Source organism: Mus musculus, chromosome 6 (assembly GCF_000001635.26).
Source record: "Mus musculus strain C57BL/6J chromosome 6, GRCm38.p6 C57BL/6J".
Lineage (NCBI taxonomy): Eukaryota > Metazoa > Chordata > Mammalia > Rodentia > Muridae > Mus > Mus musculus.
In genome coordinates, this window is record NC_000072.6 from 67266059 (window position 1) to 67410237 (window position 144179).

Here is a 144179-nt window from a genome sequence, read left to right on the forward strand (position 1 = left end):
ACATTTGGGGAGCTGGAGACAGGGTTTTTTCTTATGAAATCCCTGCGGTCCTGGAACTTGCTCTGTAGACCTGGTTAGCCTTGAACTCTGCCTCCTAAGTGTTCAGATTAAAGGCATGCGCCACCACCCCAGGCTCTGGAGCACATTTTACTAACACCGCTGACCAGATACCGACAGATCAATTTATCGCGTTGATTCTAGAAAGCGTTTCCACAAACACTGTTTTAGAGGATGGCCGAGCGTGCAGTTGTGCAGTCAGGACTTAACAGCTCTTAAAGCATGGTTGCAATGACCGGAAAAGGCGCGCAACCCAATTAGTTCAACTCCTCTTTTGGATTCCTTCTGCCACGCAGATTCAACCCTGGAACTCCGTTCCACATTAAACCGAATTGCCTTGATTCGTTACGAAGGGTGGAGGGACAGCTCTAGAAATCCAACAGTCAGGGACGAGCAGCCGTGCGGTCGCAACCTACCGGAGGCTACTGTGGCACCCCCCACCCCCCGGAAGTTTTTGAGGCTCCAGTTACTAGGTCTGGGAGTCACCTTGACCCTCCCAGAAAGGTGGGGAAAGTCCTGGCCGGAGACAGAATGAGTGAAACCAAAGACAGAGAACACTTTCGTGAGCAGAAGACGCCCTCACGTTTTCCTGTTCTCAGAGGTATCTAAAGACCGAGAGTTTAAGGGTGACAAGAGCAGGTGGCAGAACTCCGCCCCGTACTCGCTTCCCCACCTTCAGCGAGCACGCTGCACACTTTCCTTGAGATCCCGCCTCTCAGGCGCGCGCGAAGAGTTGCTGCGCAGTGCACGCTGGGAGTTGAAGTTCAGGAGTAGACAGCCATCCCGGGCTAATCAGTTGTGGCCTACAGGCCCCATGGTGCCGTGCGGCGCAGGCCGCTCCCGGATGTGTGCTTGGCGCCGGAAGAGAAGGCGGCCCCCCTCTCTCGGCCCGGCCATCTTGTGGGAAGAGCTGAAGCAGGCGCTTTTGGCTCGGCGCGGTCCGCTGCAATCCGTGGAGGAACGCGCCGCCGAGCCACCATCATGCCTGGGCACCTACAGGAAGGCTTCGGCTGCGTGGTCACCAACCGATTCGACCAGCTATTTGACGACGAATCGGACCCTTTCGAGGTACTGAAGGCAGCAGAGAACAAGAAAAAAGAAGCCGGCGGGGGCGGCGTTGGGGGCCCCGGGGCCAAGAGCGCGGCTCAGGCCGCGGCCCAGACCAACTCCAACGCGGCGGGCAAACAGTTGCGTAAAGAGTCCCAGAAAGACCGCAAGAACCCGCTGCCCCCCAGCGTCGGCGTGGCCGACAAAAAGGAGGAGACGCAGCCGCCGGTGGCGCTTAAGAAAGAAGGTAAAGCCGGGCGAGGCGGTGGGGAGCCCGGGCTGGCGGGCAGGACGGGGGCGTGCGCCGCCGCTTGCTCGTGCAGGCGGCGGGGCCGCAGAGCCCTCGGAGCCCCTTCACGGTGCGGGGAACGTGGCTGGTCCCAAGTCCACGCCGCTCTCTCGGTCGCTTGCTCGCTCGCAGGCTCGGCGGGAGCCTTCCTTCCCGCCTCGGGCGGACGGAGCGTGCTCCGAGAGGGCGGCCCGGGCGTTCCCGCCGATTCCTGCCGGGCGCTAGCCTCCTGGCTCTAGGCGCTCGGGAAGCAGCGCGGGCATTGCTTCCTGCCCGGCGGGCTCCTGGCTGCCGCTGCCTGCTGTGGGCTCCTGCCCTGCCATCTTGTCCCACAATGGCGCGGACCCTCAAGGAAAGGCCCGGGCTCAGAGTTTCCACTTGGGCTGCGTCTCCGTTTGGGGGTCCCTGTTAGAGTGGAGGGAGGGAGGAGTTGCTGTTTGGGTCCCACGTGTGTGTTTTGTGTTGTGCCCTTTCGCTCTTACGTTAGAAGAAGTTCCTGTAACTTACTGGCGAGAACTAAAGTGTTGGAGAGGAGAAGAATTTAGCCCCACTCATTTTAGAGGGAGTTCCGAATAAAAAACTGGTCATTAGTGGAACCCATCTCATGTCTCCATCTCTTCTTCCAACTAACTCCCTGGAGCCCCCAGGTCATAGGGCTTTGCTTGTTCTGGGCCTCGTGGGCGAAATGAGTGCCCAGCCTGTCATGTCCCGGCAGCAGAACTCAGGCTGCAGCTTTTCCTCCGCACGTGCGTAAAGCGTGGTCGGGTCTTCATTGGCGGCTAATGGTCTCTTCAAGGGCACTAGAAGTTTCATAGTTGTTTTGATTTTAGCATTCTTCTCCATTACTGGCTTATTGTGGATGAAAAGGCAAAGCAATTAGGGGCTAAAAAAGTGAAAAATCAATAGCGAGTACATATAGAATAACCTGTGAATCTTTAAAATTGGTATTATGTTAAAGTGCCTCTCAATGCCACGTGCTCATGAAAGGAATTGTTTCTCATTAGATTGTGTTAGGTTTGAAGTTTTTTGGGGGTGGTGGTGTCTTTCAATGAAGGCTTAGAGTAAAACATCCAGTTCCTAGTAGATTTATAAAAGGGAAGAGTTCTATTAATATATTTGGAAGCATAGTCTGGAGTGTTAGAAAACATCACTTGGGCAGAAGTACTGAGCGGATTAAGCTTCTTGACATTACATAGTTGAATAAGACATTTAATTTCTGTGTTAGGGACACTAGATAGTGTTATTTAAACTACTAAAATTTACCTCCTTTATGACTGTAATTCACAGAAGTACATGAATAAGTTGAGTAAATAAAACACATCACATAGATGAACTCAAAAAATGGTCAAAACATGAAGCATGATTTTAAATTATTCAATTTTCATCACAAAGCCAATTTATGATCTTGCCTGTAAACTAGCATAAGTCATCAATGGAGGACATTTTTATTTATAGCCAGGATTACGTTTGTCATTTACTTCAGAAAACTTTTTCACAATAGTAGTCAACCTTTTTTTTAGTTACGTCCAAGTCTTCCATGGGTTGTACTGGGTATTGAACTTAGAACCTTGTCCTTGCTGGGGAAAATTTTGCATTACACATCTCAAACCCTTAGATCACTCTTTAAAACCAGAGTTGATTTTAAATAAGGTTATATATACATATGGGGAAATTTTGAATAAAACTTCCAGTTAGTGCTGTGTGGTGGTGGTTGGTAGACTTGTAAACAAAGTACCTATCTGTAAGAGTGGAAACAATTGTTAACCTATGGTGTGTCCTGTGTCTCGGGAACACAATGCTGGAATGTAATGTTTTTCTACATAAATTTTGATGCATTTGTCTATTTGAAGAACTTGAATTGGCAAAATGTCATTAAAAGTAGACCAGGTTTTTTGTGTTTAGCAAAAAAAGAAAAGCAACTCTGGATATTAGTGCAGTTAAGAAACTCATGTATCTGGTAAGTACAGTAAAAGAACCTTGTATGCTTTTTAAAAAATTTTTTTTCAGTAGATGAATTTATATTTTGTGGTAAAAGTGGCCGAACCCAGCATTTTGCAAACTAAGTGAAAGTAGCTCTCACTGAGCTACACTCCCAACCACTTGATGAGTTTAGTAAGTTTTTTTCTGATTATGTAGGCCTCATACTGAATATTGGGTGGGGAAGCAAGCCATTGTTCCTTGGGTGTGTTTAGCTTGGTTATCATTACAAGTTCTGAGCTGGTTCTATAGCTCCACCCCAATACACTATACCTCTGATGAAATTTATGTAAATGCCACGGCATAAGGGCTACATTTAAGGCTTGCCCTGAGAATTTACAGAGACTGAGCTTAAATATTAAGGAATTTCACCTTTACTGTATGACTATAGTTAAAGATATCTGAACAAATGAATATATCCTGATGGTGTTCCATTTTCTTAGAATTAGTCACATGTTTAAATATTTTACAAAAACAATTTCTCAGCTGATTTTGTTTTTTTGACTATCAACACCTATGGCTTGGAAATTAGAGCATGTCTGAAATGTTAGGCATGCATTTAACTATCAACTTGTCCTTTAGACTACCAATAATTCAATTTAAATTGGTTCTTTTTTTGTGAGTTTCGTAAGTTATCAGGAGAAATAAAGGCAGGAAAATTAGTTAATGCTTTAAATACCACTTAGTGCCATAAGTTTTCTATTTTCCTTTTTTTGAGAGGGTTCTGTGACAATTCAGGGCTGTGCATGTTACTGACACCCTGGTAATGAGCTACATTTGCAGCCCCCTGAGCATGTAATTGCTAAAAGAAGGTCTTAGAGTGTCTGATTTGTGAAGATGCTTTGAAAACAAATACTTGCAAGAGCAGACCTAGAAAAAGGCTTTCTATCCATACTAATAATGAAGTACTTCCTACTGGTTACATGATAATATTAAAAACTTGGGAATGTGTACACATACTTGGACTGTGAATGTTTTGGGTCTGTGGAAGGTTTTTTTTTTTTTTTTTTTCTGATTAAATAGCTTTGCTTGTTTGGATTGAGTTTGGCACATGGTCTCTTTGTAATCCAGATTGGCCTTGAATTTGTAAACCTGCCTTGCCCAGTGTAGTGTTAGTGTTGTAGGACTGTCTAGTTCAAATAGCCATCTTAAAGTTGTTTCTAGAATAAGTGCCTTTTGTTTTCCTTTCAGAATTACAATTTTATAGAATCAAGATTTCACTATTGGCTCATCAAGATTATATAGAATGATACAGAGTGAATTTCATTCTTCTGAGGGGCATATTTAGTGAATGTCCAGTGCTTTCTTATTTATGAAAGCTGCTGGTATTGGCTTTGATGTCTTAAAAGCCAAAAATATATCCCTTGATTGAACTATCTGTAAGTTTAGAATTTTGTAGTAAGACTGACTTGGAATGGTACCTAGTGATTTCTGTGCCAGTTGTAGAATGCTTGTAGATGAAGTTTGAGATATTTACTGTTGAATAAGAATGTTTTAGTTTAGCTGGGCGTGGTGGCGCACGCCTTTAATCCCAGCACTCGGGAGGCAGAGGCAGGCGGATTTCTGAGTTTGAGGCCAGCCTGGTCTACAGAGTGAGTTCCAGGACAGCCAGGGCTACACAGAGAAACCCTGCCTCGAAAAATTAAAAAAAAAAAAAGAATGTTTTAGTTTGTTAAATATATATGGATGATGCCTATCAGATTTAATAATTTAGGCTAAACTTTGTGTATTATAAAAATGATTTGCTTATGTTGGTTATTTGTCATAAGGAATAAGGCGAGTTGGAAGAAGACCCGATCAACAACTACAGGGTGATGGGAAACTAATTGATAGGAGAGCAGAAAGGCGACCACCCCGTGAAAGAAGATTTGAAAAGCCACTTGAAGAAAAAGGTGAAGGAGGTGAATTTTCAGTTGATAGGTAAGTATTAAATAAGGTTTTATTGCTTTGTCATCTTATAGTTAGATCTTAACATAAAACTGTAAGTTGGACAGAGTAGGTGGAGTGATTACTTTGTGTATTTCAGGAAATGTAAATGCATGTTATTTACATTTTTGATAACATGTTTTAAGTTAGCTATCTTAGTAGTAATTTAATTAAGTCAGTGCCCAGTTTCTTTTCCTTCCTGTGAGTTTAAAAGGACAGTGGTATTGGTTCTCCCTCATGTCACATGCAGTCTCCATGCGATGATTGTAGTTTTTGTGTGCATAGATAGGTGAGTAACGTATGATATGCAATGAGGCAGTAAGTGAATGTGGTCTAACCGGCAATGCTTTAAAGACTACCAAAGCAGTTTTTAATTCTCCCATATATGAGTAGAAATAAACTTGGAATTTTCTACACCATATGTTTAGTTGTTGGGTTATGAGCCAGTACGCATATTCTGTATTTTTGAGCTTGGAGTGGATTTTGCCAGTTTCTGGAAACATTAGAAATAAATTTTTTAATTTGTTTGTAGACCGATTATCGAACGGCCTATCCGAGGCCGAGGTGGTCTTGGAAGGGGTCGAGGAGGCCGTGGACGTGGAATGGGCCGAGGCGATGGATTTGATTCTCGTGGCAAGCGTGAATTTGATAGGCATAGTGGAAGTGATAGATCGTAAGTCTTATATTGATTGTTGCATGTATGAGATTTAAATGTGTTTATTTAATAAAAACAAAATTTGAATTTCTAGAACTAAAGAGTATAATGTTAACTCAGTTTTGTTAGTTCTTTTTCACATTACAGTGGCCTGAAGCATGAGGACAAACGCGGAGGTAGCGGCTCTCACAACTGGGGAACTGTCAAAGATGAATTAACGTTGGTATTCTGATTTTTTTTTTAAAGTTAAATAATTTCAGTGAAACCAAAACTGCTAACTTACTAGTGGATTATCAGTAACTTAAATTTTGTTCCTAAAGGAAGAATGGATGTATATTAATAGTATACAATGGAAGAATTAGTACATAATGAAGTATATTAATAGTTTTATTTTGATAATGGATGTGTATACAGGCCTGAAGTCCTGTGATGAGGATGCTGGGAATATTATGACTAATAGTTCTAACTGTAGCTATTGTAGTCTTGTCCTTACAGAGTTTGATAAGCCCTCTTCCTCTCTTTCTCTGTTTTTGTTTTTGTTTTTTTTTTTGGCGATGGGCTTTCTGTAGTTGAGGCTAGCCTTGTACTTGGTATGTAATTTACAGCCATCTCCTACTGTGTCTGACTTAGAAAGCTTTGTTTTAAAAGTGTGTAGGCTAATTTAATAAATTTGTTTTCTCAGGTCTACTGGAGAGTAAAATTAGTAGAAATTAGTAAATATATAAAAATGTAAAAGTTTTTACTTTGGTATGAAGGAATTTTGGCTACATGTAAATGGACCTAGATGCCTTTCTTCTTTCTTTCCTTAGAGAGTCACCCAAATACATTCAGAAACAAATATCTTATAATTGCAGTGATTTGGATCAATCAAATGTGACTGAGGAAACACCTGAAGGTGAAGAGCACCCTGTGGCAGATACTGAAAATAAGTAAGTGGGTTTGTGTGAGGAAATATTACTCTGTCTGGGTGTTTACCAGTAAGGTAACTGTAATTTAATGCAGTTATTTGGTCGTACCAGCATACAATGAGACTTTCTTGATTTGAGACATTGTCTTGTGTAGTTCGGGTTGGTCTGGAATTCAGGATTCTCCTGTCTCACTTGTTAGTACTGGGATGGAGGAAGTGTACTACCACACTGTTGGCTGGATAATTGTACTGTTTTCCCACACCTTAGAAAGGTGTATGTATTTGGAAAGAATGTATGTATTTTTAGTAAAGCCTTTTAGAGCGAATCATAAAAAATGACCTGTAACTACTCAAGGATGAAGGAAAAGGAACAAAGTACTTTGTATTTGAACTTACATGATAGGATCTAGTAGTGATAGTGTTCTACTCTGAATAGGTAAGATTATTAAAAACTGAACCAAGTATTGGTTTTGTTATTTGGAGTGTTTAGTCATAGTTCAAAGTAATCTCACCATTTTCAGTTATAAAATAAAACTAGACAACTTGAAAAGACTTGGTAAATTAGGTCCAATTCTTTAAGTTTCTTTTATTAATGTGAATTTTGAGCAGCAAATTATTATTTGAAACTATGAAAAGCAGTGATGAGAATGTTTTAGCTCATTAACAAATATTCTTTTAAAATTTCATGTGTATGGGTGTTTGCCTGCATATGTGTGTTAGTGCACTGCATTCATGCATGCAGTATCTACAGAGGCTAGAGGAGGAGGAGGGTGTTGTATCCCCTGGACTATTCTAGTGCTATAGTAAATAATGGGATATTGGGTGTATCTTTTGGCATACTGATTTTATTTTCCTTGGATTTGTTGTGGAACTCAATTTCCTGGGTTATGACATGAGCATTGCTGTCTTGAAATCAGAGTAGCTGCTGCTAAACATTGGTTCTAGTTGGAGCTTACCAGGTGGTCTAAGGACCCTCTACCCTCTCTGAATATGTGTAAACCATTAATGATTGCTAAAGGGTAGGTAGAAAGCTCTTTTTTTTCTTGGTGTTATCTCTGTTTCCTATGTTACTGTAAATAAAGCCATACTCCTGTAAATAACTAGTGAAACTCATTGGTCTACCAGGCAACTAGAATAATTTCCTTTTGTGTGTTTGATTGGAGTAAATACATGTTTTTCATGTCTTCCCAGGAAAAGTTAAGTTCAGCATAATATGTTTTAAATTAAATGGTGAAATTGTCAGGTCTGTTTCTAGGCTTGTATTCTTTTATTCTTTGACAGTCTTTGCTTTCCATTGTGGTTGTATGGATGTACATTTGTGATATGCTTTGAGGGTGTTTTCTCTGAACCCCCACCAACATTTCTTTCTCTGTTAATAGCCATTTATGACTAGAATGAAATTGCTTATCATCCTGTAGTTTTGATGGTTTGTTTTTTATAGTCAGGGTCTCTTGTAACTCTGACTTACCTTGAACTATGTGATGAAGGATTATTTTGCTTATGTATGATCCTTTCCAAGTGCAGGGATTCTAGGTGTGCCAGGTTATGTCTGGCTTGCATTTCCAGGACTCTTCATCCCTCCTAGGTATACACTGCCTTCTGAGTTACATCCCCAGCCTTATTGCCCCCCCCTTAATTACTGATGTTGAAACTTTTTCATATACTTTGTGGCCATTTGTATTTCTTTTGAAAGGAAAAAAAAAGCTTTTTCTATCATTGACACCCCCTCCCTTTTCTTTCTTTCTTTTCTTTTTTTCTGGACAGAGTTTCTCTGTGTAACAGCTCTCTCTGGCTGGCCTAGAACTCGCTTTGTAGACCAAACTGGCTGCTCTTGAACTCAGAGAGATATGCTTACCAGGTTCTGGCCCCTTCATTTACCCATTTTCGTTTTTTGTTGTTGTTGAACTATTTGAATTTCTTACATACTTCAATTGTTGGTGAATATGTTATGTATTTTCTTCTATCTGTGCACATTGTTTTTTAGTTTGATGAAATCCTGTTGGTGAGATTTTGCTTTTGTTTCCTTGCCTTTTGGGGTCTTTGGCCAGACCAATTCCCTGAGGTGTTCTTGCCATTTGAACTTTGTTGATATTTTTTGTTATTTTTAATTTTATGTGCATAGATGTTTTATGTGAATGTATATACAAGACATGCATGCAGTACCCTGAGGAGGTCACTAGATCTGGGCCTCCGGTTGTAGATGATTGCAAGTATGTAGGTACTGATGTTCAAATCTGGGTTCTCAGGAAAAGTGGCTCTTAATTACTGAACCATTTCTCAAGTCCTGTTTGGTTTTTGAAGGAGGGTCTCACAATTTTGTAATGCTGGCCTAGAACTCAATATGTAGCCTAGGCTGGCTTCAGTTTACAAGATCTGCTTGCCTCTGTCTCTAGAGCTGGGATTGAAGACATGTGCTACATTTTCTACCTCTCCTCTAGGAGCCTGTTTTGCTTTGAGTCTGGTTACAGGTCTAGAAGAAACTATTGGTGGGCCTTGAGAAACATCAGTAGTGAAAGTCATTGCTGGTTTATCAGACTCTGCAAAATTAATTTCCTCATGTGGGGAAGGCATTATTTCAATCCATTTATTTAAAATTTTTAGCTGTTAAAGAATTGGTTTTCGTATAGAGCGTAGGAGAAAGCCAATGCTTCCTATTATCATTTATTGAAGATTGTCATTCTTCAGTGTGTATGTTCTTGGAATATTATGTAAAAAATCAATTGGCTGTAATTACATGGATTCATTTTTAGGTTTTCTATTTTGTTACTTGGAACTGTGTTGGATCTGGACAGTGATTCCATATAGGACAGTGATTCTCAGGCCACATTAGATCAGAGAAAGGAGTTCTTTCCAAGTTCCCTTTTTTCCAAAAGAGTAGCTCTGGTAGCTGGGCATGATGACATAAGCGCTTCAGGCGTGAATGCAAGATGATCAGGAATTCAAGGCCAGCCTAGCTACATTACAAGTTTGAGACCCTCTGAAGCTAGAGAAAAAAGGACTAGAAATATAAAGTACTATTTTGATGAGAAACTCTTAATGATGAGAGAAGCATTGTATTTTGTGAGCTTGTTGAAATAGGCATATCACTGGAATATATACGAAAGTAAATGGAAAAAGATGGCCTTTTACATTGAGAATTTTTATTACGTTAGTTGATGGTGGCGTGCAGCTTCAATTCTAGTACTTGGGAGGAAGAGACAGGTGGATCTCTTGAGTTTGAGGTGAGCCTGGTGTACAGAGAGAGTTCAGGACAGCAAGTGTTACACAGATAAACCCTATCTTGAAAAACAAAACAAGGCCTGGCAGTGGTGGTGCATGCCTTTAATCCCAGCACTTGGGAGGCAGAGGCAGGCAGATTTCTTTGTTCGAGGCCAGCCTGATCTACAGAGTTGAGTTCCAGGTCAGCCAGGGCTACACAGAGAAACCCTGTCTCAAAAAAACCAAAACAACAAAAGAATTTATATGTGAAATGTGGTTTACTTTGGAGGGGTGAGCATAATAGGGATTAATGGTACCCCGCAATACTCAGCACATCCTTTCTCTTTATTAAACAAAATTGAGTCACTTTCAGAGTGATTCTCAAAGACTGTTTCTCAGAAGAAAATTATATATTCATGGAATATTAAAAAGATTTCTCTGGTCAGGACCCAGGAGCAGTTGAAGTAATTATTTCTAATGAAAACAATGGTCACCATGATAGAGTAGTCTAGTCTTAGTATAGGGAAGCCAAATGTAAGGATATTTGAAGGATAAGTTTAAGAAGCAAAACTTCCAGTAGAGTAGTTTTTAAGGTACAATTACTGTCAGAATTGGTGAATTACTAGGGCAATTCCAGGGCTTTATTTCTATTTGGCTTTATAACCATTTGGAAAATGACTTGATAGACTTTATTCAACTTCCTGTCAAGATTGAATACAAATTTACTCAGGGAAGTTATAAGATAGAATCTGTCCAAATATAAAGAACTACATAAAGATATTTTAGCAATGATGCTACACTAACTCACTTGCTATCTTTGGAAGGAAGCAGAGCTTCCCAAAATAGCAAGTGATTTGTTTGGTGACATTTGGAATTAGACTTAGATATTGGATCCCTAGGCCTGTACCTTATGTAGAAAGGGGAACAGATAATTAAAATAGTTAAAACCTAGGGATTATATTGGGAAATAACTATTTTACTCTTTGCTTAAGTGCTAAAGTAGGAGAGCATTAGATATGGTCTCCTTTATGAAATACAACGATGGGGTGGGGTTGGTTCAGTCAGTAAGTAAAGCACCTGCTACTTGAGCTTCAGTCATGGGTGCACATCTGACAAACCTGACTCCTTTTAGTGAGGAACATGTATGTATGAACACCTGCGTGCACTGCATACACTGCTTTAAGAGAAAGTAGACCATGAAATTATTTATACAAGATGGTACAGTTTAAAATATAGTTTCAAAGAGATGTATATTAATGGGTTAATAAGGCCAGTTCAGGGTAAATATTCATTTAAGAAGGCTCATGTTGGACACGATCACTGGGTTATATAGAAAGCTGTGATTCTACTTTTGATAGTCTTTTCTAGCAGATTACTAACAATCAGTTTCTTATTGTAATTTGAAATACACATTTTAAAAATTTTGATTTTATATATTTGGGTGTTTTGCCTACATCTGTATATGTGTAACATTTACTTGTTTGTTGTTCAGAAGAGGGCTTTTTATCTTCTGGAGCTGGAGTTAGAGGGAGTGGTGACCGGTGGAGTATGAGTGTACCAAGTCTGTCCGTGTTCTTAACTCCCCAAATACTTTTCTACAAATTAGTATCTGCCATTAGGCATAAAATGAAAATTTTTTTCCACAGGGAGAACGAAGTTGAAGAGGTTAAGGAAGAGGGTCCAAAAGAGATGACTCTGGATGAGTGGAAAGCTATTCAAAATAAAGACCGAGCAAAAGTAGAATTTAATATCCGAAAACCAAATGAAGGCGCCGATGGACAATGGAAAAAGGGATTTGTTCTGCATAAATCAAAAAGTGAAGAGGTAAGGTTAAAATTGTTTAAATTTGTTCAGATGTGACTCGAATTACAGTTTTTATTTTTCATATGGATAACCTTTTTTTGAGATCGGGATTTCTTTTTGTGTAGTTCTGGCTGTTTTGGAACTTGCTTTGTAGACCAATCTGGCCTTGAACTTCAGATTCATCTGCTTCCGCCTCCAAGTGCTACGATTAAAGGCAGGTGCCTCCACTGCCTGGCTCATACGGATAACTTTTAAGTTGTTTTTTTTTTTTTTTTTTTTTTTTTTTTTTTTTTTTTTTTTAAAGATTTATTTACATGAATACACTGTAGCTGTCTTTAGACACACTAGAGGAGGGCATCAGATCCCCTTATAGGTGATTGTGAGAAGCCACCATGTGGTTGCTGGGAATTGAACTCAGGGCCACTGTAAGAGTAGTCAGTGCTCTTAAATCTGAGCCACCTCTCTAGCCTTTAAGCTTTATTTTAGTCTTATTTGATATAGGAACTTGCTCAGAAAGGAAAACATTCAGGACTTGGAAAATGTTAGTATTTTTCCTAATCTAAGAAACATGGGAACTAACGTAAATTTTTGAGAAACTCATGTTGACAGGTAAGGCTGTCATGAATCTGAAGGCTGAACATGAATCTGGCCAAACACATATCTCATAAATTATTTTTCTCTAGCAGTTTTTGTTGGTTTTTTTTTTTTTGTTTGTTTTGTTTTTGTTTTTTCGAGACAGGGTTCCTCTGTATTGCTCTGGCTGTCCTGGAACTCACTTTGTAGACCAGGCTGGCCTCGAACTCAGAAATCCACCTGCCTCTGCCTCCCAAGTGCTGAGATTAAAGGCATGCACCACCACGCCCGGCTCTCCAGCAGTTTTTGCTGACCTTTTTGATATATTAATTTATTCATGTCATAAGTTGGACTGTGCCAGACATTCAGACTGTCATGCAAAGGTAAAGTTAAGAAGGCAGCCCATAATTTACAAAATTTAATGAGATTTTGTTTTTCCACTTATTTTTTAAAGATTTATTTATTTATTTATTTATTTATTTATTTATTTATTTATTTATTTTATATAAGTACATTGTAGCTGTCTTCAGACCCACCAGAAGAGAACATCTGATTCCATTACAGGTGGTTGTGAGCCACCATGTGGTTGCTGGGAATTGAACTTAGGATCTCTGGAAGAGGAGTACAGTGCTCTTAACTGCTGAGCCATCCCTCAAACCCTATCCACTTATTTTTGATTTTAGAGATTGAACACGCTAAAAGCATATTTTCTGCCATTAAATCATAACCCTTAGCACTCACTTTCTCAATATGTTTTAGTTTATTAGACATAACGGATGGCAGAAGCCAATATGAAAAACCTTGTTAAATAGAATTGAAGTTAAATAGTTGGTTTTAGAGAAGGTTTTAGCATGATTTTTAAGATTTACTCTTATAAAGATATAAGTGGATATTGTTTGAAATGTCAAGTCTAAAAAAGTACATCTTGTTTTATTATAATGAATGTTTTTATCCTAGTTCTTGCAGATGAAGTAGTATTGTATGAGTAGAATGATATAGATGTAAATCCTGAGTGAGCTAAAAATTATTGTAAATTAAACTATGAAAGTTATTGTAGAAATTGCCATTTAATATTAATATGTTAGTATGAAAAAGCTAGTTGTGATATTAGGTTATTCATCAGTGTATTAAGATGTGTGTCCCAATTTAAAATATTTTCCTCTGATCTTGGCGGAAAACTACAGCAGTCCTATTTATGTGTGATATTTACCTTCTGCTGTTTTCAGTTAACCTTTAATCAACTAAGGTCAAAAATACTAAATAGAAAATTGTAGAACAATTTTATTGCCTGTCATTCTGAGTAGTGTGGTAAAGGCTTAGCATTTATTTTTCTCTGTCTAACTGCAGGTGTGAACCATTGATTTACAACTCTATGTGTGTGCATTGTGTGAACTTGCCCATTAGAAACCTAATATAGCTCATATATAGGAATAGAGCACAGTGTAGGTTTGATCCGCCTAGTTTCAGGCATTTCCTGAATTTTACAAATATTCTACAAATATTGGGTACTGTATTATATAAAGTAAGAAAACTTGATTTTTGAAGATCATAAAATACACAGTTGGTTTTAAAACATTGAAAGGTCCTTATTTATTAGGTCACTTTGGTTAATACATTTATATTATCTTTGTAATGTGAATACTTGTTTAAGTATGGGCTTACAGGTTTATTTAATATTGATACTACCTATTTGACATAATCAGGTGGTTCTGAGAAGAAATGAGCTTTGGGGAATGATAAACTTAAAAGCTGTTAATTGTATTCACAGAGCTGAGTCGGGGAGGATTAAAATCCTAGGTGTTCTAGAGAGACAAAAGCTGGTTTATTTGTTTGTATCATCACATTCTAGAACTCAGCCTAAAAATTAAGAATGTGCTCTGAGTATCAAAAACTCCTTTTTAGTAAACCCATCCAGATTCAAATGTATTCACTGCTTCTGTGTTTTAGAAAGTTAATAAATGACACCAGTGATTTTGAAATTCCAAACATTTAGATCCACAAGCTATAGAAAGGATTTTTATTTGGTGCTGTTGTAGATTCATAGGCATAACTTTCAGATTTCCTTAACATTTATATTTGTTGATCTAGTGACATTAAATATAGTTGTCATAACTAAAGGGATGGAATTTAATTTGCGTATCATACAGAAACTAGTGTAAAGAAAATGTTCATTTGTGTTTTAAAGTAATAGCAACTGTGATTTCAGGCAGCCAGAAAGGATAGTGTATACATCATCCTCCAAAAATAGATTTTATTTGTATTAAGAATAAGAACAAGTCACCTTTGATTAGTGTTGGGGGAACTTTTCAGCCAAGGCTTAAAACTATTTCATCTAGAATATATAAAAGCCAGGCATTGGAATATAAGGTCTTATACTCTTCTTGCTAAGTTTGTGGTTTTTTTCTTCCCCTTTTCAACCCCGAACACTACATAGGAGAGCAAAAAGGATAGAGAGGAAAGGAAAGACATCCCTGGATATATTCAGGGATTGGGAAGGGGATTATGTTTTTAGACTACTTCCTTTTAATTAAGAGTGTTGAGTTCCTTGGGATAAATTTGATCTTTGCAATCAGGTTATCTAATTTCTTGTTTCTTTGTATATAAACCCTGACCAACCAACCCACCCCGCCTCTTGGTGTCCTTGCATTTATATATCTTCCGAAAAGTACCCAGAATTCCAAATGTTACACAGTAGCATAAACCACAGCAGCTGCTGTGTTTGGTCTTAAAGTCCTGTACATTCAGCCTTGGGAAGGTAGGTGGTCCTAGTTTTGAAAGAATATAGATTTTAAAACCCTCAGATTACAAGTAGAATCTACAAGCCTTGTCATATTGGAATAGCAATTTGAAGGCAGTGTCTTAAATGCTACAAATACTGCTGAAGAGTCACAAGAGTGGGGACTTGTCACTTGTATACCAGGAATCAAGGATTGGTATCGCCTGCAGTCGGAGGAATTTGTTAACGAGAATTCATTCTTCAAGATCACTTCCTGAGCCCCAAATGAACTTATTACTTGTTGAGCTAGATAGTAGATATATATTCATGCACATAAAGTACAGCATTCGTGATTCATCTTTTAGTGGAGAAAGCATGTTCAAAAATTTTGCACTATTGCTTTTATATTAATTACTCAGGGGCCCTTACTTAATATTTTAGGCTCATGCTGAAGATTCAGTTATGGACCATCATTTCCGGAAGCCAGCAAATGATATAACATCTCAACTGGAGATCAATTTTGGAGACTTAGGCCGCCCAGGACGTGGTGGCAGAGGAGGACGTGGTGGGCGTGGGCGTGGTGGACGTCCAAACCGTGGCAGCAGGACTGATAAGGTAATTTTAAGATGCCTTTCCGTTTTAAGCAACTTAAGACTTGTGATTACTGGCTAGATATTTTGGAGGAAGGGGCATAAACAGAACTAAAAAAAGAACTAACAAGAAACACCATTTGCAACAAGGTTTCACTGTGGATTTCTGGCTGGCCTGGAACTCATTATGTAGACTAGACTATCTTTGAACTCATATCTGCCTGCCTTTGCCTGTGGAGCCCTGAGATTAAAGCCATGTGCTACCACATCTGGCCTTTTTTTTTTTTTTTTTAAACCAAGTTAACCATTTTTAACTTAATGGTTAGAGTAGTGCTGCCAATAAGTTGACTTAACCATACTTTTGAATTTTTATTCTCTACCTGTCAGGGTGCTGTTACACTTTTTGCATGCTGGTATTTATTTTTACTCTAGGTATCTCCTTACTGCAGAATAAGTCCTGGTATAGAACGATTTTGGGATTGCAAAAGTTCTCCTGAGACACTAGTCTATTATTTAATTAAGAATGGGATTCATGCCAGGTGGTGATGGCATATGCCCTTAATCCCAGCAATTGGTAGGCAGATCTCTGAAAGTTCAAGACCAGCCTGGTCTACAAAATAAGTTCTAGACAGCCAGGGCTGCACAGAGAAATTCGATCTTGAAATACAACAAAAACGTGGAATTTAATGTTGTTTTTGTCGATGGGTATTCTATCAGGCTGTCTCCAAACCTGTCTCGTCCTCCCAAAGCTAACTAGCCCTTTGCTACCACTATAAAACAAGTTCTTAATGACAATTTTGAAAGATGCCCAAGGGGTTGAATTTGAAATCAGAATTGTCTGTTGATAGTATTAAGGATAACCTTAGTGTCCAGTTTGAAATAAATCATAAGATCCTGAAATCTTACTTTTATTTGGGGGGCTTTTTTGTTTCTGAAATGTGTCTCATTTTATAACCCAGTCTGTCCTGGAATTTACTCTGTAGACCAGGCTGCCTCTCTGGGTTTAAAGACTTGCACCACCACACCTGGCTTAGAAATTGTTTTTTTGTTGTTGTTGTTGTTTTTTTTTGTTTGTTTGTTTTCTGTTTTTGTTTGTTTTTTAAGTACCCTTACCTCAGTGGTTTTCAACCTTCCTAATGGCTGCAAGTTTTTTCCTTATGTTGTGACCCCCCAACTACAACATTGTTTTTCTTGCTGATTCATAACCATTTTTTTGCTACTGTTGTGAATTGTAATGTGGATCCCTGATATGTAGCCACTCTAAAAAGGTCTTTACATTCCTACACAATCACAAAGGGGTTATGACTCACAAGTTGAGAACCACCACCCTATCTACTACTTTGGAGGCTGCATATCGTGGTGTGGTAACAATGCAATAGGTTTTGTTATCAGTGATGCTTTTTCTACTGACTTTTAAAGAGGAAGGTTTTACATACATACATATCTATCTATCTATCTATCTATCTATCTATATGTATATATGAGGATTTTCAGTAACTTGGTTTGTTTTCCAGGCTGTAAGTAACTGGGTTCTTTTCTAACTTTGTGCTATTTAAATGCCCACTGATTGTTAAACCTGCTTTTATATTGATAATACTATAATGTTGCTAAGTGAAAAGTACAAAGTTAGTAACAAAGTGAGAGCCCACATGTTGCATGGAAATCTCCTTACATGAATTCATAAGTATGCTTGGTTGTGGTAGCACATAACCATAACCCCAGTACTTGGACATAGGTCATCATGGTTTGATGGTGACCTGGGCTACAAGTGGCAAATCTTGTCTGAAAGGGGTGGGAAGGAAGTGTCACTCTGGTAGAACACTTAACCTAGCATGTACAAGCCATGGGTATGATCCCTAGCATGTCAGGTAAATTACAGTATTTCACTGCAGAAAGAAATGCATTGCAAATATATGTAGTAGTTTTATTCTGGTTTATGATTTTTTTTTAAGTAGAAGCTTTGATCTATTTTGTGTAGTGTATTAACATGAATTTTTTTTTTTTTTTTTTTTTTAGAATTCGGTGTCTATACTAAGTACAGACACTAGCAGGCTATTTTCAGGATTGTGGCTAATTTTGTGTTTTTGTCTTTTTTTCCTTCCCCAGTCAAGTGCTTCTGCTCCTGATGTAGATGACCCAGAGGCCTTCCCAGCTCTGGCCTAACTGGATGCCATAATACAACACTGGTTCCTTTGTGGACCCTCCTGTTCAAAGCTTTTGCATGCTTAAGGATCCCAAACAACTAAGAATTAAAAAAAAAAAAAAAAAAAAAGGACTGTCATTCATACCATTCACACCTAAAGACTGAATTTTATCTGTTTTGAAAACGAACTTCTCTAGCTACACAGAAGTAACAAAATATGTTAGTCAGTTTTGTATTTAGAAATGTATTGGTAGCAGGGATGTTTTCATAATTTTCAGAGAATATGCATTCTTCATGAATACTTTTGTATTGCTGCTTGCAAATATGCATTTCCAAACTTGAAATATAGGTGTGAACAGTGTGTACCAGTTTAAAGCTTTCACTTCATTTGTGTTTTTTAATTAAGGATTTAGATGTTCCTTCAATTACAAGCTGGTTTTAAATATTGGACATAATACTGGTTTTAATACCTGCTTTTCATTTTCACACATGGTCAGCTGGGACATGTAAACTTCTGACTTACAAGATTTTCTGCTGTGTGGAATACTAACCACTATGTATTTTAACTATATTTTCATTTGGAAGTTGAAAATTTTCTTTTCACATCTTATGATAGCTAATATATACTAAATCTTTATACAGAAATGTCAGTACTTGAACAAATTCAAAACATTGGTTTATTAACCTTTGGCTCATGCATGGTTTATTAGGTTCCGATTATACCTGATTCACCTATATTTACTTTTAAAATGTATGACTTCCTCATTTTAAAAGTAAAACTAAACACAGCTTTTGGAACTTGTAAACTACTTATTGTTCATAGATACAGCCTGTGTTCAGTGAAATCGTTTTGTGGGTGTGGGTTTTATCTTTCCTTGAACAAGATGGGCAGAGTAAGTTAGTCAATACCTAATAGTTTAACTTGTATAAAATAAGAGGCTAGCCATTTGGTATTTGTGTATGAAAGCCCCCAAAATCAAAATGTTTATCCATAGTCAACAATCTATTTGGTTTTATAAAAACGAAAGGGCACGCATTGGTAAGTGTGTTGGGATGGAAAAGTATCTTAAGTTTTAGTATTTCAAAGCCAGCTTTAATTTGGAACAGCACCACCATCCATAAATTTCAAAACAAGTTATCTTGTTTATGAACTTATATGTTATGATTTGGTATTGAGTTGTTAGTGTTACATATCAGTTTTCATTTCCTCTACTAGAAAATAGGTAATTGATAAATTCTTTGAACAGAAGCATCACTGCTTATTAAAAAGTTAGATATATAGAATGATTAAAAATCCAGGTTTTCTAGGATATTTTTATTCACATATATTGATTAAATAGGGAAGGAATTTTATTCAAAGCTTTAAAGACTAGTCGTCAGTTTTTTTTTTTTTAAACCTCTGTTGTAATTACAAAAATACTGGAGATCTTTTTTGCTAGTTAGGTGATTGGTTTCATGTACACATCTAAAAGCTACTATATAGTATATTTACTCAATGCATTTATTAATCTTGTTGCCAGCAAGTCTGACAGCTTGGAAACAAGGGTTTTTTTGTTTTTTAATAGACTTGAGCTGGTGGCTTACATGTTCTGTATTAGTGCTGCTTGAAGTTTTACATGTTCAGATCCCTGCTTTTCAGAGGCAAGGATTAGTCCATTTAGACTTGGTGACCCCTTTGAGATTGTAGCATATGCTCCCTTAAGTCAGTATGCTTAAACTTTAAAGTATCTTACTTCTTATTTTAATAGTAATATCTTTACAGATTTTTAGCAATGTGTTGTAGAAAACACCTGCTCTTAGAAGCACAAGTTTTACTCACTGAGTCACTGTAAACAGAAAACACAGCAGCATTTATTTTATTGCACATTCAGAGTAAGCTGAATATGAAGGTGGTTAATTCTGTCTGATACCTGTGAATTTCCTTTCAGAATCACTTTATGTCAAGAGCTAAACGTAAACTTTTTGTTGAAAATAACAATTTATTTTCATGCTCATTTCCTAAAAGATAAAAGCAATCAAGTGGGAACCCCTTTATATGTTTCTTGGTTTCCCTTTTTCATTATCGTAAGATAATTCTTGTTTAAGATTTTTGAATGTTTAGATATCATTAAGGTGAGGTTTTTATTTGATAAGTCTGCTGAGTCCTATACTTGCTAGGATACCTATCTTGATTTTCAAGAGTGGGTATAATGGCTTGAATGCTGTTAAAGGTAAACGGCATCAGTTGGAATTTGTGGGACATTTCCAGGTGGGCTAAAGGGAGGGTATAGTTCTTAGTTGAATACTATTTGGGGTTGCTGGGAGATCTTGAATGTAAGAGCAGGTTCTATAGTTCATTTATTCGCTTCAGGATATGTCATTTGCAGAGTTGTGAATGTATTTGGTTTATTTTTGGTATGGGTTTGCAGAGAGATGACTGTGCATTCCTTCTGATTGTTATTTTTATAATTACTAGAGATGACTGAAATAGAAAAAAAGTGTTGTACTGAGTTTGCAAGTGGAGTGTAAGTATTTTGTGTTGAAATTTAAAAAAATATCTTAAGAGCATTAGCAGGTGGAAGAAACCAGGTGTTAAAAATTAATAATGCAAAGCTACATGAACCTTACTGATGTTGACCTTAAAGGTAAGACATTTTAGGCATATCTGTGGACAAACTGCCAGACATTAGCTAATTGGTATAGTATACCTATGATACATGCAGTTTTGCTTCCCCCACCCTACTTTCTTGTACTGGGTATTCAACCAGGGCCTTGCTCATGCTGGGCAAGTTGCTTAACTATAACCACAGTAAAGGAAAAGGTCCAGGAAATATAATACCCCTAACCCCTGTAATTGTAAAGAAGTTACTATGTAAATATTAAACGAAAGTCAAATCCCATGTTAACTAAAGAACCAGAAACCAGACTGAGCAGCCTTAGTCATTTTCTGCAGTGGCAAAACCAATTGCCAGGTGATTTGTGGGGTTTTGTTTGTTTTTGTTTTTTTTGTGTTTTTTTTTTTTTTTTTGGCTGATTTGAAATGCTAGGGATTTGTGTGTCCTGGACACATGTTCTGTCATCAGACATTCTTCCACTTGAATTGTTGGGTTTTCTTGGGATAAGTAGCTGCTGAAGTGTAAGTAGGTTTTGCTAGCTATGTCCTGATTTAAGAGCTCCTTTAAAATAAAGATTTATTTACCTCTATATGCATTAAATCCTGCTACTCTTAAAGCAGTCCTGTCACTTTAAAGTGAGATGTCTTTCAGGTAGCCATTTATCCATAGTCAAAAAAGTAAGAGACAGTATCTAGTAGTTTTATTTTTTAAAATTTTAGTGTGTGTTACTGTCTTTCTTTGTCTTTGATCATGTTACAATACAGATTATCCCATTAAGTTAGGAAGAGGACAATGATTACTTAGAACTGGGATTATAATTCCAGCCCCTGAATTTGCTAATATTAAACAAGATATTTTAGCTTAAATTATTTTGCACTGCATTACTTGGCTTGTGTTTGCAGTTGTCATTTCTAAAACTTAGTGCTAATGTTGAGTATTAATTTTATTTTCATACACGGAAATTAAAGTGGTCCAGGTTAATTTGACTAGAGTAGTGTTAGGGATTAAGTGTGCGTCTAGCCAGTGAGTACTAAAGGAGTGAGTACTAAAGGAGTGAGTACTAAGGGAGGTAGTTTTGTTGTTTTGTGTTGAAGAGATGGAGCTCTTAGTAATTCAGTAATTTAGTAATGAGTTCCATAAATATGTTCAAGATGATGTATGGTCTCTCCTGTTGCTACATAAACAAGTATATGTCTCCATGGTCAGTATTGCAAGCTGGTTTCAAACTGGATGTCTACAGCTTTGGTTTTCCGAGAGGGTTATAGATGGGGCATTACCATGTCTGGCAGCTTTTTTCCCATATTTTTCCTGAATTCCAGAATTTCTGGTAGTTTCAACTTGATTTTATATACCTTTTAAGTATATTCCTTATGTATTCATGGTTTACTTGGGTGCTAACATCTAACATAAAGTTAGAAAACTTTTGTTGTGTGGGAGACCTGTGTGTCCGCATGGGGGATGGAATGGTGAATCCATATTCTTAGCAGCTAGGTAAGAATGTATGTGCCTCACACTTTCAAAAGAAAGTGAGACTTGGTCACTATATTTTAAAAAAAATCTAGATTAAATTTTTTATTAGTAGTGATAAGCCTAGCCTCCATGTATCTCATAAAGAATCTAGATTAACTTTCTATTAATAGTGATAGGCCTTAGTGAAAGGGTTGATTAAGTCTGGTATTTAAGTAAATAATGACCAGGGGTTTTGTTCCTTATATTTAGTTTTGGAGATAGTTATTAAAAATAGAGTTCCAGTATGTTTCTTACTGGCTGAGAACTTTTGTTATATAGACCACAACTAGGCTAGCCTCTAGCTCATGAGTGCTGGGATTAAAAGTAGGAGCCACTGCACTAGACTTTTTATAGTGTTTTTAAACTAGTGAAAATATTCTTGAGTTTCAAGGTTTTTGAGAAGTTAATGAGAATCACTCTACCCTTTTTCTGAAAACATACCCACTAAGTATACTGTATAATGAAGATAGAACTTTCAATTACTTATTCATGGCACAAAATTAAGACATTAATTTGGGTAGAATTACGAGGTGAAAGTTTATTCTCACATAGTGTTTAACAGGCACTGCTAGGCTTGGTGGTACTTGAGGTTGAATTTAAGGGTTATAATCTGAAGTCTTGTTAAATAGCATCATCCTATCTTAAAACCAGATCTCTGCACATTGAAAGATATATCAGTGAAATGTAGGTCTTTCGTGAATTTAGCACACTTGTCTGGGAAGGGAGCATAATTGGGGAATTGCTTATATTAGATTGGCCTGTACCCATTTCTGTTGTGATAATTTCTTGGTTTATGATTGATGTGAGAAGGCCCAACTTGCAGAGGTGCCACTCCCAGGGGTTTGAATTTATTTCTTCTAAAAAGCAAGGTAAACAAACCACAGAACAGCATGGTCTTTTGCTTCAGTTCCTGCTTTCAAGTTCTTTTTTCTGATTTCTTTCAGTGATTAGAATGTATAAATAACTGTGCTGTCAGGGCTGCATTTGGTCAAAGTCTTATCACAGCCAGAGAAAGCAAACTAGGACACAACTTGGTTCCAGATGGGGAATATTTCCTGTTGCTTCAAAGCCCAATGGGTTGGCTGTTTGTGGAAGATGAGAGAGCAGGCCAGTTAACTGTTCCTCTGTGGTCTCTGATTCTTTGCCCTGGCTTCTTTTGATGATGGTCTGTGATTGGAGTATGTAAATGAAATAAATCCTTTGTGCTCCATCTTGCTTTTGGTCATGATGTTTTATCATACCAATAAAAAGCAAACATGCAGAAGTTGGTACCATTAATCTTTTCACCAGCTCATACAGGTCCAATGGACTTGTATGGTCCTCTCACTTAAATGTAGAAGGCAGAGGCATTGGATTGCATAGCCTGGCCCCTAGATTTAACAGTAAGTTTTGAGCCAGTGTAAAACTTGTTTAAGTATGTGCACTGCTTGCATGCCATGACCATGGAGGCCAGAATTGGGTACCAGATGTGGAACTGGAGTTAAACAGCATGTTGGGAGTAGAAACTATATGTTGCAAGAGCAATTGCTCTAAACCACTCAGCTATTTATTAAGTTAGGTATCAAAATGTGAAAGGCTAAGTCTAGCTCTAGCATGGGTTTTATCCTTACCATCACTAAAGAATATTACAGAAACGTGGCACAGTACAGTTTAGTTTTTTTGCTTTAGAAGTCAAGATAATGCAGTCCAGTTCCTTGAACTCTAGTTAGGATTTTCATTGTACAGATAGTATTTGTCTTCAGAGGGCCACCATTCTGACTTACTGCTGGGAAATCACATGTTCTTAGGATATTAAGCTGTTATCTGTTGAGAATTGAATTGGTGGTTATAATTTTATTGAATATTTGTCTAGCTGCCCTTCAGAATCCATCTACTAATTAATTTTAGTTTCTCTAATTAATACTGGCTACCATGCTTTGTAATCTTTGCTAGCTGATAAAAATATTTAAATAGTATTTGGTTTTCATTTCTTTACAGTCGACCACACTTAATGGATGCATATACTTTGTGTCATTGAAGTGCAGACTTAGTTATTTTTATTTGTATGAGAGCCCAGTTAAGGAACCTATTTTCTGTGTTTTACAGTTTTTATTATTTTGGTATAAGCTATATATTTCAACTTGATTCTTTCCATTACTCAAATTGCAAATGCCACCTTGTTCTCTGCTTCTGGGGAGTCCAACCCAAGTTCTTGTATGTGGTAGGCTATGTGTTTTTATGTGCTATATCACCGAGCAGTTTTAGTTTTAGTCTGAATTGCTTTTCTATTGTAGGAAAGAAGGAAGGTCTTTTCTGAACTCTTAAATGAAAATGTTTTGTTGTAGAAGTTCTACTTTCTCAAGTAAAACATTTCATAAGAAGCACAAAGTGAACATGAGTCCTGTAGGGTAGATGGAAAGTAAAATCTTTGGAGGGCTTCATCTTTGATATCAGAATGGTAGATAACTTTCAGGTGACTCCTACAAACAGATCCTAGTGAGAAAGAAGCACAGGCATTTCTTTTCCTCCTTGTTCCAGGACATGGGCGGCCTGTGGTTGTAACTAAAAAGTGGTGGTGGGTTTAGGACTAAGGGGAGAATGCATGGGAGATGGAGTTTAACACTCCACTTGCCTGCAGATAGAACTAGAAAAGAATCTGCCTGTGGAAAAGGGACATTTTCAAAGCAGTTTTGAGTATCCACCTAAATTTGAAGTCTGGACAAAGCTCAGTGAAGTGCTTGCCTAACTATGCTCTGGATCCTCCCTTCTTCATACTAATAAAAAGTCAGGGAGGTTCCCATGAATTCCCTTTGGTGTGCTATACACTGGTGTTTAGCTTCCAGAGAATTGTGGAATTTTATTAATTAAAAGGTAGATGTAAGTTGTTGGTGGAATGTATTTTAGAGTTGAAAAATACCAAGGAATGAAAGACTTGGAACTTTGTTTGGAGTTTTATCTGGGGATCAAGGGAAGATGTTTTGCAAGAAGTCATCAGAAATTACTTGGGATGGTAAGGAAAAGTTACACAGACCTCTGACATTCATTGAGACATCTATCAGGCAAATTCTTAATGTACATTAAAAGTATTTTCTCCCCCCCCCCCCACTCCCAACGTGTTAATGTCTCGGTGGTTCTTATAAAGGTTATGCTAGAGTAGAGGTTAGGAAGCATTACAGCCGAACAGGTGACAGGTGATGTGGCCAGGCACTGTACTGGGAAGCCCTTGCCAAGTTGGTTGTAGTATAATACCAAGGGATAAGAGAATCTTATGAGAGAGTATGGAAGAGGCCTTATATAGGTCTTTAAATGAGTTTAATGAGCTGAGAATTAAATAGGTAGAGCTTTGAGGGAAGAGAAAATCCATCAAGAGTACATCAATTCATGACATTGCTGGTGAATTGGCCCAAGAAAAGGTAGCCTTGTAATGGCAGTCGACTAAGAATGCTTATGTGCAAACTGATAGCTTCAATTTCTAGAGGTGCATAGAAAGTTTGGTAAACAAAGACAAGTTTATAGGACTGGGTTATATGGGCATGTTGCTAATTTGTTATGTTAGAAAAAGAAGTACAGATTTGCAATAGATACTTTGTTAAATGAAAACATCAAACAGAAAAGTAGTGTTAATGGAGAGGATGGGTTGGAGATGATGAGGGTTGATATTTTAAAGAAAAAAAAAACTGTCTTGAACCTTTCAAGTGGCACTGGACGTAATCAGTGGTATGATAGGAGAGCATGCTAAGTCAGGCCATAGTTAGGAAGAAACATCAGCAAGGTATGGGTTCTTGTAGACCAGAGATAAGTGGTGTTGAAGGCAGCACATGATATAATTAGTTAAATGGAATAAGCACAGAGGCAATTTTCCATCAAACCGATAGAGATTGACAGATGTTGAAACTGTGTGTGTGTGTGTGTGTGTGTGTGTGTGTGTGAGAGAGAGAGAGAGAGAGAGAGAGAGAGAGAGAGAGAGAGAGAGAGGGAGGGAGAGAGGAGGACGATGAGCATGACTATCTTGGGGTCCTTTCTATATGATATCAGTGTTGGTGTATTGCCACCTTATCCATAAGACTTAAGTACCTATGGTGAAGCTAATTTTATCCAGAGACAGCTGGCTTGTCTTCACTGTCACAGACCTTTGGAGTAGGAACTGGGCAGATAAAATGAGGTACGTTGGCTTTCTAGTATCAAGCCTCATTACTCATGAGGGAGTCATAGCCCATCTTTAACCGATCTAGAGTCAGCCGCTCACCACCGAAGATGAGTGGGCGGAGAGAACTTGATGCAAAAATGGAAAGAGAAATATGTTGATGCTCCAGGTCAAAAGAATCAGTTGGGTCAGCCTCATGTGGTGACAGATCTTCTATGTTGGAGGGTAAATAGCCTTCATGGCTAGGAAGGTAGTTCACTGGGGTGACTGTCAAGGGGCTGGTCAGGTTGGCCAGTTTTGAGTCAGGGTCTCTGCTTTCTAGCACCTTGTATAGGTTCACTAGTTGTCTGGTCTCAGCTGTGAGAGTTCCTGTAGCTTGTGGATTGGCAATATACATTGCATCTTGCTTGGAGGTAGAGTAGCCTTGGAATCCTTGGCCTCTTTTGAAGTAATATGGTTGTCTGACAACTGGGATCATGTGGTAGAGGACTTCATGGATGATCAGGGGCTCAGGCTCTTCAGGAGTGGGCCATGCCATCAGGAGATTATCCGTAGGTAGCTGGATCTTCTCCTGTGAGAAGAGTAGATGTATAGGTTACTTTGACAGCCCATTTCTCCAGGTTTCCGGAACCTCACCCTGCTGCCCTGCTTCAGCCTGGTGAGAAACTATGGGCCTTTAAATTTTGGAGGGGCCAGAGCCAGATTTCACTCTCATCCACCTCCTACCCTATCACTGCCATTCTCCAGCCAAGGAGAGATTCATTGCTCAGCCTCAGGCCACTTGCTTCCCCCCCCCCCTCCTAGTAGGAAAGGCAGAAAGAAAAAACTTAGGGCAGTCTGGAGAGAAGGATGGAGTATTGGAGGTCGAGGGAAATTGGTGAACTAAGCCTTCTAGTTTGTTGCCCATTACCCTTTTGTTGAGAATCAAACTCAGTTTGTGTAGGATAAGGCATATGCTTTACACTCACTGGATCACACCCCTAGCCCTGTTAGTACTAGAAAAGAAAAAAGGATTTAGAAATGGGAAAGGCTACTCACGAAGCACTTTTATTAAAGACCGCTATGTAGCCCTGGCTAGCTTGGATCTCTACCTCCTGTGTACTAGGATTAAAAATGTGATTAAAGGCATCATAACATCTTCATCGTACTTTGGGGATATGCTAAGGGGCTTGGACTTTGGACTTCCATGGTTTCAGGTAAGGAAACATGTCAGATTTGGCAATTAGGAAAGATCACTTGAAAGCCAGGTATGGTGGCGCACGCCTTTTAATCCCAGCACTTGGGAGGCAGAGAGAGGCAGGCAGATTTCTACAGCCTGGTCTACAGAGTGAATTCCAGGACAGCCAGGACTACACAGAGAAACCCTGTCTCTCTCCAGCCCATATAAGAAACAGTTTTTCTTTTTCACAATTCACTGATTATTTGTACAAAGTAATACAAGTACATAGTTAAGAGGTCAAAAAGAATATGCAATAAAGATGAAAAGGCTTCCTATTCTCAACTTCTCTCCAGAGGTAGCTACCGTAATAATCAATGTTTGTATTTGGCTGGCTTCTGTAAGGGCTATCTCTGTCATACCCAGGATCACTAACTACATTAAGCAATTATTATAATTTGTGTGTGTGTGTGTAGAGAGAGAGAGAGAGAGAGGTCTTATGATAGCCCACACTGGTACTCCTGCTTTGACCTCCCTAGTACCGAGATTATAACACCACTACCATCACCACATACACTTAGACATGGTTAAAAAACCCTTTAAGCACATATAGGCGTCTTCATGCATGTTTTACTTGAACTTACATTGTGGTGAATGTACTTCTGCCATGTGACTTTTGGCATGTGTTTATATGACAGTTTCTGTTACTCTACTGTCTAAACCTTTGGGCATCTTAGCATTTTATCAGGGCTTGTAGAATCTCTTTGTCTCTCTTTCCCAATCAGAGTTCATGGTTATAGTATGAAGAGCAGTGCTTTCACCTAGGAGAGAGTTGGCTCCCACTGTGATTTAGGCTTCTATACCTAAAACATTCTAATGTTCAGCTCAGTTGGTTCAAATCCTGGTACTTGAATCCACACCAGCAAGGCATTTATTAAAGCTTTGTGGCTTTCTGTTGTGTCTTTTGACCATTGTGTCATTATCACTATACTTGCTCTTGTTACCTAAACAAAAATCCTTTAATAGAAGTCTTCAAGTATGGTTATTCTTGGGAAGGAAATGAAAACTGAAAAGAAATGGACATGGACTCCAAGCATTGGGAGCCTGAGGCATTTGGGATCTCATGATTTTGAGGCCAACCAGAGCTACAGAGTAAAGTTCTATTCTTGCTGTAGTATGCAATATAATGGTGCTTGGTGTTTAGATAACTTGGACAAGTTACCCAACACACACACACACACACACACACACACACACACAGAGTAGCATACCCAACACACACACACACACACAGAGTAGCAACAGGTCGGACCCTTCAGACCCAATGGCAAAAACGCTGCACTGATTTACAGTCCTAAAGCAGAGATGCCTAGGATCAGTTCCTTTAAGTAGAGGCAGGATCACTGGCTTCTGGCTTAAGGAAATAATTCAAGAGAAGAATCTTGAAGAAAATTTTCAGTCTTCAGCATCAGGAAAGATTCTCTTGTCTGCTGAGCCAGCTCTTTCATAAAGCTTTACATATGGCTTCCCACAAAACCCAAAGCCAATTGTTTGTTCCTCTGTGCTGTGCTTCAGCAGGATTGGGAAAGTTAACTTCAGTTACCCTGAGTTTGGATCAGTTATCTGAGGACTGGCCTGATTGGCAAGACCCACTTGCTTTCTCTTTGAAATAAGTTGGAGTGAGGAAGAACATGGAAGCTCATGGGAGAATAAAGCCTGGTGGATTTTGTGCTCATGGGCTTCAGAAGTTCTCGTGATGGCTCCTTAGCAACTCAGCTCACCCACAGAATTTCCTTCCTGCCTGGGGTGGGGGTGGGGGTGGGGGTGGGGGTTCCTTAGCTGTGTTCATCACTAGCACTACACTGGCTGCCAATGTGATTTGTACCTTACCTCCAGAATGGGATACTTCTTTACCCAAGTGCTGTTTGCTGGATCTGGAATGGTTCTGCTATACCATTGAGGTTTGAGAGTAGACAGGAGAGTAAATGCCCTACAGATAAGAAAACAGTTACATTTAGTTAAATATGTCTACAAAGACAGGTGCACAGTCTTTCAATGCAGTTAATTCATGGGAGAAGAATCTTTTGTTCGGAAAGCAAATTGCAATCCCTCAAAAAAAGCATTAGCTAAGGCTTCCTTGGATTGGTGGCATGCTGCGGCCACTTAGAATTTGCTAAATAAACTAAAAACAAAATTTGTTTTCATTTAATTTTTAGCGGTTTGTCACTATCTAGCCATGTATTAATTCAGCAAATAGCATTAAACTAAATATGTGACCAGTAGGGTGGCACATGCTGGAAATAGAGCCAAGTAGAAGGCATTGTTCATAGACCTGGGGATCTTACTAATGAGCTAATAAAAATATTTACAGTTTATGATAAAATTGTTACAATGAAGGTTTAAGTAGGATAAGAGTAATAACTTGAATATAGTGTTTAAAATGCTATGAAAAAGGTATTCTAGAGAAATATCTGTTAACAGTGGTTATACTATTAACATAGTAACATAAAGATAGGTCTTTTAATGTGATGAGGAAAAATTCAAGAAACTTATAAATGCACATTATTTAAACCAATAAGACTGATAAACTTTGATGAGAAAGGTTAGGTCCTGGTTCTCAGCCTTCCTAATGCTGCCACCCTTTAATACAGTTCTTTATGTTGTAGTTACCCCAATCCATGAAATTATCTTGTTGCTACTTCATAACTATAATGTTGTGCTGTTATGAATCATGTAAATATCAGATATGCAGGATATATGACATGCAACCACTGTGAAAGGGTTATTCAACACCCCTCCCCCAGGGGGCTGTGACCCATAGCTGAGGACCACTGTGTTAGATGGATTCGCTATCTGGCAATAGTGGGTAGTAGTCGTTTGGATGTGATTCTCTTTGACTCCTGAGATAAACTTTATCGAAGTCTTTTTAGAAAATTATTTGTTTTTGCCTTCTTATGTGTAAGAGTGTTTTGCCTGGTTCCTCCAGAGGTCAGAAGAGGGCACCAGATCCCCAGGAACTAGCGTAACAGATGGCTATGAGCCGCTATGTAGGTTCTGGGAAATGAACCTGACCCCCATACAAAGAGCAACTAGTGCTTTCAAGTGCTGAGCCAGTGTCTCTAGCCCCTTCCAAAGTAGTTTTTTTGTTGTTGTTGTTTTTTTGTTTTGTTTTTTTTTGAGACAGGGTTTCTCTGTATAGCCCTGGCTGTCCCGGAACTCACTTTGTAGACCAGGCTGGCTTCAAACTCAGAAATCCACCCGCCTCTGCTTCCTGAGTGCTGGGATTAAAGGCATGCGCCACCATGCCCAGCTCTTAAAGACCTCTACTTTGAGGCTCTTTTGATAGATCTGCCAGACAAAGTGCACTAGCTGACAGAATACTGAGCTAGTTCTATTTGGTACCTATTACTTGGCATCTGAAGACATCTTTGTGTTGAAAATGAACTGATTATTTTTCTTTTACAATGTAGTTTTTTTTAAGATTTACTTATTACTATATCAAAGTACACTGTAGCTGTATTCAGATCTCATTATGGATGATTGTGAGCCACCACGTGGTTACTGGGATTTGAACTCAGGACCTTTGGAAGAGCAGTCGATGCTTTTAACCACTGAGCCATCTCTCCATCCCAATGTAGTTCTTTTTTAAGACTACGCTTAAAAAGGATTTAAATTATTATTTTGTATTGGTGTGGGTTTGCATGTGCTATTATGCATGTGAAGTCAAAGAACAACTTGGTAGTGGGTTCTAGAGATCAAAAGTCATCAGCCTTGGTAACAAGTGCCTTTACCCACTGAGATCTATCTTGTCAGCCCATTTTTTTATCAAATAAATAGAATTAAAGTCACCTATCGTTTTGTTCCCAAATATAATCACCATTTAATACTGTGTAATGTATCTTTGGAGCAGAGCGCTCATTGCCATTGACTTATTTCCTCCTTTTTCTACAGTTCAGGATCTTGCTTTATTGAAATAACAGTAAGTTCAGCTAAAAGACTACAGTGTTAATCCATCTTGCCTCACCAGGTTCTGTCTATTGAGATTTAACTAAAAGTATCATGTACAACTTCTTCAAAGCTCCTGAAAGGGGACGTATTGTCACTCTTTTCCTATTTCCCTCGATTGTAGAATATAGTGGCACACAGCTGTGAGATCACAGAGTGAAAGCTCACAAGGAAGCTATGGGATGATATAGTGCAACATCTCATCCAAGTCAGGATAGTGCACTAGGAAAATTGTCCGGGCCAACCATGGAGCCACAAAAGCAACCCATTACCTAGGTTTCTTTATCCAGCTGAGAACCTGCTATGACAGCTTACATGGATTTTGGCTTTGGGGATTTTAAAATGTAAACTTTTAAAATTTTTGATATGCATTCAGCCACAATGGTTGAATAAATTTATCCTATCACTGCAGTGATGGTTTATATTTTTGAAATGCATTTATAGGACTGGGGAGATGGCTCTTAGTGGGTACTAGTATTTCTGTGCATGTATGAGGATCTGGTTCACTTCCTTGCGACACACATAAAAGCCAGGTATTGCCAGCTGTGTGTGCCTGTAAACTCAGTATTGCAGGGAGGAAACAACAGAATCCTGGGAGCTGGCTGGTCATCAGCCTAGCTAAAATGTCAACCTTGGAGTCAATGAAAGATCCTCAAAGCATATAAGGCTGAAAGCATATAGGAAGACACTCAACATCTTCCTCTGCCCTCCACATACCTATGCATAGCTGCATGCTTCCCCTTATATGCACACACCTGATACATGCATGCATGCAGCCACAGTCCATATATTAAATTGGGGGGGGGGGTGCAACTAACTCACTTTTGCCGGAAGTAACGAATTGAGAACGTGCCCACCGTGATGATAGCGATGCAAATGCTTGATATCACGAATGCTTTCCAGTTGGCTTTGCCTGGAAATTGAGCAAATCTTGTTACTGAGTTATCTTCAGTGAATTCTTCAAAAGTCTGATATTTTGGAGTCCTCTGGACCTTAGGCATTTTTGATTATCTAGTAAGATAGAAGGACCCTATGGGCCGGGCGTGATGGCTCACACCTTTAATCCCAGCGCTCGGGAGGCAGAGGCAGGCGGATTTCTGAGTTCGAGGCCAGCCTGGTCTACAAAGTGAGTTTCAGGACAGCCAGAGCTATATAGGGAAACCCTGTCTCAAAAAAAAAAAAAACAAAAAAACAAAAAAACAACAACAACAACAAAAAAAAAACCAAACAAACAAACAAAACCCAAAAACCAAACCAAACCAAAAAACACCCTATGGGGCTCAATTATATATTCTAAAGGCTTTAAAGCCCCTCCCCCTCCCCCAGCTCACAAGTGTGGATGAAGTATACAGTAGTGGACATAAGCCTCATCAGGCTTCCTGCCTGAGGGAAAGGATTTCTCCTGCATTTTGAAAAATTAGTTGGCACGGTCTTCAAGCAGACAGTAGGGTGGAAGGGCAACTTGAAGGTAGCAGCAAGCGTGAAATGTCTGCAGGAAACTCACTAGTGAGGTAAGAAAAGTCCTGTGGGAATGTGTCTATGTCAGAGCCCACAGTGGACTGGCTGTTTTTAGTTTCTTACCCTGTGGACAAAATTCCCTTTCATTTCCTTGGGGACTTTCACCAGCAGCTGTCACAGCTGTCATCCATAGGACATATGTCACCCTGGGCTGTAGGCTGCTTATTGGATGTGAGTTTTGAGAGCGTCGGTACTGAATTTCTGAAAAGAAGATAAAGGAAAACGTGGTATAAAGAAAAATAATTGAATGAGGGTACTCACCCATTTTTATTCTTAATGCATCATTTATTTTGAGAGAGAAACATATTTCTCTCTCTTTTAAGAATTTATTTATTATATGTAAGTACATCGTAGCTGTCTTTAGACACCAGAAGAGGGTGTCATATGTTACTATGGATGGTTGTGAGCTACCGTGTGGTTGCTGGGTTTTTGAACTCAGGACCTCCTGAAGAGGAGTTAGTGCTCTTAACCGCTTAGCCATCTCACCAGCTCCATATATTTCTCTCTTAAAAGTTTCAAAATCTATCAGCACTTAGTACTTCAAGAGGCATGGTCACTTATGAGGTCTTGTTAGTGCAGCATACAGTTTTGCCTGTGATAGAAAAGTTCTCAAAGAATTGTTATTCTCCTTGTCTATGAATCTGTTTAGTTGGAGCAATTCTTTTGTTTCCTATGACTGTATTTCTCATATTTACCAAGTCATTTGATTATTACTGAGGAAAATAGTATAAAATTACTTTTAGGATGCTAGAGTTTTTTAAAATCTAAGTTTACAAATTAATGAAATATTGAGAATTTTATTTCATTTAACTTTATGTGTATGGGTGTTTTGCCTTCATTTATATCTGTGTACCAAGTGTATGCCTGGTGCCCTCAGAGGCCAGAGGTGGGCACTAGATCCCTGAAATTTGAGGTACATACAGTCATGGGTTGCTGTGTGGATGCTGGAAGTTGAACCTACAGCCTCTGAAAGAGCAACCCATCCTCTTAACGGCTGCGCCGTCTCTCCAGCCCCTACTCGGGGTTTTTAGATTACGCTCTTGTTGCGCTTTTGCTGATTTCTTTCTGTTAGGCTCTGGTCTTGAACTTACTGTGCCTAGCTTCAGTTTGACATACAATCGTGAAAAACAGAGTCATGGTACAGAGATGAAGCTTCTTTGGCTCCCAGATTGCAGTTCCTTATGCTTTCAACACTCCTATAGTTTCTCCGCAAGGTAGAGTGTGTGGAGCAATCTACTGATGCAGCTTTTCTCTTTTAAGATATGAGTGAGCCTTTAGGAAACAATCTTTCACAGTGTTTGGGGTGGCTTTCAGGGTGACCTTCAACAGCTGGGGGAAAATGCTGTGTTTGGCGGTACAAAACTGTAATCTTAGCATGTGGGAGGCAAAGGAGAGAGGGCTGTAAAATCAAGGCAGAGGGGGTATAGTCTGTAGCTGTGTTTAAAGTGCTTTCCTCCTACTTACAGTCTCCTTGGTTTTATCCCCACTATCAATGAGGCCAGAACTTGAACAGTAGTAGCTACTGGCTCATTCTGTCAGCCTGTGCCTCTGCTGAGGGCAGTGGTGAAACTGGAACTTAGCACTGTATCTAACTTCATAAACAGACTCATGAAGAGACACAGATGCTTGCTGGCTGCACCAACTCGGAGAACCACGTGATAGCAACTACAACCTTTGCCCACTCTGCTGTTCCTATTTACAAAGGTAGTAAGAAGAGGCCCTGGAATAGTCCCTGTGCCCCACTGAAAAGGGACGAGGCCTGAGCAGATCATTTCATAGGGACTATCAGAATAGCTCTATATTTTATCACCTCTTAAGAAAAACGCCTTGTGGAAAATTGCAAGGGTTGGTATAACCTGGTGAAATTGCTTATACAGACTTAAGCACTATAAATGTGTAAGCACACACGTGCATGTGGGAGTGTGTGGGTTACCTACTTCTAAAGCAGGGAATTAAAAAAAATGAATTTTAGGAAAAGCTTCTGTTCATTTTGCAGGGTGTCGGCTGTCCAACTGTGTGAGGTGTCCTGAGCTGGGGAAGAGAATGAAACACGGGAGCAGAAAGGAAGGGATTTCTGTGATTTGCTGGGCTGGTAACGTTCATTCGCATATGCATGTTTGAAGAACAAAAATAGCAGCTGTTGTGGGGAGCTGGGAATGCTAGAGTCAGCAGTTTTGTTAGCAAAATAGGCTGAGTTGTGTAATGAGAGAAGTCCAGCAGGAAAGACAGGTCTTGCTGCCTCTGGGCTGTGATCCCTGGAAGAGATAAAAGGATTCCTTCAAGCCTCAGCAGGTGAAATTGTAAACTCGGGTGGTTCAGTGATAAAGGGATGAATTTAGAGGATGTGATCATTGCCATCCATCTGAAAGACAGTGGCTTTGAAGGTCAAGAAGACCAGGTCAAACTGTCACTGGGAATCTATTCAGTCATTCAATGAATACCATGCTTAGTATGGTATTCACCTACCATCTCTCTGGCAGTGTTCTAGAGGGGAGGTGATTGAATTGCCATAACTTGTGCCCTTGACTACCTAGAATTTGTTGGCAAAAATAGCCAGGCAGTGTCATGTGTCCTACAGAGGGGAGGTGTGCTTACCGTTGGAGCACTATTGCATATAGCCACGCCGGCAGACATCCAGACAACAGGCTGTGTGCACTGAGAAGCTAGGGCATCTAACTCTTCACCTCACCTCACCTGCTCAGGTAGAGCTAGTGTCAAAGAACTGATATATCCATGTGCATTTGCACAGTTCCCTGGGACTGGGTACCTAAACCAAGCAGATAGGCTCCAGCCCCTCTCTTTTGGCACTGGCAACATTTCTCCTGGTATTGGGGCCCTTTTCTTGCCAGGTGTCTTGTTTCTCCTTGACACTTCCCACCGTCTAGAATAGATACTAAATGTAGTGCTTTCCAGTTGTACTCTCCTTCAGTAGTGCTTGTTAGACTTTCCTACCTCTCTGCATACTGAAGACTCTGGGGATAGGGAATGGAGCTTACCAGTAAGTACTTACTGGAGTAAGTGGGGATCTAATCTAGACTAGTATAAAAATCAAACTGTGAATCTTGTAGCTTATTTTAAAATACTCTTGTGTAGGCTTTAGATGCATCAGTTCTGTGACAAAATATGGTTGGTTATTTTTAACATACAGCGATGGCTACAGGACCAACTGACCATACTGATCTTTATGGTTGTAAATAGGCATTGGTTTAAATTTTGCTGAAAGGAAATCATTTCTGGGGCAGATATTACAGGAAGGATCCCAAAGAGCCCATGAAAAGGCCAGATGATTAGTCAGCCTTTAGGAGGCCTCTCAAAACTGACTTACCCCGGCAGGTCTGGTGACAGATTAGCTAACAAATGACTAAGTTTACAGAGCTGTCAATTAAGAATGAGTCAACTCTGCAGAGACAGATGTGGAAAGATCATCGAAGATGCAGGTCCATACAGAAAAAGATCCCAAGTACATTTGTGTGTGTGTGTGTGAGTGATATTTCTCCTTCTGGAGGAAATAGCCCAAGAAGTTATTTTCTCTCAAAACTACTTATAAAAGTGAATTGTGAGAGTCATAACTGAAGGAAAGGTCAAGAGAGAAGACATACATTTTAAGGTTTGTGAGTGCTCCTGCAGCAGAGCTCTGGAGCTGCCATTCAAGTAGCCTTAGATTTTTTTGGGTCAGTAACTCCAATGAAAATGCTCCTCCTTTCTAACAAATTCACCTGAAAGAAAGCCAACTGCTTCTGAAACAGAAGTGCAAGCCAAGAAGCGGCAAAACTAAAAATAAACCAGCTCTGATTAGATCAAAGTTTGGAAGAGCAGATCTGACAAGTGACTACGTAGGTGCACGAGCAGTTCCTGCAGCCATCTGAGAGAATGCTCCTACCAGAACTTACTGTAAGGGGTTTGCTTTCTGCAGCTGTTGAACAATTATAAGCGATAGCTACTTAAACAGAGCTGTATTTTACCCATTCCAAGAAGAAAATAATATGATGGCAATTGCATATGTGAAGACTTAAAAACTATCCAAATGTGTTCCTGGACCTCGTGGGTGTATATTACTAGTACTGAAGTACTTTTGCTGTGTGTTTATTTCTCAAGCTCTACTACTAGGACTAACCTCATCAACACCATTCTAACTTTGAGCTTTCTTGAGTGCCATATTCCTCCTTATCTGTTAAATAACTCATGCTGAACCATGAGTTTTGGTTGCAAAATTGGATTTTGCTTTACTCTTTACCTGTCTTTTATGTGTTTGTTCACCAGTTCATCAAAAACACAAGGGTTGCTATTTGTCCTTTGGTTTGAGTCTGCATCTCACTGTGTAAAGCTCTCCTTCCTAAGCCATCCTGGGGCTGTCTCTCCCTCTGAGCAGGCACTTGGACAGCCTAGTCCACTCTCCTCATCTCTCTGTCTTTAACCGTTTGCTTAGTACGGAACGCATACTCAGTAACTTTGCACATGTGTATTTGTGTTTTTAGGTGTCTTAGGTTTCGTCATTCAACTCACTTGACAAGTGCTGACTTAGTGCTCTCACTTGTGTGTAGTGAAGACAGGCCCCAGCTTGTGCTTTCCCGGCATCTAAGCAGGAGGCCCTAATGCACTAGGATTTCACACATACCGCAGAGCTCAGGTTGTGCTGTCGAGTCTCGTTCTTTCCAGTATATTCTGTAATGGAGGATGCAGCCCCTTTGCTCCGGGAATGGAATGTGGGTCCAGGAAATGAAAAGGCGTTCCTTTTTCTCTGTGATGGCAGTAATGTGAGGGCCACTCACTGGTGCTGGCAGAAAAGGACACAAGAGGTTTCTGTCACCCTCCAAATCTAAAACACTAACCAGCTTGAAAGATCCCAAGGCTCACCTTTGTGCTTGGAGTCACCCCGGATGGAGCTGCACCCTCCTTGGCTCTCTGACAGTGCATGCACCCTGATTTCATAACAGATATAGGGCTTTATGTTCTCTGCAAGAGAGAGAGAGTCATGTTAATCCCTAGATCCAAGCCATTTTTAGCTTTTTTTTTTTTTTTAGTTTCAAGACTAATGAGCAGTGTGGACTGAGGGTAGAGCAATGGCTTATGCTAGATTCCCTGCATCTTTTTTTCCACTATGCCAGCTTCTAAGTATCATTTCCAAGAAAACTGTTGGTATGTGTTTATTTTTAGAAGTTTTATTTATTAATTTGAATTAGTATGAATACATTGTCGCTGTCTTCAGACACACCAGAAGAGGGCATCAGATCCCATCACAGATGGTTGTGAGCCACCATGTGTTTGCTGGGAATTGAACTCAGGACCTCTGGAAAAGCAGTCAGTGCTCTTAACCACCGAGCCATGTCTCCAGGTAGATTTTATTTGTGTGACAAATTCTTGCTCTGTGGCCCAAACTGGCTTTAAATTCATAGCAGTCTCCCTCCTTAGGCCAAGGGTTCAGACATACATGGCAGCTCCACGAGGATTTATACAAACCCAAGTGTACAGAATAGTGGACGTCTACAAATGAATCCTTCATCTGTGGTTTACATAGAGCAGCTGGAGTCCTGCAGGCATAAGGACCCCGGCGGCTTTCCTAGTTCTGCAATGCTCATCGGGGTCAGCCACAGCACCCTGGTATGTGACTAAGGAGTGGCTTCAGAGGAGTTTAGCCCCTGGTGCCTGCCCTCAGCTCTCTGAGTCCCTCCAATTAGATCTCGGAGCCTCAAAGACTCAGGTGACTTCCAGAAATGTCAGTGCCCCTTTCTAGCTTGTAAGTGCCATACTCTGCAACTTTCTAACATCCTTGCAGAAATTAAGTGCCTCTTCCCCTGCCCAAAGCCCCTATTGTTCTGCCTGGGAAGGGTCCTTTCATAACACACCTCGTGATGTTCCTTTAAAATTCCAAATCTTTGCCAGGCAGTGGTGGTGCACACCTTTAATCCCAGCATTTGGCAGAGGCAGATGCCAGAGGGCAGAGGGTAGGAGCAGAGGGGCAGAGAGGCAGAGATAGGCAGATCTCTGTGAGTTCAAGACCAGCCAGTTCCAGGACAGTCAGGGCTGTTGCACAGAGAAACCCTGTTTCTAAATAAATAAATAAATAAATAAATAAATAAGTATCCACATTTTCCATAAATAAATAAATAAATAAGTATCCACATATTTTCCCACAGTTTATTGTCAGTTTTGTGTGTATGTGTGTATGGAGGGTGGGGTGTAGGTATGGGTGGGCTAGTGTGTCCATGGAAGCCAGAATAAGGCATCAGATCCCTGAAATTGGAGTTACAGGCGATTGTGAGCTGTCTGCCATGAGTTCTCTGGGAAAGCAGGAATTACTCTTAACTTCTGAGCCATCCCTTTAGCCCCGAAAGTCTAAATTACCTAGTGAGAGATAACTCCTACTAGGTAACTATAGTACCAAGTGCTTAGAATCAGGCTAATAGCTTACTTGTGTCCTGTACACTAAAAATTGACTAGGTTTAATATCTTTTGGGGGTGCAGAGGACTTTTACCTCACACAATTACTAGATTTTGTATGGCCTTTTTTTTTTTTTTAAACTTGAAAGCTCATTAAATCATCACTCTACCAATCGTGGGAGAGAGCCTGACGAGAACAGATGCACATAAGGATGGGCTCTGACTTGAGTCCATAAACCAGAGAAAGTGCAGGAAACACTCGCCTGCTCGGTCTGGAGAGGGCCATGAGATCCAGGCTGACGGGCAACAAAAGATATGGAATCATACTTTGAAAGTTTCTGTTTTCAGTATTTGGTTTGCTCTTCTGCCCCATGTCTTGGGAGGAGCTAACCAAACATTGGACCCTGTGGAGGTCTGGGAGTTCCTGTCGAGCCTTGCAAAGCAAAATGTGAGCAAGAACACTACTATATCAATCACAAGTGATGTTTAGGGTTTTTTTTTTTGGATGATTCTGTATACACATCCCACAGTAGTATCTACTCCCCACTTTAAGACTTCGGTGGAGGAAGCCCATGTGTGGAAGACTGTGGAAGACTCTCATTTCCTTTGCATGATGTCCTGGTTTCCAAACTCCTTTCCTGCCACTATGCTGATCTCTATACACAGCACCCTTGGGCAAAGGCCTTGTCTCTCTGTTTATAAGCTATTTTACAGTTTTCTTTACCCGGCAGAGATTTAGTTTCACTTCAGAGATGGGACAAAGCAGACAACTCCTCCATGAATAATGTAACCGAGAGTCATTATGTAGGCACCGAGACTAGCCCGTGGCAGAAGGGAACTTCCAGACACTGAGATACAGTGGACAGACAGGATGGTAATGATAGTCTGTAGGTCCACCAGCCTACAATTCAGGAATCAGGTTCACTCTGGTTCATGCTAGAATATCTGACTCTGTCCATACAGCCAGAGTTAGAAAAAGCTTGTAAGGGCATTGGGAATAAACGACTTAAATTTGTGCTAACTAGTAATTAGTGAAATTTTCAGTTTAACAGGAAGAGATCGAAAATCAAGTATTTCCAATTGGCAGAACAATATTAATAATGTTATTTTACAACTTTATTAAGTTGGTTTTTTTAAATGCATAATTCAAAAGTGATTGTGAATATTTAATTTTACTAAGTATGAAGAACATTTTCATCATCTGCTTTAAGATATTTGTAGAGAATGATCTGATTTCCAAAAGAAAGGCACAGTTCAAATTGTCCACAGGGAATGAATCTTGACAGTGCCTCCCGGTTTAGTCAGTGCGCTTCCTATCCGTGTTCCATTTAAGTTGTTGGGTGGGATAGCCCCTGAGGGAAACTGGTATGACTGTAAAGCCTTCAGCTATCCCAGAAGAAAGTCACAAAGCTGCTTTCAAAATTGATGCTTCCTGCTGGGGTGTTGTAATGCATGCTTTTAATTCTACCACTCATGAGGCAGAGGCAGGAGGATTGCTGTGACTCAAACAACTAAATTGATGCCTTCTTTTCTTACCATTTTCTTTCAGCATTGGAGTCTTCTTGCACTCCAGACCAACCAAGGAAACACACGCACTTTTGCATGTATACATGTTGAAACCAGCAACAACAAGCAAACTACCCACCACACCCCTTCTACATTTCTCTGCCATAGGCTAAACAGTTTCCAAATGAAAACTTCTAGACTCTCAGTGGCCCGCTCTTCCTTCTCTGGATGCTCTCTGCATGTAGCCTCCTCTGTAAAGGTTATTAAGGGGATCTTCACCTGTGAGAAGTCTGGGCAGTCAGGCCAAACAAGAGGCACACAGTCAAGGACCAGCTCATATATTATTATTTAATATGGTGCTTTTCTCCAAGTATACCTTACCTTAAGTAGATTGTATACCCACCCCCCCCCCAAAGAGGTAATTGTTTTCATAGTGTAACAACAATATAGACTTTAGCTGGCAAACCTGTTCAGTTTTTCAGTCCCTCCTTCCCTCCCTCCCTCCCTCCCTCCCTCCCTCCCTGTCTCTGTCTCTCTCTGTCTCTGTCTCTCTCTGTCTCTCTCTCTCTCCGTCTGTCTGTCTCTCTCTTTCTTTTTTGAGAAGGTCTCTATCTCCCTATGTAGCCCTGGCTGTTTGGGAACTCACAATGTAGAGCAGTCTGGCCTTGAACTCAGATATCCTCCTGCCTTTGCCTCCTGGGTGCTGGCTGGGATGTACCAGCATGCCCCTTCAATTCTCATTTCTGACAGATTTAATCATAATCCCTTGTTAGATAAAAAAATTCCAGTATTATAAATATGCTAAGTGCTGTTCAGAACATTTTCCATATATTAATACAGTCAGTCCTCATAATCACTCAGATGTAGAAAGAGGAGCCCGGCAATAATCTAAGACATCACATCTGTTAGAGAAGGAACAGGGACTCAGACTTGGGTAGGCTGTCAGTATAGCTAGACCATGAACCAGGATACTGAACTTACGCTTAAACTGACACTAAGTTCTTTCTAGTCATTGTACTGTGTTTTCAGCTACTTTCCCTTCATTGTAATCCCTAATGGAAAACTTACTCAGCAACAGAGATCCAAATTATCATATACTAGTTCTAGATTTGCAGATGACAACGAGCAGGTTTGGGACTGAGGATCTCCTGGTTTTGTCATCTGTATGATGAGTTTAAAATAACGACTCAATGCACAAAAACTATTTTTGAGTTAGATGACTTTACAAAGGTAAAAGGTACCTGTTATATTGACAAGTTAACTTAGCTCTCTGTGTATTTACTTGGTTCAATTATTCTTTCATCTTATTGGGCATGGTGCTAGGGAACATAAGCCATCCAAAACCAGGAGACTTCTTAATCAGTTGATCCTCTAGTCAGTCCTGAGGGCAGTCTTTTTGTTTTTTGTTTTGTTTTGTTTTGTTTTGTTTTGTTTTAACAACACAAGGTCTCACTTCAGCTTTGTCTGTCCTAGAACTCACTATATAGACCAGTCTGGCTGCGGATTCACAGAGATTTACCTACCTTCCAAGTGCTAAATCACCCTACACCTGACTTACAGGACAGTCTTGATGGACTCTAAGTTCCCATTAATTAGGACCCTAGTATACCATTGTAGCCCTCTGTAACTGAAGGCAAAAATGCTTGAAGTCTCCCAAATGTCTTAGGGATTCTATTGCTATGATAAAATACCATGGCCAAATCATGGAGAGGATAAGTGTTTTTTTTTTGTTTTTGTTTTTTGATTTTTGTCCCTCGAGACAGGGTTTCTCTGTGTAGCCCTGGCTGTCCTGGAACTCACTCTGTAGACAAGGCTGGCCTTGAACTCAGAAATCTGCCTGCCTCTGCCTCCCAAATGCTGGGATTAAAGGTGTGCACCACCATAGATAGCTTATAGTCTGTCATCCAAGGAAGTCAGGGTAGAACTCACGATAGGATCCTGGATGTAGTAACTTGTGCAGAAGCCAGGGGGAAATGCTGTGTATTATAGCTTGCTCAGTCTGCTTTCTTACAGCACCCAGAACCAGCTGCCCAGGGATGTCACTACCCACTGTGGGATGGGCTCTTCCACAATACCCCATAGACTTGCCTACTACTAAGCTTATGGAGACATTTTCTCAGTTGTGAGTCCCTCTTCTCAGATAACTCTATAATTTGTATCGAAACTAGCTAGCACACAAATAAAGGGGACCTTGGTGACCCTCTAGAAGAAATGGGAGTAGGGAGGCACCTGAAATCAGAGCAGACATGTTGTCCGGGGGGATCCGCAGCCAGTGTGGGGGAAACTTCGTGATGCTCCCTGGTTGGAGAGCTCTCCATTCCACTATGTACTCCCGAACAGCAGAATCAGCTTTCTTAGGAGGCTGCCAGGTCACTAGAATGTTGTCCATGTTCTCCGACTTTGCAGAGACCTGGTGAGGAGCCAGCAACCCTTTAGGGGTGAGGAAGAGGAAGGACAAACCAAGAGTGATAAAGTTGAAAACAGGAACTGGAGAAAGAGTCAATAAAGTGTCTGAGGACCCTAGTTCAATCCCCATAACCCACTACAGGAAGCCAGGCTTGGCTGGCTTGGTGGTGTATACTTGCAGTCCCAGTGCTGGGAGGCAGAGACAGAAAGATCCCTGAGGGTATCTGGTCAGCCAGCCTAGCCTACTCAATGAGCTCTAGGCCAGTGAGGGACTTTGTCCGTCCTCCCTCTCTCTCCCTCCTTCTCTCCCTCCCCCTCTCTCTCTCTTTCTCTCTCCCTTCCTCTCTCTTCCTCCCTCCCTTCCCTCCTTCCTTCCCCCCCCCCTCTCTCTTAAAAAAAAAAACAGCAACAAAACCCCCAAAGCATGGTCTAGATAGTGACGAAGTAATGACCTTCACCCACACATGCATCTGTCCATACAAGAACACACACACAGGATAAAAACACATGACAGCTCATTCTCAACTAAGTTTTGGAATGTGTCAATCTCTCTTCCGTGTCAAGGTATATGCTTTTGGTTCACGAAGGATTAGCCTCAGTAGCTTGTACTTTAGTCCTGTGTAGCTTTCCTTGTGGATTTATTTCCTCTTTGAATTCACTTACTGCATTCCCTCAAAGTGCTTACTGCATTAAATGAAACACATGTACATCCTTTTAATACACTTTCCATGTGTCGTCTTAGCATAATAATGTACCACTGAAAAGCAGTGTAAGCCCTGGGTGGTGTGGTGTGTTTTCTCAAATGTTTTCACTTAGCCTTCTGCTTCTGAGATGAATCCACTTCCCTTTTCATGCACACTTATCTTACTCCTTCACACTTCTGCCCTTTCTCATCGGCTCTCCATGGACCACCAGCAGCGTCCTGAGTATTTTATTTAATAATAATGATAACAACATTTATTAAAAATAACCCCTCTAAAGCAACAAAAAAATCAAGCAAAAATAGAATAAAATAACTCCTTTTAGCTTATATTTGGACTGAAAACCTAAGCATAACAGGCAGGACTAAAGGCCAATAGGAGACGATGTGTGTACTCATAGAACTGACTGGAGGACACAGTGAGCGTTCCCTGCAGCACTCTGTCACATGTGTGAGGCCATTCTGGATGCACATACATAAAACTGCTAGGTGAGAGTATCCTCTCACTGATCTCAGACTTGCCTAGCATTCCGGGGGAACTGGACACATGCAGGGAGCATAATAAACTCCAACGGCGTGTTGACACTTCACCAAGAGCAGTAGCATGAAGATTCTCACTTCATCTACCTTGTATTAGCCCACTTTGCACTGTTTATCAATCTGATATATATATATATATATATATGTGTGTATATCTATATGTATATCTATATATATATATATATATAATTATCTGATTAGAATTTTGATTTTCATGTTTGTGGATTCCGAAGGCTAAACCTCTCACTGAGTTTTTTTCTGTTATTATTAGTAGACTTGGCTCAGTTTTCTTTATTTCTGCCCTTTTCTGATTGGCAGGTAGCTTTGATGATCCTAATTATGGAAAAGTCTTCAACTCTTTTTTTTTCTTTTTTCCTTTTGGTTTTTCGAGACAGGGTTTCTCTGTATAGCCTTGGCTGTCCTGGAACTCACTCTGTAGACCCGGCTGGCCTTGAACTCAGAAATCAGCCTGCCTCTGCCTCCCAAGTGCTAGGATTAAAGGCATGCTCTACCACTACCCGTCAGTCTTCAACTCTAAATGTAGTCAGTCAGTTTTCTGACCACTTTGTTAGCTACATGGGTGTTGGTAAATTTACCCCAGTTTTGATTTTGAGTCTTGTTTGTAAAATTCCACTATGCTGGGGCTATGGGTATATTCAATTGCATCTTCTCCTATTGGCCTTTAGTTTAGCCTTTTATGCTTAGGTTTTCAGTCAGCATAAGCTAAAAAGGGTTATTTTATTTTTTGTCCAGTTTTTTGTTTGGGGTAGTTATTATTATTATTATTAAATGAAATAAATGTTATTATCTATTTATGTTTTCCAAGGCTTGTGCTTCTGTACTGTCAACTGCACAGCTATGTCTCACTTGCTAATTCTTAGATATTTGTCTTTTCTTTGAATCCTGGGGACAGTGGTATCCCTGGGGTTTTACTTGTCTGATTGATTAAAGAAGAACTGGGTAATGGGAAGGAGTATGATGAAAGAGAATGGTAAAGAAGTATGAAAATGTCGTAATGAAACCTGTGAATACTCATTCATAAAAATAATAGAAAACCCTTCTGAAGGAGAAAGATATTTTACTCTAGTCCTCCAATTAAAAGTAGAAATAAGACAAAAAGGCCTCCAACAGATTGGGAAAGGATCTTTACCTATCCTAAATCAGATAGGGGACTAATATCCAATATATATAAAGAACTCAAGAAGGTGAACTCCAAAAATTCAAATAACCCCATTAAAAAATGGGGTGCAGAGCTTAACAAAGAATTCTCACCTGAGGAATACCGAATGGCTGAGAAGCACCTGAAAAAATGTTCAGCATCCTTAATCATCAGGGAAATGCAAATCAAAACAACCCTGAGATTCCACCTCACACCAGTCAGAATGGCTAAGATCAAAAATTCGGGTGACAGCAGATGCTGGCAAGGATGTGGAGAAAGAGGAACACTCCTCCATTGTTGGTGGGATTGCAAGCTTGTACAACCACTCTGGAAATCAGTCTGGCGGTTCCTCAGAAAATTGGACATAGTACTACCGGAGGATCCCACAATACCTCTCCTGGGCATATATCCAGAAGATGTTTCAACTGGTAAGAAGGACGCATGCTCCACTATGTTCATAGCAGCCTTATTTATAATAGCCAGAAGCTGGAAAGAACCCAGATGCCCCTCAACAGAGGAATGGATACAGAAAAGGTGGTACATTTACACAATGGAGTACTACTCAGCTATTAAAAAGAATGAATTTATGAAATTCCTAGCCAAATGGATGGACCTGGAGGGCATCATCCTGAGTGAGGTAACACATTCACAAAGGAACTCACACAATATGTACTCACTGATAAGTGGATATTAGCCCCAAACCTAGGATTCCCAAGATATAAGATACAATTTGCTAAACACATGAAACTCAAGAAGAATGAAGACTGAAGTGTGGACACTATGCCCCTCCTTAGAATTGGGAACAAAACACCCATGGAAGGAGTTACAGAGACAAAAGTTTGGAGCTGAGATGAAAGGATGGACCATGTGGAGACTGCCATATCCAGGGATCCACCCCATAATCAGCATCCAAACGCTGACACCATTGCATACACTAGCAAGATTTTATCGAAAGGACCCAGATGTAGCTGTCTCTTGTGAGACTATGCCGGGGCCTAGCAAACACAGAAGTGTATGCTCACAGTCAGCTATTGGATGGATCACAGGGCTCCCAATGGAGGAGCTAGAGAAAGAACCCAAGGAGCTAAAGGGATCTGCAACCCTATAGGTGGAACAACATTATGAACTAACCAGTACCCCGGAGCTCTTGACTCTAGCTGCATATGTATCAAAAGATGGCCTAGTAGGCCATCACTGGAAAGAGAGGCCCATTGGACACTCAAACTTTATATGCCCCAGTACAGGGGAATGCCAGGGCCAAAAAGGGGGAGTGGGTGGGTAGGGGAGTGGGGGTGGGTGGGTATGGGGGACTTTTGGTATAGCATTGGAAATGTAAATGAGCTAAATACCTAATAAAAAATGGAAAAAAATGTGAGATATATAAACTTTTAATTTTATATTATATATAATATTTACAATATACTCTAATATATTTTAATGTTAATTATATAATTTAATATTAATTATATAAGTATATAATATACATTACATCAGTTATATATAATTATATAAATATATAATTTAATTCTATAAATGCATATGTAATATAATTATATAATAATACTATAAATTATAATGTTACATAATATTATATATAAACTATTATATAATATGCAATAGAACTTTTATTTGCATTTTAAGCTTCCCTGGCATCTTTCTTCTTTTTGAGATATGACATTACCACAGAGCCTATGGTGGCTTCTAGCTTGCAAAGATCTTGCCTCAGCCCCTTGATACATGCACTATCATGTCTACTACTCATGTTTCTTTCTTTCTTTATATATATATATATATATATATATATATATATATATATATATATATATATATATATATATTATTACGTATTTTCCTCAATTACATTTCCAATGCTATCCCAAAAGTCCCCCATTACCCCCCCCCCACTCCCCTACCCACCCATTCCCACTTTTTGGCCCTGGCGTTCCCCTGTACTGGGGCATATAAAGTTTGCCTGTCCAATGGGCCTCTCTTTCCAGTGATGGCCGACTAGGCCATCTTTTGATACATATGCAGCTAGAGACAAGAGCTCCCAGGTACTGGTTAGTTCATAATATTGCACCTACAGGGTTGCAGATCTCTTTAGCTCCTTGGATACTTTCTCTAGTTCCTCCATTGGGGGCCCTGTGATCTATCCAATAGCTGACTGTGAGCATCCACTTATGTGTTTGCTAGGCCCCGGCCTAGTCATTTCACAGTGCATGAACTTGGAAGTGTTTTCCCATAGGTAGGAAATTTACTTTTTCCTTCATGTTTCTGCCTTGGGTGCTTCTCCCACAGGAGGAAGGGATTACTCACTGCCTAGCGAACAACTTTTCATCTTCAGGACGGGAATGTGGCTGCCAGAAGTATGTTTCTGAGCCTTCTTTGCAGCTGGGTGTGGCCAGGTGAGTGGTGTGGGCCAGCAAGTGGCAGCAAGTGCAAAGGGGCTGTGCACTGGGGTGAGCTCCTGGGCCTGGAGCCACACCCTTCCGCCTCCTCTCTGTTCTGCTGCCTACGAAGGAACAGCTAGAGCTCTGTCAGCCTTTTTGGACTATTTCCCTCTGAGGATGAACGTCGGCTTTGGGAGAGAGAGAGAGAAGAGGGGAGGAGAGGAGAGAGAGAGAGAGAGGAGAGAGAGAAGGGGGAGAGAGAGGGGAGAGAGAGAGGAGAGAGAGGAGAGAGAGAAGGGGGGAGAGAGAGGGGAGAGAGAGAGGAGAGAGAGAGAGAGAGAGAGAGAGAGGGGAGAGAGAGAGAGAACGAACCCTGGAGTACTGCTGTAACCACCAGGAGCTATCTGTCCATGTAACCATATGAACCTCTTTCATGTGAGAGGGCAAAGAAGCCACAGTAGTCAGGCCTTCAGTCACTGATACCCACATTTACTTATAGTTTCTTCTAGCTGTTTCATTGAGTGTTCTTCAAATATAACCAAGATTTAATGCTGCATCTAAAATAATAATGTTTTGGAACTGCAGAGATGACTCAGCCATTAAGAGCACCAGCTGCTCTTCCAAAGGACTCATGTTAGGTTCTCAGCATACATTGAGGCTCACAAATCATCTATAACTCCAGATCCAGGGCATCAGATGCCCTCCATAGGCACTGCATGCAGATGAGAAACAGACATCCCTGCAGGCAAGAGATCTATGCACATAAAAGAATAAGTAAATCTTTATAGAATAGAACCAAATACAATGGGCAAAAAGTTAATGAAATGATTCCTAATGATATTCTGCTATACTCATAGATTGGAGCCTACCCCAGTCATCATCAGAGAGGCTTCCTCTAGCACCGGATAAGAGCAGAGGCAGAGACCCACAGTTAAACATTAGTCAGAGCTTAGGGAGCCCTATGGAACAGGGTGAGGCAGGATTATAGGGGCCAGAGGGGCTGAGGACACCAAGGCAACACAGTCCACAGAATCAACTAAGTAGGGTTCATAGAGGCTCACAGAGACTGCAGAAATAATCATGCAATGGGCTGGGCCAGGTCCTCTGAATATATTTGAGACCCTTTTTTTCCTACTGGGATGCCTTGGTTTGAGGGTTTGGGCCTTGTCTGATTGTAATTTGTTATGCCAAGTTCCATTGATGTCCTGGGAGGCCTGAAGGAAAGCAGAGAAGGAGTGGTTCTGGGGGAGAGGGGACATGTGGAGGGAAACTTGGAGGAGTGGAGGAGGGAAAACTGGGGTTGGGATGTAATGTATGGGAGAAGAATAAAAAGAAAGAGAACCAAAAAAAAAAAAAAAACAAACCCCCAAAAAACTAAAAAAACCCTAATGTTTTGGTAGACATTTCTTCAAGCTGATGATTGAGAGACCAATGTATAATAACATTATGACACCAAATTATAAGAAAGGGCCCAATTATAATGTTCTATTCTACTTAGACTTTTTTTTTTAAACAATGCAGACCTTGAGACATAGCATGAGATTCATTTCCTTAGCTATTCATGGTCTTTTATTTGAGAAGATATTATAAATGTGAGACTGTACAGCTAGTTGATTTTTTGTTGTTGTTGAAAACAACTGTATATATATTTAAATGTATGTAGTAAAGAACAGAATTTCACTAAGGTCAGAGTTTCATTTTAATACTCTTGGTTTTTAAATATAAGTCTATAAATGTTTTTTTTCCTAGAATTTAACAATATATATGTTATTGAATATGTAAAAGTTAGTCTAGCTGGAAAATATTACTCTAATTTAATGTAACTTTTTTTAAAGATTTATTTATTATTATATGTAAGTACACTGTAGCTGTCTTTAGACACACCGGAGGAGGGCATCAGATCTTATTGTGAGTGGTTGTGAGCCACCATGTGGTTGCTGGGATTTGAACTCAGGACCTTCGGAAGAGCAGTCAGTGCTCTTACCTGCTGATCCATCTCTCCAGCCCTTAATGTAACTTTCTTTACTAATAGTTATATAAGACTATAATCCCTCAGAGATCTTCAAGACAATCTTATGAAGAAATTGAAGCTCAGAGGGCTTAATTCACTTGTTCAAGGTCATCCCAGGATAACAGGAAAAGACAGCTGTGGACTCCAAAGTCTAAACTCTTGGCTACTCATACCAGGCTCTGGCCTTCACCTGCAGGAAGCAAAAGGTGAAAGAGACAGTTTCCCACAGGTAATGCTAAGGTCAGTGTGTACCTACCAGTGCCACATAGGTCCACTATGTTAATGTGAGTGGGTGCAGAAGCGCCTTTTGAGTTGGCTGCAGACACTGATGCCGTCCAAGCCCCAGTTCGGGGGATGACCCTGGTCCAGGAGGTGTGTCTTGTAGTATTCTGCAGTGTTGTTTTCTTTGTCACCTCTTGTAACGTCACCTGATAGTGGAGGATCTTCCCCCTTGCCTCTGATGGATTCAGACTCTGTAACAAGACATATACACACATCCTTACTCTCAGACAAGAGCATGGTTGCTCTCGGAGGCTGGACTGCCCGGCCCTGCTGCAGGTGACTCTACTGTATGACTTTTTTATTTATATCTTCCAATCTCCACTGTACACTTTCATTCAGTGATTCACATCTTCACACTTTCTTTTTAGTAAATAAAGTTAAACCAGTGAACATTTTAAAAAGATAATTCTTCAAAAACACATTGACTTTCCTTTCTTCACAAAGTTTACTAATGGTAAACACAACTAATAGGAAAAGCGTGGGATCTGAATGTAGAGGGCTGGCTCTGAGCTGTGACTTTATCATCTCTCAGTTCTTGAGGCAAACATTCACTTCTTCCGGGTTTCTGTTTTAAAATTTGTAAAACAACAGAGAGAGAGAGATTCACAGAGACACACAGAGAGACACACAGAGAAAAACAAACACAGAAAGCATGGGCATGGGTGGGCGGGCGGGTGGGGGAGAGGGTGCTTTTCTACGTATAGAAAATGCAATGCTGCTTGAAACAACCATCCCAAGACTTCCAGGAGCTAAACGAGTAAAATTGATGCTTAGGAACTTGAATTAGCCATCTGTGCTGGGAAACCTAGTTCCAAACTGCAAAATTTTGATTGAGATCATTTGGGAACAAACCTACAAAGTAAGCAGAAACTAACTGATATTACTCTCCAGTCTGTACAGTGTTTTGTCCAATGGTCATGGCAAATGAAAGCACAGACTAGGAAGAGTTGTCAGGTCTAACCCTGGCAGTGCCCATGGCTACCTACTGCAGAAAGAAGGCAGGGCTTACAGGTTTTAAGTGACATAGTTTTCTGGGCACAGCTATCCGTTCACGGCAGGAGACTCTGTCCAAGGTCCAGCCAATGCCCTTGCTCTGGTTTCTCACTTACTAGGAGGCCGAATAATGCAGTTTCTCTGCCCAAAGAGTTTGAGCTGACACGAACATATGGCACACGTCAGTTCTTTCACTTTAAGTGAACAAACCAGCTTTCTGATTGTAATTTGGATTTGGAGACATTTAGCACAGGAGGAAGACTGTTCTGGTGTGCTGAGTCAGGACTTCCGCTGGCCTAGTGGCTGCATTCTTACTGTAAATTAATGAGCGCTCAGCTTTGTACATTGCTGTTTCTGGGAGCTTAGTTAATGTAAGATGCAAGTCTGTTGGGGGAAACTCTTTGGTCTCCAAGTACTGGGTGAAGACAGTGCTGCTGGGGAACTCTTGGAGACAATTGAGCATTGTCCTGAAGTCATCTTTTCAGGTATCCATTACAATCAATCTCACTGCCTGTTTGAAGATTGTATAAGCAAGTGCGTGTTTTTAATCATATTCCCCAGTTGTATATGTGTGTACGCGCGCCTGAGCACGCGTTTGTCTTTTTTTTTTAAACAGGATCTCACTGTGCAACCCTAGCTGATTTAGAACTCACTACATAAACCAGGCTGACCTCAAATTTGTGTTAGCCCTCCTGGGATTATAGGTGCGCACCAGCAAGCACCATATTAATAAGCCTGGCCTTTATCAAAGGAGAAAGAGAACATAGATGAAGCAAACGCTGGTGCGGAAACCACCCTCTGGCAGGAAGGGGGCGTTTCGTGAACAGTTAACCTGAGGAAAGACTTGGTGGGGGAAATCAGACAGTCTGTGTTAGATACACTTGTCTTTGAACCTATAGGGCTGGCAAGGAAGGATGGTGTAAGAGACAGCTGAGGGGATGCATTTCTGGAACGAGCGCTTGCTTCCATCTGTAGTGTTTTTTTTTTTTTTTTTTCTTTTCTCCCTCTGCTGTGATGTATTGCTCCTAAGGCCTGAGACAGTGAGGTTCAGGCCACCACAATTTACAGATAGAATTCCCCGTCACCTTTCCAGCCCAAAGTTGCAAAGCACCTTCTCCAGCCCAGAGGTTATGACCCATTCCTACACACAGCGTCAGCTAAGAGCCTGAGTTTAGCAATTTGGAATGGGTGAGAATACGATTTCTTTTTCCCAAGAGCCAAAAGGCTCTGAATCATAGGAGATGAACTCTGAAGATGTACGACTTGCCGAGCCAATTGGCTCTGTAGATAAATGTATTTGCACTCCAGTGGCACTCGTCTGAGACGGTGATAAGGGAGAGAAAGAACAGTTTTTTTTTTTTTTTTTTTTTTTTTAACCATGAGCTTTACATTTCTTGTCATGTTTAGGTCTTCTCATTTCCCATTCTGAGGAGTGAGCCCAGGCTGCTGCGTAATTAGCTCAAGCCCTACCCAGGGAGAAGACATATGAGAGCATAGAACGCCCTCTGGTGGGCAGCGGCGAGCAGCGTTATCTGGAGTGTGCAGCCCTCAATCTTGGTAGGGTTGCTAACACCTGGATCTCGTCTAACAGGGTTGAGTGTGGACCTCAGGCCAATGTCCATACATGATAAGAGCATGCTACAAGACAGTGCCATCCTTTTGATTTCCTTCTCCAGTTTTCTCTCTTCACTGTATGGAAACACTGCAAATGAAGAACACCCTGGCTAATCCTAAGGTAAAGGCTCTCAGAATCAAAAATAAACTTAGGGAACAAAACCTGAGACCGTCTTAACACCTAAACATAAGAAGAACAAAATTTGACATATCTCAGAATGTGACACACTTGATTTGAATTTTTTAGTTAAAAATCTACCAGAGGAAGGCACCTCTGAATGGATAAACTATTTATTATTAAGACTTAGATAAAACCTGTTGTATTTATTTTAAAGTAAAGCTTGACCCCTAGATGCAAACGAGGCAAAGAAGGAAAACTAGGTGGCTGTGTGGCACAGTGGACAGAGTGCTGGCTCTAATGTCAGAAGGGAAAAACTGTTAGAGTTTGGCTAATGTCAAAGAAGAGCAGCCCCTTCCAAAGCTCAGGTGTTTGGACGCATTAGGCACAGTTCTTCTTGCTTGGATTGTTGCTGGTTTTGTGCATGTGTGACGCTGGGGATTGAGTAAGGCCTTGTGCGTGCTAGTATGGGCTCTTCACACTGAGCTGTATCCCCAGCCTCCATGCTCAGTAGGAGGACCTTTGGTTTTCTCACTTCTCTGTGTAACACCTGTTACACAGAGTTCCTTTTCATCACTCTGAGACAGAATATCCCTACTTTCAAAATAAGGATAATAACATCAACTCTTGGCCTCTCCTTTGGCCCTCTTTGAAATTTCTACTGATGTTAGGGCTATATACAAAGTACATAGAATTTGTGAGTTGAAAACTGAATATTGGGTTGGCAGGATTCCTCAGTGGTTAAAGAGGTATTTGCTAGTATGCCTGATGATGTGAGTTCAATTTCTGACACCCACATGGTGGAAGGAGACATCAGGCATCCACACTATGAATGGCACATGCACACAACCTCAAATAAATAAATATAGAAACAACAGCAGCAACAACAAAACCAAAACAAAACCCCCGCACAAACTTGAGTACCTTCATTTTGGAATTCATAACTTATATTCAGCAACCCTAGTACAAAGTGGAGAAATAGGAAGCAGTCATGCTGTTGGTTTGCCTTACTGAGATGAGGGTTCACTGTGTTGCCCAGGATAGCCTTGAGTTCCTAGGCTCGCTGATTGCCCCGAATCAGCGTTTTTAGTAGTCAGGACTGTAGGTGCATCACAGTCCTATTCTAATTTTGATTTAAAATGTTAAGCATCACTCCACGATCTTCCATGCCTCTGTTCTTCCTCCCCTGCAGGCTATCAGCTCACTTGACATCCTCATGGGTTTGAACAAAGCTTGCCTCATCACAGGAAGGCTGCTCTCACTTTCTCTAATTACCTTGTGAATCTTCATGATAGTCTCGTGCCCTGTACATTAGTATTATCTTAAGTTAACTCATAATGAAAGTATGTACGGAGAGGCTAAACACCTTGCTTAAGAACACACGAGGTCCACCACTATTTAGCTGCAACAGAGTCACATAGAGACTCCTGCTTTCTCATTAGGTCAGAGGCTAGAACTCTTGCTAGCCCTGGCATATCCCTCAACTGCCACAGAATGAGTTGAGACCCTGATTCCTCAGGTCAGTGTGGGAAGCCACATGTGCCGTTGCTGAGTGGCACTGACTACTGCTGGCCACCATACATAAGATTGGACAAACAACCAATGTGTACATATGCAGTAAAGTTTTTTGCAAAGACACTGCCTGGCCCAGGCATGATAATGAGGTTCTGTAAGGTACTGAGAGTATAACCAATCAGATGAGGAACATGCAAATGAGGCTTAGTGCATAACCAATCCGGGTATGAGACACGCCTCTCCTAGGCCTATAAAAGCAGCACCAGTTCTGGGCTCGAAGTCTTTTCGCCTCTGCAATCAAGCTCTCCCAATCAACGTGTGCAGAAGGATCCTGTTGCAGCGTCGTTCTTGCTGGTCGAGTCCGGTGCGCGCAAGAGGTCAGCAACCAGCACCCTTAGTGACCCAGAACTCCAAACCCCAGCCATATAGAGAACCTATCTGCTTGTCTGGTCACTGGCCAGTGCTCCTGCTGACCCAAAATTTCACCCCCACCCCCTGTCCCAGGCGATACATGGAGATCACTGCTGCTGATCACTTTTCAGAATCAGAGGCTGACACTCCTGCTAATACTAGTACCTCATCCTCAACTGCCACAGAGTCAACTTGCTTGTCAGATCAAAGGCCAGAACTCCTAATGATCCTGATGCTCTACCACCCCACTACCACAGTACTGCACAGAGATCCCATCAGCTCCTTAGGTCAAAGGCTAGTAGCTCAGCTGACTCTGGCACTCTCTCTCTTTGGTACTACAGGATCACATTGAGTGCTGGCTCATGAGGGCAAATGCCACACTCCTGCTCCTGAGGCATCTCGCTTGTCACCATCTTGCTTTTTGCTCGCAAAAAGCAACCAAAAATGAATAGAAGTGAAATATTAAATAAGGCAAATAATAAGAAAAATCTCAGTGGAAAAACCTCACCCATGGAATGGACCACGTGGAGGACAAAATATCAGGGCTTGAGAGAAGCTATAAGGCTGCATCATTTAATTCAAGAAACTGATTACATTTTATTTATAAGATTTACTTATTATGAGCGTTTGTTTACATGCATGTATGTATACTATGTATATCATATGCATGTCTAATACCCAGGGAGGTCAGAGCAGGCATGGATCTCCTAAAACTGTGTTTGCAAATGGAGGCATGTGGGTGTTGGGAACTGAACCTCTGTCCTCTGCAAGAGCGACAAGTATTCTTAAAAACACTGAGCCATCTCTTCAGCCCAAGTGACAAATTTTTAAAAGCATAATCTTTGTGACACTTTCAAATGGTCACTATATGTACTTTGGGGATGGAAGAAAGAGAAGAAAGCCATGCCAAAGGCGTAGCAAATATAGAAACTTTAAAAGCCAGAAACACAAGCCAGGCAGTGGTAATGCATGCCTTTAATTCCTTCACTCGGGAGGCAGAGGCAGGCAGATCTCTGTTAGTCTACAGATTGAGTTCTAGGACAGTCAGGACTACAGAGAAACCATGCCTTGGAAAACAAAATAACAAAAAGCCCAAAACACTTGGGAAGATATATTCAAGCTGTGGACGATCACAGATGCCAACCCAAGACTACCTATACCGGACAAAACTGTCATAATTAAAGGAAAAAGAAAAGCTCCCCATAAAAAAGCAAGCTAAGGAATTTATGAGCATTAGGTCAGCTCAACCGAGGATATTGGAAGGGAGATTGTGGATGAAAGAGGAATAAACATTCAGGAGGCTCCAGGAGGTGGGATAATGATGCTAACCGTTGCTCTGTACATAAGGACTAAGAACACTGAGCGCTGCACAACCACACGTGATGAGAATTAATTTACGGCTCTCAGTACCCTGAATTTTAATGGTCTCAATCTCTCAATCAACAGACGCAGACTAGAAGTTTGGATTAGAAAACAGGAGCCCTCTTAAGGCCTGCGAGAGGAAGAAAATGGTATCCAAGCAAATGGAACCAAGAAACAAACAGGCCCTTAATTGTGACATCTGACAATATAGACTCCAAACCAAATTTAGTCAGAAGAGATGAAAATCACTTCATACTGACTGAGGAGACGATCCAACAAGGGACATGATAATTCTCAGCATCTGAGGACTGAACAGAGGTGCATTCGATTTCAAAAAACAACTCTTACTAGATGCAAAGTCACAGATTAACCACGACACAGCAATAGGAAATGGTTTCCATACCAGAATGTCACCCAAAGATAAGTAAGTCATGCCAACAACAAAAACAACAACAACTAGAGGGACACTGGAATTAAATGACATCATAGGTCAAATGTACCTGACAGACATCTATAGACTCTCCACCTGAACAGGACAAAATAGTCTTTTGTCTAAGCCACCGTGAAACTATCTAAAATCGATCACATGTTGGATCACATGGAAAGGAAGCCTCAATAAAGATGAGGCAATTGAAATAGCTTCTTGCATTCTGCCTTACCACTGTGGTTTAAAACTAGGGATCAGCAGCAAGAAAAACTACAGAAAAAATATAAACTCATAGAGATTAAACAACACAACTCTTGAATGATGAATACTGAAGGCAAAATATTTAGAAGGAAATTTAAAAATTATAGAGTCAAATGAACATAAAATTACAGCATACTAAAGTGTATGAAATGAAATGATTGCGGTCCTAAGAGGGAACTTTGTAGTTTTAAGTGCCTACATTAAAAAAAAATCAAAGAAACTAAAATGAATAATTTAAAAATAAATCTTAAGGATTTGGAAAAACAAGAACAAGCCAAACCTAAAAGTGATAATCGGGAAGAAATAATTAGTAGTAGTGATAAAGTTAATAAAATAAAAATGAATAAAAAACACAATACAAAGAAACACTATGTTGCAAACCAAATTCAAGAACGTATAAAAATGATCATTTACCTTGGTCAAGTAGCATTTATTCCAGAGATTCGGAAATTGCTCAGTAAACAAAACCTAATAAATGTTATAAATTATATAAAAGGGCTTGAGGACAGAAACCACAGTCATCCCAATAAAGGCAGGAAAGGCTTTTGACAAAATACAGCATCCTTTCTGTTAAAAGCTCTGAAGAAATTTGAAATGGAAGAAAAATGTCTTACACATTACAGGGTATATATAAGACACATCCACAGCCGACATTATGTTTAAAGTGAGATAGCTGCAAACAAGGCAAGCATATCTACTTAATCCACTCATATTCAATATAGTGTTAGAATATTAGCTAAAACAAACAAATAAAGTGGAAATTTCTGGTTTCTTTGGAGACTTGGTTGTGTCATGTGGTGTTTTTCTGGAAGCGGTCTTATGAGAGGATGTTTTGCTGAGGCGGACACTTGAGAGGACATGTGATGTTCAGAAAGCGTATAAGTAGAACCCTACAGGCAGTGAACGGCACTCCTGCATTGATTTATCTTGTAATGCTTTGCTGGTCACTTGTTGTGACTTCATAGAGAAAAAAATGCCAAAGAATTTCTTGTGCTATTCTGGATGCTTCTTGCTGCTTCCAGGGACTAGTGCTGATTTGGCAGAGCCTGAAAGTTTTTTTCTGGATTAAGCTGTTACTACTTATGCGTGGTTGGTGTTTGCTGACTGGACTGGACTGCCACTACTGACTCATGTGTGGAGTTGCCCCAAAGAACTAATTCTAAACAGTTCCACATCTCCTGTCTTCTAGTAACCTTTCCTCTCCCCTGCCTTTGGTTAGTGGGCTATAAGGGAGATTGAAGCATTTAAGAACCATTATTAAAGCAGATCTTGAAAAGTCTAAGCCTGGAAAGAAACAACAAGAGAAGAAAATAAAAGGAGTACAAATAGTAAAGTAAGAAATTAAAGTATATCTATTTGTAGACTGTCTGATTGTATGTATGAGAGCCTAAAAATTCTATCAGAAAACATTTAGAACTGATAAACTCTCATGAAATTGGCCAGATACAAAAGCAACACACAAAAGTCATTAGCTTTCCTATGTATCAATGATGGGCAAACTGAAAAAAAAAAAAAAAACAAAAAACAAAAAACCAAAAACCAGGGGAATAATCTCACAATAAATAAAAGAATAAACTAAGGATGTAAAAACTTTAACTTTTAAAATTACATTTTATTTATTTATTGTGTATTCATTAGCTTGTGTATTATAGGTGAGTATACTATAGTTTATGTATGGTGGCTAGTGCCCAACTTGTGAGAGTCAGTTCTTTCCTCCAATATGTGGCCCCAAGGATAAAACTAAAGCCATCAGGCCTGACAGTAGGCACTTTCACCCACCAAGCTCTCTCACTCTCTTTATAATGAAGACTTTAAAACACTTAAGAAAGAAATTGAAAAGGACACTAGGCTTCCCGTGCTCATGGATCAGACAAACCAATATTGTAAAAATGGTCATTTTACCAAAAGCAACCTAAAGATTCAGTGCAATACCATCAAAAATTCCAGTTGCATTCTTCACAGAAATATAAAAAACAAATCTTGAAATTCCTATGAAATTAAACAAGAGACCTTACAGAGCCAAACAATCCTGAGCAACATGAATCCTGCTCAAGGCATTGCCCAAGCTGATTTCAAGGTAGTTTATGGAGCCACTGTGATAAAAACAGCATGGTGTTAGTGCAAAAACAGACATGCAAATAAACAGAATAGAATAGAGGACCCCGAGGCCTGGCAAAATGACTCAGTAGATAATAGCACACACTACTCTTGTGGAAGACCCAAGTTCTGTTTCTAGCATGTATATAAATGGTTCAAGACCACCTGTAACTCCAGCTCCAGGGGATGTGTCTTAGGGTTTCTATTGCTGTGAAGAGATGCCATGACCACAGCAACTCTTATAAAGGAAATCGTATAATTGGGGGCTAGTTTATAGTTTAGAGGTTTAGTCCATTCTTGTTTGGTCCATTTTTGTTGGGAAGCGCGCTAGCATGCAGGCAGACATTGTATTTGAGAAGGAGCCAGGAAGACTAAACTGTCACATTGGACCTGGGAAGCCCATTCTTAGTGATACATATCCTCCAACAAAGCCACACCCACTTCAACAAGAGCACATCTCCTAATAGTGCCACTCCCAAGGAGCCTGTAGGGGCCATTTTCCTTCAAGCCACAGGCTCTGAAGCTTTCTTCTAGCCTTTCTGAGCATTCATTACAGTCTTGATCTACACACAAACATGAACACACACATCCATACACACACACACATACACACACACACACACACATACACACACATAATAAAAAATAAAAATAAAAATATTTTGTAAAAGAAAAAGAATAGAGGACCTAGGTACAAGTCCATGTAACTAAAATCACCTAAATTTTGATCAAGATGCCAAAAAATACATACATATTGGGAAAAGACAGCTTCTTCAACAATGGGTATAGGAAAATTGGATATCTATGTGCAAAAGAAAAAGAACCCCCAAGTTACTGTCTCACCTTATACAAAAATTGACACTAAATGGATCAAGGACCTCAAGACCCAAATCTCTGAAAATGCCGAAGGAGAGAATACGATTTTATGAGTAAGACTCCAGTTGTGTAGAAGATATGGTAAACGGTGAATAATTGGGTTTTCAGGAAATTAAAATGCTCTGTGCAGCTGCCAAACAAGTGAGAATGTAGCCCATATAATGTTCGCTAGTCATACATCAGACAAGAGATTTATATCTTGAATCTACAATGAACCCAAGAAACTCAACATTGGGTACGATATAATGTCAAACATCTTTAATGCCAGCATTCTGGAGTGAGAGGCAGGCAGAACTCTGTGAGTTTGAGACCAGCTGGTCTATATAGTGAGTTATAGGCTAGCCAAGGCTACATAGAGAGACCCTACCTAAAAATCTAACAAACAATTAAAGAGGAACATGGGAGGGAAGGGAGTTTGTGTGGGTTAACTGGAACTAAGGATGTATGAAAAACTCCCATAAAAACCCACTACTTTGTAGGCTAATTAAAAAAATATGACATTTTTTGAAAAAAGGACCTTGAACACAGGTGCTCTGCCTGGGTGGCAATGTTTCCATAGAAGATATTTATTAAATAAAAATCTCAGTGCCAGGTACAGGGTATTTCCCCATGAGTTATTGGATAGAAGTTCCCCCAAATAACTCTCCCCAAACAACACAGGCTATTGACATTGCTATTGTTCTTGGTTGCTCACCAGAATTAAATGGTAAGAAATGAAATACTTTGCTTATAGGACATAGAGAAATCAAACAGGAACTGACTTGAAAAACGTGTTCCTTGCTGACCAATGTTCATAGTGTTGGAAGGTGCTGTGCACACAGCTGTGAAGAAAAGCCTGCATGCTACAAGACATGTTGGGATGACATGTCCACTGGTGAAACAGTGACTTGAAGGTTATGGGGCAACCAGCCACTTGGGGATGAGATTTGAGCCCTGTTACACAGTAGGAACGTATGCCTGATACTGTAAACCTGGACAGAAACCCATGGTTGAGGTGACCAAAGGCCCTAGAGAGACCCTACTATTGCTGCCTTGCTCGATGGACATGATGTTAAACTAGCTTCTAAATATTTAAACACAGATTAGTGCTGACTAAAACTTGTCTAGAGAAGTATCTCTCTGCAGTGGTCAGCAGCTAAAGTACTGAAAACAAGTTACTCTTGAGTATTCAACTCTAACGGGGACATCTATATCAGATGCATATCCGGGACTCAGAAAACACTGCAGAAGAGGGTGTAGAAAGAATATAAGAATTTCCTCAGTTTCTGTTGTTATGTCCCTCTTTAGAAGGGGGAACAAAATACAGGAGGAACTATAGAGACAAAGTGTGGAGACAGATGGCAATGCCATCCAGAGACTGTCCCACCTGGGGAAACATCCCGTATACAGTCACCACACCCAGACACTATTGTGGATGTCAAGAAGTGCATGCTGATAGGAGCCTGATACAGCTATCTCCGAGAGGCTCTGCCACAGCCTGACAAGTACAGAGGCGGATGCTCTCAGACAACCATTGTACTGAGCATGGAATCCCCAGTGGAGGTGTTAGAGAAAGGACTGAAGGAGATGAAGGGGTTTGCAACCCCATAGGAAGAACAACAATATCAAACAACCAGACACCCCCACCCCCACCCCCATAGTCTTCATGATCTTCCAGGGACTAAACCACCAACCAAGGAATACACATGGAGGAACCCATGGCTCCAGCCACATATGTAGCAGAGGATGGCTTTGTCAGGCATCAATGAGAGCAGAAGCCCTTAGTCCTGTGAAGGCTCCATGCTCCAGTGTAGCAGAATGCCAGGACAGGGAGGTGGGAGTGGGTAGGTGGGTGGGGGAACACCCTCATAGAAGCAGGGGGAGGGGGAAAGGGATAGAGGGTTTTCGGGGGGGGGTACTAGGAAAGGGGATAACATTTGAAATGCAAATAAAGAAAACATCCAATAATAATAATAATAATAATAATAATAATAATAATAATAATAAGACTATAAGAGCCAGTGGATGAGATGAATTCTGTGAAACTCTGTGTTCTGACTACAATATGCTCATCGTACTCATGAAGTCATTATAGTGACCTGCACAAGACATGTAGAAGATCAACCTCAAGCCAACAATATCAGTCAATTGTGGATTTATTGGGTTACAAAAAGAAAAAAAGAAAAAAAAAGGAGAGGACATGAAGTGGGGAGAGAGATGTGATGGGTTCCTGAGGGAAGTGAGAAAAGGGACTTGAGGACTGACAAGATCATGATACACTGTTTGCATGTATGAAAATTTCAAAGAATAAATAAAAGATATTCTACTAAAAAGAAATTGGTGAGATTAACTTAATACAGTATTTTCTTTAATCTAATATAGCCAAAATATTACTTTAACACCCAACAAATTTTAATGTTGAGAATTAAAAAAATGAATCAATAGAGTTGGTTATTTGATAAGATAAATTATAATGAAAAATCTTTAGTCAAATTAATCAAAAGAAATAAAAATTCAAATAATAGGATTAGAGAATAAAAAAAGACATGGCAGGAAATACCAACGAAATGCAGAAAATCATAAAGCTATATCTTTAAAAGCTACATCCCACTAGATTGGGAAAAAAGGGAAATAGATAACTTTCTAGATGTCTACGAACTACAAAACTTAAACCAAGATAAGAGAACTAATTTTAACAGACCTGTAACAAACAATGAAAATGGAGCCATAATTAAAAACGATCCAGGTTCATATGGACTCATTGTAAAATTCTACAAGGCTTTAAAAAAGAACTACCACCAATACTTTTAAAAATTATTCTGTAAAATGAGAGGGAAAGGAAGATTCTAAACTACAAAGCCAGTTTATTTTAATAGCAAACACAGTAAAGACATAATAACAAAAGAAAAGTATATGACAACTATAGAGCAATCTCTCTGATGAACATAAATGTAAAAATTCTCAACAAGATATTTTTATTTTACACTGTGGCTGTCTTCAGACACAGCAGAAGAAGGCATCAGATCTCGTTACAGATGGTTGTGAGCCACCACATGGTTGCTGGGATTTGAACTCAGGACCTTTGGAAGAGCAGTCAGTGCTTTTAACCGCTGAGCATTCTCTCTAACCCACAAAATATTTTTAAACAGAATACAACAAAAATGTCATTAGTCATGATCAAGTTGGCTTTATACCAGTGGTGCAAGGATTGTTCAACACATGCAAAGGAAAGAAATTAGATGATCACTGCCATAGATGCTGAAAAGGCATTTAAAATTCTGGAGAATATTGAGATAGAGAAAAAAAAATTCAACCTGACAAAGGTTGCATATGCAATCCTATTAAGATCATGAGCACAGACATCTTCAAGTTATAACTGGAGTAATAGACAAGAGAAGGAAAGTAAAATAAATACAAGTAGGAAAGGAAGAATTCAAAATTCTCTATTTGCAGATAATATAGTTCAGTACATAAGATAAAGAGTCTACAAGAAAAACCCCTGGAGCTAATAAACATTTTCAATAAGGTGGCTGGATACAAAATAAATATGAAAATCAGTACCCTTCTATGGTGGTTTATATAGGTTTGGTCCCCATAGATTCATGTATTTGAGGGCTTGGCCCACGGGGTGTGGCACTATTAGGAAGTGTGGCCTTGTTGGAGGAAGTGTTTCAGTGTGGGGGTGGGCTTTGAGGTCTCCTAGTGCTCAAGCTCCTCCTAGTCTGGAAGAGCTTCCTCCTGGCTGCCTGAGGAAGACTGTTTCCTCCTTGGTGCCTGCAGATCAAGATGTAGAACTCTCAGCTCCTCCAGTACCATGTCTACCTGCATGCTTCCATCCTTCCTGCCATGATAATGGACTGAACCTCTGAAACTGTAACCAGCCCCAATTCAATGTTTCTCTTTATAAGAGTTGTCTTGATTATGGTATCTCTTCGCAGCAGTAAAACACTAACTAAGGCATCTTCCTATATACTAATGGGAATCATTCTGAGAAAAAAAATCAGGAAATTAATCCACTTATAATAGCTTCAGAAACAAAATAAATAAAACCCCACAAACTCATCTTGGAATAAATTTAAGGAAGGAAACAATAGACCTTTACAAATGAAAACTCTTAAAACATGGAAGAAAGAAATTGAGGAGTACACTAGAACTGACAAATGGAATCTTATAAAATTAAAACACTTCTGTATAGCAAAGGAAACTGTAAATTAAGCATCAACGGGGGTGGACAGGAGAAAAATTTTGCCAGCTACACATCTGACAGAGGGTACAAAGAGAGCTAATACAAACAAACAAACAAACAAACAAACAAATACACAAACAAACAAGTAAATAAAATCTAAACATCATAAAAACATTCACAAAATGAGCTATGGAACTGAGCAGGGGGCTAATACATATTTTTAAAAAAATGTTCAACATCCTTAGTCATCAGGGAACTACTGACTAAAACTACTTTGAGATTCTACTTTACCACTGACACAATGGCTCTTATCAAGAAAACAGAGAATAACAATTGCTAGTGAGAATGTGGGGCAAGGGGACTTCTTTCATCACTGTTGTTTGGAGAGTGCCAGGAGCCATCTAGGGGACAGGAGAGTAAACTGGGACAGTAACTATGGAAATCAGTATGGGGCTTTTCCCATAGAGGTGCACTAAAGCTGCCTTTGACTCAGCTGGATCACTCCTAGACATGTGCTCAACGTGTCTGCCTTATGGCAGGCACACTGGTACATCCACATGGAATTAGCCTAGATGTTCATCAACAAATGAATGGATGGTGAATATGTGCTGTGCATAACACACACACACACACACACACACACACACACACACACACACACAAATGGAAAATTCCTTAGCTACAAAGAATATTATAATTGAAGGAAAAAAATGAATGGGGTTGGAAAATATACTAAGTGAAATGAAAAGTCCAGACCCAGAAAGACAAACATCTCATGTATTTTTTTTTTGGTATGTGGATTCCAAGTTTGATTTTTTTTTTTATTTCAGTATTTAAGCTGGAATGGGAATCTGCCGAGGCTCAGATGCAAGAAAAGGGTCATGCAGAGGCCTGAGGGTGGAGGTAAGAGGCTTTCTTAGGGAATAGTATAATTCATATGATATGAAGATTGAGATGGGAATACTGAGCAAGGGAGTCTAAACAGGGATAGGGTGGAGAGATGGGAAAAAGAAAATGATTGAATGGATGGTAAACTAAAACTAAGGATGCATGAAAATATACAGAAACATAGGACATTATAAACTAACTACAGTATGATTTATAGAGGTAAAAATAAAAGAATTTGAATGGTGAGTGGATAATGCTGCATCAGAAGCCAAATGATATTAAATGACAATCTCAGGACCATGTGTGGGAATGTCTTTCTTTGAATTATTGGTCAGGGAGGCCGAGAGGTCCCCCCAAACCAATTCAGGCTATTACTATTTTACTTGGTTGCCCACTAGAAGTAGATTGTAAGATATCACCATTGTTGAATTGTTGAAGGTATTGTTGAAGACAACACATACTTTGGTGGTAGGGCACAGTGAAATCAAGTTGGAATCTTCTCCTCTGTTGTCTAATGTTCCCAGTCCCAGAAGACACAATTCAGGCCACTAGGGCAATGTCATCAACAGTTTTACCCTGATGTGGCTCCTGTGAGGCAAATGTACTCACTGATGGAAAAGTATAGCACTCTTCCATCTGTTGGAGGGCAAGATATCAAGTAATAACTTTCTGTTTGGAGTTGAGGCCTGTTTTTAGGAGAGAATCCATACCCAGTATATAAACTGGCCAAAAGCCCATGGTTGGGAAGAACACACAGGGAATGTACCCATTGTTTCTTAAATGGACACATTGTCAAAATGCCTTCCCAGTATTTCTATTTCTACCCATAGGCTAGTGCTGCTCTTAGCCTTTAGCAGAAGGGAAGTGGGCATGATTAAGGCAAACACCCATAACTGGCAACAAGGCTAAGAATAAGTGACTGTTGAGTGCTCAGTCTCAAATGGGGCATCTCTATCATTCCCTTCAACGCCCAGTGAGTTGGAAGAGGAAGGATGCTGTAAAACACTGTCCTTTGGTAACTGAGATTATAAAATCACAGTAGCTGTGGTTACCTGAACAAGACGTGTGCAAGATTAAGCCCGTCAGCATCCCATCAAGGATAGGGGAGACTCGTGAGTGCTTATGCCTCCTTGAGGAGCTTCTGATCTTTTTTTTTTTTTTTTTTTTTTTTTGGTTTTTCGAGACAGGGTTTCTCTGTGTAGCCCTGGCTGTCCTGGAACTCACTCTGTAGACCAGGCTGGCCTCAAACTCAGAAATCCACCTGCCTCTGCCTCCCAAGTGCTGGGATTAAAGGCGTGCGTCACCACGCACGGCTCCCGAGGAGCTTCTGCTCTTTAGTGGGCTGCTATGGCAGGGAGTCATTTTCCTCAGTGCTGTAGCCACTGCAAATTGCACAGCCTCCAGTAAATAACACTCTACCATGCTCGTGTAGACCAGCTTAGTTGAACTCAGTGGGTCACATACACATGAACAAAGACCTGAAAGTGTGAGCAGAGCTAGTTAGGAAGAAACAAGGAGTTTAGTGTGTGTGTGTGTGTGTGTGTGTGTGTGTGTGTGTGTGTGGTGAGGGCTGGAGGTAGGCAACAGAGGATAATGGGTGTGAATCTTGGCAAAATACATTGTGTGCATATATGACATTAAATAACCATATTGTATATATATATGAAATGGTCAAAATAAACTAAAAACTTATAACACACAGACAGCACACACACACACACACACATTACTTACACATACATATACCACAGATATATAAACATAGACATACACACACAGACCCATACACACACATGTGCACACACACACATCACATGACAGAGAAACAGAGAACTTGAACTAGGTAGTACAGATTTCTTTATACTAGAAGATAGACCCTTAGCTGGACCAGCTAGCATTTATATGAGCTATACCCAAGGTGTTTCTGAGCTGATTGACTCAAGAATGTAATCTCATGGCCATTGCCTGGTGTCATGATTTCTATCTAGCTTTGCAACTAGAATGCTATAAAGTATGGGAACCTTTTATGAAACAGAACTATTTTCTCTTCTGTTTCCGCTTTCTAGCTTGGTAACTCTCTGCCCTCAATGGCATCATTTTCGTCCTTGGCTACTTTCTGCTCTCTAATCAGAACCCCCTACCTTTTAGCTGGAATAATGTGTAGTTAGCAACTGGGGAAGAGCAACCTTTTCTTCCCAAGATAAATATCTTTGGAAATGCTGTGTTGCTAAGTGAGAGGGCAACGACTGGAAAGGAAAGAGGAGAGCATGGAACCCTGCAGTAAGATCAACATTTCACCATTGCTCTTGTTGTTGATTTTTGCTTGTTTGCTGTCGTTGTTTTGAGAAGGTCGATCGCTTCAGGTTCTAAGCCACCCTAAACACTAGAGAGCGTTCAAGGTCAACCTGAAGCCCTGTCTTAAACAACAAACAACCAAACAACAATATAATCCCCTGAAACTAAAACTCAAATCAAAACAAGTTAAGTATGACTAGAAGAACATTTTAAAGCCCACACATGGTTCTTATTAGTGGCTTGTCTTTCATTTATATAGAACAGTGGTTCATTAAGGTAATACTTTTCATAGTGAAGTTTCAGGTCTCCCAACAAGTGTTCTCTCGCCCCTGTAAGGGGAACTCATGATTCTGGGTCTAGCTCTAGCCTCAGTGGCTGTGACATCCCTCCACGGCTTCTTACTATTTATTCCTGATCTATTGGGTGATTGACCAGAATCTCTTGGTTTACTCTTGAACTCTTCCTAAGCATGCATCCTTGTCACCCTGTGTCTATGTCTGCTTCCCTGCTGGCCTGTGAGCTTTAGGACTCAAGGCCAGGATACGGCTTCCACATCCTACCAGGCAGCAAGTGTATAGCTCTGAAAAGCTAGGCTTACTTGTTTGAATGGCACAATGAACGAGTTCATGAGATTCATTTGGACACAGACATTGTGCTTCCACATCAATGGGCCTCAAACATGAGTGTTTTGTCAAGACTGAAGAAATCAAGAGGCAAGTATAAAGGCTAATGTGATTTTTAACACATTGCCAAATTTCTTTCAGTCTTCATATAAACCCACACGTTGAAGGTAGCTTCCCTTTAAAGGATGCATGGTGTATTATCCTGGGAGAAAGGCACGTGGGAGTCATAGGTTCAAGCAGGTATCCAAGCAGAGCAAATGGCATGGAACCTTGGCCAGTAGGCAGAGGCTGACAGGATGCCCCTGGTAAAGGGGCCATGCTGCAGAGCCTGTCACAGATCTTGTAGCATTTCTTCTGTACTGCATTTCTTATATTTCTTAGATTATATCAAACACTTGGGCTTCATGATAGATAACACTTTTAAAAATAGCTATGGCTAAAAACTTACAGGATATTGGGCCGGTGAGATATTGGTGAGGATATTGGGCCGGTAAGCAGGAAAAGGCACTAGCCCCATGGTTGAGGACCTGAGTTAGAACCCTGTGACCCAGATGGAAGAAGAGGAGAACTGATTCTACCAAGTCTTGTGACTTTCATGCACATGTCTGTGCATGTGCACACATGTGATATTAATAAATTTAAAAATATTACCAAGTACAAGATTTTGTTTTTTAAAGAAATGGAGTCTTCAGGAGAAACTGAGACATGAGAAAGTGATGAACTGTGGAAACTTAATGAAGAAGTGAAGTCTTTCTCATCTTAGTGTCCACACAGACACACATCCACACAGGCACACACTCACACAGGCACACACTCACATAGACACACATCCACACAGACACACATCCACACAGGCACACACTCACATAGACACACATTCACACAGGCACACATCCATACAGGCACATATCCACACACTTTAGACCATCCTCTGGACACATATATAAACTTACCCTCTCACATCCTCACTCACACACTCACTCACTCACTCACTCACTCACTCACTCACTCACTCACACACTCACCATTCCTATCTACATGCTCACAGGAATGCTATCTTATATATACAAACTCCTATGTATACACTTATCCTTTATGTATATACAAACACTTTCACACATGCGTGAAACAATCTCATAACACACCCACCCACAGATATACATATGAGTACACTTATACCTGCACCCATACATACTCAGTTCCTGCAGGGGCTGCACCCACTCAACACCTACTTGTTCCTCTAAGGTAAATACCCTATGAAAGTGTAAGAACAATTTCACATTTCCTTTCATTCAAGAATAACAACTCTGTAACTGTCTTCACAGGCTAGTGTAGTTCTACTTTGGACTTCCTTGGTACTCCTCTTTGCAGTTATGGTGGGTATCTGTGTTATTAAAGAAGAAAAACTCATTGTATTGGCTGGTTTTGTGTGTCAATTTGACACAGGCTGGAGTTATCACAGAGAAAGGAGCTTCATTTGGGGAAATACCTCCATGAGATCCAGCTGTGGGGTGTTTTCTCAATTAGTGACCAAGGGGGGAGGGCCTCTTGTGGGTGGTACCATCTCTGGGCTGGTAGTCTTGGGTTCTATAGGAAAATAAGCTGAGCAGGCCAGGGGAAGCAAGCCAGTAAGTAACATCCCTCCATGGCCTCTGCACAAGCTCCTGCTTCCTGACCTGCTTGAGTTCCAGTCCTGACTTCCTTTGGTGATAAAACAGCCACGTGGAAATGTAAGCCGAATAAACCCTTTACTCCCCAACTTGCTTCTTGGTCATGCTGTTTGTGCAGCACTAGAAACCCTGACTAAGACACTCACATGCACATCCTCTAGCCCTCTTCCCAGTGTGGTATCATCTGGGTATCATTGAACAGCACCCAATCTGGAGTTTTCATTCACAAGTTATGATTCTCTCTGCATAGCTTACTTTGAGCTCTGTTCTTGAAAGCAGCTTCAGTTTGAACTGCATTGATAATTTCAAAGTGAAAGGCTTGGTCATGATGCAACAAGTTATTTTTTAATAGATTCTCTTGTATCAGACAGACACACTCTGTGTGTGTGTGGTGGGGAGAGCAGGGAAGGAACTTTGAGAAATCAAGTATAGGATACCTCACCTGGAAACCTTGCACTGTCGATATGCAGGTCAAAGCTGAGTTCAAGCTGTATTTTGACTCAACAAAGATGACTCATCAAGCAGCAGATAAAGTTTTAGAGAGGCTCTCAAATCCTCATCTCTAATGTCTGGATGACCCTAGCTAGTCATGCTCTGCCTTCCCAGGACACTTGGCATTTCATCTGGTAGCTGAATATCTAATGCCTAACCCACTGGGCTTGTAAGAGTTAAATGAGGTGGTAATGGTGGCTTTCAGCTCAGGTGCAGCTTTGATTCTTCATAAGAAAGGCAGGATCCTCCTGTGTTCTGTTGTTCCTGTTTTACCGCTGAGCAGCGATTGCTTTCCAATACCATTTAGGTTATTTTTGACTACTTAAAATCTTTGCTCCTTCAATAGCTGTGGGAAAAATTCCTGAACATCCACACCCACAACTTTCTCATCTTTTATTTCCCAAGGATGACTCAACAGGATGGAAAGTCTCTGCTGAGCACAGTTTTGAAAGAGTGGTGCTAAAGGGGAAGGTATAATTTAGAGGAAGAAATGCCGGGCACAGAGGTGGGGTGAGTGCTGAGGACATTAGAGCAGGTATCATGGAATTGTCTGAGCACATGTGTTCCCAGCGTGCTATTTCAAAATCACAGTGGAAGCATAAGGACATGCTCTCAGACTCGCTTAAGTTAATAGTCTCCTTGAATTTCACATTGAAAACTTACCTTCCAGAAAAGAGAGATCTGCTGTCTGTCATAGTCGATGTCTTGTTTCATGTACCAGATGTCTAATATCCCAACAGGCTCTAACAAGAGTAAGAGGTGAAAAACAGATTTACACATAAATATGTACATAATAGAAAAACCTTTAAAAGTCAACAAAAAATTCTGGAAATTATTATAGACTAATTTCAATTTCATTGCAATTTAGCATTTTCTGTTTTCTTTTACTCAAAAGCAAACATGTATACTTTTGGCACAAAAGTTAAAAAAAAAAAGGATACTTAGAAAAGAAAAAAATTAAAAATATTGAGAAGAAAAGTTATTTCCTAATTTACCTTTAAAATATGTTAATCCACGTTTCATTGTAAGGTACTGAAGTTAAAAAATCAAGGTACATATGGTTATCTTTCTTTTAATTGGAATGTGGGAAAATAAGGATATAAATAAAAGCAAGGTATCATAAGGACATAAAACACAAAGAAAAATGGCAAGATTTATCTTCACCCCAGTTTGAAACTTAGAGTGAAGAGTAGTTACTTGGTGTGATATTCTTGGAGGGAAGGCACATCTTATTTGCCTTAAAAGTCACAGTACCTAGGACAGTATCTAGGATGTAGTAAACATTGCTCAGTAACGAATGAGCAAACCAGGCAATGCTATGTATTTGATGTCAAAACACAAGCTGAACTTGATGCTATAAGACAATGGCTGAATATAGTATTAATGAACTTGAGAAAGGCAGACACATTTTAAAAAGTGATAGAATATCAACCCTGTGCTGTGTGTGTGTGTTTATGAGCATGCACACACACACACACACACACACATAAACAAGTATACACACGTATGCATTTGTTCTCTCCTACTTGATAGATTTGCTAGCTAGGAGTACAGTCAGTACAACCACTGAACTCAGCTGCTATTGCTCAAATCCAACTTCCTTCACAGTGAAACTTTCATTGTGTTTGAGGTGAGGCTACACTGGCTTTCCTTCTGGAATAAAGTTTCTCTCAACCAGAACAGATAGGTAATAGGTGCATTTCCCCATCAGGCAGGCCTCTGGGCCTCTTCTGTGACTGTTCTCTTCCTTTGTAACTCCCACCCCCACCTCTCTTCCTCCCCCCTTTCTTCCTTCCCTCTCTCCCACATCTCCTCCTCCTCCTCTCTTCCTCTCTCCATCTCCTCTTAATCATCTGCTTGTGTTTTTTACTTAAAGCTTTTTTTTTCTTCCCCTTCTCTTCCCACTAGGTATACCGTAGCCCTTGCAGTGAGGACTGCAAGATGAGAAAAACTTTCATAAAGGATTCTGAAATGCTCTTCATTCTTCAGGACTTGAAAGGGTGACACAGATCTGATAGTCCAGGTGCAAAAAATTAAACAGTACAGGCAACTGACACTAACCAGTCTAAAGTACAAGGTAAAGTTTGGCCACTATCATGCACATGTTCTCATTGAGCCCTCTTCTGATACAGATGTCTCACATGATAAGACCTTCTGCACACTTGTGGATGAGGAAGTTGGCAAAACCAGATGAACAAGACTCAAAGCTGATAACTGGCAAAGCTGAGAAAAGAGACCACTCTTGTTATCACCAAAGAGCCTGCTTTTCCCATTGCAGTTTGCTGTATTGAACAAATTCCACAAATTACACAGTCCAGGCATTGACCATGTAATTAGGACTGGGTGTGTTCCATGTCAAAATCAGTTGACTTGTTCCCAGCAGTAAGACCTTCATCTAATTACATATTGGCAACAAATTTGAAGGCATTACTCACTGGATTGCTTACTAAAGATCCAGCACCTAACAGATTATTATAGACTAGGAATCAAATTCTGCACTTATGTCCCCTCCACAAACTCAAGGACAAGTATAAGTAAAGTTTTAGTGGTGTTCTCTTTTTGCACAGGACTCAGATTGCCTTCCCTGGATCACCCATGGCCCCTCCCTGGGACTCTTGTCATAGTTTTTCACATAAACTGGATTGCATCTGATCTCTAAGAGAAACAAACAAACAAACAAACAAACAAACAAAAGCCTGTGAGTTTCTTAATACCATATACTTCCCAGCTACTGCGCCACATCTCTGCCTTTCATTGAACTTTTGGGAAAGAGGTAGAAATTGTTGCTGTCTTCACTCCCTCATTTCATATTTACTCCCAAACCATGGTGTGTGAAATCCCTTCCTCCATATACATTGACTGTGTGGCTGTCCAAGTCACCAGGTCTAAAGGTGCCTTCTCTGCTCTCACATCATTGCATTTCATAGCATCCTGAGTCAAGAGGATGTTGCTTTTTTATTTTTCCAGAGACATTACATGTGAGAAAATGGTGAAGGAACAAAGCATTCTAGTTTTCTCATGCTTATTCATCCATCCTACAATGAAGGAATTGTTAGGGTACTGATGGGAAGTGTGGGTTGTAGGTTATACAGAGAAAGCAAATTACATAAAGCTCAAACAAGGAAAGCTAGATGTTTAGAGCCACATGGATGAGAAATGCACAGTCCAGGACAGAGCTACCAATGGGAAGCCATGACAAGGCTAAGAACATGTTGGCAATGTGACAGTATTTGAGACAAGTGTTGGATCTGGAAGTGCTAATATTGTTGCCTTACTTGCAATGAGATTACAGATGAGACCGAGAAGAGAAAGACAGTACAAGAGATAAAACAACAACAACAACAACAACAACAACAACAACAACAACAACAACAATGAGGCAATATCTCTTTTCCTCACTGCAAGACCCTGAAGGCTGTAAATCCAAGACAAAGAACCTTAAGTCAGATGGCTCTTAAAAACAACCAAACCAAACCAAACCAAACCAAACCAAATCAAACCAAACCAACCAAACAAAGACCCCACCCCCACCCCCAAGAACCAACTGTAGAATGGATGGTTTGAACAATACACACCCATTTATATGGTTCTAGAGGCTGAGAGTGAAGATCCAGGCTCTGTCAGATCTGATGCCTGCTTGGTGTGGTGGCCTTTTTGCTGAACCCTCAAACAGGAAGTGGTGGAGTAGGAGACAGATATTTTTTTTCTTCTTGTGAGGGCAAGGATCTCATACATGAAGGTTCCATATTCATAATTCAGTTACTGGCAAAAGTACCATCTCCTACACATCTTCCTTCTGGTTTGAGGCAGATTGTGTGCTACAGTCTCCCCTCACCCCACCAACAAAACAAAACAAAACAAAACAAAACAAACACCCCCCAAAAAATCCAAAAAACAAAACAAAAAAACCCCACAGACAGCTTGACTCCTAGGAGGTCTGTCACAACCGGGCTCACAGGTGAGACCACCTGCCCTAATACCAGGCCTAACTGGGACTACCATGGAGCCCAAAGTGTGCAGGACCTATCTGCTCTGCAGGAGACACATTGTTCTTCTGTTCTGCAACTGTGCCCAGGGACAGATCGGGTGCTCCAGCTCCCCTTGCCTTCACCATACCCAGTGACAGCTTTACTCAAGGAGATCCATCATAATCAGGCTCCTGGGAGGGACAGGCTCCAGACTGAGAAAACAAGGCCAGTTAACACCAGTGATAAACAGAAAGTGAGAGGCAAGCACAAGAACATAAGCAACAAAAACCAATGGCACTTGGCATCATCAGTTCTCCCACCACAAGCAGCCCTGGATACCCTAACACACCTGAAAAGCAAGATTCTGACCTAAAAATCCCATCTCATGAAGATGATAGAGGACCTTAAGGAGGACATAAATACCTCTCTTAAAGAAATACAGGAGAACACGAAGGTAAACAGGTAGAAACCCTTAAAGAGAAAACACTTAAATACCTTAAAGAAATACAGGAAAACACAATCAAACAGGTGAAGGAATTGAAAAAACCACCCAGGATCTAAAAAAATGGAAATAGAAACAATAAAGAAATCACAAAGCGAGGCATCCCTGGAGATGAAAAACCTAGGAAAGAGATCAGGAGTTACATATGCAAGCAACACCAACAGAATATAAGAGAAAGAAGTGAGAATCTCAGGTGTAGAAGATACCATAGGAGATATAGACACAACACAAAGTGCAAAAACTCCTAACTCAAAACATCCAGGAAATTCAGGACTCAATGTAAAGACCAAACCTAAGAATAACAGGTACAGAAGAGAGTGAAGATTCCCAAATCAAAGGGCCAGAAAACATCTTCAAAAAAATTGTAGAAGAAAACTTCCCTAACCTAAAGAAAGAGATAGCCATGAACTGTATTTAAGAAGCCTACATAAGACCAAATAGATTGGACCAGAAAAGAAATTTCTCCTGTCACATAATAACCAAAACACCAAAAGCACAGAAAAAAAAAAGAATAATATTAAAAGCAGTAAGAGGAAAAGGCCAAATAACATATAAAGGCAGACCTAGACCTGTGATGTGAGAGACTCCCAGGACTCATAGGGAAGAACCTTTGATGAAATGCCTGACAGTAGGAGAGGCAACTTATAGAGCCACTTCCAGCAGGAAGACAGGACATCAAGTGAGGGATTGGGTTGCCATCCCACAGTCACACCTCTGACCTATAACTGTTTCTGTCTGAAAGAGTTACAGGAATGGAAATGGAGAAGAGCTGGAGGAAAAGAAGGTCCAGTGGCAGGCCCAAAGTGGGATCCAGCTCAAGGGCAGGTCCCAAGGCCTGACACTATTACAGGGGCTATGAAACACTCACAAAAAGGGATCTATCATGATTGCCTTCTGAAAGACCCAACAAACAGCTTAAAGAGTCAGATGTAATTATTTGCACCCAACCAATGGACAGAAGCAGCTGACCCCTGTTGTTGAGTTAGGGAAGGCTGAAAGAAGCTGAGGAGGAGGGCAATTCTGTAGGACGACCAGCAATCTTAATTAGTATGGACCCCTGAGATCTTTCAAACACTGAACCACCAAACAGACAGCATTCACCAGCTTATATGAGGTCCCCAACACACATACAGTAGACTTCCAGTTCTGTTTTCATTCAGAGATGATGCATCTAACCCTCGAGAAACTGGAGGCCCCAGGGAGTTTAGAAATCAGGTGGAGTGGGGGTTGGGTGCATCCACATGGAGATAGGGGTGTGAGGAGGATGTATGGGATGTGGAACAGTCAGAGGGTGGGTGGGGAGGGGCGGGGAATGGAATATGGAGTGTAAAAAATGAATTACAAATTAAATTAAAAAAGAGCAATTAAAAAAAAAGGCAGACCTATCAGAATTACACCAAACTTCTCAACAAAAACTCTAAAAGCCAGAAGATCTTGTACAGATAACATGCAGACCCAAAGAGAACACAAATGCCAGCCCAGGCTACCATACCTAGCAAAACTCTCAACCAGCACGGATAGAGAATCCTAGATATTACATGACAAAACCAAATTTAAATAATATTTTTCCACTAATCCAGCCCTGCAGAAGATAATAAAAGGAAAACTCCAACACAAGGAGGGAAACTACACCCAAGAAAAAGCAAGAAATTAATCTTCTCACGACAAACCAAAAAGAAGAGAACCACTCAAACATTACCACCTCTATTAGCAAAAATAACAGGAACTAACAATCATTGGACTTTAATATCTTTCAACACTGATGGGCTTAATTTACCAATAAAAAGATATAGGGTAACAGACTGGATATGTAAACAGAACTCAACATTTTGCTGAATACATGAAAACACACCACAGTGACAAAGACAGACAGTACCTCAGAGGAAAAGGCTGGAAAAACATGTTTTTAAGCAAATGGTCCCAAGAAACAAGCTGGAGTAGACATTCTAATATTAAAAAAAATAGACTTTTAACCAAAAGCTATCAAAAGAGATGGGGAAGGACACTTCATATTCATCAAAGGAAAAATTCACCAAGATGAACTTTCAATTCTGAACATCTGTGCCCCAAATTCAAGAGTATTCACATTTGTAAAAGAAACTTGACTAAAGCTCAAAACACACATTGAACCTCACAAAATAATAGTGGGAGATTAAAAAAACCTCACTCTTACCAATGGACAGTTCATTGAAACAAAAACTAAACAGACACAGTGAAACTAACAGAAGTTAGGAAACAAATGGATTAAACAGATATCTACAGAACATTTCACTCTGAATCAAAAGAATATATCTTCTTCTCAGCACTTCATGGTACCTTCTCCAAATTGACCTTAAAATTGGATGCAAAACAAGACTCAACAGATACAAGAAGATTGAAATAATTCCATGCATTCTATCAGATCACCATGGACTAAGGCTGTTCTTCAATAACAACAAAAACAACAGAAAGCCCACATACACATGGAAATGGAACTACTCAATGATAACTTGGTCAGGGAAGAAATAAAGAAAGAAATTAAAGACTTTCTAGAATTCAACAAAAAATGAAGGCACAGTATACAGAAACTTATGGGACACAATGAAAGCAGTGCTAAGAGGAAAATTCACAGCAGCGAGGGCCTTCATAAAGAAATTGGAGAGATCCTACACTAGCAGCTAAACAGCACACCTGAAAGCTCTAGAACAAATAGAAGGAAATGCACCTAAAAGGAGGAGACAGCAGGAAATAATCAAACTCATGACTGAAATCAACCAATTAGAAATGAGAACTATACCAAGATCAACAAAACTAAGAGCCGGTTCTTTGGGATTATCAACAAGATAGTTAAACTGTTAGACCAACTAAGGGACACAGAAACAGTTTGTTTAGTTTTAACAAAATCAGAAATGAAAAGGAAGACATAACAACAGAAACTGAGGAGATTAAAAAAACCTTCAGATCCTACTACAAAAGCCTATACTTGACAAAACTGGAAAACCTGGATGAAATGGACAGATACCAGGTACCAAAGTTAAATCAGGATCAGATAAACCATCTAAACAGTCCCTCAACCTCTAATGATACAGAAGCAGTCATTAAAAGTCTCCCCCGCCTCCTAGGGCCAGATGGTTTTAGAGCAGAATTCTATCAGATCTTCAAAGAAGACCCAATACCAAATACTTTCCACAAAAACTATTCCACAAAACTGAAACAGAAGGAACACTACATAATTTGTTCTATGAAGCCACAGTTACACTAGTATCTAAACCACACAAAGACTCAACAAAGAAAGAGAACTTCAGACCAAATTTGCTTATGAATATCAATGCAAGAATACTCAATAAAATTCTCAAAACTGAATCCAAGAACACATCAAAATGATCCTTCACCATGATCAAGTAGGCTTCATCTCAGGGAGGCAGAGATGGTTCAATATATGGAAATACATCAAAGTAATCCATTATATAAAAAACTCAAAGAAAAAAACCCCATGATAATCTTACTAGATGCTGAAAAAGCCTTTGATAAAATATAACACCACTTCATGTTAAAAGTCTTGGAGAGATCAGGAATTCAAGGCCTGTACCTAAACACAATAAAAGCAATATATAGCAAACCAAGAGCTAACATCAAATTAAATGGAGAGAAACTTGAAGCAATCCCACTAAAATCAAGGCAAGACAATGCTGCCCACTCTTCTTCTACTTATTCAATATAGTATTAAAAGTTTATTTATTTATTTATTTATTTGTTAGGTACTTTCTTTATATACATTTCAAATGCTATCCGAAAGTTCCCTATACCCTCCCTCTGCCCTGCTCCCCTATCCACCCACTCCCCTTTCTTGGCCCTGGCATTCCCCTGTACTGGGGCATATAAAGTTTGCAATACCCAGGGACCTTTCCTCCCAGTGATGGCCGACTAGGCCATCTTCTGTTACATATGCAGCTAGAGACACGAGCTCTGGGGGTACTGGTTAGTTCATATTGTTGTTTCACCTATAGGGTTGCAGACCCTTTCAGCTCCTTTGGTGCTTTCTCTAGCTTCTCCACTGGGGGCCCTGTGTTCCATCTTATAGATGACTGTGAGCATCCACTTCTGTATTTGCCAGGCACTGGCATAGCCTCATATGAGACAGCTATACCAGGGTACTTCAGCAAAATCTTTCTGGCATATGCAATAGTGTCTGGGTTTGGTGGCTGATTATGGGATAGATTCCCAGGTGGGGTAGTCTCTGGATAGTCCATCCATTCATTTTAGTTCCAAACTTTGTCTTTGTAACTCCTTTCATGGGTATTTTGTTCCCTATTTTAAGGAGGAATGAAGTATCCACCCATTGGTCTTCCCTGTTCTTGATTTTCTTCTGTTTTGCAAATTGTATCTTGGGTGTTCTATGTTTCTGGGCTAATATCCACTTATCAGTGAGTGCATATCTAATGACTTAGTATTCAAAGTTCTAACTAGAACAATTAGACAACAAAAGGAGATAAAAAAAGATACACATTTGAAGGAAGGAACTCAAAGTTTTACTATTTACAGATGATATGATATTATACATAAGTGACCCCCAAAATTCTACACAGAACTCCTATAGCTGAAGACGCAGCTATACTACTACTGGGCATATACCCCAAAGATGCTCCTACATATAACAAGGAAATGTGTTCTACTATGTTCATAGCAGCTTTATTTATAATAGGCAGAAGCTGGAAACAATCCAGATGTCCCTCAATGGATAGAAATTGTGGTACATTTACACAATGGAATACTACTTAGTTATTAAAAATGACAACTTCATGAATTTTACAGGCAAATGAATGGAACTAGAAAATATCATCCTGAGTGAGGTAACCCAGACCCAAAAGGACATACATAGTAGTGTACTTACTGATAAGAGCATATTAGCCCAAAGATCAGAATGCAATTCATAGACCATATGAAGCTTAACAAGAAGCAAGGCTGAAGTGTGAATGCTTCAATCCCAACTTAGAAGGGGGGAAACAAAATAATCACAGGAGGTAGAGGGAGGGAGGAACCTGGGTGGGAGAGGGGGATTGGGGAAGGAAATGGGTGGCAAGATCAAGTATTGGAAGAGACAGAAGAGAATTCCAGAGGGCCTGGAGAATGAATAGAAATATGTAGCAGTGGGGGATGGGGAACACGGGGAACCCCTAGAAAGTCCCAGATGTCAGTGATGTGAGACACCTCCAGGACCCAATGGGGATGACATTAGCTGAAATACCCAACAGAGTGGAGACAGAACCTGAAGAGACCACCCCCAGTAGATAGGTATGGGGCCACATGCACATCTCAAAAATTTTAGGCCAGAATTTTCCCTGTCGACAGGAAATGCAGGGACAAAAAATGGAGCAGAGACTGAAAGAAAGGCCATCCACCTTGGGATCCATCTCATCTGCAGACACCAAACCCCAACACTACTGCTGATGCCAAGATCTGCTTGCAGACAGAGCCTGATATGGCTGTTCTCTGAGAGGCTCTGCCAGCACCTGATCAAGACAGATGCAGATACCATTGGACCGAGCCTGGGGTCCCCAATGGGATAGTTAGGGGAAAGACTGAAGGAACTGAAGGGGTTTGCAACCCTATAGGAAGAACAGCAATATCACTAACAGGACCTCACAGAGCTCTCAGAGTCTAAACCACCAACCAAAGAGTATACATGGGTGAGTCCATGGCTCCCACTACATATGTAGCAGAGAACTGCCTTATCTGGCATCAATGGGAGGAGAGGCACTTGGTTCTGTGGAGGCTTTTGCCCTATTGAAGGTGGATTCTAAAGGGGTAAGCGGGAGTAGGTGTGTGTGTGTGTGTGTGTGTGTGTGTGTGTGTGTGTGTGTGAGCACCCTCTTAGAGCAAAGGGAAAGGGAGCTAGTGGGGAGTTTGCGGAAGGGAGACTGGAAAGGGAGATAATATTTGAAATGTATATAAATAAAATAACTTGTAGAAAGTCCCATCTCCTAATTTCATCCCATTGGTGATCAGGGCTTCATTATAAGAGTTTTGTGGGAAGAGGAATGTGGGTTTATAGCAGGGAAGAAATATAAGAAGGCTCCTAGATTCCTCTTAGGTATTGTGTTTCACCTTGGCATTGGCTCCCCCAGGAAGTTTGCTCTAGCCTTTCAAGATAAATCGCCACTCTTGGAGTCTGCTGTTCTGACTGGTTGGCATTATGTTCCATCACCTGGTGTAGTTCCTGATGGAAACACATTTTTTGAAGGCTATGCTTTCTATTTCAAGGAAAAAGTACTTTCTAGTAGTGGCCTGACCACCATTTATTAAATAATGTACAGGTATTTTTCTCCTCAGGGACAGGAACAAGCTTAAGGAAAGCCAAGGGGCAAAGGTTGGGCTTCTGACTAGATCACGAATGATTTCCTCCCTAATGAAATGTTTGCATGTAAATCTTTTTAGTACCGTACAAAGCCCTTCATTCTCATTTTCTTCGGCCTTAGGCAAAGAGATAGAAGCATAACAATCTTTGAGCTTATTCTAGGGGTTGACAGTCATGATTTGTGAGCCAAATCAAGCCTGTTGTACAATAGCAAACAATAATAATAGCTTTGCATTTTAAAAAGGTTATAAAATGAGAAATATAATTTTTAGTTACACATTGGAAATTTGTAATATCCAAATGTTGATATTCATAATGGATTTTTCTTGGAATGCAGCCACGTCTTTGGCTGATGCCAGTGACTGCTCAGAAACATTAGTAACAACTTTTACTAATTGCAGAGACTATACAATATACAAAGCTACAAGTATTAGCTCTCTGTATCTGCAGATACACTGTTTGCAAACTCCCAAGCTTCACTGTGATGAAAGGTCTGAGATGTTAGAATAACTCTACACTTTGATTGTTCACATCCATCTTAATGGTGATAATAGTTAGTTAGTATATGATAATAGTATAACATATGATAGTATAACATATGAATGGATGAATGAAATGAATTAATGAATTAATGAATTTCCTAGCTTTTCGACGTGAGGAAGTGCGGCTTTAATGGACCTCTGAATCTCTCTCTTGGACATCTTTTATTCACCTGCATTGTCACCATGAAATGAAGCACTTCTTTGACACTCTGGCCTGAAGATAAGCATTCCATGCTTCCTGAGTTAACTTCCCAAATTAATGTATGGTGAGCAGAGAGCCACGTATACAGAAGAAGGCCTACTCATCATAGTGGAGCCTCCTGATAGGTGTTGTGAGTGGTGAACACACATAGATCTAGATACTTCTGAGTTCAAATTCATGAGTTTTCTCTTACTAGAAAGAAAATATAGCTTCGCTCCTAGAGTCGAGACTGCTTTGGATGGATGATGAGTTATGGACTGTTTCTCTGATTTATGGCACAGAAATTGACCTGGTTTCCTTTCTTCTCCCCTCCCTTAGTGGTCATTTCTCTGGAAGACCATGACTGGAGTCAAATTTACCAGCAAAGGAAGGGGCACACATGGAGCAAAGACAGCCTTCATGAAGGTGGGATGACACATAGCCATGCCTGGGCCACAGGGGATATCATGCTCCTTCCAGTTTTTAGAAGCTGAGGCTACAGAAAAAGAGCCATAAATCATTCACAGTTTCGGAGAGTAAAGTGCCTTACGTGTGACTAGACACTTAAAAGGGTTAAAAGGAAGAAGTGTTAGAAAAAAAATTTCACACGTTTGGGTTTGCATCAGTTGGTGTTTCAAAGGGAAACTGATGACAGAAGAGTGGTAAGGGGTGTAAACCACACAGCTTAAAGTAAGAGCAGAGTATAAGACAGCCCACAGAAAGATCAAACTGGAAAAGCAAGATGCAGGCATTGAAAGGAAGCAAGCGGGGCGAGCTGGGCCATGTTTCAGCTCTCTGAGTGCTTGTTCTGCTCTGAGCACACCAGCCCCACAGTGACTGGTGGCTTGTTTACAGCTTATTAGAGTTACTAGTTTGCCTTGGAGAGGTTTTAAATTGTCGGATAAATGCTAAGAAAATAAGAAAAGAAAATCCTTTTTGGGCACATCTAAGTTAGTCATTAATCAGTGTAAAATGACAAGGATTCATAAACCCCAAGTTTCTGTAGCTTGTAGCTCAGCCCCATGGGATGAAATTATGTAGCTTATCTAGACCTATTTACTATTTTGGATTTGAATATCAAATATGACTCATTTGAAAACTCTTACCAGCATTTTGCAAACAAAATCTAGTCCATGAGGTATTTTAAGAGAATATTACTTTACACTGGGCATGGTGGTCCTTGCCTTTAATCCCAGCATTTAGGAGGCAGAGGCAGACGTACCTCTGAGTTCGAGGCCAGCCTGGTGAATAGAGTGAATTCTAGACAGCCAGGGAAACAGACATACAGAGAAACCCTGTCTTGAAAAAAACAACATAAAAAATTACTTCAACTACATTAAATAGTGCAAAGAAAATCTCTGTGCAACAGAGGGATCATGTAGGTCAGAAAAAGAGGCATTCATCCACATGGTAGATAAATCCATTTTAAATATTTTCTTACATGGAGAAATACAGTTATTAGAAGACAAGAAGTTTATTGTTGAAACTCTGTATTGGGTATAATAGTCTCCTAGTAGGTATCAGGTCTCTTTGGGGCCTTGGATGCCACCAGCCCATTACTGTCAAGTGTCATCAGTTATGAAAGAACTTTTAAGAGGCTGGGTGTGGTGGCTCAAGCCTTTATTTAATCCCAGCACTGGGAAGTCAGAGGCTGAAGGGTGGTCTCTGAGTCTAAGACCAGCCTGGCCTACATATTTAGTTCCAGGCTAGCCAGAACTACTAGTAAGACCCTGACTCAAAACAAACAAAACCAACAAAACCAACATCTCACCCTCCCCCTACTATTAGAAGCTCAAGGAGTACAGGTCAACCACAAGGCTGCTTCTTACATATGCACACTCCACCTTTGCAAATAACGACTTAGGTGTTCACAATATTATAAAAATTCCAGCTGTGCACAGGGGTGGACATTTTTGATCACAACGTGTGGGGAGCAGAAGCAGGCAGATCATTTTGAGTTCAAGGCCACCAAAGTCTACATAGTCAGCCAAGTTCCAAGTCAGCCAGGGCTACATAGTAAGAATTTGTCTCACAAAACAAAGCTACAGATAGTAATAAGCAGTTGATTATATACCCGAATTTCTTTGTAATTTACACAAAGTATTATAACAGGGCTCCAGACCTTAGTAGGTCACCTGACGTCATGATGGCAGCACCATTCAGGCTGTAAAATTCACCATGTGCCAAACTAAAACAAAGGAGTAATCTGTCAAAGTCCATATAGTTCTGGGAAAGTCTCAAAATTTAGTAACTTTGCTTTTTAGATTCTGTAGTTCTGATTCTGGCTAAATGTTCTTGTTAACTGAAGTGTGTTAACCCAGGACATTCCCTCTCCCTCTCCCTCTTCCTCCCCCTTCCCCTCCCCCTCCCCCTCCCTCTCCCTCTCTCTCACTTGCTCAAAGGTTACAGTGAGACAGGCCCAGGGCTACAGTAAGGATCCCAAACACCCAGTGTTGTAGCCAGCCAGCTACAATATTAGCTTATTATTAGGCTAGTACAGACTTTTTATTGGCTTAAACACATGTCCAAGCAGTCTTCTCTAGTAGATACCCCACACTCTATGAAAAGTTCTATACTTTGCTACTAATGAGTCCTTGAAAAAACAGAAGAGTATTCTTGTGAATTCCTAGGCTTTTATGATTGGGAAGTGTCTTCTAGACACAGAAGGGCAGATGTATATTTGAATTCACAGCAGTTGAGACTGCACATCCAGCTAGGCAAAGTTCCAGCATGGAGAGGTGGGACTTCATGCCCACTTCCTGCTAAGGAGCTATTGGCACTTGATAGTAGCTGGAAGAGGGAGAGTCAGTTTTTGTCAAAGCTTGTAGTTATTGGTAGATTGACTGCCTTCCAGTGAGGGCTACATAATTGAGAATATGTACGGGCAGCATAACTTGTACTTGATTTTTAAAAACAGACAGACAGACAGACAGACAGAAAAATGGCATAGTTGTGTGGGCTAGATATGAATCTAGGTAGGAGTTGGGGGAGGGGTGAACCTGATCAAACTTTTAAAGAACTAATAAAAATGAGAAAAGCATTTTCAATATGATGATAGGTTATATAAGGATTTCTATTTTGATAAAATATTTGCTTCTATTTCAGTGATAGTGACTTCTCAATAATTATCAAGAGGAGAAGCCCACTCATTAGATTAAAACTTGAACTTGTTATACTGCTCCTAGTCCTGGTACCACAGGCACCCCTTGAGCCATGTGACATAGAAGGCTTTAAGAAGTGAAACGCAGCATTTGGAGAAAAGAGACAATGTTGGAGGTTACTTCTATCTTAGGATATTGTCTTTAGAAGTTCTTTCAAGCGTTTACTATGCTCTATATTTTCAAAATTTCAATTTATAATTTTCAAAGAACCAAAGAGATAAAAATGTATCAAAGAAATGAGATTAATTCTGTCTACAGCTTTGGAGAGCAACAGTTACTGAGGCAATAGAGAAGCAAGAACAAATTTAACTGGACAGTAGAAATGTGGTGACTTGACTTATGGCAGACAAGAGCAGGGCCTGTCTGTGCCTGTTATACTTCTTAGCATCATAAAACTTACCTTCTGGGTAGTTTCTGTATAGCATGCACTGAAAGAGTCTGCTCCAAGGAAGCCTTGGTCTCTTCCAGTCCCCTTTCTCTGATTCTCCCCCCCCCAACCTCTTTTTTTTCCCTTTCTGGATGCCTACCTTCCTCTGGTGTTCGTGTTCTCAGTGACTCACTCCAATTACTCCAACTTCCTCCAGAGAGATGTAGCTTAGAGGAGATTTGAAATTCATATTCTGTAAACGGTCTCAGATCTCGCAGGTCATATTTTCCTTTGGCATTTGTAGCATTGACCTTGAAGCAGATGAGATTTGCTTCAGTGATTTACAGTGTTTGTGTATTCTGATAGAGAGCACTGTGACAGTTCACAACAGGCACACAGTGTGCAATGGCCAAAGCAGGGGGACAAAGTTTCCCTCCCCATAAAACAGTAAGCCTTGAGACTGGAGAGGTGCTTCAGTGACTAAATACTGGATATTTTTACAAAGGACCTGAGTTTGATTCCCAGGACTCACATGGCAGCTCACAACCATCTACAACTTCAGTTCCATAAGTTCTGACTGGATATTCTTTTCTGGCCTCTGTAGGCACCCAACATGTATGTGGTACACAGACATAAAGCAGGTAAACCAACCATACATATTAAAAAACAAAACAAAACTGAAAATAGCAAGCATTTTCATGGGAATTCACACTCTTCTGACCACTCTGAAGTACTTTATAGGTTACATCAGCTGCTAGATATTAGTGTGCCAAGGGTGAGCCTGAATCACTCCTGTATTCAGACAATCCCTTCCTTCTTCCCTTCCCTCCCTAGACTTTACTGACAAATCCAGGTTCTTACTCATTAAGGCAATCTTGTAGAACAGAAAGAAACAGCAGGATAAAGTTTATAAAGTACCTATTAGTAGTAAGTGGATAGAACGAGGAGGTAGCTTGGTGGTACAGCGTGTTCTTCGCATGCACAAACTCATATACAGAAAGGGTAATAAAAAGGATAATACCAAGAAGTTTTGAAAGATTCATTTATTCATTTGTTTGTTTGCTTACTTGTGTGCCTGAGAGTTTGTATGTGGATCTTGTGTATGTGCAGGAGTGGGAACTGGCATTAAAAGCAGTTGACAATCGCATAGCATGGGTACTGGGCACCAAAACCAGATCCTCTGTTGCTGAGGTATTTCCCCATCCATATACAGAGAATTTTAACCTGAAAGGGCAGACTAGGTAAGATAACCTTTTAAATTCTCCAGTTCTTCCATTCAATGAGAATAAATAATGTTAGGGTTACTGAATATGGGAAGTTAACCTAATATAATAGTTTCTAAACAAAAAAAAATCTCAAGTGATTAATAACCTATCTATTGGAGGCTAAGGAGACAGCTCAGTGTTTAAGAGTACTAGATGCCTTTCCAGACAACTACAGTTAAATTCCAAGGATCTACATGGTGGCTCACACTTATCTGCAACTCCAGTCCCAGAGAATCTGTCCTCTTAAGGCTTCCATGAGCATCAGGCACACCAGGCTGCCCTGGATCGCTAGCCTCTCTCTTAGCCTTTAAAATACTGGGATTATAGGTATATGCCATTACACTAGTCCAAAAATGTATCAGTTCTTCAAGCTACATGGAGAAATTTCTACATTATATGTAATTACCAATATGATGAATGCTTTAACATAGACATACAACTGGCTTTAGGGAAAAAAAGTTAGTTACAGTCTCTTGGGGATCAACTCTATTTGAAACCAATACATTGCTATTATTATAAGCCATTGTACTTTATAAAATCCCTGAAGAAACCAATGTCCTATGGTTTTTATTTTGTTGTTTTTTTTTTGTTTGTTTGTTTGCTTTTTTCGAGACAGGGTTTCTCTGTATAGCCCTGGGTGTCCTGGAACTCACTTTGTAGACCAGGCTGGCCTCGAACTCAGAAATTCGCCTGCCTCTGCCTCCCAAGTGCTGGAATTAAAGGCGTGCACCACCACTGCCTGGCCCTTCGTTTTTTTAAATTATAAAAAATGGTAATACCAGGTTGGGAAAATGGCTCAGTGGGTTCAGCTCTTGTTGAACAAATATGAACACCTGAGTCAAATCTCTAGGACCTGTGTAAATCCAGGCACAAGCATCTGTGATCCCAGGCTCCTATAGTGAGTGAAGTGTGGAGACAGGAGAATCCCAGCAGCTCATAGGCTGCTAGCCTGGGGTATGGGCTAGCCTTGGCTATGTGTTTGTGAACAGCAAACACACCCTATCTCAAACAAGGTGAAAGTGGGATGTGAGCCGTGGCATTCAGGGCTGTTCTGATTTCTACATCCGTGCCACGACACATATGCACCTTCATCACCCTCATACATACAGTGTGGTGCCTAATATGCACATTGCAGTCCTTTTCTTGGGAAAATCTAGTGCCATATAAACCTCTGAGTACATACTCTAATATTTTTCCAATATGTCTTTTTTTTTTTTTTTTTTGAGACAGGCTTTCCCTGTATAGCCCTGGCTGTCCTGGAACTCACTTTGTAGACCAGGCTGGCCTCGAACTCAGAAATCCACCTGCCTCTGCCTCCCAAGTGCTGGGATTAAAGGCGTGTGCCACCGCACCCAGCCCAATATGTTTTTAATGTTAAAAAAGGATAATGAGGAAGGGGATAGAAGAATAAGGAGAAACAAATTATTTATTGAAAGTAGATTTATAAAATACTGTGTCTTAAAAACCTTCACACTTAGGGCCTGTAAAATGTCTCAGCAAGTAAAGGTGCTTGCTGTGCAAACATTATAACCCGATTCTTATCCCTAGAACTCACGGTGGGAAGAGAGAACTGACTTCTAAAACTTGTTCTCTCACCTCCGCAAATACACTGTGGTACACACGTATCTGCACACACACACACACACACACACACACACACACACACACACACGTAAACAAAAGTAAAAAATTAAAATAAAACTCAGAATCAGGGATTTCTTGTCTGTTTGTGTGTCTTCATGCTCACGTGTATGCATGTGCATGTGGAGACCAGAGGTCACTGCTAGGTGCCTTCCTCAACTGCTTATCCACTGTTTGCTTGTTTGAGAGAAAGTTTCTCACTGAAGCTGCCTCTTGCTGACTGGCTGGGCTAGCTGTCCAGTGCCCTCCAGACATCCTCTTATCTTTGCACCTCAGTGCTGGAAACACAGACATAGGCTGCCATGCCCACCTTTTAGTGAGTGTGCTGAGGATCCAAAATCAGGCCCTGTGCTTGCTCAGCAAACACTTTATCCACTGACTAATCTCTCCAGTGCCAACAGTTCTTAACAGAGAGAGGGCTCAGGGATTAAGAGTGTGAGCTGCTTTTACAGAGGACCCAGTTTTGGTTCCCAGCTCAGAACAGTCTGCAAGTCCAGCCTCAGGGGATCTGGTGCCTTTTTCTGGCTTCTAGGGACATGAGGCCCATACAGGGAAACACTTGCACACTTAAAAACATTTAAAAAGTAGGCAGGTATACACAGCTTCCTGATAGATTTCAAATTATGTGTTTCCAGGCTAAAAGTTCTTAAACTTCTTATTAGTTGACATGACAAGATGAGTCTGTGGAACAATGTCAAGGGCTCTTACGTATTTTCTCCCATCCGTCTAAAGACTATTACCATGTTCCAGGACGTGCTGTTAAGAGGCTGATATCTGAGTTGATTGAGTACCACTTGCCCCTCATCTTCCCACTGCAGTGTACCTCTGCTCCCAGAAGCATTTAGAAAGTTGATTCTGATGTCCCACGGAGGAAGAGGGATCACTAATAATCAAGACAAACCAAAATATGCAAGTCAGGCTTTGCGACCAGAGATTGCTTAAGTACAATTGAAAATGTTGGTTTCAAGAGAGTCAACTAACCTGGACCCTGGAGGCTCTCAGAGTCTAAATCACCAACCAAAGAACATACACAGGCTGGACCTATGCTTCCCTGCACATAGGTAGCAGATGTGCAGCTTGGCCTTATGTTGGCCCTGAACAGTTGAAATGGGGGCTATCCCAAAAGCTGTTGCCTGTACTTGGATATGTGCTTCTGGCTGGGCTGCCTTGTCTGGCCTCAGTGGGAAAGAAAGCCACTAGCATTGAAGATACTTGAAGTGCTAGGGTGAGGGACTACCCAGCGGTGTCTCCACCCACTCAGAGGAAGATAGAATGGGAGGATGGGGGAAGAATTGTGGGAGGGTGGTGGGATACAAAGTGAGTGGGATACAAAGTGAATAAGTACAAAAAAAAAGTAAATAAAAAATTGGTTTCACTTCTCATCCACTGAAATAACTGCCCTTACAACTTTATCTTTACCAAAAAATAGATTTGTTGACTCCACTTAATAGATTTAAAGAAAACCAATATGCCAATGACTGCGAAGGCAAAGGTGGGGCTAGTGGTGACAGCTTCAGGAAAAAAAAAATGTTAGGAAATTTTTGGAAAAACAGAAAAAGGGAAAGGGAAGGACAGTGGTGGAGTCATGAACAGTTTTTATTTTTATTTTATTTATTTATTTATTTTTTATTAGATATTTTCTTTATATACCTTTCAAATGCTATACTGAAAGTTCCCTATACCCTCCCTCTGCCATGCTCCCCTATCCACTCACTCCTGCTTCTTGGTCCTGGCATTCCCCTGTACTGGGGCATATAAAGTTTGCAATACCAAGGGGCCTCTCTTCTCAGTGATGGCTGACTAGGCCATCTTCTGCTACATATGCAGCTAGAGATACGAGCTCTGGAGGTACTGGTTAGTTCATATTGTTGTTCCATTTATAGGGTTGCAGACCCCTTCAGCTCCTTGGGTGCTTTCTCTAGCTTCTTCATTGGGGGCCCTGTATGAACAGTTTTTAAAGAGACAGAATGTGGATGAGGAAGGAGGTTGAGAGCAAACAGGTATGCAAATAGCAAAGAGAGATGTGGTGTGAGTAGGAACTACAGCCACTCAGGCCCACCAGGATAGTCCCAGGTCCATATGGATGGATGCAAAGTGGTATGCTTGAGATTGGCTTCTAATTTAGCTAGGCCAATTCTATTGTTCAGGTGCTGGGACTGGCTCGTTACAGTTCCCAGAGGTGAGGGGTAGGTGCTAGCATTCTCAGAGCAGAGCTTTTGTATCTTGGCATATTATATGCACAGTGTACACAGCGGGGGTTATCCAGTGGGATAAAGAGCCACTGGTATGACCTTCTGGAACACTCCTCAGTCAGTGGTGTCACTTGCAGCTTCTTCTTTCATGGGAATAGGTTAAAAACTCTTATTTCTCTGGGAGAATGAGGCTGAAAGTCCCATTTGGTTGCACTTCTATGCGGCTACAGGCCAGCCCTTCTTTTACATGCATTAGAATAGCCTTGTACTTTGTCTGTAGCTTTTGGTTACTTCCCATTAGCTTCTGTCTCCTTGAAAATAACTATACACAGAAGATTTGAATGAGCTTTAAAGTGAGTTTTTTGTGCCAGTAAATGACGCCTGATTAACTGCAGTAGAATTTACCTATGTCCAAGAACGTGAACGTATGCGGAAGTGAAGAAGAATTTCCAAGATCGTTGATGGCAGTAACACGGACTATGAACCTGGATTCAGCTAAATCAGGGCTTAGATTGATCCCAAGATCCAGGCGATTGCAATTCTGACGATTGTCAGAAAAACATTGTTTCTGACAGGTCAGATTGTTTGGTCCACTTAACCTGTAACCCAAACAAAACTGTGTTTAGCAGTATACTTTCCATGCTGCTTCCTGCAATTACTACAAAAGGGCAGAATGTTCTAATATTAGAAATTCCAGACAGACGGTTTAAGGCTGGTCTTATTACTAGAGGATATACTGTGGCCATCTCTGAATCTTGTTCTTATGGATAGGGCCATGCTTCCTCCTCACTCCATTTCTTTTTTGGTACAATTGAAATCTTTTTAAACACATGTTTATATAAAGGAGTATTTTGCCTACCCTGTTCAGTTCTCTAAACCGTGGCTGTCATCTTGGCTCCTCAGGGCAGTTCTAACCTTTATCCAAAAGACCTGTGAGCCTCTGACTTATATTGAGTGGAAATATGGTGTGAGCTCACAGTATGTCCATACTGTAAGTAGGAGGACTCCAGTCCTGGTCCCATTGCCTATTTTATCTTATGCTCACCTAGGTTCAGCTAGGCTGGTGGTGAGATTATGAGATATATTCCAGGAAGAGAGGCTCCCATATTCCCTCTTCTTGTGGACTCTCACATCAGCCAGCTGTATTTTCAAAAGCAATTCCTCCAAAGAGGAGTTCATTTATATATTCATGACACCCAAAAGTGTGTGACTGCAAATGAGATGGGGTTTTACCCAGCCAGCTTAACCTGGTTGCAGGGAGACTATCTTAGCCAGGGCCTTGAATGATCCAAAGAAGTTCTTGAATGGGAATTTAGAGCCAAGATATGAGGGCTCACAGTTCAAACTGCTGAGGTAGTTCTCATTGACACTGGGAACAGTATGTAGATTCTAGGCAGGCTATCTATTGCTGCTTCATGGCAAATAATGAAAAACATTTGAAATTGCTGAAAGCCATGTAAGAGAATATACACAAAACAGCCACAAGGTGCTTTACTCACTGTAAAGTGTAATTGGTTTTCAGATAAGTAACTTTTCCAGAGTTCCAGGAACAGGCCACAGTTCCATTTTCTCCTTCCTGGACACATGATATGTTTTGAGGTGGCTCTGGAGCAACTTTGAAAAGGAAGAGCAAGATTTGGTGGTAGAGATATTCCATAGATGACATCAAGACCACAGGGCAATTGTTTTGCCAGTATATTGATAATACCTCCCATGTGTCGCACAAATCTACTTGAAGTCATGTACTATCATGCTCATATTTGCTCTCAAAGCATGAATTTTCCTCTAATAATTAAAGCAATAGTGATGAATATTGATTATTTTTTATAACTTAAGCCCCATGCCAGGTGTGTTATATGCAGTTCTCAGCCAGAGCACTCCATAAAGTAGGTAAGATTATTTTTCATGGGCTGGTGAGATGGCTCAGTGGGTAAGAGCACCCGACTGCTCTTCCGAAAGTCCAGAGTTCAAATCCCAGCAACCACATGGTGGCTCACAACCATCTGTAACAAGATCTGACTCCCTCTTCTGGTGTGTCTGAAGACAGCTACAGTGTACTTACATGTAATAAATAAATAAAAAATCTTAAAAAAAAAGAGTATATTGTTAAAAAAAAAAAAAAGATTATTTTTCATATTATCAAAGAAGAAACCAAGACAAGAAAACTATTTGGCCCTGAATACAAAACTCTGAAGGGCGGAATCTGGTCCAGATATGGCTGGCAATCAATAATTCTACCATATATTTTGAAAGAAAAACACCTCTTACCCCAGGTAAACCCACAATGCCAGATGAATACCAACTCATTACTAGAAAACTTTAAGTCAGGCATGGTGGTACCCACCTGTAATTCCCTCACTCACGATGCAAATGTAGGAGGATTATGAATTCAAGGATATCCTAAGCTACATAGTTCGTTCCTGTCTCAACAAAACCAACCAACCAACCAACCAACCAACCAACCAACCAACCAAAAACAAATAAACAAAGAAACAAATAAAAAGTCTCTACTAATGTAAAGAAACCATCTTTATGTCCACCCACATGAAATTGGCTGCCAAGATATTGTATGACTTGGAGTCCAGGTCTAGATGATTTCTTATGTATACAGATGGTTACAGACACCTAGCTGTCAAAATAAAGCTATACAAGGCAAGGCACCTGTTTTTAAACAATGTGTTTTTAAATTATGTATGGTTGTTTTGCCTGCGTGTGTATTCAGACCATTTGCATTGTCTGGTGCCTATAGAGTGCAGAAAATGGTGTTGCTGGAATTACAAATGGTTGTGAAGCTCCACGTGGACTTGAATCCAGGTGCTCTGCAGGGACAGAATTAATGGCAGGGTTTGAGAAAATGTTCAGTTGTTCATCAATCCCATTTTACTACAGAATTGAGACTGTCATGCAGGCAGTTCTGTAACTGATGGAAATCTGTCTCTGTCTCTCTGTCTCTCTCTCTCTCACTATCACCCAGCACACATACGTACACAGTAGTGTTCATTGTGTGGCCTTGAACACGTTAACATTTCAGCATTTAATTTCATCTATTGAATGGTTATAGCAGTATATAGCTCTCATGGTTCTACTTAATAAAATAATAAATTATTCCTTTTGCTAAATAATAATCACTTCCCTTTAAACATTTATTTAGGCATCTATACCTCCCGAATCTCTCAGCAGCTGCCTGGAGGAACCAACCATGTAAGCCAGTAGCATGAAAGTGTTCCTATGGGATAAATGTGAAGTAATGGGGAGTTAGGTAAATGCTTTTCTCCTTTTCTCACTATTGTAGTTCCATGTGCCTCTCCTGGGAATGTCCTCAAGTGACCAAAAAGTCTGCAGTATTTTCTGCTAGGGCTATTACCTGCTTAGTAACATTATTATGCAGTACCATCAAGTATACGTAGTGGTGTTTCAGTCTATAGGCCACATGTATGACAGTGGTCCTGTGTGATGTTGTCACCTGGTGATTCCATTGTAGCTTATTTTAAGTATTCATTATGTTATTTGCACAATGGCGAAATTCATGGGACCTTTCTAGAACCACCCCAATACTAGATGATGTATTAACTATATTTCTTAATTTTTTTTCGCTCAGCTCCCATCTTGAAGTATTAGCTCATCAGCTTTGCAGTGGGCAAATTTCCAGGAAAGGACCCTAAGTATGGTGACAGTTCCTGTTAGCCTCTCTTAAGTGTGACAGTCACTCGTCAGGAGCCAGTAGAGAAAGAAGAACTCCCCGCTGTGCAGTAAGCTCAGCTTACTTGCTCAGCAGGTGCTCAGCTGCTTGCTGCCAGCCTGTGTTGGACGAGTTGGAAGAGACTCTTTCAGCTCTTTTGTGGGGGGAGGGTATAGGGAAATCTCAGGATAGCATTGGAAATGTAAATAAAGAAAATATGTAATAATAATAATAAAAGAGCTTGTAGCTTTGAACCAATATTCCCAAACCAAGAGCGTATGATGATCTAGCTGCAGAGAATCAAGGACAGCTAGTAAGCAAATGTCCCCAATGGTCAGAGAAAGAGGAAAGGAAGAGGAAACCAAGTAAAAGAGAGCGAAGGGCAAGAATTGGAGAGAATTTTACTCAGTTGCTGAGTAAAAAAAATCCTAATTCTGTTGATTTCTGGACTTTTCACACTGAGATTCCCATGCTGCTCTCACAACAAAATAATGAATGTCACAGAACAAAGAAATCTGTCTGGTGTTTGGGTTTCTATTTACTTCATGACAAACATAAACAGACACACAGAGACACAGACACAGACACAGACACACACACACAGCCACTTCCTAAGAGTTCAGAAAGGAATGCTCACCACCAACTGAGATCTCCACCCCACATACTGGGACTGGTGGCTTCTTTTGAGAGTTGCTACAGTTTAGCTTGCAGACAAACAAGGTCATACCAAGGGACAGGTTGGTGACTTGAAAAGTGGAGGAGTGACCAGTGTGGTCATGGACTTTCTTGCCATGGAGATTTTCAACAAGGACATCATTGACAAACTTTAAGAGGATTAATTCGTTAGAACTGGGATAATGTGAACAGCCTTGCTTGGGATTCAAGGAGCAGGAAATATTGGCAGCTGACCCAAGAGGAATCACAGGGGCAGGCTGGACGGTCACAGTGCCAAGCTTGCACACATCTGCAGGAAGAGACAAATGCAAAACTCAGCTGGAAAGAAGACATCCATTTTGGAGGGAAAGTTTGTTCAACGCCCCCTCCCCCTAGCAGGGTAAAATTAAAACTCATCAGATTATAGAACTACTAATAATGTACGTTGCTCCAGGAGTATTGGTGATGCTGGAGAACAGGAGACAGTCATACCGAAGTGCATTTTGATGAAATATATGTTCTTCTCAAAACATTCATGCTATAATCATAATCGCAAGAGGAAAGTAGGAAAGAAAACAGCACTTAAAGAACATTCTGGAATGCAGTTCCAAATCTCTCTTGGGACTTTTCCACATGTGGATTTCATACCAAACCCCGTAAGGAGAGCTTCCCAGGAAAAATCTCATGTTTACCATCACCTTTGTGATTTAAAATGTTTATTTTAATAAATATATTAAGAAAAAAGAAAGACAATTTTACCAGACTTTAGAAGCATATCTAGAAATATTTTCTTCTCTTAATGTATCAGTTGTATTATGTGTAACTAGTAACATCACTTTATAAGCAATATAAATACTCAAAGGCTCAGGAGTGTTTTGAATTGGCATTATGGATGAAAATCAAAAGCCAGGTGTAATTCTATAACCCAAGCACTTGGGAGGCTGAAATGGAGATTCATGAGTTAGGTTTTAATTTTATTTATTATTTATGTGTGTACACCTGTGCCACAGAACTTGTATGGCTGTTAGAGTATGTAGATTTACAGAATCAAATTCAAGTGGTTAGACTTCTATGGCAAGTGCCTTTACCTGCTAGGCATCTTCTGGTTCTAAAATGCACCTTAATATAAAATGTGCAGCCATTATGCTTCATGTTTCTTAGGCAGTTTCTTAAGAGTAAATGCATGATTATGTATTTTTATTAATTATCAAACTAAATAAGCTAATACTATAGAGGCAGATTTATCCATTCAATGATAAAAGACTGATTACAAATTCCACTTAGAACACTTACCACAAGGTGTGATTTTTTTTGTACCTGAGAACTTAAACTGCGATTCCTTTCACAGACTGGTTTATATCTTACCTATATTTGCTTTAATCAGCAGCCACATGAACAAAAAAAGAAGTGCCAATGAGCATTCTCTAACAGTCTGTGCCATGAGTCTTCAACTCCAGAATGCAACTCTGGTTCTCCTTGTAAAAGAAGACAAATTAATTCATGTTAAGCACGTTCAGAATCTGCAGAACCACAACCTTCCAGAACAACTCAAGCACTATTGATTCCTCATATTATTAAGACTGAAAACTGGGAAACTGAAGCATCATCACCACTTTATGCCTCCCATCTCAGTGAACCATCTTGGGGATGAGCAGAAGCTAAGAATGGGCTGGGTATCTCATTGTGTTCAGGCTGCTGAGGCTTGGCACAAAATGGCAGAATGAGAGTCCAAAAAGAAAACCCAGAAGTTGCAGCTCAGTTTCAGTGGAGATGCCAAAATTTTGGAGATGCTAGTACCATGGAGTGATGACAAAGGGCTGGAAAAAAGTTTTCCAAGCAAAAGAAGCAAGCTATGTTAGCCATTCTAATATTTAATAAAATAGACTTTAAACCAAAATTAATCAAAAGAGACATGGAAGGGCACCATACTCATCAAAGGAGAAATCTGTCAAGATGATATCTCAATTCTGAATAGCTGTGGCCCAAGAAGGGTACCTGAATTTGTAGACAAAACATTGCTAAACATCGTTAAAGCTTAAATTACACGTTGAAGCATACACATTAATAGTGGGAGACTTCAACACACCATTCTTAGCAACTAAAAGGTCATCCAGGTGAAATCTAAACAGAGACCATATAGTAGGTCACAAAGAAAATTCCAACAGATATAATAATGCCTTGTATTATATCAGACCACCATGGATTAAAGCTGGACTTCAACAACAACAGAAACCCAAGAAAGCCTACATACTCCTGGAAACGGAACAATTCTCTACTCAACGATCTCTGGGTTAAAGAAGGAATAGGAAAGAAATTAAAGAATATTTAGAATTCAATGAAAATGAAAGCATAACATACTCAAATTTATGGGACACAATGAAAGCAGTGCTAAAAGAAAAGCCCATAGCACTAAGTACCTCCATAGAGAAAATATAAAGTTATATCAGCAATTTAAAAGTATATCTAAAAACTCTAGGGAAAAAAGAAGCAAGTACACAAAAGAGGAGTAAAAGATACAGGGATGAAATTAATCAGTGAGAGATTGAGAAAACCATACAAAGAATCAATGAAAACAAAAGCTATTTTTTTTTTGAGAAAATCAGTAAGATGGACAAACCCTTAGCTAAAGTAACCAAAAGACAGAGAGACAATATTCAAATAAACAAAATTAGAAATGAAAAAGAAGACGTAACAGACACTGAGGAAATTCAAAGAATCATTAGGTCTTACATCCAAAGTCTATACTCCACAAAATTGGAAGATTTTAATAAATGGATGATTTTCTAGATGGATACCAATTACCAAAGTTAAATCAAGATCACGAAAACTATCTAAATAACCCTATAGCCATAAGGAAATATAAGCAGTTATTAAAAGCTCCCAATGGGGGGAAAAAGCCCAGGGACAGATGGGCTTAGTTTAGAATTCTACCAGATTTGCAAAGAAGAGCTAATACCAATTTTCCTTAAACTATTCCACAAAATGGAAACAGAAGGAATGCTGCCAGATGTGGAGAACTTTTGGTGTCACTTCTAGGAAATTGGTAAGGATATTTGGTTTATAATTCCTTGTAACTGTTCCTTTTTAAGATACCGCTAATTCTCAAAATTTACAACTATCTATGCAAACACAACTCAATTTGAGAGAACATACATTTCCTTACTGTACTAGCTGGTTTTGTGTCAACTTGACACAGCTGGAGTTATCACAGAAAGGAGCTTCAGTTGAGGAAATGCCTCCATGAGATCCAACTGTAAGGCATTTCCTTAATTAGTGATCAAGGGGGAAAGGCCCCTTGTGGATGGGACCATCTCTGGGCTGGTAGTCTTGGGTTCTATAAGAGAGCAGGCTGAGCAAGCCAGGGGAGGCAAGCCAGTAAAGAACATCCCTCCATGGCCTCTGCATCAGCTCCTGCTTCCTGACCTGCTTGAGTTCCAGTCCTGACTTCCTTGGTGATGAACAGCAGTATGGAAGTGTAAGCCGAATAAACCCTTTCCTCCCCAACTTGCTTCTTGGTCATGATGTTTGTTCAGGAATAGAAACCCTGACTAAGACACTTACTTTATAGGACATTTAAGAGCTCATACTGGATTGCCTGGAGTGAGAGCAAGGCCACAGCAGACTTGTTTAACAGGCAGATTATAGTCCTTACACAGGAACAATTAGCTAAACAATCTCATTCTTTACATCATCAAAATAGTAGTAGCTTGAGACAACAATTTGGTATTTCTAGAGAATGTGCACCTCAAGTTGTAAAGACTTGTCCTCAGTGTCCTCAGTTTCTACCTGTGCCACATAATGGTGTTAATCCTCGAGGACTCATACCTAGTAAATTATCACGAATAGATGTTACTCATATTTCTGATTTTGGAAAATTAAAATATGTGCATGTGACTATTGATACTTTCTCGGGCTTTCTTGTTGCAGCTTTAACAGGAGAAGCAACTAAAAATGTAATTACTCATTGCTTATGTTATTTCTCTGTGCTGGATGTTGCAAATCAGATTAAAACAGATAATGGAACTGGCTATTGCAATTGAACATTTGAGACATTCTGTTGACAATTTAATATTACCCATACTACTGAGATTCCTTATAATCCTCAAGGACAAGGTATTGTTAAATGGGCCCATGGAACTTTAAAATAATATCTTCATAAAATAAAAAAGGGAGAATTATATCTCTGTACTCTACGAAACTATTTAAATCATGCCCTTTTTATTTTAAATTTGGGTGTTCATAAGCAAACAGTTACTGAGCATTTTTGGCATCCTCACACTTGGATTACATATGCTTTAGTGAAATGGAAGGATTCTATTATAAGCCAATGGCATGGACCCGACTCTGTACTCATATGGGGACAAGGTCATGTTTGCATTTTTTACAGGCGGAAAATGGAGCACAGTGGCTGCCAGAAAGGCTGGTGCAACAAATGAAACAATCCCATCTTCCTGATGATTCCCTTATTGATGACGATGATAGTTCCTGTATGCACAGAAGTCTACCGAGCCTATGTTCCTGATCCCCCAGTGATACATCTAGCAGTGTGTTCCAGAGCAGAGATTCTTGTGACCAGTAACAATACTCAACTTCTTCAATCTTCTTGGACAAAGGAGTCAACTAATAATAAGACCATGACTTTCAATGTATTTTGTGATGGGATTCCTGTTTGTTTTGTAAAGAATAGTATGAATGATAGGTGTATTTCTGTGTTCACTCAAATTTGGAAGAGAAATGTTTCACAAACTGTAAGTCAAAGCAAAGAGATGAGTATCCCTAAATATTATGAGGGATCTGCCTCTGATCCTCATGAGATACAACCTTGATGGTCTGAACCCACAGAGAATGTGGACCTGGCATCTAACAAAACTGTTAGATGGAAAGAATGTTATAACCCCTATGTGACTCAGACGCATGCAGAGACCCACAGCCAAACAGTGGGTGGAGCTTGGGGTCTGTTAGAATTGGAAGAAGAAGGATTGAGGCCCCAAAGGGGATATGAACTGCACAGAAAGACCAACAGAATCAACTAACCTGGACCCTTGAGACTCTCAGAGACTGAACCACCATCGAAGCCTATTAACGTATATATTTCTCAAACTATATAACACATGAAATAAATCTAAATAAAGTCAAATAGCAGGAAAGACAATGACCCAACTACATATCTTTTGCCACCAAGTGATTACATCTAGTTGAGTTGTTGGCCAAAGGGTCTCCATGAACATTCTCAAGCAATCCAGGCCAAGGCTGGCTCTCCACAAACTGATGGTAAGGCTCGATTGCTGAAGATAACACTAACATATCTTATTGAACAAGGAGAAAGTGAGATGGTGCCAAGCTAGAGACTTTACCCCTATTGATTAGTATTCAGAGAACTAGAAAGTATTCTGCATGATACCAGAGGAGAAAGGTAAACAACAACCCAGTTACAAATTCTACCCTCTACCAATGTGACCTGTCTGCAAGATATTCTGATGCAACAAGGGAGTAAATGTTATGACAATACCCAGCCACTCTCTGATAAGGCCTGTGGAACTCATGCCCAAAACTGCTTGGCTGACCAAGAACCTGAAAGTAGATAGGCCATGGACCCCGGGGAAAACAATGCAGTGTATTTTTGCTAAGGGAATACAACAATAAAATTACTCCTAATGCCGTTTGGTATACCCGTAGATCAGTGCCTTGCACAGCCATCATCAGAGAACGTTTCTCTTTCAGTAGGTGGAACCTAATCCAGAGACCTACAACTGGATGCCTTTAGCAAACCCGTCCCTTCAGGAAAAGGGAGTTATGAGGAAGAGGAGGTAAAAGATTGTAAAGCCAGAGGTGCTGGAGGACAGTAAAGCAAACCAGGCACAGCAGGACTGATACCACACATGAAATCAGAGACTGTGGCACCATATACAGGGCCATTACAGGTTCAAGCCAGACAGGGTTCCAGTGCTAGGACGGGGAAGTGGACACCCTTCCAATCCCTACCCAAGAAACTATCCTCAATTGACTCCTGTTAACAAAGGACAAATTCATCTCCTCCAGTGGGTACATAAAGGTAGGCCTCATGCCCAGTAGAAAATGGCTGACACAAAATGAATTCAATTGTGTTTATGTAGATTTATATATATATATTATTTTGTTCGAGAATTTAAAAAATCTCTCTGGTCTTTTGCTCTTACGTTATGGCTTCTGATTTCATGTATTATGTTTTGTTTTGTTTTATATGTATGTGTTTCTTGTGCTTTCTCATTGTCTTTTTTCTGTTTAATTTTTTTTTTTAAAATTTGGCTGTTTGTTTCTTGAACAGACAGAAAAGGAAGGCCCTGAACTAGAGGGATGGAAAGAGTGGGGAGGATCTGGGAGGAGATGAGGGAGGGGAAGTTGTGATCAAAATATACTGTATACATTTTTAATTAAAAAAAGAAAAAGATGAGACAGTCTTCACCCTGCTTCTTAAAGCCGATGGGATTCTCACTGCTGTGCTTCCTGTGACAGGAGAGGCAGTGTCCTTGGCAGGTCTTGATAGAACATAATGTATACATATAAAGATATGACATGTAAGACAGTCTACATAATATATAGATAAATGGTACCTTTAGGCTTATATAACACACTGAAGTAAACATAAGCACTGATATTCTCTGAACACCAGGAGAAAGCAGTTCCATTTATGAGAAGTTCAAATCCTTTGACAACCTTCAAGTAAATGAGGTGTCTTCCAATAAAATGAAACCTCCTACAGGCTGTAAACATCCTTCACACAGCCACCTCTAAGGTCAATATCAAAACTTCAATTCTGTCAGTAATCACAGGATGAAAGACTGTCCGTGACTCATCTCGCCTCAGCTTCCAGCCACTGAAAACCCTTGAGGTTTGGTCTGTTGCTATGCACTGTAATGCTAAATTCTGTACTGGGAGGCCTAATTGCCTACCAGTGAATATCCAGCTTTTGTTGTGTAAACCTTGTTCCTTAATTTAAAACTATTGGTTAAATAAAAATGGCTACATCCAATTACTGGAGGAATCAGGTAGGTGGTTTTGGAGTTACTTGGTTGGGAGAAGAGAAGGCAAGGAGAGGGGAAGAAGGATGAGGGAGAGACAAGGAAGCCTTCATGAGGGAAGGTGGATGATGAGCACATGGCCAGGAGAAACGGCAAGTCTCTGGGGTACACCGCTGGGGAAATAGCCCGGTCAGCAGATAGAAAGTTGGATTAGGAGTTACCCCCAGTAATTGTCAAAGCCACATAAAATAACCATAGACCGAGTCTTCTTCATTCATAAGCTAGATGGGGTAAGTTTAAATTGGTTCAACTGCAGAAAATAATGTCTCAGAGGGAAGTCAGTGCAGGACCCCAGGTAGCACCACCCAGCGAGGCAGGAAAGCGCAGCAGCTATGGCAGCCAGTCTCTGCCCAGTCACCCGAGAGACAAGCACAAAACAGGCAGCTTCTCTCAAGCTGTCCTTGAGCAGAATATGAAAACAAAACAAAACAAACAAAAACCAAAATAAACAGAAAAAAAACCCCAAACCCCCAAACCCCAGGACTTCCACTGTGGCTAATTTCACCTAGATAGGAACACATTGCATGTCCACATTTGTTTTCCTTTATAGCACTGTGATGTGTTGAAGGGAAAACGTGGTCTGGTGAGAAAATAAGGCTAGTATAATTTACTCTGCTGTGGGCCACTATGTGTGAGAGCCTCATTTCCTCCTCCCATAGTTGGCATTAGTAATGTCCGCTCAAACAAAATTGTTATGAAGACTTAATGTGTTAGTGTATCAGGCCCATGCCAACTCCTAGAACCAAGTAAGCTGTCCACTGAGGGCACTGTTTCGTTTCTCTCAGTGCTGGGTTGTGCTGCTTTCTGAATCACTGTCAGTGTACTGGACAAGGGAAAGTATTGTATGTTAGGGGTTAGAAAAAGGCCTTTCAAATATTGACAGGTAACTGTATGAGCTGCTTTCTGTTCCACCTCCTCCACCTTCTTGATAGGTGACATTTTTGTTCACTACAGAACTATCAATGTTGCTTAGGAATGTGCACTGGGCTTGCTGTATTACAAAGTCATGCTGTAAATTAACAGTATAGTAAAGGAAGCTCAATATAAGAAATAAAAACAAAAAACAAACAAAAAATCCCTCAAAATACAAGGTTTGAATGTTTAAAAGAATACAAACATTTCTGTGTTATTGGCTTCTAAAAAAATTGAGACATGGTCTTATGAAATACAAGATTTTATCTATCTCTCTATCTCTTTATCTATCATATCTATCTATCATATTTATCTATCATATCTACCTACCTTATCTACGTATCATATCTATCATATCTATCTATCTGTCTATCTATCTATCTATCTGTCTATCTGTCTATCTGTCTGTCTGTCTGTCTATCTGTCTATCTATCTATCTATCTATCTATTTATCTATCTATCTATCTATTGATCTATCACCATCATCCTCACCCTTGTCATCTATTTATCTATGTGCGTGTGCACCATGGCAAGTGTGTGGAGGACAGAGGTCCAAGTGTGGAAGTAGGTTCTCCTCTCTCACTTTTGGGTCTTAGGGATTGAACTCAGGTTGTCATGCTTGTTGGCAAGTTCCTTAACCCACTGGGCCAGCTCTTCAGTCCCAATTCTGAACTTTTTTGTCTTACCTCCCACTTCCATGTGCTAGGAGTAAAGGTCTGAACCACCACGTCATACTCCTAAGATTTCCTAATAATCAAAATCATAGAACTTTCACAAGACTAATATTTAAATAGCTTAAGAAAAAAAAGAAGGGGAAGACAATGAGAAATCTTAGCATGATAATATGTCAGTAAATTGTAATATCCAAATAATTAGAAAAATATGCTCATAAAAGGAGGGGGTTAGAAAGGAAAATCAGGTCAAAAGTTTTTTCATAATAAAGATTAATAATTTTTTTTGTATGACATGTGTTCAGTTCCAAGATGTTTCCAGATTAAAATAATTTTTGCCAACATTAAAATGATCAAACTGGGGCTGTAGACATGGTTCAGCAGTTAAGAACACTGGCTGCTTATAGAGGTTTGATTCCCAGCATCCACGTGGCTCTAGTTCCAGGGGAGCTGACACCCTCTTTCGGTCTCCACAGGCACAAGGCATGGAAATGATGCACAGACATACATGCAGGCAAAACATCCATACACAAAAAATAATAAAGTAATAAGAATGGTCAACTCACAAGATGAAAAGAGAAATCACAGATAGGACTATATTCATGCTGTGAATGATCTGCCTTCAACTCTTCTTCTCAGTCCACCTCACACCTCCTGAATACACTACCCAAAAGCTTTGGACTTTCTTTTTTTTTTTGTTTTTTTTTGTTTTTGTTTTTGTTTTGTTTTTGTTTTTGTTTTTGTTTTTGTTTTTTCGAGACAGGGTTTCTCTGTATAGCCTTGGCTGTCCTGGAACTCACTTTATAGACCAGGCTGGCCTCGAACTCAGAAGTCCGCCTGCCTCTGCCTCCCAAGTGCTGGGATTAAAGGTGTGTGCCACCACGCCCAGCCAGCTTTGGACTTTCTAAAGGCATCTGATACTTGTCTTTAAATATTTGCAGATGCGGAGGTTCAGACCTTAATAGTGCAAAGTTTTCTCTAGTTGCTACTGAAAAAAAAAATCCTCTGGGTGATGAGAGCAGAGTCTTTCTATGACATGAACCAGAAATTGCCATTCCCTGTGTCCTCTTTGCTTGAGTCTAAAAGGCTTTTTACAAATAGTGGGGGTTTGCTTTAGCATCTTGCTTCACCTCTGCTGGGCCATCAATAGGTTGGTGAAAATTTCCTGCTAGAAACTGGTCCCAGCCTGTGCAGCCACATCCAAGTTTGCAATTTGTATGTGGTTCCTGTCTCTTACCAGGCAAAAGCTGGACACCTGAGAGAATCATCTTTGTTGTGTTCTTGGTTGTCACAGAGATATTGCTTTAAAGAGCTGATCTGGCCTCATTTCTCCTGCAATAGTTACTGTTTGATGCACTCTTTGAGCCTTTTGGGAAGGGTGTGTAGGCCTGCAGTGTTTGAGGAGTGTTTGAGGAGGGTGGTCTGCTACAAACGCCTGATAGTTGACTTCTGGGATACCCCAATATCTATTCTTTTAGATTCTTTGAGAACTTTTAATATGGCTTTACAAGCTTTAGTCAGACTTTTTAGCTAAGTAAAATTGAGAGAGCTAGCCTTCCCTATTTTCTTTTGGAGTTAGTAGCAGTTTCACGTAGCTATCTACCATTCTTCGGGATTTTCTCTTCCTACCCAGAAGCTGAAGCAAAGTCAGCCCCGGATTCCTGCTCTCCTCACTGTGAGTGTTTGCAGTTCTGTGGCTTGTCTTAGCTTTTTTGCTTGAGTTTAGGAAACTCCTTTATATTTGTTTTTGTTTGCTTATTTTCAGCCCTTTTAGGATCTCTTTATCATTTAGTCTAAAAAAGAAAAAACACAAACAAACAACCAACCAAACAACCAAAAACTTGCCAGATTCATTCCCAGGATACACAGATGGCTTACCACATACAAGTTAATACATGTAATATAGCATATTAATGGAATCAGGACAGAAATTACTTGATCATTTCAACAGATAAAGAAAAAGGCATTTGACAAAATCCAACATCCCTTCATGATAAAAGCCTTGAAGAAATTAGGAATGGAAGGAACATATTTCAACAGAATAAAGGCCATACAACAAAACTATTGCCTACACTAGGCTAAGGGAGAAAAACTCAAAGCACGTCCTCTAGGAGCAGGAACAAGTCAAGGGTGTTTTCTTTTTCCAGTCTTACTCAATAAGGCATTTAAAGTCTTAGCTAGTGGGATAAGATATGAGAAGGAGATAACAGGGAAACAAGTAAGGCAAGGAGTCAAGGTACACTTGTTTGCAGAAGACATCTTTCTATATGTTCAAGAAGTTAGCTGGATGTGATGGTTGTAGCACTGGTGAGGCAGAGGCAGGCCAGTATGTGTGAGTTAGAGGTGAGCCTGGTCTCTACACGGCAGTTCCAGCCCAGTCAGTACTGCATAGTGAGGCCTTGTCTCAAGCAAGCAAGTAAGCAAGCAAGGAAGCAAGCAAGCCAGCCAGCCAGCCAGCCAGCCAGCCAGCCAGCCAGCCAGCCAGCCAGCAAGCCTAAAGACTCTATCAGAAAACTCAGAACTGATAAACACTTTTAGCAACATTGCAGGATACAAAATGAACATACAAAACCAGCAGCCTTCCTACATATCAATGACAAACATGCAGACAAAGAAATTAGAGAAAGAATTCAGCGTGCGCTGGCACACACACACACACACACACACACACACACACACACACACACACACACACACACACACACAGACATATGCTAAAATAAACAAACCAAAAAATTAGAATAAGTCCACAAAATGAAGCGAATGATCTCTTCAACAAAAATGGAAAAACACAAGACGGGCGTGGTGGCACACGCCTTTAATCCCAGCACTAGGGAGGCAGAGGCAGGTGGATTTCTGAGTTCAAGGCCAGCCTGGTCTACAAAGTGAGTTCCAGGACAGCCAGGGCTATACAGAGAAACCCTGTCTCAACCCCCCCCCCCCAAGGAAAAACACTCAAGAAACAGTAGAAAATATGCCATGTTCATGGCTTGGAAGAATTAATATTGTGAGGATAGCGGCACTTCCAAAAGCAAGAAGCCCAGATTAAATGAAGCTACCAACAAAGTTTTAGTGACCTTCTTCTTAGAACAGAAAATACAATCTTAAAATTGGTTTGCAAACACAGAAGATCCCAGATAACCAAAGAAGTCCAGAGCAAAAGAAAAATGCTAGACATATCACATACCTGATTTGAAGTCATGCTACAGGACAATGATAACTAAACAGCTGTACTCACACAAAACAGTCATGATCTATGGAACTAGAGACACAGATTCTAACTCACGCAGCTACAGGTACCCTTTTCTTAAGCCAAGAATGCTAAAAATGTGGAAAAGATAGCCTCTTCATCCAAAAGTTCTGCAGACCCTAGATATCTACACACTGAAGAATGAAACTAGAATTTGTACAAAAATCACCTCCAAACAAACCCAAGGCCTGAATGAAAGACCAGAAATCCTAAAACCCTTAAGGAAAAAGTAAGACTCATCCTTTAAGACATAGGCACGGACAGGGACTTCCTCAACTGGAGTCTAGGCATGCAAGAAATAACACTATCGATAAACAACCTAATGAATAAAAAATTAATCAGGTGAAGAGGCAGTCTACAGTAATCTTTGTCAATTAGATACTAAGCAGAGGATTAGTATGTAGAACATACAAGATTAAGCAAAACAAAACAAAACACATAAATAATGAGAAATCAAAGAACCTAATCAATAGATGGGATATTGAAAAGAACAGAGAGCTCTGAAAAGATGAAGTGAATACAGCTACCGAGCATGCAAAAGTGTCCAACAACAACAAAAGGCAAATAAAAATCACACTGAAATTCCACCATCACTGAGTCAGGATGGTATAAGAAAATAAACAATGACACAAGGAGAGCTAGCAAGCAGTTCAGAGGTAAAAGTGCTTGTTGTACAAGCCTGAGAACCTTAGTTTGATTCTTGGATCCCAAAGAGGAAGGAAACAGTCAAGGCTTACCTGTTCCCCCTGACATGTGGCAGGTATGTACATGGGTACACACAAGCATATACTACTACTATTACTTATAATAATAACAAATTGTAAATGACCAAACTAGGTAAGGTGGAACAGACTTGTAGCTTCAGCACTCAGGAAGCTGAACCTGGAAGATCACTACAGCCCAGGAGTTCAAGGCCAGTGTGGAAAACACAGCAAGAAGTTCACCTTAAAAAAAGAGTGAAACAAATCGAGCAAAATAGAAGAAAGAAAACAAAAAACTCAAAGAATACAAAACAAAGAACAAAGAAAGATGACTGAAAATAAAACCAAAGCAATTAACATTTACTGAGAAAATTAAATCATGAGGCTGGGGAAATGCCTTAGTGGTTAGGGGTGGGAACTGCTCTCGAAGAGCCCCTGAGGTCAGTTCCCAGCACCCATGTCAGGCAGTTTACAACAACTTCGAATTCTAGTTCCAGGGCTTCTGCACACACACACACACACACACACACACACACACACACAAACACACACACACTTAAAAACAATAAAAATAAATAATTTTAAAAAAGAACATGAAATCAGCTGCAAGCTGTTTTTTCCTTACTTTATTCCACAGGGCTTTTTTTGGATACCCCAGTGCTAAATCCCACTGTGTGGCCAGTGTGTGGAGGCAGAGTCAGGGGGAGCATGTAGGCATTGGTTTATCTCTCTCTTGAGCTTTGGGAAGTCCCACAGGTTTGCTTCATCTTGTGACATCATCCTCTGCCTTTCCATAAAGTGAGAGGATCTTAAGACTGATAGCCATCCCACCAGGTTTCTCATATAAATAGAGAATGCCACTGAAGTTTCTGATCTAATAACCTACATGTCAACATCTCTGCCTGGCATTTACTTAATGAATGCCTTTTCTAGATGTTGTAATAAGGAAACAGACTCTGATTAATCTGAACTTGATCATCTTTTCTGGCCTTTGTTAACAAGTTTTCACTACACAGAGCATATAACTTAGTTGTTAATCTTAATTGCTCTACTACACAAGGGAACTAGCAGCATTTCTGCACCGAGGTGACATTTGCTATGATAAGGTGACACAGGAAACTTAGGAGCAGACTTAGAGTCAGACTAGAGTTATGTTCCAAGCTTTTCCTTCATCCCTCCATCACTCTAGGTGCCTGCTAGCCTAACAGCAGTTCTTACGCTGCCCATTGCAATTCTTTTTTTTTTAATATTTTTTTTATTACGTATTTTCCTCAATTACATTTCCAATGCTATCCCAAAAGTCCCCCATACCCTCCACCCCCCCCCCCCATTTCCCTACCCACCCACTCCCATTTTTTTGGCCCTGGCATTCCCCTGTACTGGGGCATATAAAGTTTGCATGTCCAATGGGCCTCTCTTTCCAGTGATGGCCGACTAGGCCATCTTTTGATACATATGCAGCTAGAGTCAAGAGCTCTGGGGTACTGGTTAGTTCATAATGTTGTTCCACCTATAGGGTTGCAGATCCCTTTAGCTCCTTGGGTGCTTTCTCTAGCTTCTCCATTGGGAGCCCTGTGATCCATCCAATAGCTGACTGTGAGCATTGCCCATTGCAATTCTAAAGGGACTAGTCTACACACCTCATTTATTTTCAATGAGCCTCAGTGTTCCCTTGTCAATGCCACAACGTAGCTAACCTGAAGTTGGATGGTGTCTGCTCTTATCATTCAAACCTGATCTTTGAAAAGTGCCCCCTGAGCAGCTAGGTCAGTCAAGAACTTTGCAGAAGACCGGGAAAAGACGTTTCAGTATCAGCTGACAATTCTCACTGTGTGGCTTATCCACGGAATAAGAAATAAAATGGTCCCTGTGCCACAAGACCATTGTGGGGTTAAAATGAGATGCTCTTAAGCACTGTACCGAGCATACAGCAAGCGCTCAGTAGATAACGCTCCTATTCCCATGCTGAAAAGAAAAAGAACACCATTCCATTTTTTCAAGGTCATAGTTAAAACTTAGGTAGGTAGCCTTTAAGCATCATCTAGTTCCACTGAAACATTAATTTGATTAAAACAAGGTATATTGTTATACCTTTGACATACTATGATATATGTTGATATACTTTGATATAAGTATCTCTAATTATAACTTTAAAGGAATGAAGTGGGGTTTCTATTGGCTATAGTGCCCACCAAGTGTAGTGAGAAAAACGGATGTTCAATTCTTATTTCTATCTTAAAAACAACAACAAATGCTGTTTCCCTGTGCAGAGTACTAGAAACTTCCAACAGCAAAGGAAACCAGATCTCCTCTGTGATTTGGTGGTTACATATTGAAAGCAGTGACGGCAACAATTTGCTAGAGAACAAGCCAGGTGCAACAGCAAGAAAGAGAGCCCAATACTGAGAAATTATTTGCAACACTTACTGTTCTAAGATTCTTCTCTCCTAAAGTCAGGCTGAAGTTCAGTTTGCCATCCTATCTAACCACGGAGACATTTAAGAGCCATGAGGAGTTTATCAGAGTATACTCCATGCCTAACAAATGGATTGCTGAGGATTCATTGAATCAGGCGTGGGGGATGCACAGGAAAAGGGGGACTACACCCATTCCTCACCGATGGAGAATGGGAATCCAATCTCTCCCCCCTCCTCCCTCTAACTTCCACTTTTAAAACAGCACTTCATTCTGTAACAAGAAGTGATCCCGTGCTTCAGTGTGGGCCTAGGCATAATTGGCCCTAAGGTGTGGCTCCCCACCTTTCTACATCTTGGTCGAGGGCACCTACCACTATCCTCATCCCAGGGAAGCCTGTGGGGCTCAGTCTGAGGACCAGTCAGTGCCCACGGGTGAAGGGAAGTCAGTCACTGGACCTCAGAGCCCCGGTTCTCCTTACCGGGTTCCTCTGCGCTCGCCCAAGTGCCTCCACTCACCAGAGCTCTTCCCGCGCACAGGACGCAGAGAGGGATCCTGGCACCCGCTAGCCTAGCGCAGCGCCATCGCTGGAGTCCACGCGGCAGTGTGGACCTCCGGTGCAGTGGCCATGACAAGTGTCCAGGCAGAGGTGCCCGGCCCTCGGGGAAGTCCCTTCTGCGCTCTCACCACGCCCGCCACTAGCCGCAGAGGGAGGGTTTAAAACTAAGTGAGAAAGGAACCAAGGCGTGTGACCCCAGTTGCCAGCACCCAGCGTGCTTAGTGCGGTTCTGAGAAAAAAGGGAACTTGCCCAGTGCAGGAGGCGTGTGCCACAAAATGACAAGGCTGACGCGCTAAACAACTCACTTACCAACTCATTAACTAGCATCTCAGTTATTTAAAGGTGACTTTAAGGACATATAAAACGGAAAGTGGACTTGAAACAAACAAAACACACTGGAGAAACTATTTTTTATCTGTGTTCACACTGACAGTTCAACATGCTTAACTAAACCTTTTCTTTCCCTCATTATAAGCAGATAAACATAATACAATTTCATTAGCACATGCGTTGCTGCTGTTCCGTTATCCCCGCATTGTCCCCCGGCTCCCCATGCCACCAGCTAGATTTAGACCCCAGCTTTTCTGCCTCCTAATTTGCCAGGCGTTAAAATGTGGAAAAGTGCATATGTAGAATACACAACTTGCAAATAGATTGTGCCACATGTAATTTACATTCGCTAATAAGTTATTATGCAAGAACTACAAAAAGCTTTAAAATTTCAGATCAACACTCCTTTGTAACAAGATGGCTCAGAGCTGTGGAAATCCTTGGTATAGCAAAGTTAGCTGAATTGTCTTAGTCAAAAGTAAATAATGTAAATCAGATGTACTGCCTCTCTCCGGTAATCTTAGGCAGGAGGGCTTTAGTAAATTCCAGGCCCACTTGAGCTATGGAGATAGGATTAAGTCACTAATTATTTTTAGAGTAACAAATATTTCAAATTTGCGATTTTTCTGTAATATAAGATTATTCACAATATGCTACTTAATTTTTTTCTGCAAAATATTTAAAAGCCCAAATTTATGGGTTTAGTGGTGACAGCAAAGTAATATATACACCAAGTGAGAATAAGCTAAATAAATAATGAGTAAATAAATACATAGTAGCCTCTGGTTAGTTGAAAGGACAGCTGGTGATATCAGAGATGATATGATATTAAAGATATAGTGGTCAAATATGAATGATAACTTTGTGCACTCTATGGGTTAGGTTATTTTTCAATAGCTTCATTTAGCTTATTAACTATTCATTTATGCATATAATAAAAAGCAGCTGAACATATATTAGAACTGGTTTTGAAAATCCCTTTTTATTTTCTGAAGGCGTATACAGTCTAAAATACTGAAAGACCACTGGTTACAAACCTCCATCTATATAGGACCTTACCTCACTACTACCAGATGCTAATTGCTTTAAATATTCCTGAGACACTTCATTTACCTTACGGCCTAAGATGTGAAAGTTTAAGAGTCAGGTTTAAATTTGATTGTGAAGCAAGAACATCAGCTATTGAGAATACAGCCTTCTTTGGTTTTTATATTTCTCCAGAGGCAAATCAATAAGGTGGTCTCTCTTCCATAACGTAGAAGAATGTTTTCAGTCTATGTCTGTCAATTAATTTAGAATTCAGGTCAACTAAGCACTTGTGCCAAAAGCTATGCATAAGAGTGATCCTCTCATGCCACTCCGTAGGTTTTCAGTTCCTAGAGCACAGGAGTGCCGTGCCCGTGCCATGTCTGCCCTCCTGCCTCTAGCACTGCTGTACTGGAGGGCACAAGGTGGGGAGCTCACTAAAGTTTTATCGAGTTGAATTAGCTCTTTTCAAAAAGAGCTCATTCTCTTTGGAATGAAACAATTTCTAGGTATTTAGAATTTTCAAAACTTTCAACAGAGTTAAAAAGTTGTTGAAGAACTACACTATTCTTAGCGAGTCTGTGACCATTTCACCAGGGCAGAACTTCTATGTCTCTCCCTCCATTCTCCTCCTCCTCCTCCCCTTTGAAGGTGGCTGCTTGTTTAGTTAGAGAGAAAAGAGAGGCTTGCTTGTGTGCTTCCTAAAAAGCAAGACTAAGACAGTGGAGGCAGTTCATGTAAGGCAACAGAAGCCCAACACGTCATCCAAAATGTCAGCCTGTGCCTGTGATGAAACTCAGCTAAGTTCATAACCACAGTGGCACTCACAGAGGCTTTTCTAGGAAACGGCTCAGTTTCCATTTCTGACGTGCTTTTATTCCTTCAAATCTTGCTTCACCATTGACACTCTGAATGTCCATACTTGACATTCTAAGAGTAACTGAGATGTCCTCTGCTTAAAGTGCCCCAGATAAATATTAACAGGTGGTTGTCAACATGGAGATTGCAAATATAAGATAGTGATGCTACTAATTAAACTTGGCAAGAAGGTGTGGTAGTTTGAATAAGATTGCTCCATAGGGAACCAACATTCAAATGTATAAGCCTATGCGGACCTTCTCATTCAAACCATCATAACTTGTGTCAACATAAGTTTAACATTTTACATACAAAGAGACCCAGATCTAAAATTAACCACTCTCTTTGTTGCCTTGATTTCAGTAACTTTTATTTTTAACAATATTCTCTAAATTATTGGTTTCACTTACCACTCCAATAATGTTAAATCAAATATAACTCCTTAATATGCTTGTGGTATCAAATGTTGAAAAGGAAACACACACACACACACACACACACACACACACACACACACACACGTATATATACACACATATAATCTTACATTATGCATATATGAAGGATCTTAGAGCCTAATAAATCCTGGTCTTAAAATATAGTCAAAACTTCTTTTAAATTCATTTTTATATGATTGTTGTTGTTTTTGGAGACAGGGTTTCTTTAGGTAGCCTTGGTTGTCCTGGAAATAGTTCTGCTGATCAGGTTGGCCTCGAACTCACAGAGATCCTCTTGTTTCTGACTCCTGAGTGCTAGGTTAAATGTGTGTGCCACCACAGCCAGCTTATTTTATTTTTTAATGATTTATTTATTTCTATTTTATGTACATTGTTGTTTTGCCTGTATGCATATCTGGATGAGGTTGTTGAATCTCCTGGTACTGGAGTGACAGAGAGTCACAGTGAGCTGCTTTGTTGGTGCTGGAAATTGGACCCAAGTCATCTGGAAGAACTGCCATGGCTTTTAACTGCTGAACTATCTCTCCACTCCTGTCTCTTTTCCTCTCCCTCTTCCTCTCTTCCTCTCCCTTTCTCCCTCACACTCTCTCCTTCTCCTTCTCCACCTTATCATCTCTCTCCACTCCCTCTCTTTCTCCTTCCCTCTCTTCCTTCCTCTATTTATTTTCTCTCATACATACTGACCCATTTCCTCTCCCTTCACTCTTCCCAGTGCCCTTCTTTTCTCCCCAGACCCACTCCCCTCCTTTTCCCTTCAGAAAAGAGCAGGCCTCCCAGGGATATCAACCAAGCACAGCATAATAAGTTACAATAAGACTAGGCACAAACCCTCATATCAAGGCTGAACAAGGAGACCCAGAAGGAGGAAGAGGGTCCCAAGAGCAGGCAAAAGCTTCAGAGACACACCTACTCCCATTGTTAAAAGTCCCATGAAAACACCAAGCTAACAACCATAACATATATGCAGAACTACCACAGACCCAAGCAGTCTCTGTGATTGCTGTTTCTGTCTCTGTGAGGTCCTATGAACCTTGTTTAGTTGATTCTATGGACCATGTTCTGGTATCCTCAACCACTTTGGTTCCTACAATTCTTCCACCCTCTCTTTCCCTGGGTTTCTCGAGCTACAAGGGGAGGGACACAATGACATCTCCAATTTGGACTCTCTCTCAGTCTAATGTTTGGCTCTGAGTCTCTGAATCTGCTTCTGTCAGCTTCTGGATGAAGCCTCTCTGATGAAGACTAGGCTAGGCACCAATCTATGAGTATTGCAGAATATCATTAGGAATCATTTTATTGATTATATTTTCCATCCTAGTCTCTGGGATATCCATCATCTGATTCCTAGTCATCCAGGCTTCCACTTATTAGTGGTCCTCAAATTAAACTAGTCATTGGTTGATGGTTGTCAACTTGACTACATCTAGAATAAACTACAATTTGGAAATGGAGGGCACATCTGTGATCCAGATCTTGATGCATAGTGACCATGAAAAGTTTAGACCCAAGCAAGGTACTATATGCCTTTATCTCAGGAGTCAGAAACAAGCACATATGTGTTCAAGGCCAACTTGGCACAAAGCAAGTTCCAAATACAGATGTGGTGGTAAATACCTTTAGTCTGGGTCCTTCTGCTGGAAGCCTACATAATGGCAATGGAAAAAGGAAGTGTTCATTCTTCTTTGTCTTCTTGCACTGACTTGCTAACACATCTGTTGAAACTTACTTCCTCCGGATTCCAGTTTATACAGAAGACGTGCTGAAACAGCCTTGTGGGACTGAGCAATTACTAGATTCTTGGATTTTCCATTCACAGGTACCTATTGTTGGGTTAGTTGGACTGCAGACCATAAATCATTCCAGTAATTTCCCTTAATATATAGAGACATTCTCTAAGTTCTGTGACTCTAGAGAACCTAGACTAATACAGTTAGCCACTCTCTCAAGTTTTGTAGCTCCATTGTGTATACTGTGTTATGCCTGCCCGCCTCATCTTTCAGGCAGCAGCATAGAGTGCAGATCAAAGATTTGTGCTGGGTTGATGCCCCAGTCCCACCACTGGAAGCCCTGCCTGGTTACAGAAGATGGCTGGTTCAGGCTCCATATCCTGCATTACTAGGAGTCTTCGATAGGGTCATCCTCGTAGAATCCTTGGAGTTTCTACTGCCCTACACTTCCACAGAGCCTCCAGTTTCCCTCCAATGCCAATTGCCTTTCCCCTTACTCTCTCTCTCTATCCTTTCCCACAATCTGATCCTTTTTGTTCCTATTCTCACCTGCCCTCAGACCACCTGCAAAATCTATTCTATTTCTTCTTCCAAGGAGATCCATTCATCCCTGTTAGAGTTCTCCTTGTTACTTAGCTTTTCCGGGTCTGTGGATTGTAGCATGATTGTCATTTACTTAACAGCGAATACCCACTTGTGAGTACATACCATGTTTGTCTTTCTGGATCTGGGTTACCTCACTCAAGATGATCTTTTCTAGTTCTGTCCACTTAGTTGCAAATTTCATGATGTTGTTGTTTTTAGTAGCTGAGTAATATTCCATTGTATAAATATTTCACATTTTCTTTATCCATTCTTCTGTTGAGGGACATCTAGGTGCTTTCCAGTTTCAGGCTATTATGAATAAACCTGCTATGAAAACATCTGAGCATGTATCTTGGTGGTAAGACTGAGCATTATTTGGGTAGATGACCAACAATGGTGTAGCTTGGTCTTGAGGTAGTTCAATTCCCAGTTTTCTGAGGAACTTCTGTATTGATTTCCATAGTGGTTTTATAAATTTGCACCCATACCAGCAACAAAGAAGTGTTCATCTTGCTCCACATCCTCACCAGCAGGAGCTGTCACTTGTGTTACTGATCTTAACCATTCTGAAAGAAGTAAGATGAAATCTCAAAGTAGTTTTGATTTACATTTCCCTGATAGAAACATTTTTAAGTGTTTCTTAGCCATGTGAGAATCCTCTTTTTAGATAGGTATCCCTTTTTTTAAAAATTTGGATTATTTGGTTTGTTGGTGTTTAGTTTCTTAAATTTTTCATGTATTTTGGGTATTAGCCCTCTCTGGGATGTGGAGTGGGTGAAAATCTTTTCCTATCCTATAGGCTGCCATTTTGTCCCATTGACAGTGTCCTTTGCCTTTTAGAAGCTTCTCACTTTCATGACATTCCATTTATTAACTGTTGATCTTAGTGCCTGTTCTATCAGTGTTCTGTTCAGAAAGTTGTCTCCTGTGCCAACATATTCAAAAATATTCCCTACTTTCTCTATCAGATTCAGTGTATCTGGTTTTATGATGAAGTCTTTGATCCATTTGGACTTGAGTTATGCCCGGGGTATGTGTGTGTATGAATAAATATGTATCTATTTGCATTCTTCAACAGGCAGACATCCAGTTAAAACAGGGCCAACTGTAGAAGGTACATTCTTTTTTGTTTCTTTTTCCCCCACTGTGTCTTTCTGGCTCCTTTTATTAAAACAAACGAACAAACAAGTAAACAAACAAACAAGTGTCCATAGGTGTGTAGATTTGTGTCTGGGTTTTTGATTAGATTTAATTGATCATTGTGTCTGTTTTTAGGGTAATGTCATGTGATTTTTACTGTTATAGCTCTGTAGTACAGCTTTGAAATCAGGGATAGTGGTACTTCTGGAAGTTCTTTTATTGTTCAGGATTGTTTTAGTTATCCTGCATTTGTGTGTGTGTGTGTTTCCATATGAAGGTAAAAACTATCCTTTTAATATATGTGTAGAGTTGCATTGGATTTTTTCCCATAATTATTATTATTTTATTATAATGATAAGACAAATGATTTTTTATTTCAGTATTATACTCATACAGGGGAAAACAATACCTCATCTATTAGAAATGCTATAAGATTTTCTATGCTTTCTATAACTAACCATGCCCAATTTTAAAGAAAAAACTTGTACTAAATTTTAGAGCACTTACACACAGTATTTAATGTTAGTAATAAAAATGATATTATTCTACTTCTTGCTATTTAACACTAACAAGACTAACTGCTGAAAACCTGCACTATAACCATAAGTAGATTCTCTCATCAATATGATGGTCTTGACATCTTAATATATTATATTCACTTTAAGTCTATTTAGTAAATAAAAGCAAATGAGGATTAGCAAAGGATTCATAAAAAGGAAATACAAATAACCAATAACAATGGCATATTAACCTCACTTGTAATAAAAGGATGTAAATATAAGTGTGATATATCACTTTTTAGTTATACAGCTATCCAGTAAAAGGAAACAACAGAAACCAACAACCCATCTGCAGGTAAATCAAAGCAAGGTAATGCCTGCAGTTGGATCAAACACGACCAGCTGAAACATAAACTGCAGTTTTTCAAGAGCAATAAGGTAATACCTAAAGGTGTTTTTTTAAACCCTTTGAACCAGTCACTCCTGTCTGCAGGACATAAGAATGCCTCTCAAAATGCCACAGAATTTTACTGTAATACTGCTTAGCACTGACAAAGACAATTAAAACTCCTAATGTGGAAATGAGTACCCTATGGTAGATTTTCCTCAACGATAGTAGTGTGACATCAATGAAACTCTCTCAAACCACACCCGGTATACTGGTTTGCTGGTCTGAATATGCTTGGCCTAGGCAATGGCACTATCAGGTGTGGATTTTTGGAATAGGTCTGGTCTTGTTGGAGGAAGTGTGTCACTGTGGGGATGGGCTTGGCTTTGAGACCCTCCTTCTAACCACTTGCGAGCCAGTCTTCTCCTAGCTTCTTTTGGAACAAGAGATACAACTCTCAGCTCCTGGGCCATGCCTGCCTAGACGCTACCATGTTTCCCGGCATAATGATAATGGACTGAACCTCTGAACCTGTAAGCCAGCCCCAATTAAATGCTGTCCTTTATAAGAGCTGCCATGGTTGTGGTGTCTGTTCACAGCAATGAAACCCTAACTAAGACAACAGACTTAGTTTTCCTCCCCAATAATTTACTTTTGAGAGTGGTTTAAAAAAATTGAGATACATCTGAGTTGATGGAATCTTGGGGGGGGATAATTTATCAAGATAAAACAAATGTTACAACTTTATGAAGATATAAGCCTGGAAGTTTCAACAGCAGTTTGTGTTACTGCACTCAAGGCAAAATGAGTGTCGTAATGCTGACACCTTAAACCTCGTGCTATGTGCCAAACAAAGGTCATATCAGACAGTAACTTAGAACCAGTAAGTTTATGCAGCAGAAATAGTTATGAAAGGCAGGTGTATTTTCTTATAACTACAAAACATATGTTCCCACTTTTAGAAAAGCAAACATGGATTAATTTGCAACACAAGTCTCTGGAAAGATAACAGAAATTTTAGAGTTCTCTGAAAAACAAGGTGAAATGCTTGCCTTCAGCACATTTACACTTTATCTTTTCTTTCTAAGATGCACATTTATCCTTGGGAGAGTCTGTCATTGTTTCTATTAATTATGGTTCTGGGAGGAAGAAGTGAACATACTCAATGGAGCCAATAGAGCCACTGAACTGGAAATCTGCTCTTAGAATGTGTGTCTCTAAAAATGCTTTGTTAAATAAAATTTGATCACATCAGGCAATTTATTTCAGTGAATACACACGATTACTCCTTTTCATTTATTTTCCTTACTAAGAGAATCCTATCATGGCTTGGTACCATTTTGTATTAGAATTTCTTCTGTGAAGCTAAAACAGTCCAAAAATGAAGGATACTCAGGTGTCATAGGAATAGCAGATGCTACCAAATCATTAAAATTAAGAATGGTAAACTTCCCCTGGGATACCATAGATATCATCTTGATATGAAACATTTTGATGTCTAGATCTATCAGTCTTCCTAACAGCCACCGCAACAAAATGGTGTTCATCTGTTTTGCTTTCCTCAGAGGCCCATTCTATTTCTTCTTCCCTATCCCAAATCAAACATGTTTCCTTATAAATCTGACCAATGCCCATGTTTAATGGAGACACATCAAATTCACGCCGCTGCATTTCAAATCCCAGTCCAACATCAATGGCTCTTATGAAGCTTTCTTTCAGTACCCAATGCTGGTAAAACATTGAGTCCATTCATCATTACAACTTCTGATTTCTTCCCACTCCTTTTTTGTAAACTTTCCTTTCATAGTATGAAAGAATTCTGGAATTGAACCACGACCTGGAAAACTAGTCTTCATGATATCAATGCCAACTTGTAGCTCAGGTTCTGCAGCAGGAACTGCATAAGTCCCCTTGATGAGAGATGTTAAATTTGAAATTGGGATAGGGATTCAACAAGTCTTTTGCAAGAACCGGTTTTCCCCATTTTCCCTTTGAAGTTCTCTGCAGACAGATATGATCTCAAGAGATATTCAGTTTCTCTGCAACTAATTTCCTTATTATCAGATGACCAGCCATGGCCACCTTGGCGTCACGGGCAAACACGAACTGGCTGGTGCGCTCCTCATCGGGCTAGATAGACAGCACTGCCAGAAGCCATTTGGCTCGACTTGGCAGCCAGGTACCGCAGGAGAAGGCCCAACGAACGCCCTTCATAGATGGTACCACGCACAGCCTCTTGGCAGAGAACACCATATGACCTGCTTGGACCGCTAATCCTCCCCATTGGAATTTTGACTAGGATTGTGTTGAATTTGTAGACTGCTTTTGGTAGAAAGGTCATTTTTACTATGTTGATCCTATCGATCCATGAAAGTTGGGAGAGTTTCCATCTTCTGATATCTTATTCAAGGTCCTTCTTCAAAAACTTGAAGCTTTTATCATACAAGTCTTTCACTTGCTTGGTTAGAGTTACACCAAGATATTATTTGTAACTATTATGAAGGATGTTGTTTTCTGTTTTCTCAGTTCATTTGTGTATAGGAGGGCTACTGATATTTTCAGTTAATCTTGTATCCAGCCACTTTGCTGAAGGTGTTTATCAGCTGTTCTCTAGTATATTGATTTTGGGGGTTTGCTTATGTATACTGTCATATTATTTGTAAATAGTGATACTTTGATTTTTTTCCTCTCCAATTTGTATCCCCTGAGCTCCTTCAGTTGACTTATTGCTCTATCTAGAATTTAAATACTATATTGAATAGATATGGAAAGAGTGGCCAGCCTTGCTTTGTTCCTGATTTAGTGGAATTGCTTTGAGTTTCTTTCCATTTAATGTGGTGTCAGCTACAGGCTTGTTGTAAATTGCCTTTATTATATTTTGGCATGCCCATTTTATTACTAATATCTACAAGACTTTTTTATCATAAAGGGGAGTCAGATTTTGTTGAAAGCTTTTCTGCATCTACTCATGTGACTTTTTTCTTTCAGTTGTTTATATGTTGGGTTATATTCTCTGATTTTCACATGTTAAACTATCCCTCATCTCTGGGATGAAATCTACTTGGTCATGGTGGATGATCTACTTGATGTGTTTTTGAATTTGGTTCATGAGTATTTTACTAAGTATTTTTGCATATATGTTATAAGGGAAATTGGTCTGAAATTCTCCTTATTTGCTGCATCTTTGTGTGACTTGAGTATTAAAGTAACTACAGCCTCACAAAATGGATTTGGCAATGTTTCTTCTGTTTCTATTTTTTGGAATAATTTGAAGCATATTGTCATTAGGTCATTTTAGAAAGTCTGGTAAAATTCTTTACTAAAACCATCTAGCCCAGGGCTTTTTGATTGGGAGACTTTTGATGACTGGTTTTGTTTTACCAGGAGTTATAGTTCTATTTAAATTGTTTATCTGATTTTGATTTAATGTGATTTAACTTTAGTAAGTGGAATTAATCAAGAAAATTATCCATTTGTTTTAGATTTTTAAATTTTGTGTAGTACAGGTTTTTAAAGTATAACCTAGTGATTCTTTAGATTTTCTTGTGTCTGTTGTTATCGCCCTCCTTCATGTCTGACTTTGTTAATTTGAATTTGGTTATTTCTTGCCGTCTACTCCTCTTCTGTGTGACAATTTCTTTTTGTTCTAGAGATTTCAGGTTGCTTGTTTGAGAACTCTCCAGTTTTTTTAATGTAGGCACTTAGTGCTATGAACTTTCTTTTTAGCACTGCTTTCGTGGTGCTCCATCAGTTTGGGTATGTTGTGTATTTATTTTCATTGAATTCTAGAAAGTCTTCAATTTCTGTATTTTCAGATTGATTCATTTTTCATTCAGTACAGAGTTGCCCAGTTTCCATGAGTTTCTAGGCTTCTTGTTGTTTCTGTTGTTGTGAAAACCCAACTTTAATCTGTGGTGGTCTGATAGGATTCAGGGGATTATTTCAATTTTCGTGCATCTATTGAGAGTTGGTTTGTGACCAAGTATGTGGTCAGTGTTAAAGCAAGTTCCGTAAGGTACAGAGAAGAAGGTATATTCATTTGTGTTTGGATGAAATGTTCTGTAGATATCTGTTTGGTCCATTGACTTTATAACATATGCTAGCTCCAGTATTTCTACTTAGTTTTTTGGTTATATAAGTTGTCTGTTGGTCAGAGTGGAATATTGAAGTTTCCCATTAGTATTGTGTGAGGGTCAATGCATGATTTAAACTTTAGTAATGTTTGTACAGATGTGGATGTCCTGCATTTCAGGCATAGATGTTAAGAATTGAAAGATCATCTTGTTGGATATTTTTCCTTTGATGAGTATGAAATGTCCTTCCTCATGTCTTTTGATTAACTTTGATTTGAAGTCTATTTTGTTATACATTAGAATGTCTACACAGGCTTATTTCTTAGGTCCATTTGCTTGGAAACCCTTTTTGCAAACCTTTATTCTGAGGGAATATGTATCTTTGATGTTGAGGTGTGTTTCTTGTATGCAGTAGAAGGACAGATCTTGCTTGTCTTTTTATTGGGGGAATTGAGTCCATAGATATTGAGAAAAAGCAATGACCATTGATTGTTGTTTACTTTTATCTTATTGATTTTATTGTTGTTGTTGGTTATGGTAGTTTGTGTGTGTGTGTGTGTGTGTGTGTAAGAGTGTTTGTTTCCTTTCTTTTCACTTTGTTGGTGTGAGATTATTTATTCCCTGTGTTTTCATGGTTGTAGTTAATCTTCTTGGGCTGAGTTTTCCTTCTAGTACATTTTGTAGAACTAGATTTATGGGTAGACGTTTAAATTTGACTGTATCGTGGACTCTCTTGTTTTCTCCATCCATGGTGATTGACAGTTTTGCTGGACATAGTAGTCTTGGCTGGCATCTGTGGTCTCTTAGAGTCTCCAGGACATCTGTCCAGGCCCTTTTCACTTTTAGAGTTTCCGTTGAGAAGTTGGACATAATTCTAATAGATTTGTTTTTATATGTTACTTGGTCTTTTCTCCTTGCAGCTTTTAGTATTCTTTCTTTGTTCTATATGTTTAGTTATCTGCAATTATCTGTATAATTATTGTGTGTGAGGGGACTTTCTTTTCTGGTCCCTTCTATTAGATGGTCTATAAACTTCTTGTATCTTCGTAGGCATCTTCATTAGGCTAGGAAATTTTTCTTCTATGATAATATTTTATAGGTCTTTGAGCTGGGAGTCTTCTTCTTTTATTCCTATTATTATTAGTTTAGTCTTTTCATGTTGTCCCAAATTTCCTGGCTACTTTGTGTAAGGAATTTTTTTTAGATTTAATATTTTCTTTGTCCAATGTACCTATTTATTCTATTGTACCTGCCATTTTCTCTTTCATGTCTAGTATTCTGATGGTGAAGCTACTCTGTAGTTCCTATTTGCTTACCTAGAGTTTTCATTCCCAGAAATCCCACAATTTTGTTTTCTTTATTGCTCCCATTTCCATTTTCAGGTGTTGAACAATTTTGTTCATTTTCTTCTACTGTTTGTTTGTTTTTCTTGGCTTTCTTTAAAAAGGATTTATTAATTTTCTTCATTTTTGTTTTGTCTTTTCTTTGATTTCTTTAAGATGTTTATTCATTTCCTCTTTAAAGACATCAATCATCTTCATATAGTTGTTTTTAAGGTCTTTTTTCTTGTGTTTCAGCTATGTTGCAATATTCAGGGTTTGCTGTAGTAGGATAGCTAGGATCTAGTATTGACTTATTACCTTGGCTTTTGCTGATTGTGTTCTTACGCTGGCATCTAGGCATATGGGTTTGAGGTGATTATAGTTCTAGGTGCCAATTTCTGAGATTATCTTTTTTGGATGCGTGTTTTGTTCCTTGGTTTCTGTTTCCTCTCTGGTGTTCTGCCTGCTGTGGCTTGTGGTTGAGCAAGGGTTGTCCACCAGAGTATCAAGCTGGAATTGTGGTGGCTGGGAGAGCAGGAGGTTCTTCTCTAGGGTTGGGGCTGGGATGGGGTAACTGAGGGGGCAAGATGGAGGTAGGATGGAGGGGCTACTGAGAGAGGGAGGACTGTGAGTGGTGGCCTCCGCGTTTCTGGTGGTTTTTAGTCCTCTCTGGCCCAGCCAGCATGGCCTCTCATCAGAATTTCTTTTCTTCTTCTTCTTCTTCTTCTTCTTCTTCTTCTTCTTCTTCTTCTTCTTCTTCTTCTTCTTCTTCTTCTTCTTCTTCTTCTTCTTCTTCTTCTTCTTCTTCTTCTTTTCTTCTTCTTCTTCTTCTTCTTCTTCTTCTTCTTCTTCTTCTTCTTCTTCTTCTTCTTCTTCTTCTTCTTCTCCTTCTCCTTCTCCTTCTCCTTCTCCTTCTCCTTCTCCTTCTCCTTCTCCTTCTCCTTCTCCTTCTCCTTCTCCTTCTCCTTCTCCTTCTCCTTCTCCTTCTCCTTCTCCTTCTCCTCCTCCTTCTCCTCCTCCTCCTCCTCCTCCTCCTCCTCCTCCTCCTCCTCCTCCTCCTCCTCCTCCTTCTCTTTTAATTGTCTGTGGGGTAGAGGTAGTGGTACATGACTTTAAGATCTCAGCAGTTGGGTGACAGTGGCCCATGGAGCTCTATGAGTTTGGTGCTGCCCTGATCTACAGAGCTATTTTCAGGATAGCTAAGGCTACACAAAGAGAACCTGTATCACAACAAAATATAATTATTTGGGCCAGGTTGGGAGATGGGCTTGATGTCACAGTGTGAATGTGAATGCCTTCAGGACAATTCTGTTGCATTAGTTTTCCTCTTACACATTTATGTGAGTTCTGAGAACTGAACTCAGGCCATCTGATTTACGTTGCACCAAGTAGTAAGTTCTTTTATCTGGTGAGCCATGTCGCCAGCCCAGGTTATAACTTTTCACAAGAGAATAACCCTATCTTATGACACTTAACAAGCATAGCCATTGTCTATGGATGAACAAACCACATAGAAAATTTGTGGCTTAGAGAGAAGTAATGGGTGTTCTAGAGGTTTTTATGTTTCTAAAGGCCTCACTGAATGAAAACAGACATTTAAGAGTAAACTGAAATTAAGACCAGTTTCAACACCGTTGGCGCAAAGTCCTATATGGTAGAAACTTTGTTTACACACTGGCTTTGCTATTTTCAGCAGTTAAGTCTAGACATATGAATTTCAGGATTTGTGTCCCCTCATACCCCATATAAAGGCTGATTACCTTCTTCAGGAGCAGACATGTTGGTGACATAAAACATTAAGAAGTTCCTTTGAAGAGGAGAGAGAACTGGTCATATACATTTTTTCATAATCATTCTCTCATGCAAAACACACACATGTTCTATATGTGTTCGTTTTGTTTGTGGAATTTTCTAGTGCTTATGGTCAGAACTAGAGCCAAGTGCATACTAGGCATATGCTCTACTACTGAGCTACATTCCCTGATTTAGGTTCCCCCCTCCTTCTTTCCTCTTCTCTCTTCCTTTTTCTCTCATCTTCCTTCCTCTTCCCTCTCTGTCTCTTCCCTTCCCCTCCTAGTACCTCTTTTCCCAGCCCCTTCTTATCCATTCTTGTCTCCTCTCTGTTTTCCCCACCATCTCTCAACCTTCCTTCACCTTTCCTCTCTCAGAGCTCTGTATAGCAGTTTGGTTTTCTTTCTCCTAAATCCTGTCTTTCTTTTCTCAGTGTGTATTTCTGGCTTCTCTATAAAAAAAAATCAGGTGTCTATATGTGTGTAGATTGTTTATAAGTGTGTATCCAAACCTTCAATTCCATTAACCATTGTATCTGGTTTTGTGCCAATACCATGTAGTTTTTCTTTCCACTGTTCTGTAAAACATCTTAAAATTGGGGTTGGTGATACATCCTGCAGTTTGGTTATCATTCAGAATTGTTTTAGTTATCCTGTTTGTGTGTGTTTCCATATGAATCTAAAAATTATTGTTCTAAAATCTGTGAAGAATTGTGCTGAAATTTTGAAGGACATTGCATTTAATGAGTAGATTGCATTTGGCAAGATGGTTGTTTTATTTTTTTTGATACTACTGATGTATGAAGATGGGAAATATTTCCATCTTTTAATATATTTTTAAAATTTTTTCTTCAATGTCTTAAAGTTTTATTATATGATTTGACTTATGTGGTTAGAATTATCTCAAGATCTCTCTCTCTCTTTCTTTGTGCCTCTCTGCCTCTGTGTCTTTCTGATTCTGATTCTGATTCTGATTCTCTCTCTCTCTCTCTCTCTCTCTCTCTCTCTCTCTCTCTCTCTCTCTTTCTCTTTGGGTATTATGAAAGGTATTATTTCTTTGATGTCTTTCTCAGTCTCTCTGTCTGTCATTTGTATACATGAAGGTTACTAATTTTTGTTTGTTAATATTTCATTCTGCTACTTTGTTGAAAGTGTTTATGGAGTGTAGAAGTTTCCTGGTGGAATGTTTAAGCCTCCCCTCTCATATCATATCATCTGCAAATAAAGATATTTTGACTTATTTCCTTCCTGTTTATATCCCCTTAATCTTCGGTTGCTTATTGGTCTAGCTAAGACTTCAAGTACTATATTGAAAAAGTATGTAGAGTATGGACAACCTTGTTTTATTTGTGATTTTAATGGAAATGCTTTGAATTTCTCTTCACTTAGGTTGATTTTGGCTGTACGCTTGCTGTAAATTGCCCTTATTATGTTGAAATATGTCTCTTGTATCCCTAATCTCTCCAGATTTTATCATGAGGGGGTGTTGTATTTTTTCAAAGACCTTTTATTCACATAATGAGATATGATTATATAATTTTTTCTTTCAATTTGTTTGTAGGGTGGATTACAGTTATGATTTTTGTATATGTTGAAGCATACTTGCATCTTTGGAATAAAGCCTACTTGATTATGGTGAATGATCTTTTTGTTTGTTTGTTTTTGAGACAGTGTTTCGTTGTGCATCCCTCGCTGTCCTCTCTAGCCCAGGCTGGCCTGGAACTACAGAGTGCCACCTGCCTGTGCCGCCCCAATGCTGGGATGAAAGGCATGTATCATATCACCACCACCAGGCTATTGAATGATGTTTTTGATGTTTGTGGATTCAGTTTGGAACTTTGTTTTGTTTTTTTTTTTCTTGCTTGTGAGACAGTTAATTATCACTTTTATTTCACTAGGGGTTGTAGGTGATTATCTGACCTGATTTTGATTTAGCTTTGGTAGGTGGTATTTATCAAGGCACTTTCATCTTTTTTTTTCTTTTCTTCGATTTTAGGTTGCCAGTTTGGTGAAATATGGACTTATAAAGTATATCTTTATGATTCTCTGGATTCCTTGATGTCTGTTTTTATGTCACCATATTCTTTTCTAATTTGTTTATTTTCTTTATATTGTTAATTAATTTTGCTAAGGACATGTAGATTTTATTGGTTTTCTAAAAGAACCAACTCTTTGTTTTATCAATTCTTTGTATTGTTCTCTTTGTTTCTGTTTATTTATTTCAGCTCTCAGTTTGATTATTTCTCACCATTTACTACTCTTAGGTGTGATTACTTCTTTTTGTTCTAGAGATTTCAGGTGTGCCACTAATTTACAAATACATGATCTCTATTATAAAGAAAAATGTAGGCACTTACTGCTATGAACTTTCCTGTTAGCACAACTTTCATTGTGTCCCATAGGTTTGGGTATGGTGTATATTTATTTTCATTGAATTCTAGAACGCCTTTAATTTCTTTCTTTATTTCTGTCTTGATCCATTTTTCATTTAGTAGGTAGTTGTTCAGTTTCCAACACTGTTGTTGTTGATATCTAGCTTTAATCCATTGTGGTCTGATAGGATGCACAGAATTATTTCAATTTTCTTATATTTGTTGTGACTTGCTTTGTGCCTGATTTTGTGGTCAGTTTTGAGGAAATTTCATGAGGTGCAGAGGTGTGTTTGGGTGAAATGTTCTGTAAATATTTGGATGGTCTATTTGGTTTATGATATCTTTAACACCAGGATTTCTCTGTTTAGTTTTTGTCTAAATGACCCTGTCTATTGATGAAAGAGTACCGAAGTTACCCACTGTCACTGTTTGAGGATCAGTATGTGAAGTAAGCTGAGTAATGTTTCTTTTACAAAACATGGGTGTCCTTAAGTTTGGTGCATACATTTTAGAATTACAATATTGTCTTGGAGGATTTTTCCTTTGATCAGTGTGTAATATCCTTCCCCATCTTTTCAAATTAGTTTTGTTTTGAGTCTATTTTGCCGTATACTGAAATGGCTATTCCAACTTGCTTCCTCAGACTATCTGCTTGGAATACCCTTTATCTTGAGATGATGTCTATCCTTGATGTTAAGGTGTGCATCTTGGATGCAGCAGAAAGATGGATCCTGATACAATCTGTTAGTTAGTTAGGTTTTTTTTTTTTTTTTTAATTGAGGATTTGTGATCATTGATGTTGAGATTCATCAGAGCAGTGTTTGTTGATTCCTGTTATTTTGCTGTTATGGTATGCTCCCCCCTTTGATACAATGTTCTGGGATTATTTATTATTATTATTATTATTTTGGTTTTTTTGGATGTGGTTAACCTCTTCAGGTTGAAGTTTTCCTTCTGGAACCTTTTATGGAGCTGGCTTTGTAGATAGATACTGCTTAAATTTGTTGTTATCATGCAATTTTTTTCTACCATTGTGATGGAAAGTCTTGCTGGGTATAGTAGTCTGAGCTGGCCTATGTGGTCTCTTAGAGTTGTAGAAGATCCATCCGTTCATCCATCCATCCTTCCATCTATCCATCCCCTTCTGACTTTCAAAGTGTCCATTAGAAGTCAGGTGCTACTCTAATGTGTCTGCTCTTATATAATACTTTGTCTATCCTTGTTGCTTTTAATATTTTCCTTTGTTCTGTACATTTATTATTTTGATTACTATGTGCCAAGGGGTCTTTCTTTTTCTGGTTTACCTTATTTGCTTCTTGGACCTTGATAGCCTCTCCTCATTTAGTCTGGGGGATTTTCTTCTATCATTTTGTTAAAAGTATTTTCTGTGTCTTTAATTTGGGTTCTTTCTACTTCCTTCCTTTCTATTATTCATAGATTTGGTCCTTTCATAGTGTCTCATATTTCCTAGATATTTTGAGGATGGAGCTTTTGAAAATTTACTGTTTCTTTGGATTGAGGTAAACATTCCTTCCATCTTATCTTCAATGCCTCTGTTTCTCTCTTCTATCTCATGTATTCTGTTGGTGAGGCTTACCTCTGAGATTCCTGTTTGAGTTCCTAATTTTTTTGTTTTCGGTTTTACCTTCATTTGGGATTTCTTTAGGGATCTATTTTTACTTTCATGTCTTAAATGATTTCATCATTTCATTCCATTATCTCTGTTTCCATAGACATCATTAATGGATTTATCCATATTGTCTTTAAGGTATTGAGCACGTACAGCATAGCTATTTTGACATCCTTGTCTTAGGCTTCAGCTGTATTGCATTTCTCAGAGCCTACTGTAGTAGGGTTACTTGGTTCTGGTGAAGCCATATTGTCTTGAGTGTCATTATGTTTTTCTGCTGCTACCTACACATTTTGGTTTTGGATGACTCTAGTTGTTGATATCTGTTCTTGTCTTTGTGGGGAGATGCTCTGTTACTTAATTTCTGTTGCCTTAGGAACATGTGTTGATTGTGTGTAGTACAATAGTAACTTCTGAGTCGGTTACAGATGTAGCCACTTGGGCTCTAGAGTAAGTCATTTGCTATAGGGCTGGGGATGACACCCAGGGAATTAGTAATGGAGAATAGGAAGAAGAGTGCAGATAGCCTACCTAATTCCTAGGCTAGTATGTCTAGTGGATTCCCAGATAGAAAGTGCCTCCAGGTCTTAGTTGTTGGGGGCATAGCAGAGCTTATAGTCACAGAGAAGCACTAAGAGACCCAGGAATGTTGTCTCCTCATGGAAAGCTGAGAATTCATTTTATTAATAACATGGTGACCTTTTCGCTGTTTGTGAAGGCAGCCCTTATTTACCTTTTGCTATAGAGCAGACCTCATCCAAATTTCCTAGAAAAATTATCCCAGGCTTTTCCCTCCCTGGACCATTCACCCATCCTTAGGGGAAATGTCACATGTACTTTATGACCTATGTAAGAGACCACACTTGATTTTAGGCCTTTTGCTGTAGAACCCACCATCATGATCACATGCACTTTGTAAGAGTGTCTATGTAGTCTCACTGTAAAGTTTATTGTGTACCTGGAATTTGGACTGACTGGATTGATAGTTGCCTGGAAATCTTTTCCCATATTGTACTGTGTTTTAAATATGCGGACAATGAACTATCGGCATTAGACTCTTTTAAATCAGATCCTTGTTGATGAAGTCAATCTGTACCAAGTTTTCATTCTTATCTCTTCACAGATCGAAGCCTGCATTGACACTTACAGGGACTCCCACACATGGCACTGATTCAAAGGGATGGTGTAAGGGAGGAGGACTGGGTACATCAAGAGGAACTTTTTTTAAAGACACAGACATTCACAGGGAATCTTGTGAAGATGCAGGGAGTGTTCAGCCATTTGCATGTTGAAGAGCAGAGCCAGTGCTCAGACATCTTGATATCTGACTTCTAGCCTCCAGAACAGAGGTGGTGGTGGTGGTGGAGATAAATTTGTGCTGTTTCAGCCACCCACTTGTGGCAAGACTTTGTGTGACAAGCCTAACACTGAACTCCTAGGGTTTCCTAAAGGAAACATGAAAAGTACAAGAGTATATGAAAAGGTACTCATTAGTCATCGGAAAAATGTAAATTAAACCCACAACAAGCTATCACTCCCTCCCTACCAGAATGGCTATAATTAAAACATTTGACGGTGCAAAAAATATTTAGCTGCTACTGTAATTATTGATACAGTCGATTGAAATGTACAATATGTTGTCCTTGGCACTGTACCAAAAAAATGCATCACAGAGGTAAAGAAAATAAAGACTTCCCTACTTTCCTTGAACTTAGAACCCAGAAGGAAAGTAGAGGATTAGACCAGTAAAAAGCTAAGCATGGTAATAGTGAAGGTGGCTTTGGGAACTCATAGCAGTATGAACTAGCTCAGATTAGAGGCAATATCAGTGATAATTAAGAAGGGAGAACATGTCAGGCATTTTCTGATGGAACAGGATGGAGACACATGGCATCACAAACAGGTGAGTAAATGGTGTTACGGCAAAGATGCTGTTCAAATAACTGATTGATATTACTGAAAGGTGAGGTTGAATGCATTTGAAAAGAGAGGGTACTCCTCTCACTACTCTTCAGAGTGATTCATTTCTTACTCCAACAAGCTCAGCAACACAGAGGGCTTCAGTTTAGGTTGGCATCATGTGAAACTTTCCAAGAATCTCTACTGACTGTAAAGGGCAATGAAGCTACTTTTGTGGTGGTGGTGATGACTTCAGACTCACAGTAGAGAAAGATTGACATAGAAGGCCTTTGTGACAACCCCTACCTTAATCTCCTACTCCCAAAAAAGTAGTAGCCTAGATAGGAAGCCATCGAAGAGAACTGTTAAAAATTGTGATAAGGACGCTGAGGTCTCTACACAGTTGATGGCTTGGCGATGGCTTCTGGTGAAGGACTCAGTTTTCTTTAAGTGACTGGGCACTGGGAGTTTGACACAAATTGGATCTTGCTTCTTCTTCTTCTTCTTCTTCTTCTTCTTCTTCTTCTTCTTCTTCTTCTTCTTCTTCTTCTTCTTCTTCTTCTTCTTCTTCTTCTTCTTCTTCTTCTTCCTCCTCCTCCTCCTCTTCCTCTTCCTCCTCCTTCTCCCTCTCCCTCCTCCTCCTCCTTCTCCTTCTCCTCCTCTTCTCCTTCTCCTTCCTTCCTCCTCCTCCTTGGAGGTGGTCACAAAGGTGGAGGGTGGACCTAGGAGGATTGGAAAGTGAATGTGATTGGAGTACATTATATGACATTCCCAAATAATCAATAAAAATATGTTGAACAAAATCCTATGCTAATTTTAATGCTCTGTTATCACTGTCCTGAAACTGTAAGTAATTGTTACAGAGTCCTACATTCTCATGATGCATGCATTTTATAGCAGGTGTAGTATGTTGTTAAGAATATTTATAATCCTTAGCAATTTAATGTGTTTCTTAAGGAGTCTTACATGAATACTCTGTAAGTTGCTCACTACCCTGGTCAAAGAGATTTATTTTCATAATAGAATGTAAGCCACAGTTCAAAACAATGTCCAAGGAGCTTATATAGAAGAACCAACATGATGTAGAGGGATAATGAGAAATCTGAACCTCCTCAGGAAATTGGACATAGTACTACCGGAGGATCCAGCAATACCTCTCCTGGGCATATATCCAGAAGATGCCCCAACTGGTAAGAAGGACACATGCTCCACTATGTTCATAGCAGCCTTATTTATAATAGCCAGAAGCTGGAAAGAACCCAGATGCCCCTCAACAGAGGAATGGATACAGAAAATGTGGTACATCTACACAATGGAGTACTACTCAGCTATTAAAAAGAATGAATTTATGAGATTCCTAGCCAAATGGATGGACCTGGAGGGCATCATCTTGAGTGAGGTAACACATTCACAAAGGAACTCACACAATATGTACTCACTGATAAGTGGATATTAGCCCAAAACCTAGGATACCCAAGATATAAGATACAATTTCCTAAACACATGTAACTCAAGAAAAATGAAGACTGAAGTGTGGACACTATGCCCCTCCTTAGAAGTGGGAACAAAACACCCTTGGAAGGAGTTACAGAGACAAAGTTTGGAGCTGAGATGAAAGGATGGACCATGTAGAGACTTCCATATCCAGGGATCCACCCCATAATCAGCATCCAAACGCTGACACCATTGCATACACTAGCAAGATTTTATCAAAAGGACCCAGATGTAGCTGTCTCTTGTGAGACTATGCTGGGGCCTAGCAAACACAGAAGTGGATGCTCACAGTCAGCTAATGGATGGATCACAGGGCTCCCAATGGAGGAGCTAGAGAAAGTACCCAAGGAGCTAAAGGGATCTGCAACCCTATAGGTGGAACAACATTATGAACTAACCAGTACCCCGGAGCTCTTGACTCTAGCTGCATATGTATCAAAAGATGGCCTAGTCGGCCATCACTGGAAAGAGAGGCCCATTGGACACGCAAACTTTATATGGCCCAGTACAGGGGAACGCCAGGGCCAAAAAGGGGGAGTGGGTGGGTAGTGGATTGGAGGTGGGTGGGTATGGGGGACTTTTGGTATAGCATTGGAAATGTAAATGAGCTAAATACCTAATAAAAAATGGAAAAAAAAAAGAGAAATCTGAACCTGAAACCAGGGTTCTTGAGTTATCCAGGCATCACCACTATATTTTTGAAGTAATTCAAATTGTCAGGATAAATGTGAAGGCTATATAAAGAATTTCCAAATTTTCTTAGATTACCTGTTTGGTTTTGTTCATTTGTTTGTTCTAGATTTTAGTCCTGTGCATCAGGATTCCTGAAAAGGAGCGCCACTTACAAAGATTTATTAAAATTTCAGTGACTATGGAGAGTTTTGACTATTGTAGGTCTCAGAGTATAATTACAATTTCTCTATCTTTAGCTCCCATAGAACCATTCCTTGCCCATATTTGTGTCAGACCTAAGATCCTGATACATGGATAAAAGCCCTTAGGATCTATTTACTTTAAAAGGGACTTATTCTCTACCAACAGAAGGGCTAAGAATGGCATCAGATAACATCTAAGGCCAGTAGTTGAGATTTTCCCATTTTTGCAGAAATTGCTTCTCAGATGTTTCTACCAATGTACTTTTAAAAAAGTCTTGATTTTATAACTTTCTTTCTTCTGTTACCATAAAGCTCCACATTGGACCATTGTATCCCAGACCATGGTTATTCAAGTTTTGGTTCTAGAATAAACTTTCTGTTATTCCCTTTGAGTTAAGAGCTTTATTTTTATGTTAGTTCCATATTATTCTCTCTCTTTCTTTACTTTCCCCAAATTCTCCAAAAAAGGCTGCTTGCAGACATTATTTCCTAATAGCTCTAATCCCTGTATGTGTGTTAATGTAAATAAAGATATGCCTTTAAAGCTCACAATATAGCATCAAATATAAGAACTTAACATTGTTCCGTACTTCATATTATAATCTAAGGCATTAAAATTTTCATGACTGTCCCCAAAGTACTTGACAGGAAAGTCTATCATGCTTTCTTATGTGCAGGGTTTGGTCCAGGTTAATGTGCTACGTTCAGTGGTAAACTTTATTATTTTTTTTTAATAATTTACTGTGGCTGGATCTGGATGGTGTGTCTTCAGTAACTTGTCTTTAGCATCATTACTACTAAGAAGAAGGATCCATATTTGCATTTCTACTTAAAGAAACAACTTAAACAGCAGACTCTGGAAAACATCAAGGATCCTACAATGGAATAAAGGGACATGATTTCAAAACCCATATTTATCTATTACCACACACTAGTAGGTGATGTTAGATCATACTTAGTTTTCTTAGCCATAAAATAATGGTGATAACCCATATCTTAGCGGTTGTTAGGCAGATTAATTAAGCAACAGAGGTGCAGAATCCGGTGTGAATGAACCTGAACACTGAGATTTAGTTTCTGTCAAGCTTATGTATTCAGGGTAATGATGCCTGGTATTTCATTAAAGTTATTTAGAGCAGGGGTGGGGTGTAAGAGCTGACACTTAGGTCATCTCTTTCTCACGTCGTAGGAAGAGGTATCCGGTGTCTGTGTAAATACAATGCTTTGTCTTTTATGTGCTACACCACATCAAACTCAGTACCACGCAAAAGATTTTTGCTTATGCAATTATAGGAAAGAAAACTTGCATTAGTTGGCTGGAATATTTTGTTTAACAATACTTTATTCACATTCTGAAACTTAGCTGTGTGTTTTAGGAGGGGGAAGTCCCCTTACTTGATGCTTAATATCTTTATCCAGGAACAGCTTTAAACAGAGATGCAAGGATCACAATCAGAATCATTTATGACCGTAAAATCAACAGAGCTCTCAGTCCATTTTAGAATTCCAAGTAGGATGTATGGTGAGCAAGTTGATAACAATGGATAGTGCCTCCTCTCGAGCCTTTAAGACATGATGTTCTCACAGGTCTGCAGTGTAGTTCCACTTGTTCTATTATCTGCAGTTGCAGAGATGCCCGTGGAGGAGGATCTGTGAGGGTGGCTTCATGTGTAATCCCCAGCATACTGTGCTGGAAGCACCAAATGTTTCCTTACGCTGTGGTCCCTGTTCTACTTTAGGTATGTTAAAGTAGAAGATAAAACAGACACTGTGAATTATTGCTAATCTTTATTTATTTATTTATTTATTTATTTATTTATTTATTTAAACTAAGGACCTCTGCTTGCTCCGGCCCTGCTCACTCTGGCCCAAAGATTTATTTATTATCATATGTAAGTACACTGTAGCTGTCTTCAGACATACCAGAAGAGGGCATCAGATCTCATTACAGATGGTTATGTTCCACCATGTGGTTGCTGGGATTTGAACTCAGGACCTTGGGAAAAGCAGTCAGTTCTCTTTACCGCTAAGCCATCTCTCCAACCCATTGCTGATCATTAGTAAAACAAAATACCATACATTTATAGCATCAAGTATCATTACTTTGGATTTCCTCTATATCGGGGGAGTGTTGTGTGTATGTGAGAGTTGGTGTCCATGAAAGACAGAGGCATTGGATCCTCCTGGAGCTGAAGTCACTGTTGACTGTGAGACTACCCATATTTGTGATAGGAACCAAATTCAGGTCCTATGAAGGGCAGTACACACTCTCTTCAGGCCCAAAATGTCACTTAATTTTAATTCCCTAGTGTGTTAGTCAGGTTTCTTTAGAGTCACAGAACTTATGAAATATCTTTATATATTAAGGAAAATTGTTGGAATAACTTACATTCTGCAGTCCAACTGACACATCAATGGGCAGTTGTGAATGGGAAATCCACGAATCTAGTAGTTGTTCAGTCCCGTTAGGCTATGTGTTTCAGCTGATCTGTATACGTTGGGATTCTGAAGAAGTAGGTTCCATCAGATGTGCTGGCAAGCAAGTGAAAGCAGATGGTAGAAAAGAAGAAGGAAGTTCTCTTTCTTCTATTGTTTTTATGTTGGTCTCCAGCAGAAGGTATGACCCAGATTAAAGAACACCTGGACCTAATGTGTTCTTTACTTGGAGCTTGTCTGTCCGAGGCTGGCCTTGAACACAGAGATCTACTTGCATCTGGCTCCTGGGATTAAAGTCATTTGCCATTTTGCCTGGACCTAAGCTTTTCATGGCTATTCTGCTCCAAGATCAAGATCAAGATCAAAAGTGTGGGTCATCCCATGTCAAGATCCAGTTCTAAAGGCTGTGTCTTCCAGCCTCAAGATCTGGATCACAGGTGTGCCCTCCATTTCTGGATTGTAGTTCATTCCAGATATAGTCAAGTTGACAACCAAGAATAGCCAACACACCTATTCTTCAGATTTCTCCTATTGGAAGTTAGGACTTCAGGGGTATGCATTGGAGAGAAGCAGTTCTACCCACAGGACTGGTCATGTGCTGTTTTTATAGTTCTCCTTTTCTAGCTCCTTCCTACCTCCCTGCACATTCCATCAGTGTCAAGATAAGCTTATCAAAGTCCCCTCTTGCACCCCAGGATTTGTACTAACACTTGTGTACACTTGCTCCTTGTTAGATTCATCAAAGCTCTCCTTAGAAAATTTGGAGTCAGGCGTGTGAGAGAGAGGCTCTCCAATGACACATTAGCAACAAAGTTATTGTCAGTCTTGTTTGTATCCATGTGGCCAGAAGCATAGTCTGTTCTACAGTTATCAAGCAAGAACAAACAGCTGTACAGAATGTGTTGAAAAAGAAGGAACATTCTAAATGCCTTGAGTCCTTAGTTTTGTTAATTATAGCTGAATATAGTAGCTTATTTGTATAACTCTAGAACTCCTAAGGCTGAGGCAGAAGAATCAGACACTTGAGGCTAGCTTAGACTATATAGAAAATATTGTCTCAGTGATGTAGAAGAAAGGCAACATTATATAAAATTGATGTTATAAATGATATTCTAATAGGTTTGCTTGGGAGACACTAAGTCACACAGTGAAGTGGAATTTAGCTAATGGAGCACTGCCTCCAAAATAACCCAAATATAAGTACTATGATAACCAGGCATGTTAGAGACAAGAACAATCTAGGATGCTAGGATGTACAAGTTCACCAGAATTGACCATTCCTAAATTCTCTTAACAAAGACTATTTGCATTTAACCCACTGTGCCAATTTGAGTAAGAATTCTGCCACCAGACAGAAAAACTGGTAAGGTTGAGTGAGCTCAAACCCCATGAATCTTAAAATTGATAAGTGGGACCACTTCCTGCCTGCCTCTACCTCCTCTGGGAGAGCCATGACAATCAGTCACTAGGGAAAACACCTGGAGTCCTTCCTCAGGCAAATAGAGCATCACTAGCATCTCTAACTGAGCCAATAGGAAGCATCTATCCCTGGATCCCATCCTGCTTCTTAATGTTTATAAAGTCTCCATCCACATGGAATAAAATGCTAAAGTTATTTTACCAAGAATTGTCTGAGAGTGTCTGTTTTACTGCACTTGGGGAAGAGTTTTCTCTTCTGGAGCATTCTATCTACCCTCTGAAGTGTGGTTTCTGGTTACACACTGCATCCATTAGGATTAGTTTAAATTGGCCAAAAAGATGACTCAGCTGGTAAAGGCACTTGCCTCCAAGCCTGATTCATGACCTGAGTTTGATTTGTGAGACCTATATGTTGCAAGGAGAGAACTGACTCCTGCAGATAATCGTCTGTCTTCCACAAGTATGTACACACACACACACACACACACACACACACACACACACACACACCCCCTCACACAGAGGCTCCCCCTCTCCCAGAATGGAAGGAAGGTGAGAGAAATAGTAAGAAATAAAAGGATTATTTCAGATACAAATAGCAAGACCTTTAGTTATAGGGATTTCAAATTCAAATCAGTTTCAGCAAGGCATAGTGACAAGCACCTGTAGTCCCATCTACCTGGGAGGGTGCAGCAGAAGGATTCTGGGAAATATCAGAGAAGATTCCATTTCAAAGCAAACTGATAAAAATCTCTAGATACTTAAGTTCAAAAAGTTTAAAATGCAAAGTACTAGAGTTAAGAAAGTTGATCCAGAGAAACTCCTGGAATCACTGGCTTTTTCTTCGTGCAGCACTACCTTAAAAAAACTATATTACTTGTGTGTGTGTGTGTGTGTGTGCGTGTGTGTGTGTGTAAATGCCACTGTGTGTGTACTGTGGAAATCAAATGACACTTGCAGGTGAGTCAGTTCTATCATGTGGGTTCTGAGGATCAAACTCAGGCCATAAGGTTTAGCAACTGCCTTTACCTACTACGTCATCTTGCCAACCCTGCTCAACCATCTTTGGTACATGGCTCCTAACTTTTAGGTCACCCCATAAGGTGTATTTAGATGGATATCAGAGCTGTACCTGTCCTGCCAACATTTTAGTCATCAAATAGAAGAAAGGGAAGAAATGGTTTCTTTCTTTCTTCTATCCCCATAGTTCTCCACTGCTTTAAAAGTATTTCTTAGGACCTCTCTCAGTAGTTTTTAACGCATATTTCATTATGGACAAACCTAGCTGCAAGAGAAGCTGAGCACTGTATCTCTTAACTGAGTGCATCACTTCCATTAGATAGGATTTCTCACAACTCATTAAATAGAAATGTGAGAATGACTATTTGAAAGAAACTTAGCAGTTCCTTCTATAGTTAGTTAGAACCCCAACACTGAGGTAAATTCTAGGAAGATGGCAAGTGTGTCATAAACACATAATCACAGGCAGAAGGGAGACTCCAAGGAAGGTACAGATAAGTCTGAAGGCAAGGGTGTGCCTCTTGATTTATGGACAGCAAGAAGGCATGGGGATCTGAGTTTGTAGATGGACTGGTGCTGGGGTAATGAAGCTCCCATTGCTTGTTAGCCATAAATTTGATACTGAAGGCACTAAAAGTGACAAGCAATAGTCAATAAAAGCAAAAAACGTTCTTCTTACAATGAAGAAACTTAGTTCCTGGAAGTGTATAAAATACCTCTGAGAAACCTTTAGAAAGTTCCAACAGGGTTCACATGGGCTTTAGCTTCAGGAGTTTGGTCTCACTGGGTGTTTTTTCCCCCCTAATTATTTCTAAAAAGGAATCTTGGAGCTTGAAACAGGGTGAGAACCTGATCCATTTGTGAGCATGTTAATATGGTATGAGTGAGGCAGAGGATCTGTCTCTGTATACCCATATAAATCATCATGCTTCTTTCAGCTTCCTGCAGAAAAAGAATGGAATCTAAACTAATTAGATGTCATCTAAAACAGTAATATATAATGAACAAACATTTAGACTGTTAGAAGTAAATCAATTTGCACCTTATGGGCTGAGGCTGTAACTCAGTGGCAGAACACATAGTGGGCATTAATGAAGGCAAGGTTTTAATCACACAATGATAGATAAAATTTATATGTGGAAGCAACACATTTCTCTATGCCAAGCTTCCCATCGGCTATAAGAATGTTTTGCCTTTTATAATTCGGCTGTTGAAATATATTTAGTTAGTATTATGTAAAATGAGTATGAAGGTTTGCTCATTCATTTTCTTTTAGTTAGTGTACTCCTTGCCCGTGCCTTATTTTCAGGTGCATAGCTGTCTCCATAGTGTGGAAGCTGGAAAGATTTCTTCCCAAAGGAGGGACATTATTTACTCGATGGGGGTCTTAACTCTACCAAATTAATCTACCTGACAAAAGGGAGTTTGGCCAAAGCAAAAAAGTCCGTTGAAAATGACTGTCACTTTGGAGTGACCCAAGAAAATAAAACTGGATAAATGAAAAGAAAAACACATAAAGTGAATTGTATTGTTCCTTTCATATCAGTCACAGGATGGGTGATTAGGAAAACAAAAATGATGGAGCTGCAACATAGGGATATTATCAAACAAAACAAAGCAACAAAACAAAACAAAACAAAACCACCACGTAGTTGGCATAGACTGTACAGTTCTGAAAACTTGCCAATGCCTTTGGCCTCCTTGGCCACCAGGCATGCATATGGTGTACATACATATATACTGGCAAAATCCCATACACATAAAATAATTAAAAAAAAAAGGAAGCTTAAACTTTACTGCGTTTTCTCTATTACAAGATGTGATCAGAAATTGATGTTAAGCAACCATCTTTCCCACTGTTCTGTTCCCTTGTCACCTTGCCAAACCCCCTGCTCCACACTCCCCAGAGAAGGTCACCCATGCTATTTTGCAGCACTGAGACTGCCCTCATTCATCAAATACACTTGGAAGCCAGTTAAATCTATAGTTCATTGAATTTTTGTATTTTGACAGAATAAAGCAGACCGAGTTTTTGCCCTCTTGGGTTTCATGCTGCAGTAGGTGATAATGAACAAGATTATCTAATGAGGCATGTAGAATGCTTATTCAATGCTCGGGTTAATGAATGGTGCAAATTGAATAGGAAGAATAGTGTCTGAATGAAAGTGGGCGATGTGTTGCAGTTTTAGACAGAGTGACCCAAAAGGGCTGAGTACTGGCAGGCTTATGTATAAGCTTGTCATATGACTTTTCTTCAAGCCTTATAAGTTGTGCGTATTCCATGTGTGTATATTTAAATTACATGAGTTTTCCCCCTCTTCTTAATGTGTCTTTTGTCACTCTTGTGTTCAGATGCTGAAGCTTGTGAAAAGGACCAGTTACTACGCCCTGAAAGGGTAGCCATGAGGCCTTATCTGCCTCCGTGATGCACAAATGAAGATGACAAGTAGATGGTTGAATATATGAATGTGGAGTTGAGGAGAGAGCTTGGATTCACTCAGTTTTAAACATTTAGATAGTGTGTAAAGAAAAAGGGCAGAAAAAAGGCACAGAAAAAGGGCAGCTAGAGATCAGGATACTAAGTACCCAACATCACACACTGGGCATGTAGTAAGTTTCAAATTAAAAGGCCTTGTTTGTCTTTAATGCAAAGGAGGAAAACAATTAGTCCACTTATTTGTGATATTAGTTGTATTTATAATTCTAGTTGATTCACTTGAATTTGCTTAGCTAATGAGGGTCTGAAACAAAGAGGCAAAATGAATAAATATTCGTCTTTTTGTTCCTCCCTGTTCCAGAGACAGCCTCATCTTCTCATATAGTGCCAGTCTCCTCTCATAGACATGGCGGTGAAGGTCAGAGTGAACATATTTGACCATATTGGTAGCCTGGTTACCAGGGCTGCCAGTTCTTCTGGCAAAATGGAGACTTGCTATGACCCCTTCATTGACATCAACTGCATGGTCTACATGTCCCAGTATGACTCTACTATGACAAGTTCAATGGTATAGTTAAAGCTGAGAATGGGAAGGTTGTCCTTGCTGGAGTATGTGGTCCAGGGCTTCTTACTCCTTGGAGGTCATGTAGGCTATGAGGTTGTCCATCACCATGTTACTATAGCCATATTCATGGTCATCCCAGGAATTAAGCTTTACAAAGTTGTCTTTGAGAGTAATACCAGCACCAGTATCAAACATGGAAGAGTAGGAGTCAGTCACTGTTAAAGTTTCAGGAGACAGCCTGGTCCTCAGTGTAGCCTAGGATACCCTTTAGTGGGCTCATGAATGCCTGCTTCATCACCTTCTTGATGTCATGGTACTTAGCAGTTTTCTCCAGGAGGCATGTCAAATCCATGATGGACATACTCTGGGTAGGGACATAGAAGCTTAGTGAGCTTCCCGTTCAGCTCTGGGGTCTTGCCCACAACCTTAGCAGTATCAACAGATGCAGGGATGTATTTCTGGGTAGCCCCAATGCCACCATGCCACAGCTCTGTCTTAACTCAACCCTCAACACTGAGCATCTCCCTCACAATTTCCATCCCAGATCCCCACAATAATGAGAGGGGCTGAGGGAGCCCTGCTCTTTTTAATACCTCAAATAAAGTTCGCTGCAGCTACAAAAAAATTGAAAAGGTTCAATTAAAGAATTTTTAAATATGTTTTTAGAAGCCACTGAACACTGATGCAATGAGCAATTACATCTGTTACAGAATGCTTCTGGCTCCTCTTTGGCATTTACATTAATCATTTGTTTCTATGCTCGGGGTATCCTTGAATTCTTTCCTTTCTCTCACAAGGTTTCGTGTGTTCTTCTAGTCACTCTAAGACATCCTACAAGTTGGCATTTTGAAGGCAGTATGCACAGATTACTAAAGAAAGAAAACCTGCACATACTTGGCATCTGGTGGTTTCTGAAAATCCCATTATATTTAATGAAATATGAATGAATTCCAATTTCAGGGACAGAGACAGACTAAATCTGCACTGAATGCTAAATGAGTAAAATGAGAGCTGAACTTCCCTTGTATTTTCCATTAGAAAAAAAAAACTGTTCTTCAAAAGTGTTTGGTATGTAACTTGAGGACCACCAACATGGTAAACATGACTAATGGCAAGACATTGATTGTAACTCTAGTTTGAGGAGCTCATGCCCACACCCGGGAATGTCTCACTTTCATCATTTCTCCCCAGAAGAGGCTGGACTTCCCCGTGGGTAGCTCTTTTTCTCCTTAGTTCTTGGGAAGTACATACCAGGAAGGGTGTATCTTGTTTTCTTTATGAATGCCTCTCTTTTTCCTAACCCTCATGTTTAAGTCTATATAAGTGTTTCTTTAGGGTCAACGAGGTGGCTAGGCAGGCAGAGCACATGTCACACAAGCCTAGTGACCCAAGTTTGATTGCCAGAACCCACAAAAGTTGTAAGGAAAGTGGTGACCCCATAAAAGTTGTCTTCCAATCTCTACATGCACACCATGGTATATACCACCTGCTTGGTTGGTATAACAGTAAATAAAATTCAAAATAAAACAATACAACTGCCCCAAATATATCTTTAATAAAATCTCCAAATATATTTTAGAAGTGTTATGCCTAAATTTCTTTTCTTTTCTTTTTTATTAGATATTTTCTTCCTTTACATTTCAAATGTTATCCCCTTTTCTGGTTTCCCCTCCAAAAACCTCCTATGACCTCCCCTTGCTCACGAACCCACCCACTCCTGCCTCCTGGCCCTGGCAGCCTATACTAGGGCATAGAACTTTCACAGGACAAAGTGTATCTCCTCCCAATGATGACCGACTAGGCCATCCTCTGCTACATATGCAGCTAGAGCCATGAGTCCCACCACGTGCTTTCTTTGATTGGTGGTTTAGTCCCAGGGAGCTCTGAGGATACTAGTTAGTTCATATTGTTGTACTTCCTATGGGGCTACAAACCCCTTCAGCTCCTTGGGTACTTTCTCTAGCTCCTTCATTGGGGACCTTGTGCTTCATCGAATGAATGGCTGTGAGCATCCACTTCTGTATTTATCAGGCATTGGCATAGCCTCACAAGAGATATCAGAGTCCTGTCAGCAAAATCTTGTTGGCATCCACAATAGTGTCTGGGTTTGGTGGTTGAATATGGGATGGATTCCAGGTGGGGCAGTCTCTGGATGGACCTTCCTTCCCTCTCAGCTCTGAAGTTTGTCTTTGTAACCTCCTTCCATGGGTATTTTATTCCCCATTTTAAGAAGGAATGAAGTATCCACATTTTTGTCTTCTTCTTCTTGAGTTTCATGTGTTTTGCAAATTGTATCTTGGGTAGTCTAAGTTTCTGGGTTAATATCCACTTATCAGTGAGTTCATATCATGTGTGTTCTTCTGTGATTGGGTTACCTCACTCAGGATGATATCCTTCAGATCCATCCATTGTCTAAGAATTTCATAAATTCATTGTCTTTAATAGCTGAGTAGTATCCATTGTGTAAATGTACCACATTTTCTGTATCCATTCCTCTGTTGAGGGACATCTGGGTTCTTTCCAGCTTCTGGCTATTATAAATAAGGCTGCTATGAACATACTGGAGCATGTGTCCTTATTAAAAGTTGGAGCATCTTCTAGCATATGCTCAGGAGAAGTATTGCTGGATCTTCTGGTAGTACTATGTCCAATTTTCTGATGAACCACCAGACTGATTTCCAGAGTGGTTGTACCAGCTTGTAATCCCACCAAAAATGGAGGAGTGTTCCTATTTCTCCTTATCCTCACCAGCATCTGCTGAATTTTTGATCTTAGCCATTCTGACTGGTGTGAGGTGGAATCTCAGGCTTGTTTTGATTTGCATTTCCCTGATGATTAAGGATGTTGAACATTTTTTCAGGTGCTTCTCAGTCATTCGGTATTCCTCAGTTGAGAATTCTTTGTTTAGTTCTGTACCCCATTTTTAATAGGGTTATTTGATTTTCTGGAGTCCATCTTCTTGAGTTCTTTATATATATGGGATATTAGTCCCGTATATGATTTAGGATAGGTAAAGATCCTTTCCCAATCTGTTGGTGGCCTTTTTGTCTTATTGACAGTGTCTTTTGCCTTAAGGAAGCTTTGCAACTTTATGAGGTCCCATTTGTCAATTCTTGGTCTTAGAGCACAAACCATTGCTGTTCTGTTCAGGAATTTTCCCCCTGTGCCCATATCTCTGAGGCTTTTCCCCATTTTCTCCTCTATAAGTTTCAGTGTCTCTGGTTTTATGTGGAGTTCCTGAGCTTTGTACAAGGAGATAAGAATGGAACAATTCGCATTCTTCTACATGATAACCACCAGTTGTGCCAGCACAATTTGTTGAAAATGCTTTCTTTTTTCCACTGGATAGTTTTAGCTCCCTTGTCAAAGATCAAGTGACCATAGGTGTGTGGGTTCATTTCTGGGTCTTCAATTCTATTCCATTGATCTACCTGTCTGTTGCTGTACCACCAGTACCATGCAGTTTTTAATCACAATTGCTCTGTACTACACCTTGAGGTCAGGCAAGGTGATTCCACCAGATGTTCTTTTATCATTGAGAATAGTTTTTGCTATCCTTGGTTTTTTTGGTATTCCAGATGAATTTGCAAATTGCCCTTTCTAACTCAGTGAAAAATTGAGTTGAAATTTTGATGGGGATTGCATTGAATCTGTAGATTGCTTTTGGCAAAGTAGCCATCTTTACTATATTGATTCTGCCAATCCATGAGCATGGGAGATCTTTCCATCTTTTGAGATCTTTGATTTCTTTCTTCAGAGACTTGAAGTTCTCATCATACAGATCTTTCACTTCCTTAGTTAGAGTCACACCAAGGTA

At 40.0% G+C, this 144179-nt stretch overlaps 2 protein-coding genes, 1 non-coding gene and 1 pseudogene across 8 annotated transcripts; 1 reads left to right on the forward strand and 3 right to left on the reverse strand.

Annotated features, from left to right (window-relative positions):
- The first annotated feature begins 920 nt into the window (after nucleotides 1-920).
- Nucleotides 921-23244, forward strand: Serbp1 (serpine1 mRNA binding protein 1). 4 transcript variants are annotated; one of them, NM_025814.2, is made up of 8 exons: nucleotides 921-1351; nucleotides 5140-5290; nucleotides 5829-5969; nucleotides 6081-6170; nucleotides 6761-6880; nucleotides 11703-11880; nucleotides 15590-15763; nucleotides 17845-23244. In NM_025814.2, exons 1-8 carry the CDS (start codon nucleotides 1039-1041, stop codon nucleotides 17899-17901), a joined length of 1224 nt encoding a protein of 407 aa, NP_080090.2. In that variant the 5' UTR covers nucleotides 921-1038; the 3' UTR covers nucleotides 17902-23244. The 4 variants fall into 4 exon arrangements, with proteins under 4 accessions (NP_080090.2, NP_001107037.1, NP_001107036.1 ...); NM_001113565.1 differs by having other exon boundaries at nucleotides 6806-6880; NM_001113564.1 differs by having other exon boundaries at nucleotides 6099-6170.
- On the reverse strand, nucleotides 19928-110235 carry Il12rb2 (interleukin 12 receptor, beta 2). 3 transcript variants are annotated; one of them, XM_006505617.4, is made up of 16 exons: nucleotides 109940-110235; nucleotides 95817-95926; nucleotides 94435-94761; nucleotides 91618-91732; nucleotides 90524-90717; nucleotides 88667-88809; nucleotides 85181-85331; nucleotides 70629-70708; nucleotides 50133-50349; nucleotides 42900-43100; nucleotides 37641-37739; nucleotides 37402-37560; nucleotides 32850-32987; nucleotides 32091-32181; nucleotides 29154-29253; nucleotides 19928-26678 (listed from the first exon to the last, which is right to left on the reverse strand). In XM_006505617.4, exons 2-16 carry the CDS (start codon nucleotides 95890-95892, stop codon nucleotides 26145-26147), a joined length of 2625 nt encoding a protein of 874 aa, XP_006505680.1. In that variant the 5' UTR covers nucleotides 95893-95926; nucleotides 109940-110235; the 3' UTR covers nucleotides 19928-26144. The 3 variants fall into 3 exon arrangements, with proteins under 3 accessions (XP_006505680.1, NP_032380.1, NP_001298070.1); NM_008354.4 differs by having other exon boundaries at nucleotides 25960-26678; nucleotides 109977-110130; NM_001311141.1 differs by lacking the exons at nucleotides 85181-85331; nucleotides 88667-88809; nucleotides 90524-90717; ... (2 more) ...; nucleotides 95817-95926; nucleotides 109940-110235 and adding an exon at nucleotides 73541-73636 and having other exon boundaries at nucleotides 25960-26678.
- LOC115490490 lies at nucleotides 36940-37067 on the reverse strand. Its single transcript, XR_003956642.1, has one exon. It is a non-coding gene; the product is annotated as a small nucleolar RNA SNORA40 (small nucleolar RNA).
- Nucleotides 118359-119283, reverse strand: Gm8574 (predicted gene 8574; annotated as a pseudogene).

Coding starts and splice junctions, on each gene's coding strand:
- Il12rb2 (XM_006505617.4), bottom strand. CDS start 95,892: ATGGCACAGACTGTTAGAGAATGCTCATTGGCACTTCTTTTTTTGTTC. Junction 90,718..91,617: donor AAAACCAATTACACTTTACA/GTGAGTAAAGCA, acceptor TTTGGGTTACAG/GTTAAGTGGACCAAACAATC. Junction 32,988..37,401: donor AGCACAACCTGAGCTCTGCG/GTATGTGTGAAA, acceptor TCTTCTTTTCAG/AAATTCAGTACCGACGCTCT.
- Serbp1 (NM_025814.2), top strand. CDS start 1,039: ATGCCTGGGCACCTACAGGAAGGCTTCGGCTGCGTGGTCACCAACCGA. Junction 1,352..5,139: donor GGTGGCGCTTAAGAAAGAAG/GTAAAGCCGGGC, acceptor ATTTGTCATAAG/GAATAAGGCGAGTTGGAAGA. Junction 5,970..6,080: donor CATAGTGGAAGTGATAGATC/GTAAGTCTTATA, acceptor CAGTTTTGTTAG/TTCTTTTTCACATTACAGTG.